Source organism: Thamnophis elegans, chromosome 4, assembly GCF_009769535.1.
Source record: "Thamnophis elegans isolate rThaEle1 chromosome 4, rThaEle1.pri, whole genome shotgun sequence".
Taxonomy (NCBI): Eukaryota; Metazoa; Chordata; class Lepidosauria; order Squamata; family Colubridae; genus Thamnophis; species Thamnophis elegans.
The window spans coordinates 91,979,497-92,123,675 of NC_045544.1; the positions used below are offsets into that span (position 1 = coordinate 91,979,497).

The 144,179-nt window shown below is 39.7% G+C and overlaps 2 protein-coding genes across 5 annotated transcripts; both read left to right on the plus strand.

Annotated features, from left to right (window-relative positions):
• The first annotated feature begins 9,060 nt into the window (after positions 1 to 9,060).
• Positions 9,061 to 72,859, plus strand: LPGAT1 (lysophosphatidylglycerol acyltransferase 1). Of its 4 annotated transcripts, none has more exons than XM_032215673.1 (9): positions 9,063 to 10,508; positions 12,040 to 12,264; positions 13,218 to 13,485; positions 30,464 to 30,582; positions 34,658 to 34,753; positions 48,682 to 48,955; positions 57,145 to 57,271; positions 69,804 to 69,910; positions 70,979 to 72,859. In XM_032215673.1, exons 3-9 carry the CDS (start codon positions 13,248 to 13,250, stop codon positions 71,128 to 71,130), a joined length of 1,113 nt encoding a protein of 370 aa, XP_032071564.1. In that variant the 5' UTR covers positions 9,063 to 10,508; positions 12,040 to 12,264; positions 13,218 to 13,247; the 3' UTR covers positions 71,131 to 72,859. The 4 variants fall into 4 exon arrangements, with proteins under 4 accessions (XP_032071568.1, XP_032071564.1, XP_032071565.1 ...); XM_032215674.1 differs by lacking the exon at positions 9,063 to 10,508 and adding an exon at positions 10,546 to 11,035 and having other exon boundaries at positions 70,979 to 71,130; XM_032215675.1 differs by lacking the exon at positions 9,063 to 10,508 and adding an exon at positions 11,045 to 11,875 and having other exon boundaries at positions 70,979 to 71,130.
• A 34,901-nt stretch (positions 72,860 to 107,760) lies between these two features.
• Positions 107,761 to 122,485, plus strand: NEK2 (NIMA related kinase 2). Its single transcript, XM_032216472.1, has 9 exons — positions 107,761 to 107,904; positions 110,347 to 110,564; positions 112,438 to 112,678; positions 114,291 to 114,373; positions 114,559 to 114,685; positions 114,995 to 115,214; positions 116,789 to 116,843; positions 117,197 to 117,267; positions 122,157 to 122,485. Exons 1-9 carry the CDS (start codon positions 107,809 to 107,811, stop codon positions 122,381 to 122,383), a joined length of 1,338 nt encoding a protein of 445 aa, XP_032072363.1. The 5' UTR covers positions 107,761 to 107,808; the 3' UTR covers positions 122,384 to 122,485.
• The last annotated feature ends 21,694 nt before the right edge of the window (positions 122,486 to 144,179 follow it).

Sequence of the window (144,179 nt, forward strand, 5' to 3'; positions counted from 1 at the left end):
CATATGAGGGGGCTCCACTTATCCAGCCATGCAAGGCCAAGTATCACAGTTTCTGTCATCCATGGCACTACGATAAACCGGATTAACTCCCAATGGTCCCCAAGCTCGAGTCTGATTTTCTCTGTAATCTTGGTAGCTGGTGCCCCACCCAACACTGACCCATCTACTTGTTCAAACTGTAGAGGATGGGACAGATTTCGAACTTTTATCTCCAGCTCCCTTACCGTGCTTAGACTTATGAGGCAATGAGTACTCCCAGAATCAATTAAGGCATCATACATCCGACACCTCTGAGCAGTGAGGATAACAGGCACCCAGAAGGGTTTTATTGGCCTACTCACCATAGGGTCATTTACACCCTCTTCATCAGTTTTGCACCCTTCCGCTGGAGGACTTGCATATGCCAGGTCTCGAGAGTAATCACCCCCACTGTGGAGTTTTCAGTGGCAGCTTGCTGAATGGCCCGAGATTTCTCTGGCATTTTCCTCATGGTTGTTAACCCCGTACGTTTCCACCACTCATTCACTGGCACCACTGGTTGATATGTAGGAATAGCCCAGTGGCAGAGGCCTGGTCTACTAAGGGATTTTCCTTACGTCTTACAGCTACCTCTGTTTCCTCCTCCTGTGTTGGAATGACCAAAGGAGTGACCTCAGGTAGGACCACTGCTGCCGCCTCTGCTCCTTCAGACATCATTCAGACCAAACAGGAACTGTGCGAAGTAAAGTATTGATAGGGGGTGAGAACTGAATTTTCTGTCACGTTCCGGTGTTCACGTTGCATACAAACAGAGATTCAGTTTTTTTGGTGAAAAACTTTTATCTCTATCTAAGAAACTAAGTGATAACCAGCACTAAATGACAATGATACAAAGGTAATCAAATCCAAGTCAGTTCTAACCAAGTTAACACTATATATATATATATACACACACACACACACACATACCATTACCCCACCCAGCTCCACTCACAACTCCACCCAGATGACACCCACCCACCATCACCAATCACCAATCACCATGACCCACACCCTCACCTCCACTCAGTGTCATCATAGCCTCTTTCCTGGTTAGCCGCATCCAAGCAAAAGAGTTACATCAGAGTAAGCAGTTGCACCCAAGTAGAAGAGCCACATGCAGCTACAGGCTCAATCGACATCAGAGAGGCAACATCAACGTGGCAGCGTTAGTGGCGTGTAAGCATGGCCGAGCGGGCATGGTGATGACAGGTTCCCCCTGGATGGCAGCCTGAGGGCTAACATGGGGTAGTTAGGATCACTCTGTATGTTACAATAGATGGTGGCCTTCCATATTTTTATTTTCATTCCAGATTTACTTTTGGGTGGAGCAAAAATACCTCTGCATATCTGAAATATATGCCGAGAGACTAGCTAGCAAATCAAGTTCCTTGGATCTTGTTTGTTGTGGTTTTTGAAATGAAAACATATAGCTTTCAAAAAAATAAATATAAAAAAACCCTTGGGTCAGGAAAAAGAATGCAGATAAACAGTTTTGCAACTGACGAGAGTATTACAGGGTCAAACTTTAGAGGCTATAGCAGCATGTACTTTGTATTATCATTGAAGTGCTATGCATTTAGTTGCTAAAAATGAAATTGGATGGCATGGTAAGGTCAGGGTTTAGAAACTCCTGGTCAATGGTAAAGATTACTGGAAATGCTTAATGATAAAGATTACTGGATTAATGAAATACCCTGGTTTTATTAGTATTATTCCTGCGCTGAAAGTTAAGTAATCCTCTAAACTTAATTTAGATTTAATTTTGCTATAAGGAGTATAACTAGATAGTATAAGACTATTGAGGTTTTTACAATCTAATTTCTCTTTTTTAAATAAATAAATGAAATAATGAAGAATTGTTTGCATTTGCTTCCTGCTGCAGTCTTTTATTTACAAGAACAGCCCAATATTAAACATATGTAAAAACTGATTATTGTATCATAGCCAGTTTGGCATTCAGCATTGTGACTTATATCTATCTGCCTCCCTTTTTTCTATAGGAAACTGATTTGAAATCATTCCATTATAAGAAAAGGAGAAGTGGAAAAAAGTTCAGGGAAAGAGAAGAGTATCCCATTTCACTCAAGAGTAGGTATTCTCATTATTTCCTACCTTTAAGTATGGTAGATGGAATTGAATGATCATTCCAAATTATTTATTCCTAAATTAAACTGAATTTGCAAGGTAGGGAACTAGTCACCACATGGAGATATAAGCGTCTTTTGAGATATTCTTCATTTGTTTAGTGTATATTATGTATCTGATGCACTGTAATCTTATCTGGAATGAAATCCGGCTACTGTATTGCTATTTCTGTTTTATTCCTCAAAAATAATCACTCAGGGCAATGGTTCTTTGCCAGCAAGAATAGCAATTGTTGATATCCCAAGCCTCAAGCTTTTGAACTCAAGCCAAGTCTCAATACCACTGGGAATACTGCTAATCCAACATTCCACATGGGAGATTTATAAAGTCAATTGAAGTCACAGTGACAGAGCAGGAGTGCGGGAAAAGCCAAGATTTGCAGAAAATCATTCATAAAAACTCTAGATATTACTATTACCCTGTAAGAGCTGTGTTCATGCTGGGACTCTTGTATTTTTCTGAAATTCAATTTGTATGTTTGTGAAAAGCTTAAGACAATGACCTCCTTCTACTAGAGTGCAGAGAGTGAACTCAAGATCAATTGATTTTGCAGCTGGTAGGAACAGTTCTGAGTAAATCAGTATCACACAGCATATTTGATATTAATCAGAATGATATACCACAAAATATTTCAACACAAATGCTCCCTATTCAAGATTCCAGAAATTTCCCTCCTACATTAAGTTTTATATATTTTTCCATACAATATTACATACTGGTTTTTATGCCTTTAGTTTTTTCTGGGTGGTTGTTTTAGAGAGACAGGACTCCATGACTTTTTGAAATATTAAATATTACTTGAGCTTGTGAAACTTTTTTATCTCTGCACTATTTCCTGGTACTGGCAGCCCTTTGAAAGTAGATCAGACTAAGAATCCAATGCCATGTAGGTCAATACTGTACTACTTTTTATTGCAATTTTGCAATAAAAGAATCATCCAAGTGTAAATGTGCTCCCCATCCCTTTATCCTTATGACAATGAGAGAGGGTTGTATCTGAAACATTTACATTCTTAATTCCTTCTCTTCACCAGATCCTCTTTTATCTGGTTGTTCCTTAAGGCCATTCTTTCTGCCTATACAGTATCATTAATAAGTAATATCCATGTGAGACATACAAATAAGGATGGAACTTCAAGTTCTTAGTCATGGCTGCCATCTTATGTTTTTTCACCAATCTCCCATAAAAGACCCTGCTTCAATTTGCGGAACACCAATAGACCAAAAAAGCATTTCTTTGTTGAAGGAGTTAACTTCTTTCAAATACTTCACATTTTTCTGTCATAAATCTATTTTACTGGTAGACACTATCTTTAGTGCCAATATGATCATTTATCATTCCATTTGACTTAACTGTCTGTCTTATACCGAAAGAAGAGGATAACATCTTTGAAAATAGCATTATATAAATAATAATTTATCTCCCTGGTTAATATAGAGCCAAGGTGGCGCAGTGGTTAAATGCAGCACTGCAGGCTACTGGTAGATCAGCAGGTCAGCGGTTCAAATCTCACCGGCTCAGGGTTGACTCAGCCTTCCATCCTTCCGAGGTGGGTAAAATGAGGACCCAGATTGTTGGGGGCAATATGCTGACTCTCTGTAAACCGCTTAGAGAGGCCTGAAAGGCCTATGAAGCGGTATATAAGTCTACTGCTATTGCTATTGCTATTGCTATTGCTAATATGTATTAACTCACAATAACCATGGTGGATAATTAACAGCCATGTGGTAAGGGCTGACACTTTCTTTTCATATAAAAATAGGCCCCTGCCATTCAAAAGTGTTAAAACTTAGAAAGTCATAAACCAGCCTCTTTGACTATAGGATTTCTACAAAGTTTGAGTGAGATTTAGATTTAATCTACATACAAATGACTACTTGAGTACTTTTGCATTATGCACTCTCTCAGACTCTCTTTTAAAAAGATTAACAAGCTGGAACTTGTACTTCAGCAACTGTATAATTAACTTGCAGTAAACAAATCTGATAATTGTTTCATGCTGGTATCTTGCTCACTGAATAAAATTACTTCCTGAATTAAGTCTTAGTGTATATTTGTGCCAATTTGACCAATACCAACTATGGTAGTCTTCTGTATTATTATCATCAGTAAATTTCAATACCTATTTGATGTTTCATGAATGATGGTCTAATTATGGGAAATGTATTTTCCTGCTTATGTGTGATATGTCAGATTTTTTAAAACAGAGAGCTAAGATAGATCAGCCTTTTCCAACTTGTGTCCTGTTTAATAATGTCCTATGATACCTATACCGGTTGGAAGTTTGGGGAATTAAAGTAAAGCACATCTGGAGTTGGAAAACTCAAAATTAAATTTTGCTGAAAATAGCTGTTTTCATGTTTTACGTGTTTTATATTTTACTTTTTTCATGCAATGTGCAGAAATGAAAGACTTGGTATGACATCAAGTTTTTTTCCCCTCCACCAACCTTCCTACTGCCAATGATATAGAATTTGAGTAGGAAAGTGAACAATACAAAGGGCAAATTTTATGAGAGTAATTGGATAATATTTAGTTCTTATTTTATGCACTGGGAGCTGGGAGTGAGAGGAACTGAATGAAAACCTATCCACAAGCTTGCATATACAGGTAGCCAAAGGGTATAGACTTTGTTCTTCTTAGTTCAGATTTTGACTCAATGGCTCAAGCTGGTGTTTGGTTATTTGTAGCAAAATAAATCGCCTTTTTTCACTGGCTTAATGGAACAACTAAGTTAGTGGAAAAGATCATCATCTTGTCATTAAGAGGAAGTTTTGACAAGAAAGACAGGAATAAAAAAGTATCAAACATGTTAATTGTAGCATATTGTACCATAATTTGAAATCTCTTGAATAACATGTGATTTGATTCAAAATACTAGAAAAAATAAGTTAAACATTGTCAAGTATAAATAATCTGAAACCTATTAACTGACAGACCACAGATAAGCAATGTTCATGTCAAATGATGTCCCATGATAGCTATCTTCTTCAAAGGTAAATATCCTCAATTACTGAAAGCTGAAATGTAGAAGGGATTAAGACAATATCATATATGATACAAATTGAAGATTTTACTCTGTAATAGTGACAATCTTACTTTTAATTTAAAAATTATTTTTAAAAATAATTTTAAAAGTATTAAGTAGTAAGTATACAAGGTCTATTAAGATCAGTGTTGTGGAATATAAAGTTGACACTTTTAGCTGTAAATGAAAACTGTCATTTAATGTGTGCCAAATAGTCTTAGGGGAAGTAGAAAGTTTTACTGATGTCTTAGTGCTGGCAGTTCCCAGAGGTGGAGCAAACTGTTAATCACACAGTAGTATTTCTATTAGGAATCTACCATATCTTATACAAATTCAGATAATCAGTTCACCTAGCATAGTACTGTTTATACTGGTTAATAATGATTCCACATTTATCCTCATATACAAGATTGCGTATACTAGAAATAAATCTTTCTAAAGACACCAATGATTGAATTAAAGTTATTTGCATGGAATGGCAGTCATTTGTGATTGAAGTAGAAAACTGCATTGCTTACATAAACACATCATGATTTTGATGTCTTAGTGTATTCCTATGTATGACTTCTAAAATGATTGTGTTCTATGGTATTTAGATTTGCTGAATAAAGATTGTTAATGACTGACTATAAGAATCATAAAAATAGTTGAACTTGCATAAAGTTCTAAGATATGCTTTATTTTCGTGACCCGTCAAAACCACGCTCGACTAAATCGCGCCCGATTAAACCGTGTCACTGACGTCATCAACAGGGAGACAACAGCCAGCGCGGAGAAAGAAGGGCGCTTTAAATAGCGCTTTGAAAGCAAGCCGATTCAACTTAAGGTAAGGGTTAGGTTTAGGGTTAGGTTTAGCTTAAGGGTTAGGGTTAGGTTTAGGGTTAGATTAAGGGTTAGGGTTAGGTTTAGGGGGGTTAGGTTTAGGTGTTAATTTTAGGTTTAGGGTTTACAGCGTGCTCCTGTCTCCGCGCTGTTCTCGCCCTGTTGATGACGTCAGCGGCGCGGTTTAGTCGAGCGCGGTTTTGTGGTGGAACCCTTTATTTTATATGTGGTTTACTGAATAATTAGGGTTTATGTGTAATGGTTCACATGTAATTCTAAATCAAAAGTTGTTTGCCTTATTTTGCTGGGCTGCTGTGTAAACTCAGATGCTGTGACTGTAAATAATTATTTATTGCACAGAAAATTGCTCAATCCCAGTCAACTGAGATGTATTCAATAAATGAACTAATAGCATTATGAGAACACAGCCTCTGTAGAACTGTACACAGGTGTCAAACTCGATCATGTCACGTGATGTATCATGGGTTTTTGCCTTTGTAGAGCTGGGGTGGGTGTGGCCTGAGAGGGCCACCAATTTGACAGGCATGTAATAGTATAACAGTGATTTAACACCATGAACCCTATAAAAAGCAGATAACTTTTACGGTGTTAGAAATTATGAATGAACATCAGTCACATATTTGTGACTTTAAGAATAAGGATTTGATTACAAAGTTTGTGTTTCTCCTCAAGAAACCTTCTCTGGATCCAGCTATTCTTAAAAACTATCGTCCAGTCTCCAACCTACCCTTTGTTGGGAAGGTTGTCGAAAAGGTGGTGGCCTTTCAACTCCGACGGTCCTTGGATGAAGCTGATTATCTTGATCCCTTCCAGTCGGGTTTCAGGCCTGGTTACTCCACCAAAACTGCTTTGGTCGTGCTGACTGATGATCTCTGGCGGGCCAGGGATAGAGGATATTCCTCTATCCTGGTGCTTCTTGACCTCTCAGCGGCCTTCAATACCATCGACCATGGTATCCTTCTGCGACGACTGGGGGAGGTGGGAGTGGGAGGCACCATTTCCTCCTCTTACAGTGGTTCTCCTCTTACCTCTCTGAGAGGTCGCAGTCGGGTGTTGGAGGACAGAGGTCGACCCCTAGGCCCCTCAAATATGGGGTGCTGCAGGGCTCGGTCCTGTCCCCCCTCCTATTTAACATCTACATGAAGCCGCTGGATGAGATCATTCGCCGGCACGGGATCAAGTACCACCAATACGCGGACGATACTCAATTGTATCTGTCCGCCCCGTGCCAACTCAGCGAAGCAGTGGAAGTGATGTGCCAGTGCCTGGAAGCTGTTAGGGTCTGGATGGGAGTAAATAAGCTGGCACTCAATCCAGACAAGACCGAGCGGCTATTGATGTTTCCTCCCAAGGACAGTCCAGATTCTCCATCTATTAGCCTGGGGGGTGAAAATTTGCACCCCTCAGAGAGGGCCCGCAACTTGGGTGTCCTCCTGGATCCACAGCTGACATTAGAACACCATTTGTCGGCTGTGATCAGGGGAGCTTTTGCCCAGGTTTGCCTCGTGCACCAGTTGTGGCCTTATCTGGACCAGGAGGCACTTCAAATGGTCACTCATGCCCTCGTCACCTCTAGACTCGATTACTGCAACGCACTCTACATGGGGCTGCCCTTGAAGAGTGTTCAGAGACTACAGTTGGTCCAGAATGCAGTTGCGCGAGTGATATCGGGTGTACCGAGGTACACCCATGTTACACCTATCCTCTGGGAGCTGCACTGGCTCCCTGTTGGTCTCCGGACATGCTACAAAGTGCTGGTGATTACCTTTAAAGCCCTACATGGCATTGGACCTGGATATCTGAGAGACCGTCTCCTGCTACATACCTCCCAACGTCCGATAAGAACCCACAGGCTAGGCCTCCTCTGGGTGCCATTGACCGGACAATGCCAGCTGGCGACCACTCGGGGGAGAGCCTTTTCTGTAGCTGCTCCGGCTCTGTGGAACGATCTGCCCGCAGAGATCCGAACCCTTCCCACTCTCGCGGCCTTCCAAAAAGCCACCAAAACCTGGCTGTTCTGACAGGCTTGGGGTTGTTGATTTTTAAATCAGGTCCAACCCCCAGCTAAGCCAAATGTATGTTGTGTTTTTTAAACTGTTTTTATTCCTTTCCCCTATGTGTTATTTTATTTTATTTCGTATTTGTAAGCCGCCCGGAGTCCTCTGGGATTGGGCGGCATATAAGCTCATTAAATTACTTAAAATTGCTTAATTGTTTCTCCAAACTATCAAATATAAATATAACACATTTGATATAATTTATATACAATTTAATGTCCCATCTTAATTCATTTGCAGATTTTGCAATTCAAGATAAAGCTTGACTTCAGGGTTGCTTCACTTAACAGTGGATGGAGTTGATCTTAAACCTAAATTGAAATGTCAGTTGATGTAACGGATCCAGACCAAATAATTATTAAAACCTGAAGTATTAAATATTTAGCTTTGCTGAAATGCCAAACAGTATAAATTTTGACTTAAATATTTTTACAAAGTACATCTGGCCAACTTAGTATTATGTTATCTGCCTAAATAACTGACTGAAGAATATATTCTAGAATAGGGCTGTTCAAACCCGTGGCCCACGGGCCAGATGCGTTATGTGCTGGTCATGCCTGGTTTAGCCAAGGGGAAAAAAGTCTCAATACATGGTATACCACAACTATGCGCGTTGGACACCCGTTCTAGAAGATATAGTCTAATATATATATGTATGTATGTATATGTATACGTGTATGTATGTATGTATGTATGTATATATGTGTGTGTGTGTGGAGGGAGGGAGGGAGGAAGAGAGAGAGAGGGAGAGAGAGAGAGACTCCCTCCAGGGTCACATGTGCTCCTGCAAGTCTTAGTTGAAACCAGAGGGAGTTAGAGGGAAAATGAATTCACCTTAATTAATTCAGCCAACTCTTATTTTTATTCTCCCAATGTCTCATTAGAAAATATAGATGTAAAAAAATGGCATGTTGTATAAGATGCTTTTAGTTCAGTTTATTATGGTTCCAAGATGTATCATGCTATTATGTTGTTTTGTGTTATGTGGTTTTGGTTACATATAGATTTATAGAGAAAACAATTTAAAATTGTAATACAGAATACATTCAGAGTTCCAGCTAGTTGTTCCAGTCTGTCTTTGTTTTGTCCCTAAACAAGTTGGCACATACTAATTCTTCTCTGAGTTGTTGCAGAATATCCTATTTTAGTGTTTTTATAAAGTTATAAACACTTCCTTGGTGTTACCTCTTCTTTGTAGACACACCAGTTTACTCATATATAGGTAAATGCTTAGAAAAGTACAATAAATAATAAACAGAAATAAAAGTAATGCAACAACCACTCCTATTTTTAGCCAAAAATGCAGGTCACCACAGACATTGCATGCACCTAACTGCTAAAACAAAGTTATTGCATTAACCCTGGGTCTGCTCCTTTGCCTCAGCCGCTCAGTACACAAAACCAACCGTTTCCAACAACAGTGAAAATTAGAGTAGAATGGTGTTACAGGTATGTCCAAAATTGTACTGTACACTTTTTAGACCCATTTCATTTGCTGGATTACCAGGCTGAATTCTCATTCAGCTTGTCCTTAAACTCAGTGAGAGGTTTTACTACTCAACCTCATCATATTTCTTTAAAGATTTCCTTTGAAGGCCTCCTCTCAGACCCCATACGTTGTTATCCTCCTAGTCCTCAGCCTATTCCTGTCTACAATAGTAAGTTTTACTTTCAGTAGGCCCTGGCTCAAGTTTTCTCTTACAGACTCTCCGGGCCTTCAGAGAACACGTGAGACATGGGGCCGTGGGGCTGTTTTTTTGCACTATCAGTCTTAATCTCCTAACGCGACTTTTTAAATTCAAGACTCGCTAGTCACGAACTCTGCGAAGACCGTGGCGCTGTTAGGTCGCCCAGGCAATCATTCGGTCATATCCTCTTCTTGCAGCCGGTACAGCCATTCAAGCCGGACAACGGGAAGGGCTGCTAAAGCTCTTTGCATTTTTACTGGCTGCAATTCTTGTGGCCGATTTCTCCGATATTCTGACTTTCGCATTCCTTTTTAGCGGGAAGGACGCGCTTTCGCTGCCTCTTCCGGGACCGGGGAGGGGAGCTGCAAGGGAGGCGGCCTGCTGAGGCCCAGCCCGCCGGGAGTTTGGCTGAGTGGCGGGCGGAGGGACGGACGAAGCCAGACTGCTAAACTTCGGCTCGTTAGAGGGAGCTATCGGCCGGAGACAGCGGGGCTTGCTGCAGTGAGCGACCTGCTCCTGCCTTCGCTTCCACCTCCTCGAGAGCCAGCGAAACTTGCCGGCGAGCCGAGTTAACCGCAGGAGAAAGAGGCGGCGTCGAGGGGTCACGGCGCAGCCTCTTCGCGGCAGTCGAGGTGGGCGAGGGCCCTGGCGGCCACGGTTGCCACCGTTATGAATCCGACGGACTCCACGGAAACGGCCTTGGAAGGAAAGCCGCCTGGTTGGAGGTAGGAAAGTCCCCACCCATCCTTTGCCCGCGAGCGGCGCCTCTCGAGAGGGGAAGGGAAGGGACTGGTGGCGCGAGAAATAAGTAAGGGAGCCTCGGAGCCGCTGGCGCCCTCGCTTCCCCGGGGCTCTTCGGGAAACAGCCCCTCCTGTGGGAGAAGCTGGGGACAGAGGCTCTTGGCGCCCTTTAAAGGACCCCCCTGTGCCGCCCGAGGAGAGGTTGGGGCGCTTCCTTCCCATTGGCGCTCTCTTCAGATCCTCCCCTTGCTCTGGGTGAGCAGCGCGGCGTGGCGGCGATGATGGAGGAGGAGAAGGAGGGCGGCTGTCGCCCTTGAGGAGGCTGCCCTGGAGCCCGAGGTTGAACTTGAAAAGGGACAAGGATCGTCATGTCCACGGCTGCCTTTCTGGGCTCATTTTGGGGCAAAGCGGGGAGATGCCTCCTTCGGGAACATGACCCTTTCAGGGCTTTCATTCCGGGGGGGGGGACGACGGCGGTCGGTCGGAGGAGAGCGATTCACGAGTGTCCTAGGTAGGCAACGGTGCTGTTTGCGAAAGGTCCCCTACTTGTGGCTGAGGAGACACACCGTTAGTGCCCTTGAAAGAAGTTCTCAACCGGGAGGAAGGAGCCAATCCAAGCCCCTGGGAGAGACCCATTCCCAACCTTTATAAACTTTGAGCCGAGTTTGACCCGGAATGTGCTCTGTTCCCGCTAGGTTCCTTTCTGTTTCCCCCGAATTGGAACAAAGGTTCAGGATTGCAACTCCCCGCGCCATTAGAGGACGTGAGGGGGAATTCCAGTTTTTCTTTATTTCTTGTGAATGTAAAATAATAGTGTATTTCGAGGCGCTTCATATAGGTGAATGGGTCGCTCCTGATGCTTTCGAAAAGACCTTGAGTGACCATGCTCCCCTCTCGTGTCTGTTTATCCCTTGCTGGGACGCTTGTGAAAATCTACCCTTTCAACTTCTCCTATAGGGAGGAAGTTAATTTTAATACGATATGGTGAAACTCATGGTTTGGAGGGAGAATTTTCTCACTATCCTTCAGCATAAATGCTTCTGAGCACCGCGGAGTATTACGCTTAGTTCTCTATTGGGCCAGGGCACGAGTAGAGCTTCTCTTCTCTTTGAAGCCTTTGCAAACTTGTGTAAGTCCAGAGAGAGCTCGAACCTGTCTCCCACGATCCGAAATATTCCTCAACGGCGGCTGAGATTGAAGACATCCTCCGCGTCTTTTTCCTGCCTTACGGCGCTCCGATACCCCAACAGGTGCGGGAGTTGCGCTTGCTGCCCTCTTCCTCCCGGGAGGAGAAGCGGATACACCACCCGGAGGGATTCGCGGCGTAATCCAGCCTTTTCTCTTGAGAAAGGTGCGCGAATCGCCGTAGGCCCCGAATATTGTGCAAACCTTGTTAGGGTGTGATAGGTCTTCTGGACGGCGCCGTCCCTTGTAACGGAGCTGTCTCCGGCATTTGTGCAGTTTCAGGCTCTTCTAGTGATCTATCTCCGCTTGTTTCCCCCCCCCCCCCCTTAGAGAAGTGCAAAGGAAATAGGGAGTGTTCCCAGGCCATTCCGTTGGGTCCAGGCCAGCAACCTCCATGTCCATGAGACCGCCGTTATCCCGCCAGAGTTGCAGCCACTGCCTCCACTTCCTTCTCCTTCACCGGCAGCCACCGATCAAGGCACCCCCCTCTATTGCTAAGGCCATCAGGCCCACTTCTCTGGGCCCTCCCGTTTCCTTTCCTCTGCGCAGCAGAAGGTGAGTGATCGAGTGAATAGTGTGGGCTGAACCTTTCTTTCTATTCTCCTTCCCCAACCCTTTAGTATTCTACATACTCCAGACACAAGCATTGAATTTAGTAAATCCTACTCGTCCTTTGGGATGGAGTCTCTAGTCTTTGTTCCCCTTTGCTACCTATTTGTCATTTAAACTGATGCTTTTGTATTTTTATTTCACTGTTTCCTTGTTATTTAGGAGTTGAGGTAATTTTAATCATTGCTAATTAATGGGTTTGTCATTTTTAAAATCATTTATAGAAAGCATTTATATAGTGCTTCACACTAAAATCTCAAGGCATACACTTAAAAGCATAATAGTTGCTCTGCATGTTTTCATTTTTTCTCTTTACCTACATTTCCTCTTACAAAATGCAGATAAGTATTCTTGATGTTAATGTGTAACCCATCATTACAATTTTTTATTGAGGAAGAGCAAAGGGAATTCTTTGTCTCAAAAGATCTGGCCTTTGTATAACATAATTAGGTTTCTCTGTGTTACCAGATGGAATGTACATTTCCTTAATATGCTTGCTGTGGCATACTTAAGACATTGAAAATGAAGATTTACTTCATATGCAATTATTTTATTGAGAGATAAAATTATATCCTTGTCAAATGTATATTCTTGTAAAAACACAAACCTTATGGGTATGAGGAACAGTTTTGTAAGATTTCTTCTAGCAGTTATGAATATAACAATAATACAGCTAAATAATTATCATCATTAGCCTGCAGTGAATTTTATTATGTTTTTTTAAAAAAGATTTGAGAACAATATTTATGTAGTCATCTAAAAAATTGAAAAAAATGAAAATACTTGCAAAATATATTAGCATATTTTTAGATGAAAATCTTTTTGATCAGGAAGGATATTTTTTTTAAAAAAACATGTGTACTTTATGCTAAGTAATTTTTCTCTTTCTTATCCTGTAGGAAAAGACTACAAACTTCTGTGTGAAAAGAATGGCTATAACTTTGGAAAAGGCCCAAAGGGCAGGCTATATATTTCTGAAAGCACTGTTAAGATTTAGCTTCATGGTTGCTAATAACCTTGTTGCTCTTCCGTCCTATATTTTGTACTTGATAGTACTGCAACCTCTTCGATTGTTGGATAATAAATGGTTTTGGTATATCGAAGGAGTATTATTTAAATGGCTTTTAGCCATGGTGGCATCCTGGGGCTGGTCGGCAGGATATACAGGTAAAAACATTTTCTTGATATGAAACATTTATATACAGTGATTACATGATGCATGCCTCAACCACATTTAGGCTACTAGAATATATGAACTCTACCTGTGCTGTTAATTTATGAAACAGTTTGCTATGCAAACCAAACATTTTGGTTAATTGATTAAACCATAGTTCAGTTAAGGATATTGTACAAACAGCAAATATGTTTAGATATATTAGTATATTCTTAAAATATTTGCATGTGTTCTTGCACAGATACAAAAAATGCCAGAGTATTACAAATTAAGTTGTCTTTTTGTCCACATTGTTGTACCTTGCTCAAAGTAGTGTAAAGTATACATGGCAGCTAAAAAACCCAGTACCAAAGTGATGGTTCAACAGAAAATGTATATTACACTATATATAAATGAATTCTGAAGTTCATTTAGTTCACTCTTGCCTCAGAGGCATTCTTAAAAATGCTTTTATTTGATACTTTTAAAAAGGCAAGTTGATTTTGAAGAGAAAAAAAAGCTGTATTGAATTCAGATTCAAGTAGATTACCAAAAGAAACCTTCATTTTTGGGGGAAGAGCAGGTTATATTGCATGCTATTGCATCTGCATGCTATCCTAGGTGCTGTTATTTGGGTTGCATTGAAATTTGTGGGTTGGAAACTTGCAGAGCTTGAATATATTCAGCACATTAAACCAAAAAGTGGTTTGTTCGCATTTGTAGCCTATAGTATTGTGCAAAGTTAGCTGTAGTGATTTGTCAACTATAGTGTATGAGCTGTGTGAATTTAATCAGATTTGTTCAATAAATCATAGTTAAAATATGAAAGACTCAGACATGAAATCAGCCACAGTGAATGCTGCAATTAATATTTTTTTTGTGACCATCACAAATAGTTTGTGGAAATGTTTCTGTGAATGTCACCCTTTACTATTTCATTTTCATTGTTTTATTGCCATATTCATCCAAATAGTGTTGATAACCAATGTGATAACTTGGATGGTTACAGAAAAAGGTAATAATAATATAATTGAGACTCTTTAAACCATGAAGGTCAATTCTCTGTTCAAAGGAAGAATTCATATGAAAACAGTGATAAATTGGTTGTACACATCTGCTTCTGCTGAACTCATCCACTTTTGGGGGAATGAAAAGTGTTTCTTTGAATAAGTGGGTATACTGTTAAACTGCTCTTTCTGTTAGGATTTTCTTCTTGACATTCAGCTGACATTTGCTGTCTTGTAACCTAATTTCATCATTCTGTATCTTTTTGGGTTGATGGAGGACAGATCTTGATGTTCTGTATTTGTACCCTTTCTGGCGCTTAGAAAAGTTTTCTCATCTCCTCTTTCAGTTGTCCTAAGGCAAAACATATCTAATTCCTTCTGTCTATCCTCATAGAATTTAGTTTCTAATCTCATGATAATTTTCATTGCTGTTTTTTGAACTTGATCCAATTTGGCTAATTCTGTAAAGTATGATGATTGGAGATGACAGATTTCTGGTGAGAACTAATAAGTAGGACTAAAGTAGAATTATTTACAGTTTGGAAACCATACTTCTGTTGATATATTGCATTTGCCTTTTTTGCAGCCACATTGCACTGGTGACTCATTCACTTAAATTACTATTGCAGGGATGTCAAACAGGCGGCCCTTGGGCCGGATGCATCACACACAGGTCGTGCCTACCCCAGCTCCACAAAAGGGCAAAATGTTGCAAAATGTCATGTGAGGCAACATGATGCCGCAAGTTTGACACCCGTGCACTATTGCAAGATCAGATATTGTCAAGTTCATATCTGTACATTTGGTTTCTGCTCTCTCTAAAAACATTATTATTTTCAGCCCTCTTATCTAATAAATCAAAAACATTTTAATTGCTTCTGTCTTCTAGAATATAAGCTGTTCCATCATTTTTGGTTCCACCAGACCTATAATAAGTATTCTCTGTTTTCTGAATTAAGCCTGAACTAAAAATATTTAAAAATTTGAGGACGGCCAAATCCTATGGTATTTCAACTGATATTTCATTCCATTGTAGTGAATGTCTGTTGATAAGCACACATTCAGTATGATTTTGATATCTGCTCTATATCCATGTATTTTTCATGCCATCCAGGTCATATTTAATTACTGTACCATGCTAATAATTATGTTTGTGAATTATGTACACACACATAATCAACATAATTCATGAATGATCAGTGGATACTGCATGAAAGAAATCTATATAACTCCAGCTAGTAAGTAATTGATAAAGAGAAATTCCTCTGTAGATGCAGCATTGTCAACACATTATAGCAGTTGGCATGATCTGTAGGTAATAGTTCTTCATGCTTAAGACAACTAATTTTTAAAATAAAGGGTGCATTTTAAAAATATTTGAAGGGATATACTCTTACCTGTGATTCTGTATCTGTTTGAAATATGTACTATTTTATCTGATATCTGGACATTTTAAAATAAAAAGTTGTATGTTGGTGTTTTTCATCATACAATTTTGGGCTAATATACAATATGGGTATTTATAAAATGCAACCTTATGCAACCTCTATTAAGCTCAAGTAGTGAATTTCAGCAGTGCAGTTTAAGATAAAAAATTTAAAAAAGCAGTTGTGGATACCTAAAATGTGGCTGTGCTATTTTCAAAGCAATTAAGTATAGTTCATGCCACCCAAAAGTTGCCTAAGTTTATTCTGATAAGAGTTGTCAGAAAATGTTAATAATTAAAAATGAGTTTTATAATACTGTATTGTATAAGGCAATCTGCCAGTATTCATCTTCAAATTAGTTTGGTGTTCTATAAATTAATTCGGCAGGTTTATATTATAAATGTTAACAAATATGGCATTACTATGTCACAAAAATTCAGTCATATATCTAGGATATTTTGGTTTGCACTTCATATCAATTCAATTTGAAAATGCTCAACTGAATCTGATAGGAACAATGAGTAAGTTACCTACCTTAGTGACACATATCAAGAAACAGATGGCAGTCTCAGTTTGTAGACATTTTATTACGATTTATAGGCCGCCCTTCTCCCTGAGGGGACTCAGGGCGGCTTACAATCACGGGAAGGGGGTGCAATAATACAAGACAAACAGTGAGTAAACAAGATAGATAATAAAACACCAACTTGCATTCAACAGTCAACACTCGGGCGGGTAATTTAAAAACTTATCCCCAGGCCTGCTGGGAGAGCTAGGTCTTAAGGGCCGTGCGGAAGGTCTGGATGGTGGTGAGGGTACGAATCTCAACGGGGAGATCGTTCCACAGGGTCGGAGCTGCAACAGAAAAGGCTCTCCTCCGTGTAGTCGCCAGTCGACATTGACTGGCAGATGGAATCCGGAGGAGGCCCAATCTGTGCGATCTAATCGGTCGAAGGGAGGTAATCGGCAGAAGGCGGTCTCTCAAGTACCCAGATCCACTACCATGGAGTGCTTTAAAGGTGGTCATCAATACCCTGAAGCTCACCCGGAGACCGACAGGTAGCCAGTGCAGCTCGCGGAGGATGGGTGTAATGTGGGCGAACCGCGGTGTGCCCACTATCACTCGCGCGGCTGCATTCTGGACTAACTGCAGTCGCCGGATGCACTTCAAGGGCAACCCCATGTAGAGCCCATTGCAGTATTCCAGCCTAGAGATCACAAGGGCTCGAGTGACTGTTGTGAGAGCCTCCCGGTTCAGGTAGGGCCGTAACTGGCGGACCAGGCGAACCTGGGCAAATGCCCCCCTGGTCACAGCCGACAACTGATGGTTAAAAGTCAGCTGTGGATCCAGGAGGACTCCTAGATTACGGACCCTATCTGAGGGGTATAAAATTTGACCCCCCAGCCTGAGTGTTGGAATGTCAGCCAAATTGTTGGGAGGGAAACACAACAGCCACTCGGTCTTGTCCGGGTTGAGTACCAGTTTGTTAGCGCTCATCCAGTTCTTAACGGCCTCAAGGCCCCGGTTCATCACGTCCACCGCTTCATTGAGTTGGCACGGGGCGGACAGATACAGTTGTGTATCGTCCGCATATTGATGGTATTTTATCCCGTGCCTCCGGATGATCTCGCCCAGCGGTTTCATGTAAATGTTAAATAGTAGGGGGGATAAGACCGAACCCTGCGGCACCCCATATGTTAGGGGCCTCAGGGACGATCTCTGCCCCCCGACCAACACCGACTGCAACCTGTCCGAGAGGTAGGAGGAGAACCACTGCAAAACAGTGCCTCCCACCCCCACCTCCCGCAGTCGTCGCAGAAGGATACCATGGTCGATGGTATCGAAAGCCGCTGAGAGGTCAAGGAGAACCAGGATGGACGCATGGCCTCCATCTCTGGCCCTCCAGAGATCATCGGTCAATGCGACCAAAGCGGTTTCAGTGCTGTAACCGGGTCTGAAGCCGGACTGGAAGGGGTCGAGATAGCTAGCTTCCTCCAAGGCCCGTTGAAGCTGGAAGGCCACCACCTTCTCAACAACCTTCCCAATAAAGGGGAGGTTGGAGACAGGACGATAGTTGTTTAAAATGGCTGGATCCAAGGATGGTTTCTTCAGGAGGGGTCTCACCACCGCCGTCTTAAGTGCGGCGGGGAAGTGCCCCTCCCGAAGGGAAGCGGTCACGACCGCCTGGATCCAGCCATGTGTCACCTCCCTGCTGTTGGCAACCAGCCAGGAGGGACACGGGTCCAGAATACAGGTGGAGGCACTTACAGCTCGAATGGCCTTGTCCACATCCCCAGAGGCAACATCCTGGAACTCAACCCAGAGATGGTTTACCAAGTAATCCCCCTGTGTCTCGGCTGGATCTACGGCGGTGGAGTCCAAGTCCGAACGAAACCGAGCAACTTTGTCCGCCAAGAACTGGGCATAGTCCTCAGCCCTACCCTGCAAGGGGTCTCCCGCATCCCTCCTATTAAGGAGGGAGCGGGTGATCCTAAACAGGGCGGCTGGGCGTGACTCGGCGGACGCTACCAAGGTGGAGATATGCGTTCTTTTGGCAACTCTTAGTGCCCGGATGTAATCCTTGGTGCAGGTAGTCAAAAGTGCTTGGTTCTCCTCGGACTTATCGGACCTCCACAGGTGCTCTAGGCGTCTCCTCCGGTGCTTCTTCTCCCGGAGTTCCTCGGTGAACCAAGGAGGTCTCCGGGATCCGCTGACCCGGAGGGGCCGTAGTGGCGCAATCCGGTCAAGAGACTCCGACGCCGCCGAATGCCAGGCGGCAACCAGAGTCTCCGCCGAACTGTGGGCGAGAGTGTCGGGAATTACCCCAAGCTCCGTCTGGAACCTCAAAGGGTCCATAAGTCGCCTGGGGCGGAGGAGTCATTTTGGACAGCTTTCCAGCTACCTATGTAGTAGATTGTTTACTATAACTTTCTTCCATATAATTTAAAATGTAAAATTCACAGAGATTGATCAAGTGGAGCCACCAGAGTTAGGATTGGCAAAGACGTATTCTACTCACCTTCTGTCACAGTTCTAGTTCCTTATAAGTACTTGAAGGAGAAAAGAAAGAAGAGCACACAACAGGAGAAGCCTATGTTGTATGATGGATATTCTAATTATTTTCTCTGGGTTTGGAAACGGAGAGGGATAAATAACCTCAAAATGTCCTCTTTGTAAAAGTACTAGTAACTAACCTTGGATACACATGGATAAAACCTTGGATGCACATTTCCATTTTTAAGCCTGGAAATGTCCTGACTACAGGGAGAGTCCAACAAAGTAAGTGTAATGGAAATGCACCATTTTAAGTTTATATTAGGAGATTTCATCTTCTAAAATGTTTTTAGTATCTTATTACTACCTACCTTTAGTAAATATATTTACTGAATATTTTGCTACTGCTGCAGGCAGGCTTTTGATGGCAAAAAAATTATGGGCACACCAATGCTACACTATAGCATGATAGAATTGTCTGGGATTAAGTTTTGAAATACTTGCATATTGCCAAATATATGGCAGTCATCAAACAACTCATGAGAGTTTAAATATATTATTTTATTGTTATGTCTAAATAATGGTAAACTGCACTATTGGCTTTTTTGGTAGAAATGTCAATATCAGTGGACAACTTTTTTTTCCAAGTTTTGCTTTTTGAAAAATGTTTGATTATGAAAACCCCTTCAAACTGAACACAGATATAGTTTCAGAATGACTGTATCATGTGGAAATCTTCAGAAATATGAAATTAATTTTAATAACTATAATGTATTTAATGCATTTAATCACATGTTTCCGACATGCTGCATGGGTTCAACAGGGCTAACAGCATTTTGCTGCTGATTTTTTGTTTGTACTCAGTGTCTGATGTATCTTGCTAAAGTGTCACCAAACATTGGCCAGAATTGGTGGATTTCAATTGCATTGATAATGTTTTTCCATTGTGGTAATGTCCTGGTGAAACCTTTCACTATGTTCATCACTGACTGCACCTAGAAGTCCAAGTGTGATTGCAGAAAATGATTCTACAGTGACATGTTGTATTTCATGTTCTTGTATACTGTAAGAAGTTTGTCAACCAGCTTAATGTAGTTTGGTGGTCTGGAGTTGCCAAGAACATTCTCAGCTACATCCTTGGATGCTTCCCAGGTGATTTTCTCTGGCCACACTAATATATCTTTGAACTGCTTGTCATTGATGACATCTGGTCTGTGGACAAATAATAATGACTTCTTTAATATTGATATCGGTTATTCTTGCAAACACCTGTCTCAAATAACGAAAACCTCAACTTATTGCTTTCACAAAATTTTTAATTAGTCTGAATTTCAAGTGAAGCAGAGGCAAAAAAACCTTTTTGTCAGTTTTAATAGGTGGTTTGTGTGTCACTTTTTTTCCTCTTGGAAGCAAACTATTTCGGAGTGGCCATTTGTTTTAATGCAATGCAACTCTCTTGCATGGCTGTTCCATTTGCATATGTAACAACAGAATTTGGTATATATAAGCTGCATCCCAAGTAGCCAGACCTACTACTTTTAGATCTTAGTTATTCCAGTTGTATTTGATGTACTGGATGTGCTTCAACAACTGTTACATGTTTTTATATATTTCTTTAATGTGTGCAGCATAGCCAATAGATGTGAAGTGTGGACATTGCCATTGTGTAAAAACAGAAGATTTCTATAAAATGATATGTGATAGGTTAAACTGAGGATCATTTTTGTGATTAGCAGCCAAACATCTTTTAAGATACACCCCAAATCTTGGTTGTCAGTGTATTCAATGACATACCTAAAGGGTGTTTGGGATCACAAAATTGGGTCTGGAGATTGAATATAACATATCCATTGCAACCTTAAGGCTGCAAATTGATTTCTGTTTAACATAAAATTTGTGATTATTCATTCTTCAAGGTGAAATGACACAATGTTTTAATTAGTTAATCAAATGGATGTGTAAGGCATTCATTGTATCTTGGATTTCCCAAGTAGTAATTAGACCTGGTTCACAAGTTCTGTAAAGCTACCGTATTTGTTTTTGGCTTGTTGATTGAATGACAAAATAACACTATGCTAGGCCATACACCAAGCTTCACAAGGCATAAAGTTTGAGTTCATAAAACAGTCTAAGCACAAACATGTAAATTGCATTTTGCCTCAGCCAGGCAAAGTAAACCTCGGGTGTGAGTCAAGGATGTGCGTGTGTGTTCATGCTCTTTTATGACTGAACATTACAGGTAGTCCTTGACTTACTACCGCCATTGAGCCCAACATTTCTGTTGCTAAGTGAGACATTTGTTAAGTGAGTTTTGCCCCATTTTATGACCTTTTTTGTCACAGTTGCTAAGTAAATCACTGCAGTTACTAAATTAGTAACAGTTGTTAAATGAAGCTGGATTCCCCATTGACTTTGCTTGTCAGAAGGTTGCAAAGGATGATCATATGACTGAGTTACTTCAGCCGTCATAAACATGAATCAGTTGCCAAGCATCTGAATTTTGATCATGTAACTATGGTGATATTGTGATGGCAATAAGTGAAAAACTGTGACTTTTCTTCTGTGCTGTTGTAACTTTGAATGGTCACTAAACAAACACTTGTAAGTCGAGGACTACCTGTAACTTAGTCAACTTGAGTTATTTGGAATTATTGTTATAATTGTTACTAAGGTATAGCTTGTTTTCAGGTTTAAATTAAAAAAAATACTTACTCAAAAATAGTCACAACGCGTTTTAGGTTTTATTTGGAACTTCTAAGGATAATAAAGCTTCTTTGAGCAAAAAGAAGTTGGTTTTATATTACACTTTTGTTACTGTAATTATGTCAAGCTTATCAAGAAAGAATTCTGAGAGTGCTTCTATATATGGAAATCATAATATGTTAAGGAAAAAGAGCTTTTATAAAGTTGTTTCCTGGTGGTACAGATAGTCCTTGACTTATGATTACAATTGAGCCGAAAATTTATGATGCTAAGTGAAACAGATGCTGTGAGTTTTTTCCTATTTTACAATCATTCTGACTACAGTTGTTAAGTGAATCACTACAGTTGTTAAGCTAGTAATATGGTTGTTAAATTAAACTGGCTCCCCCATTGACTTTGCTTGTCAGAAGGTCGCAAAAGATGATTATGTCACCCTGAGACACTGCAACTTTCATGAATGTGAGCCACTTGCTAAGCATCTAAAATTTGTTCATGTTACCATGGGGATGCTACAACAGTTGTAACCATGAAAAACTGTTGTAGGTCCTGTTTTCAGTGCCGTTGTAACTTTGAATGGCACTAAACAACCTGTTGCAAGTTGAGGACCACTTGTATATGTTTGCTTCTGAAGATTATGTTGGTTCCCTCTGTTACTTTTCAAAGGATGTTTCTGGAACGTTAGGTATCTCTGAAATTGTAACAGACCTATGGTATTTGGACTGGTCATTTCTCTTACAATGTTTAAGAATTCTTGAATTTACAGTATGGTTGTACAAATTGCAGTAGAATTAAGAAACAATATTAATAAAATGATTTTTCTCTTTATAAAGAATTATCTGTTTAAGGGATTTAATACCGTATTTTTTGGAGTATAAGACACACCTTTTTCCCTCAAAAAAGAGGGTGAAAATCTGGGTGCGTCTTATACGCTGAATACAGCAATTTTGGCCTCATGAAACCGCGCCACCTTTGCAAAAATGGATGTGCAGGGGGTTTGGGAGGCTTGCAAAGGGGGTTTGGGAGGCAGAGAAACACTGAAGAATCTAGCTATTACTGACTTCATCGCTTCAGAACTTACCGTATTTTTCTGACTATAAGATGCACCGGAGCATAAGACGCACCATGATTTTGAAGAGGTAAATTTTTAAAAAAGGTTTTGTACTCAGCATGCCTCCCAAACCCTCTGTACGTCTTGGTTTTTTGCAAAAAAAGGGGGGGCATGCAGAGCTTTGGGAGGCTTATAGAGTGCTCCTGGAGGCTGGGGAGGGCAAAAATGAGCAATGACCATTTTGCTCATTTTTGCTATTTCCCCCCCCCCCCAGCTCCCAGAGTACTCTACAAATCTCCCAAAGCCTCTGCATGCCCTTTTTTTTGTGAAAAATGGGCCATTTTTCATTTTTTGTGCCCCCCCTAGGAGCACTCTATAAGCCTCCCAAAGCTCTGCATGCCCTCCCTTTTTGTTTTGCCATAAATGAGGTGTTCAGAGGGTTTGGGAGGCATGCAGAGTGCAAAAACGTTTTTAAAAAATTTACCTCTTCAAAATCATGGTGCGTCTTATACTCCGTGCGTCTTATAGTCAGAAAAATACGGTAAGTTCTGAAGCGATGAAGTCAGTAATAACTAGATTCTTCAGTGCTTCTCTGCCTAAAAGATAACAAGCGCTAAATTTCATATATGAAATACCGAAAACTGTCCTGGCAGGGGGGGGGGGAATCAAACAACCCCCCTCCCCTGGCTGCCCTTTAATTCTTTCCTTACATTTGCATCATGTGCTTTACAGTTATATCATCAACTACTTATTATGGAAGCATTTGACTTTCCCAGGTGTCAACATTTTTAATAGCTATTTGCTAAAACTGTTTGAACTGTGATAGTTGAGATAATGGCTATTATATCTACATTTTCTACTGGTTGTAAGAATTTATCACCTATGGAAGAACTTATAAAGTAATCTTTAGCTGTTTTTCTTACAACTTTAAATATAATTGAGAAACTCGGAGCTGGTAGTTTGCATCTTCCACTTATAGATTTTAAGATTGACTCCAGATAAGATTGCACTCCCACTGAAGAAATAGGATCAAATTTTTAAAAATCAAACGTAATGAACAACTTCAACTGCTTCTCTTCTCTCTTCTTCTGTCTAACGTATGTATAAATGGCCTTGCAGGAAAAAGTATCTGTAACTGGATGGAAGGGAACAGTTCTCCACAGCAGGCCAGATTGCTGACTTTCCACAATCTCTTGTCCGTATGAATCACAATGTTTCTTAGGATATTGTGTTGTATTTTCTGATGGAAATAGGGCACATTCTGAAAAAGAAATGGTTAGTAGGTTATTTGACTTAGCTGTGCTTAGATGACTGATTAAAGATAAGCATAGAGAAAAACATCTATATACCATTAAAGAGACAATCAAAAAGCCAAAAAGAAAACAAAAAGACCTAAGGACCATATTCACCAGCCATCAATAGGATGAGCAGATATTAATATTAATATCAGATATAATATCTAGAGCAGACATATCAAAACCAATTTCATCGCGGTGCCTTATAGTGAGCTACAAATACTATCTTCTCTCAGCAGCAGCTTTCTCTTTGTAACCCTTGCCATGAATAGCGTTGTTGTAGTAATTTTCTTGAGGATGGTCTTGTGAACATTGACATTTACCAATACAAGAGAGGGCTTTAGTTCTTTAGAAGTTACGCTGGGTTCTTTGAGATCTCCTGGAGTATTACATGCCTTGTTTTCCTGGTTTGATCTTTGTCTATCACTCCTGAGAAACGTAACAGTTATGTTGAATTGCCTCCCTTCCCTGGTCTGCCTGACAGTGGCCTGGTAGAATCCAAACACTTTGGAAATAGTTTCGTTTGATTAGGACTATATCTGTCTGTCTGTCTGTCTGTCTGTCTGTCTGTCTGTCTATCTATCTATCTATCTATCTATCTATCTATCTAGTTTCATTAGGACTATCTATCCATCCATCCATCCATCCATCCATTCCTAAATCAATAACAGGATAAATGTGCTGCTTTTCAAAAATGATTTCTGGTAATCTGAAATATTTCAAGCTATTAATTTCATTTCCACATTTATTTATTTTTTAATTGTCCTTCATTTCAGTGGTAGCCAATCTGGGCAGTTAGACTTTTCTAAAAACTTCCTATGCTATTCTCCACCAGTTGATAGAAATGGCAATCTAGTGTTCAGTAATTGCTTTAAATACCTTTTGTTTCAGGATGGAAGGAAAAAAGACCTTGTAATATTTATTGTACTTTAAGCTAAAGTAGTCTGAGCCTGTTTTTGTGTGTTGTATATGTGTTAATATTTTTAAATAACCCTTTAATATTGATTCCTACTAGTGCTTTCTGATAAAAAGATAATACAAAAATACAGGAAGCAAATGGACTATTTGCTAGTTGCAGTGGACTATGCTGAACCACTGATTACTTTGAATATGTTGTTCTTATCTGTGAAATTATCTTCAAAATACCCAAATAATATGTTTTTTGAAATTTTACTTCTACATGTACAATTCATGGGTTGTATCATAGCCTTTAGGCTTTAGTATCAGAATTTTAAAGTACATTTTTATTTTTCAAAATACTTCTCACTTATCAAAGTGAGTTACAGCTTGATCACAGAGCATTATTAATTTGAATATTTTGGTGAATTATCAAAAGGCAAAAAATATAATTGTAATATCTGTAGAGCAGGGGTGTCAAACTCAAGACCCGGGGGCCAAATCCAGCCTGAGGGGTGCTTAGATCTGGCCTGTAGTGATGTCCTGGAAACAGTGAAGGAGTGGCCTGCAGTGCCTCTGTCAGTGAAAACAGAGCTCGAGCCCCCCTGAGCTCCATTTTCTCTGGCAGAGGGTTGTAAGAAGCCGTTGCAGCCAAAAACGGCACTCGAGCCACTAGAGCCACCCCCAACATGAGTTACGTTGAGCTGGCCACACCCACCCTGGCCACGCTCATCCCCCCCCAGGTCAAATAAAACCCTGATGTGACTCTCAATGAAATCGAGTTTGACACACCTGCTGTAGAGAGATAACATAAGTAGATGAAAGATTGGTTGTCTCAAACCTTCTGTCCCAGAAACCTTCTACCGTCAAAATAGAGTGTAGCGCTTCCTCTTGCCTTGGTGCAGCATCTTCGTAATTACTGCTGCTGTTATCTTTCTTCCAGAGAGGTGCTGCATTTGATGTATGTTTGTGTTTGAACTTGCATATTTTAAGAGTTATGACATGTCTATTAGCTAACATCACCTTAACCTGACCTTGCCACTTGAACATTTTTATGTTTGAAAATGTGTATGTGTATTTTGAACTTAAGATAAAATTTAGACTCTGTACAGTCTTGTCAAATGTATAAGAATAAGAATCTTTTAGTTTTGCTTATTACAGAGGCTTTGAAGATAATAAAAGAAATTCATGTTCTCTCAGGATGACTATTCCCTTCATAGCAAGCTCCAGAAATTTATAATTCTTAATAATGTATAATGATACGTTATTAAGTAAAAAAACTTGATAATTATTAACAGATATGTTTTCTTTTATCTATCCATTTAAAAAAAAATGAGAGTAGTAACTAACCTTCAATCTTAAGATCTAATCTATTTTTTTGGGGGAAGAACATAATTATGATTCTTTTCCATACTGTATTTTTTTTAGGAACATTTTGTAGCCTCCAATGTGTTGCATGTAACCTTATACTGAACAGATAATAAAATTAAATATTAAGGGAATCAAGGCAACTGTAGAACATATTGTAGTGAGAGAATCCTATCTAAAAGTTTCAGAGTGGAGTTAAAATTAGTTCAGGCTATTTTATAGAATAATACTTGGGAATTAACATTCTTAAGCTTTCCTAGATAACTGAGTTTTACATTATTATTGGAACGCTTGATGGAAATCATTCTACATCTCTAGGAGTACTATTGAGTGACTATATTCCAGGATTCTTTCCTTTCCTTAATGATACATGAAGCTAATATTTCAGTAATACTTACAACAGGCAGATGTTCATATGGGAGAATTCACATATGTATACCGTATTTTCACGATCAAAAGCCGCACCGGATTATAAGCCGCAGTATCAGTTAACGTTAATTTTTCAAACTTTTTCCATATATAAAGTGCACCGGGTTATAAGCCGCACGTTTCCCGACGTTTCTGGACATCTGTTGCAGTCGCGAGGAGCGGAGAAGAGCGCGAAGGTTCTTGGCGCTCCAGGAAGCCGCGAAAGCAGCTGGGAGAGGCGCACGGCTTGGTTTATCCTCCCTGGACGTCGCAGCAGCAGCCCCAAGCGCACCGATCTCTGTGTTTTTCGCATCGGGGCATGCTGCAAGAGAGAGTGAGTGAAGACCTTTCCGGATTGCTGGTGGTGGAGGTGCGGGCCCGTCGCCCTGTGCTCAGCAAAAAAAGTCCGGGGGAGTCCTTTGCGCTGGCTGGAAAAGGTCTTCACTCTTCACTCATTCCCTCTTGCAGCACACCCCGATGCGAAAAACACTGAGATCGGTGAGTTTGGGGCTGCTACTGCGACATCCAGGGAGGATAAACCAAACCGCGTGCCTCTCCCGCTTCCCGGAGCGCCAAGAACCTTCGCGCTCTTCTCCACACTCTCCTCGGCGCCTCACAACTGCAATAGACGTCCAGAAGCGGCAGGGGCTATCGAGCTGGAAATCCAATCCCCATTAGCCCCAAAAGCCGCTTCTGGACATCTATTGCAATCCCGAGGAGAACGCGGAGAAGAGCGCGAAGGTTAGGGTTACTGGGCAACGTGGGGGTGGGGGAGGCTGGAGCAGTTTTGTTCTGAATGGAGGGAGAGGAAAAAAGTTGGGATTCTCCCTGCTGCAGCCTTTAAATGGCAGAGAGAAGCCGAACTCTTTCCCCTCCATTCACAGAGAAGCTGCGGCTCCATTTATGCCCCTCTGGCTGGCCCCCTCCCTCCCGGGGGGGGTGTCAAAGTACCTGAAAGGGGCATGCAGGCTGCTATAGCTCCACTGAGAAGACATTTCTGAGAAGAGAAAGGGCTCCGGTCAGGCTGCACCCAAGCTGATGGAGTGCTCGCAACCGCCCGCCTATCGCCAGGGAGACAGCCAGTGCAGGTGAGCCGCGCGATTGTTCCGATCGCAAGGGCGCTTCACCAGCTCGGGTGCAGCCAGACCAGAGAACTTTCGGTGGTGCACCGATTCCAGCAGCTGCGTTTTTCCTTGAAATTTGCTGTCCCGGCAACCCGAAGTGGACATTCTCCCAGCGGCGTCTCAGACACTCCCACCCTTAACCAGGACGAAGTGAGGATGGCTGGGCGCAGTTTGGTGCCTCCCGGCTAAGGAGGGAGGGAGAGACCCAAGGGACGTGTGCGTGCCTGCTCGCGGTCATTCGCTTGCGAGTTTCAAGTTTGAGCGTAAAATCGGGAGGGAGAGATTTTCGATCTTTTTCCATATATAAAGCGCACCGGGTTATAAGCCGCACTGCCGGTTTTTGATCAAATTTTAGGATTTTCAGTGCGGCTTATAGTCGTGAAAATACGGTACTCAGAATTGTTCAACCATGATTCTTTCTATCTGCAAGAAAACTAACCAACTTCAGTAGTGGATTAGTGCTAGTATCAGTATGCTCATAGGAAAAGTCACAAAGTGGTCCATCATGAGGGAGTAGATTTTAAATTCTGAAAATAAAAACAACATAATTGCCCCATGGTAATTTTAGCAAGTTAGGTTTTGCAGCTCTCCTTGCATGTCCTACTCAGTCATGGGCTATCATCACATGACATTTATACATTGTTAACTAAAGTTGACCCATTTGGGGGTTTGTTAACATAATATAACACTATCCAGGCTGAATTTTTGTGACTCGAATTGGGATTTTATGATACACTAGATTTTTGAATGATTCAGTATTGTGTGTAGACACAGCTGTGAAGGAAAAAGTTTCACTATGTGCAGGTCTTTGTCATTCATCAGTGTTTTTTAAGCTTTAAGCATTTGGTATCAGAATATGAATGCTTGAATTAAAAACTGAAGCATTGTAACATCTTTGCCGTCTTTGTCCCGGTTGGATTGGTATTTGTCCAGGAGACTTATGGAAAATATCAGGCTAGAGTAGAAAATTAAGGAAATAATAATAGAAGAATGCAATGGTAAATCATTTCAAGTTTTTGAAAATTAAATAACATAATCATAGCAATAGCAATAGCAGTTAGACTTATATACCGCTTCATAGGGCTTTCAGCCCTCTCTAAGCGGTTTACAGAGTCAGCATATTGCCCCCAACAATCCGGGTCCTCATTTTACCCACCTCAGAAGGATGGAAGGCTGAGTCAACCCTGAGCCGGTGAGATTTGAACAGCCGAGCTGCAGAACTGCAGTCAGCTGAAGTAGCCTGCAGTGCTGCATTTAACCACTGCGCCACCTCGGTATTGGGTTCACTTTGTTTGTAAAACATTGTTTTACTTACCATATTTTTCGGACTATAAGACACACCAGAGTATAAGATGCACCAAGATTTTGAAGAGGTAAATTTTTTAAGAAAGGTTTTTACCCTCCTGGGCCCCCAGGAGCACTCTGCAGGCCTCCCAAACCCTCTGCGCGTCCTGTTTTTTGTGAAAACAGGGCATGCAGAGAGTTTGGGAGGCCTGCAAAGTGCTTCTGGGGGCTGGGGAGGGCAAAAATGTGATACATGTGGGGTTTGGGAGGTGAAAAACGGGCCCGTCCCGAGCTGCGGATAAAAAGGAACTCCTGCCTGACCTAGAGAACTCCTGTCTGTCACATGGTGAATGTCCTCGACCACCTGGGTCCAGATGGCTCAGCCTCGAGAAAAGCCAGGTTGTTAAAGGCAGGTTCCCTAAATTGTTGGCGCAGGATGATTTCCACTTGCGTGGGGGGAGATTGTGCTGTGATTGCAAATTGTGGGTGGGGGGGAGAAGGTGGGGGGGGCAAATGGAGGAAGCTCTACATTGTGCTGTGGGCTTTCCGAAACTCCGGATGGCCTCAGTCTTTCTCTGCTCACTGAGCAGAAGAAGCAAGACAACTTCCACTCCTTGGGTGAAGTGGCTCTACATCGCACCGGTCAGAGGGAAGGGGGGAAAAAAAACATGGAGAGAGATGTTTAGTCCTGCCCTGCCATGGGAGGGGTAGAGAAAAACAGATTTGAGATTGATAAAAGCCTTACCCTTTAGGAAGATTGAGCCTGTCCGGGGTTTCAGAAAGCCGACAGCATGCCAGCAGAAACTGTGTGTGATTGTCCCTCAAGAGAAATGAGATGCACGGGGTGGGGTTTCCGGATGCCAAAAATGGCTGTATTCGGGGTATAAGACGCACCAACATTTCCATCCTCTTTTAGGGAGGGAAAAGGTACGTCTTATACTCTGAAAAATAAGTATTTTCAAAGATAGTTTCAACATATATGTTCAATATATAGTACATAATTTACAAATTTAAAAATGGAAAATCTAGGGTACTTGTTTCTGGATTTAGAAATTTACCTGCCAGATTACTACATTTTAATTTTGCCTCATTTTTATAAGCCTTCATTTTTTCTTGCCATCATTGTTTTACTTATTTTCAATGATAGTTTTGTCACACACGTTCAATATTTAATAATTTACAAATTTAAAAATGGAAAACGTAGTGTTTGTTTCTGGATTTAGAAATTTTACTACAAGATTGCTACATTTTAGTTTTGCCTCATTTTATAAGTCTTTGTTTTTTATAATTTGTGTATTATAGGTGAAGTAATCCAAATTTACAAATCAATGTATTGTAATTTGTTAGATTATCTATGAAACATGAATTGCTATCATCTATTTTAAATTTGTGTAAGTGAGCATTATTTTAATTAAGTCTGTTCTGTTTTTGCACAGTCATGGAATGGGGAGATGATATTAGAACACTTTCAGAAGATGAAGCTTTGATGCTGGTGAACCATCAAGCAACCGGAGATATTTGCACTCTAATGATGTGCCTTCAAGACAAAGGCACGGTATGCTACTTTGATAGATATTATTGATAAACTGTAGTTGTTGAACAATCTGGGTACTTTTTTCAGAAATATAACATTAGAAGACTCATGCACAAAACCTATGTCCATCCAATACTTCAATCATATTTTATATTTCTGTATCTTCTTAACTTACATTATTTACATGTATATGCTGTAGAAGCAGGACATGCAAATGTTCAGGTCAGGCAGCATTAAAGTCAGTCTGTCTGTCTCTGTCTATCCCAGGGATGTCAAACTCAGGTTGTCACAGCATATTGGGACATTTTTACCCTTCGCTAAACGGGGCGTAGCCAACGCGTGACGCATCCAGCCCACAGGCCGGGTGTTTGATAGCCCTGGTCTATCCCTACCTACTTACCTGTTCTGATGTCAATGAAGAAAATAAATAAAAATAAAAATTTGAGTACAGGTAGTCCTCAACTTACAACCATTTGTGACTGTTTAAAGTTAGAAATGGCGTTGAAAAAATTTACTACAATTTTTCACCCTTATGACCATTGTAGCATCCCCACGGTCATGTGATCAAAATTCAGATGCTTGGCAACTGATATGTATTTATGACAATTGCCATTTCCAGGGGTCATGTGATCACCTTTTGCAACCTTATGACAACCAAAGTCAATGGGGAAGGGAGATTCACTTAACAGTTCTGTTACTAACTTAACAACTGCAGTGATTCACTTAACAACTATGTCAAGAAAGGTTGTAAAAAGAGGCTAAATTCACTTAACTTTCTTACTTAGCAATAGAAATGTTGGGCTCAATTGTGTTCATAAGTCAAGAACTACTGTATGAAGATAAAATAGACATTTAAAAAATGAAATAATCAAATCATCAGACAGTTAGGAGACTGATGGAAGGCATGCATCTTTACAAATTTCCTAAACCCTAAGAGAATTGGGGCCAGGTGTAAATGCTAAGGGAGTGAGTGCCATAGCAAGAGAAGAGCCACTCCCACATGCCAAAAACATGAGCCTTAGATAGTATAGATATATTTAAGAGGACCTATATTTCTGATCTTACAAATATGAGAAGTTTGCAATAGGTGAAACTGACCCTTAAGTAATCAGGCTTTTACTTTTAAAGACTATAAAGTTGATTGACTACACCTTAAATTGTGCCCAGTAAGGAAATGACTATCAGTACAGAATTTTCAGCAGGCATAATTTGAATCCCTATCTTACACCATAGCATTTTCTATTAACTTAAATTTTCAAATGAAATAGCCTTTCAGCTCCGGCGGTCCTTGGAGGAAACCGATTATCTAGATCCCTTCCAGTCGGGATTTAGGCCTGGCTACAGCACGGAAACCGCTTTGGTCGCATTGATCGATGATCTCTGGAGAGCCAGGGATGGAGGTTATGCCTCCGTCCTAGTGCTCTTTGACCTCTCAGCGGCTTTCGATACCATCGACCATGGTATCCTTCTGCGACGACTGCGGGAGGTGGGGGTGGGAGGCACTGTCTTACGGTGGTTCTCCTCTTACATCTCGGACAGGTCGCAGTCAGTGTTGGTCGGAGGGCAGAGATCGACCCCTAGGCCCCTGAATTATGGGGTGCCGCAGGGTTCAGTCCTGTCCCCCCTCCTGTTTAATATCTACATGAAGCCGCTGGGTGAGATCATTCGACAGCACGGGATAAAATACCATCAGTATGCGCAGCTGTATCTGTCCGCTCCGTGCCATCTCAATGAAGCGGTTGACGTGATGTGCCAGGGCCTCGAGGCTGTTAGGGACTGGATGGGGGTTAACAAGCTTGTACTCAATCCAGATAAGACCGAGTGGCTGGTGTGCTTCCCTCCTACTAATTGGCCAAGTGTTCCATCTCTCAGGCTGGGGGGTCAAACAGTACGCCCCTCAGACAGGGTTCGCAATTTGGGAGTCCTCCTGGACCCACAGCTGACTTTTGAACACCACTTGTCGGCTGTGACCAGGGGGGCATTTGCCCAGGTTCGCCTGGTGCACCAGTTGCGTCCCTACCTGAACCGGGAGGCTCTCACAACAGTCACTCGCGCCCTTGTGACCTCTAGACTGGACTACTGCAACGTGCTCTACATGGGGCAGCCCTTGAAGAGCATTCGGCGACTCGAGCTTGTCCAGAATGCAGCCGCGCGAGCGATCGTGGGTGCACCTCGGTTCACCCACGTAACACCTATCCTCCGCGAGCTGCACTGGCTGCCTATTGGTCTCCGGATACGCTTCAAGGCGCTAGTCATCACTTATAAAGCCCTTCATGGTATTGGACCTGGGTACTTGAGAGACCGCCTGCTGCCAATTACCTCCACTAGACCGATTAGATCCCACAGATTAGGCCTCCTCCGAATTCCATCCGCCGGCCAGTGTCGACTGGCAACTACCCGGAGGAGAGCCTTCTCTGTGGCTGCTCCAACCCTCTGGAACGAACTCCCCGTGGAGATTCGAACCCTCACCACCCTCCAGGCCTTCCGCAAAGCCCTTAAAACCTGGCTGTTCCGACAGGCCTGGGGCTAAAGAATTGTTGCCCCCGTCTTGAATGGTATGACTGTTGTGTGTTTTAAATTATGTATTGTTTTGTGTCGTTTTAATTTTTTGTTTGTATCCCCCTTCCCTGGTTTGAGTTGTGAGCCGCCCTGAGTCCCCTTCGGGGGAAAAGGGCGGCATATAAATAAAATAAACATTCAAACATTCAACATACATTCAAATACTTTTCAAGGATACTGAAATATGCAGTTGAGCATATTTCAGCACTCAAGATGGGATGTAACCAGGGCATGAAAAGGCAGACAAGCTTGACTGTCTCAGGAAGGATGCAGCTGGTACCTTAGATGAGGTTATGTAAGATCCCCCTTTCTGTCTGTCGCTATCACTAAAGAATCCACTCATAGCTGAGGTCAAGAAACATTCCCGCATGGATTCTGATCTTTTAAGGAGAATGCAATTTTATCCAAGAGGTTGAACCTCAGTCCCCAAATCCTATTTACAATCTTTTCATCTTGTCTTCATCTAATTCAACTGGTTATTTTTCTCTTTTTCTGTCACCCCTCCCATTTTTGAACTTAAGAAAATTCAAAAGTACTGATTGAATTTAATGGTAGAAAGTCATAAAGTTGAGTATTATCAGTGTAATATCACGTATCTGATTAACACATCTGGAGGTTATAGTGGCAACAGGCTACATGGATTGCCATTGCTAAATAAGGTGGTCATGTGACATGTATTATATTCACAATGCTTAGCAACAGCAATCCCAATTGCTGTTGAAACTTGTAGGCTACCTATACTTTTACATATCTGTTTTTGTTTTAGATGTTTAAATTAGGAAATAGGCGATGGCAATTAGATACCCTAATTTGGTCCTCATGTTTTTTTTCTTATCTCATTTTTGTAGCATAAGAAATTATATCATTCAAAATGGGACAAATAAAATAGAGAACATATAATGGCATGTTCAAAATGAATGTGATGGGTATAATACAAGAATAAGTTTAACTTTGTCAACTTTGTACACCTACACAAATTTTAAAAATTAAGTCAATGTTGTAAATGAATGCTCTCTAAAATAGAAAGGTTTAAATATCCTAAAAAGTATTATTGTGTAGGTATATTTTTTGAATAATCAATATGGTTTTGCAAATCCTGTTTACTATCTACATGTTTGCTCTCTTGCTTTTTCTTACCTGAAATTTAAAAAAATAAAATGCTCATATAAAAATAAAGATTGTGTGAGAGCTTTAAAAATGTTAATTAATGAAAGTCGATTTTAAATAATATGATTTATCCAAGATAGTGAAGAAATAGCTGTCTGTTGATTTTATATAAAGTGACAGTGAGGATTTTAAGAAGGAGAAATATATTGAGGGAATGTTGCTTTAGTAAATACTTCTTGAAAGCTAATAAGCTTTTAGTAAAAATATTTATATGAACATTATAAGAATGCAATTTGTATTCAGTTTTCTATTTAATAGCAAACATTTTTGTATTTTTCTACATTTGCTTCTATGGAACAGAAAACCTATCTCTGATTTTTGTTTTGTTTATATGCAGAATGCACACTATTTCTTATCTCAATTTTCCCAGGTTGTTCGTCGGATGATGTGGCTGATGGATCATATATTTAAATACACAAATTTTGGAATTGTATCGCTGATTCATGGAGACTTCTTTATAAGACAGGCAAGAACTACAAATATTTAAATAGTAAAATCTGCTTTCTTAAATATTTATTTGTATCTTGCTATGATTGTGAGTGTATATGAAGAGCCTTGGTGCCTCAGAGATTAGAATGCAGTATTACAGGCTAGCTCTGCCCACAGCCCAAAGTTCAATCCTGATGTGCTCAAAGTTGATTCAGCCTTACATCCTTCCAAGATCAGGAAAATGAGGACCCCAATTGGTGTTTTCAGGATATGCTGACTCTGTAAACCACCTAGAGAGTGCTGTAAAGTACTAAAATAACAGAATGTGGAGAAACACACAGAAACTTTTAAGAATACTGGTTTGGTGTACTGTAGATATGTGCCATTTATTTTCTTCACCCACTTAGAAATACAAGACCTCTGTTTACAGCAAACTATGCTTTTTGGGGAACATGGTTTGTCACAAGTTTCTAATCTAATGTAAGATAGGAACAAGTTAATCCAAACTTTAAAAAAAATAAAATATTAATCCATATTTTGACTTTGCCTGAATGACTTCTCTATGCCAGGTGTGTCCCATACTTATTTATTTAAAACATTTATATAGCCTCCTACCTTTCAGACAGCTCTGGGCAACTCATTTTAAAAACTGTAAAATACATTTATCTTAAAGGTTTAGTGTTTTTACACATACAGATGATTCTTGGAAACTGGAGTGGAACAGAATATTTTGCTTCCTTAAATGTCAGGGGACCAGAAATTGTAATAATATATTCTTGGTATACAAAACATTTATATTCTTCATAGAATTACAGATTTGGAAAGAGTTGTTTAAAGTGTAAAATTCATCTTCCAGAAATCTACCTTATAAACCGTATCAATCTCTTCATTTATAATTTGATCTGCATAGTAGGCAAAGAAACCCAATTGAGTGACTTTTGTAGAATACCTTTACTTAATTATTTATTTAGCGGGCTTCCTGGGGGCGTGGCCTGTTGCCGAGGAGGGCTCCACCGAGCTCCTCAGAGATCTGGTCTGTATATCTAAATAAGATCATAGATAGCACCCCTTTTTGGCTAAGAAAGGGGCAGGGAGGATAGCTCCGTAGACTAGGGTCTATTCGTAAGCCACAGCCTTTTTCTTTTTTTGGCTGTGGAAGAGATTAGATCCAGCCGAAGCGGAGCTTTTATCTCCGGCCAGTTCTTCTCAGCTGCCTTTTTTTTTTTGGCAGCCCCAGACAGGCTAGCCCCCCCCAGGACAAAACAAAGTTTTTTTTCAAGCTAGATTTGATACGGGAGGGTACCACCCCTGTGAGATTTATGCTTTTATTACTATCTTAAATACCAGCACCATTCGTCTTAAAGACTTCTTTGTTTAAATAGACTTCAAAATGGCGATTTCTCTCCGTGGATGATTACTGGATGTACTTAGCCGGGCTTATCTTTCTGCAGACCGCTCCTTAACAAAATAAACTCTTTTTCTTTGGAAATAGAGGGGAGCGAAGCGCTGCTTACTTGTTTATTTATTATGGCACCCAGATCAAAGAAGCGTCTTGCTACAAATGTGTCTAAAGAATTTAAAGAATCTTTTTTGGAAATACAGCCTTTGTCTCCTACGCCCTCTACTGGAGAAGTTTTAACACAGGAATATCTCTTTAAAATCTTTAATGCCTTTAAGCAAGAACTTAAGGAATTTGTATTGCAACTTTATGATGATCTAAAATCTAAAGTTAATCAAATGAAGGCGAATACGTTTGCAGCCGTGTCTGCCCTGTCAGATTACTCTGCTGAAATAGAGAACAAATTGGAAAGTCTGGAGAAGGCTAATTTTGATTTGACTACCAATATTCAAATTTTACAAGAAAAAATTAGAAATAACGAAGAACAGCTTATGATGCTAAATTTTGATAGGAAGGCATTTTCAATAAGAGTCAGAGGATTCCGTGAAAAGCAGCAAGAGAATTTGAAACAGACCTTTGCTGAAGCCTTCAGCCATGCGCTGGGAAGCCCGGGACTTAACTTTGATTGGCAGATTCGGAAAATATATCGCCAGAACTCATTGATAGCGGAACAGCGACAGCTCCCGAGGGACATAATTATACATTTCTCTACAAAAGAATCTAGAAACGCGATTGTGCAAAAGTTTCATAATAACAGTCTCCGAGTTGATGACCAAGACGTGATTGTCTTCAAAGATATACCTTTTCAGATGTTGAAAGCAAGAAGGGACTACACTTTTTTAACTAAAGAGCTTAGGAGTCAACAGATTCGATACAGATGGGAGGCCCCTGCCGGCATCACGGTTACATTTGAGAATCAAAGATTTCGTCTTAACTCTGTTTCGGAGGCTCAAGATTTCTATTCTAGGATTCTGAAGGCGGGACTTCCTGACGCGCTTGGAAGAGAGGAGAGACAAGCAGAAGGAGAAAGCAAACGGCTGGCCATGCGGCTGCAAGATGGAGGGGGTAGCCCCTCCTCCCTCGGAGAAGCAGAAGAACGCAGATCGAGAATTTAGATACTTCAAAAGACTTCCTAAAGTTGAGGACTGAATGGGGGTTTGAGACCTCTCTCCGGTAGAAAAAGTGGACTAATTTTTATCAGAAGGGAAAGCTGGGTGAAACTACTTTGAGCTAGATTCTAAAGTAACGTTAGCATAAATTTGATAGTGGTTAAAAGAATGCGGAATGATTTATGTTGTTTAAACTTTGTTAGAGGGGACTATTTTAAAATAGAAGGTTAACTGACTCTTGCTGAAAGTATTATTTGAATATGATCCATGCTATTTAACTTTTATTTGAAGGGAAAGTTGGTTGTAATAGTTCTGAGTTACATCTCAAATAAACGCTAGTATAAATTTGATAGTGGTAAATATTAGACAAGCATGAGATGAGGGTAAAATGCATGTGGAATGAACTACGTTATTTGAGGTAAATATCAGACAAGCAAGGGAAGAGGGCAAAATTTATGTTGTTTAAAGCTTATTAGAACAGGAAGCTGCTTGGGATTATCTTAAGATAACTGTAAAAAGAATGCGGAATGATTTATGTTGTTTAAACTTTGTTAGAAGCGACTACCTTAAAATAGAAGGTTAACTGACTCTTGTTGAAAGTATTATTGGAATATGTGGAATGATTCATGCTACAAATCGCTCTGAGTTATATTTTAAACAAATGGTAGTATAAATTTGATAGTGGTAAATATCAGACAAGTGGGGGATGAGGGTAAAATACATGTGGAATGAACTAAGTTATTTAAATTCTATTAGAAGGGGAAGTTGGTTGGAATTATCTTAAGATAGAAATTGATTCCTGTGTAAAGTAATATCTGATCTACGCTGCTTAACTTTACTAAGAAGGGGAAATCTGGTTAGATTATTTTGAATTACTGTTTGAAAAAGGGGTAAAGAAAGATCATTTACGTTGTTTAAATTTTACTAGAAGGGAAAGTTTGATTACTTGTCTGTAAAGTTATATTTGAATATATGGCATGAACCACGCTGCTTAAATCTTATTGGAAGGGATCATGAGGTTTAGGAAGGGAACGGGAGAGCCTACAGAAGGTCGGGGTAAATAGCAAAGAAGTAAGAGATGAGAATAAAATATAGATAGAATGATTTATACTATTTAAGCATAGATAAAGATGGGGGGCTGAGATCAACACAAAGAGTGGTTTCTTTTTTTCTTTTTTCTCTTTTCTCTTTTCTTTTTTTCCTTTTTTTTTTTCTTTCTCTGCTTTTCTTTTTTTTCTGATATATTACTTTTATTTTTTAATCCATATGTATACAAGATATTTTAGATAGAAGGTAGTGCCAGGTGTGGGCCCTGGGAAGCCGGGAGGATTAGGGATGGGGATTGTGGGGGGTGGGGTGGGGGGGTGTTAATATAGTTTTAATAAGAACAAGAATGTATTTATATACGGTGGTTCTTTTTTTTTATTATTATTATTATTATTATTTTCCTTGGTTCACTTTACTTTTATCAGATCAAACAATACTCGAATAAAGGCATACACCAAGGAGGGAGGTAGAGGGAAGGAAGAGGGAGGAGTAAGGAAGGAGTAAGGGGAATGTAAGGAGTAAGGGGAATGTAAGGAGGGTGTCTGGGGAGTAAGGGGAGAAGGAAGGTTTGAGGGGAAAGGGAAGTAGGAGGGGAGTGTTAGAGGGAGAAAGGAAAGTTGGAGGGGGTAGATGGGGTGTATGGAGGATGCAAGGGTTAGGTGGGGTTGTGAATGATGAGTTGTGTTTCCTTTTTATTTGTTCGTTTTATTCCCTTTTTCTTTTTTTTCTTTTCTTATAGTAAATACCCTGTATATATATGATTGCAAATGAAATGTGAAAATTGAATAAAATATTTTATACTAAAAAAAAAAAAAAAAAAAATTATTTATTTAGCAAATTCTAAGATACAGTATATTTATTATTATTTATTTATTATTAGACAGACAATATTCTGCTTTTTGGAAACTTGTTTCCTGTTCAACAAATGTTTGCAGAAAAAGTAAGTGAAAGAAAAAAGTGATAAGAACAAACAGCTATAAACTTCAAAAGGATTAAAGTGAACATATAGGCTATAAGTTAAGGGGGAAAAAAGGTCCCTGGCGAAAGAAGAGTGAGTTGAAAAATAACATTTCCTAATGGACTATCTTAGAGAGTAGCTAGAGAATGGAAGTAGCCTAACTTCAGACCACAAGGTTCAAACTATTGTGATCATAGCCCTGCAAACTCTGATATCTATATCTATAGATATATCTATATCTATTTCCTGCTGTTCTTTAGGTATAGTTCAGTTCTATAACAGATAGTTTCTTCTCTCCTGTTTCTGATCACTCTAGGTTTCTATGGAAAAATGTAAAAATAAATGAACATAATTTAGAGCCTTTGAATATTAATTTCCATTTGGCTAGAAATTGTTGAGCTTGGGAGACTTAGCAATTAATTATAAAGCTAGCAGCAAAGTTAATAATGGCAGTAAAATATTTTGATTGGATTTATTCCCAAACAAGTAAAATGGTGTCAATGGGGGAAATATAGAGGACCTAGGGAATGACCTTGAAGACAGGAGGAAGAGTCTGTATCATAGCAATGGTCCAGTGGTGGGTTCTGGATCCTGTTGCAACAGGCACGGTTGCAACGGGGCCCAGCATCTTCCACATGAACATGCGCAGTGCACCCATGTGTCTTACCTTCCAGCGATGCCTCCGCGATGCTCCAGCTGCTCGGCAGAGCATTGCGTAGGCGCTGTATGCGCCATGCACGCGCGCAGAGGCGCCAAAGGCTTTAAAAGCGGGTAAGCCCTTCAGAGCACCGTACCGGAATGGTACACGGTGCTCCGGTCAGGCTCCGGTACGCCCATACCGGAGCGTTCTGCCTGTAACCCACTACTGCAATTGTCAGATAAGAAAGGTTTGAATAAACATGACAGGTAGGCCCCTCCCTAGCTCACATGAAGATAAAAATAGAGGAGGACCTATTAATTTGTTACAACAAAAATCTTGATCTATGTGGCATTGTTTTTTTAAATCTGGTCTACCTTGTTGAGCTACAGGGAGAAATGGAAGAATTATTAATTCACAAATAATTAAATTTAATTTGATTGCTTGTTCTCTGGCAAGTTAACTTTTAATTGGATTAGTGCATAACAAGAGTATGAAATGATAAGGGTAATTATATTAGCTTTATTTACCTGGTTGAACAGATTATATGTTCACTTTTTTATTGTTTAGAAAGATTAAACATATTATTTTTTAACATAAAGCTCATCTCATGATGCTTTTTCAGGTTTTGGATGCTTTTTCTAGGTTAAGGAAGGGGGAGAATTATTTCTAAAAGCTGAAGCTTCCTGCTTAAGTCCAGTGTACATGTATGTAAGATCATTTGTAGAAATAGGATACTTTTTGTAAGAAGTGATTCGATCTTTGCCCATCTGCTAACTTGAACCTTAATGCTAAGAAACTTAGAAATATGAAGAGATAATTTTAAATTTGCATAATTTATATAAATCATTTTAATCTCATGTTCTATCACAATCCCACAAGACTCTTGATTGCTTTATGAGAATACAACAATTAATTCACAGTTGGTGCGCAGTCATCTTTACTAGTATGTACACCTAGTGACCATTCATGGAGATTGGGAATCTGAATAGTATTTTCACCAGGACATGTGACAATCTATCAAAGCATTCTCCATGTAGCTCTTCTCAGGTACCACTCTTGGCATCTGAGGAGGTTCCTTTTCAGTTTCCTTGAACTAAAGATCATTCTTAATCCTTCTGGTTAGTGGAGGAAATGGAGGAAGGTAAAAATAGAAAACACACACATATAGAATAAAGCAAAAATCCTGGTGTCATATTTCAAAACACCTTCTGGAAGAGTTCTGTTTTCAGATGTGTCTGTAAGGCAATTCAGATAAGTGCTTGCCTAAGTGGCCGAAATAGCACCTCTGAAGTTTTTCCCCTTCCCCAAACTGTTTTTCTTAGAGGCATCAACTTGATCAGTTCAATTCTATGGGTGACTACGTTCCTGATGATAACTTGGTGCCAGGCCATAAAGTATTCTCTAGGTCAGGCCCAGCACTTAAACTTGAATGAAAGCTATCTCTCTTTCAGTTCTGTTAATAGTATTATTATTTTACCATTACTTGTTAGTGAAGTATAGACGTTAATATGTATCATGTGGCTTGTAACTACAAAATATATGAATATCTTCTTGCTTAAATAATGGACAACTTCATTATTTATTTTTGTATCTAATTTCTAATAATACTCTTAATCTAAACACTTTGTATGAAATCATACAATATATTGATAAAGGAAAATATTCATACTTAAGGGTAGAGATGGTGCTCTCTGAGCTCTGTTGTTTTCTTGCAGATGTTTCATTGCCCAAACTAGATAACATCATCAGTGCTAGTAGGGAGTTGAGATTGCTCTCAGTTCATATTCCAGTGACTTGTCTTGTCAGTATTGGTGGGAGTGGTCTTGGTGTTTCTTTGTTGGGCTGTTTACTCTTAGCTTGTTTTGCGGTTATTTGATTGGGATATTGTGTAGTTTTTGATTCAGTGACAAGATAGACTAGAGGTCTCCACATGAGCATCTGACCAGTAAAAAGTTCAGCTTCATTCAGTCACCCTGACTCCATCCCGAAACAAGGAATTACAGGGTCATAAAAGTTTACTTCTTGATTATTAGTATGATGTTAATCTTGATTTTAATCTATGTTCATCTGAGTGTTGATTGCTGGTGGGGAGCTATTTTGAGCTTTTTGTTCATTTGGCTTGTTAAGTTAGGCACTTTTTGATGAAGTTGCATGAATATCCATTTTGTTGGAAGATGTTGTATGGACGTTGTATGGACGTTGTTTCCTTTTTCTGCTGTTCTGGGTGGCTGCAGTATGTTTGAGAATTGACTATTCAACCCAATATAGCACAACCAACACAAGCCATAAAAAGGATAACATTGTCATATGTCAATATCATCTCAGAAACTACTAACAGACAATTACTACCACATGGCATCAGCGCAACAAACAAACTTACTAAAACTCTCCAAAACATCCTATATGAACCAGAAGATCGAGCAGCTCCAGAAGAAAGAACAAGAGTCATATACAACCTATAGTGTAAAGATTGCAAAGCTACTATGTAGGACAAACAGGCAGAGGACTTAGCAGAATGTATCTATCATTATCCAGACATGATGAAATTTCACAATATATGGACAGACTTATCCATAGTTTCAACTGGAAAATTGTGACCGTCCTACACCAAGCCAGGCCCCAAAACGCTAGAGAATTCTTGTAAACATGGCATTTTCCTGTAGTTTCGGCGGGAGGGGCTGCCACTGGGTTTAGTCACAGCTGATTGGTCCAGAGACTGAGGGATTTTTCTTAAGTATCCTCCTTTCCCTCTAGGCTCCCAGTTTCCCTCAGTCTTTGATCCAAGCACTAGCTGTGGCTCCAGTGAGGTACTTATTGAGATTTATAATTCTTAATTCGGTTGATTGGATATTCTAAAATGTATTATACAAAAAGAAAGACTCAGACTGCTGACCAAGGAGACTGTCTTCAGCCTCATCAGGGTAATGAGGGTCCTGGCTTCCTACCCTGGGCCAGATAAGGGGATTGCCCGATTCCTGGGTGTGCAGGGGTGGCAGGCCATTTTCTAAGGCAGTGACCTGCATCAGGGCCACTAATCGAAGCCCGCAGACGTCTTCTCCTCGGGTCCACTGCCAATATCGCGGCCATTAATCAAGGCCGGTAGACCTTCTCCTCCGCCCAGCGCCTGCAGCACGTCCGTGCATCGAGGCTGGCAGGCTTGCCGCAGTCAATCCATGTACAGGCCATGTGAGTGAGGCATGGCCTCCACAGTCCCTGAATCCGTGCAGGCTGAAGGAGAAATGGCAGAGGAAGGCCAAGGCAGACTCAGGCCCAGGGCAGCAGCCTCCAGGCCTGCGGCTGACCAGCGCCCTTCCAGAGCAGCTGCTAGGGATGAGTCAAGGAGACACAAGGCCTTGGAAAAGCAGGTGGCTAGGGCAGAGAGGCTAGGGCAGGCGGTTAGGCCTGAATCCCCTTGCAGATCCAGATCCCCAATAGGGCCCAGCTCTCACCATTCTGGTTCGCCCCCCAGGGGTTTCAGCCTTTCTTCCATTCTATTTCACCTGCAAGACCTCACAGACAGGTGGCTTCTCCTTCACCTCCCATATCCCCTAGATCATATAGGGAGGGGGGAGTGGATCCAGGAGAAGGGGGATCTCAGGAGTACCTGCCAGCTGCCCAGCTTGCCCCCCGGGGGCCCTCTTCCCGGGGCCCATCCGAGGAAGATTTGGAGGATCTGGAGCTGCTGCCTGATAGCATCAGGAGACTCATCTCCACCACTATAGCTAAGGGCATCGCCTCGGGCCTGTCCTAAAGGGAAGGCCCCTCCCAAAGGGTAGCAAGGCCTCACTCTGCCCCCAGATACAGATCTCCGTCTTCCACCAGGGGGCAGGATCCACCTCAGCCTCCTTCCCCTTTGGTAGTCAGTGAGAGTTCTATCTTAGGAGAGGTGGCCCATCCAGACCTGGGGTTCTCGGAAGATGAGGACTCAGTTCCTCCTGATCCTCTGACATTTCCAGGTCTCTTTCCTCCCCCGGCCTTCAAACCTCTTCTGCATAAGGCCAAAAAGACTACTCAGATTGGTACGGGGGCCCCTCCAGTGTCCCAACACAGGGATCCCAACCTAGCCATGTTTATAATCCCAATACAGATAAGGAGGAAGTTCCAGCCCCCCCTCTTTTCTTAGAAGTGGTCAAGAATTAGTGGTCTCGACCTTCTTCTTTACCCAACCTTGGGAGTAAAGATAGGCGCTTCTACAACATGGAGCAGGCCTGGCCTTCCCCCAGGTCCTACAATTGCCTACAATAAATGCCCCCATCATCGTCCTTGCTAATGCTTCCACCATAGTCTCAGGTGATGTGGCCGACAAACTAAAGCCCGAGGACAAGCATGTAGAACTTACCCTCCGTAAGAATTTCAATGCTTCAGCCTGGGCCATTAAATCATCTGCAGCAGCTTCCTACTTCAATCGCACGGTGGTCTTGTGGCTTGGCAATCTTCATCAAGACGTCACCAAGATCATCTCAGCACCCAGTTCTCCACAGACGCCACCCTAGATTCCATAAAATTTGCTTCTAGGGCTTTGTCCACCTCTGTGGGACACTGTAACATCGAGGCGCCTCTTGTGGCTCCACAATTGGCAAATGGACAACAAGTCCAAATGGAATCTGGCAGCAGCCCCCTTCACCAGTCCCAACCTCTTCGGGGCTTTCCTTGACCCAATCCTTGTGGAGAACAAGGATAAGAAGAAGGTCCTTCCTTCTAACATTTTCATCCATCTTTCTACCGTAGACCTTCTTTCAGGCCCCCTTTCTAGGACTATCGCCAGCAGCGGTATGCCCCCTACAGATATGACAGGCAGGGTCAGCTCCCTTTCTATCAGGATAGGGGTAGATATCAAGATCAATCCAAGCGGCCCTTTCACGGAGGGGGCACCACCCCTTCGACAGAGGGAAATGACTCCAATCCGAGTCAACCCATAGGCCGCCTTGCATTCTTCGCGAATCAGTGGGACCAGATAACATGGGATGCATGGGTCACGTCAACAGTCAGGGATGGCCTCCGCCTGGAATTTCTCTCCCTTCCCCCGATGCTCTTCAGGACCTTTCCACTGTCCAGGGATCCAGAACAGCGACGCCTACTGCTCCTAGCAATCCAACACCTGCTGGACATTCGGGCTGTCGAATCGGTCCCACTGGAAGAGCACGGGGTGGGCCTATATTCCAACCTGTTTGTCGTCCTGAAGAACTCTGGGGGATGGAGGAGGATCCTGGACCTGAAGCGCCTGAATTCTTACCTAGTCTACCGGCACTTCAAAATGTCCTCCCTCAAGTCCATTCTCCTGGGGATCCGATGGGGCGACTTCCTGGCCTCAATACACTTGACAGAGGCATATCTGCATATTCCAATTTGGCCAGCCCATCACAGATTCCTCTGCTTCTCCCACAGGAGATGGCACTTTCAATACAGGTCACTCCCATTCGGTCTGGCTTCTGTCCTCCGCACGTTCATGAAGGTCCTGGCGGCATTGGCAGCTCACCTGCGATCCCTCCCGGTGAGACTCTATTGCTACCTCGACAACGTGCTCGTCCTGGCCCAATCCCGAGCACAGGCAATTTGCAACCTGAACCTATCCATATGAACTCTACAGTCTCTGGGGTTTTCCATCAACTTCCCCAAGAATCATCTCTCTCCCTCGATGAGAATTCTCCATCTGGGAACAGTGATAGATTCGAGAATGGGACTCGTTCGTCTTTCCCCAGAACGCTTGACAAGCCTTCAAGCCATGGCACAACACGTCCGTGCAAGTTGGTCAGTTTCCATCCTGACCTTGGTCCGCTTGCTGGGCAAGATGGTGTTGTGCATAGGGATTGTTCTATGGGCCCGCCTCCACTCTTGGACTCTCCAGTGGGTGCTCATCCCCTTCCAATGTCAAAGCACGAGCAATTCTCCATGTTCGGTCCCCCTGTCACCGGGGCTTCACTGGTCCCTGAAGTGGTGGCTGTCCCCGGCCTTGAGCTGTGGATCTGAGTTTTGGGAGCCGGATCGCATCTCCATTACGACAGAGGTGAGCTTTTTCAGCTGGAGGGCCCTTGATGGAATCCAGACTGGCGCAGGGTCGCTGGTCACGATACGACCTGTGCCACAATATAAACTGGCTGGAGCTGAAGGCAGCTTGCCTGGCCCTACTTAATTTTTGAGACTCGACAGCCAACCATCACATGCTCCTCCTGACGGACAATGTTGCCGCAAAAGCCCACATAAATCGTTAGGGGGGACCCATTCCAAGAGGCTATGACTGGAAGCCCAAAAGCTCGGGCTCTGGGCGGAGAGAAACCTGGCATCAATAATATCAGAACACATCTTGGGCATAGTCAACCATCAGGCCGACTGGCTGAGTCAGGCAACGGTCGATCATGGCGAGTGGCAGCTGATTCCAGAACTCTTCTACAGAATATGCCTATGCTTTGGCAACCTGTTGGTTGACTTGTTCGCCAGCCCGACCAATGCCCAGCTGCCCCATTTCTTCTCCCGCTTCCCAGCATGCAATACAGAAGGAACAGATGCCCTCAGAAGCCCATGGCCCCCGGGCCTCCTTTATACCTTTCCCCCCTCCTCTAATCCAGGAGACCCTGAGGAAAATAGCGATAGAGAGGACACACATCATCCTGGTGGCTCCATACTGGCCGAGGCAGCCTTGGTTCGCGGACCTAGTCCAGCTGTCCATATCTCCCTCCCTGGAGGATCCCCCAGGAGGAGATTGCCCTGTGCCAGGGGGTCCTGGTCCACCCAGAGCCTCAGTGGCTCCAACTGACTGCCTGGCACTTGAGCGGCGCCTTCTAAGGGATGCCAATCTGTCCGCCAAAGTCATCTCTACCATTGAGGCCGTCAGACGACCATCTACCACATGGATTTATAATTCGACGTGGTCGATGTTTGCCTCCTGGTGTGGAAGATTCCACCTATGTCCGACCAATGCCTCGGTCACCCAGGTCCTTAAGTTTCTGCAACACGGCCTAGATCGGGGTCCCTCCCATTAACAACTTGCAGAGACAGGCGGCTGCCACCTCCTCAGTCCTGGCAGGGGAGGGCCGTTTATCCCTAGCCCAGTCCCCTCTGGTCAAACAGTTTCTAAAAGGAGCAGTGAACCTGTGCCCACCCCCAGCGCACAGGTTTCCAACGTGGGATCTCTCCCTAGTACTGAGGGCTCTCACGGAACCCCCCTTTGAACCATTAAGAATGGTACACCTCAGGTACCTAACTCTAAAGGTGACCTTCCTCATCGCCGTTACCTCGGCTAGACGGAAATCCGAGTTGGGCTCCTTGTCGTCCAAAGATGAGTTGTGCCAATTCCACCAAGACAGGGTCGTTCTGTGACTCGACCCGACCTTTCTCCCAAAGGTCCAATCCCTGTTCCATAGATCACAGGAGGTCATTCTCCATAACATCTGTCCCTCTCCCTCCCATGAGAGGGAAATCCCTTGGCACAGACTAGGTGTCCGCCGCACCTTGCGCATTCTCAGGCGCACATCCCCTATTAGGTGTTCGGAGGCTCTGTTTCTGTCCTTCCAGCCCAGTACCCTGGGTGCCAGGGTCTCTTCAACTATCATAGGCAGGTGGTTACGACAGACCATCCTGGTGGCCTACGAAGCCTTAGATCAGGTTGCACCGCAGGGAATTACAGCCCACTCCACTAAGAGTGCAGCTACCACGGCTGCATGGGCCACTAGGGCTCCTCTAGAGGACATCTGTAGGGCGGCCACTTGGGCCTCCCCAACTCCCTTTATCCGACACTATCATTTAGATCATTTCGCTTCAGCCGTCGGTTGCTCCAACAGGTAGCGACCTCCCCTCCCCTGGAGTCAACATCCCTCCCTGGGACTTAGCTTGGGTATGTCCCAGCTGTAGCCCCTCCCGCCGAAACTACAGGAAAAATAACGTTGGTCCTTACCTGAACGTTTCTTTTCTGTAGTAAGGCGGGAGGGGCTACATTCCACCCATGCCATTGGTCAGCCGGGTTCAGGACGATCAGGGGTCTGTGTGCGTGTACATTGGCTTTCCTTACATACTACTCGCAGCTTTTTCCATTCGACCTCGTGAAACTGGGAGCCTAGAGGGAAAGGAGGATACTTAAGAAAAATCCCTCAGTCTCTAGACCAATCAGGCTGTGACTAAACTCAGTTGTAGCCCCTCCCGCCTTACTACAGAAAAGAAACATTCAGGCGAGGACCAATGTTCTTTCTGACAAATTGGCCATTAAGAGACATAGATATGAACAACATCTATGTACTGTGCAAGGAAGACAATCAACAAACCAAAAAGGGAACAAAAAGCCTGAAATATCTCTCCACCAGCAATCAACACCCACATGAACACAGATTAACACCAAGTTTAACATCAGACCAACAATCAAGAACTAAACAATACTTCAATCAAGGAATGTCAAACAAGATAACAGTAAACCAATCAAAGAACTTCTAAGACCAATCTCTACTAACACTGATGATGTTACCTAGTTTGGGTAATGAAATATCTGTAAAAAAAACAACCAAGATCAGAGAGCATCAAGGACCCTTCATCATACAGTGTTAGAAGCCATGGCATATCTTATTTAAAAATCCATACATACTTCATAACTAAGTTCTAATCAAAGCATATTATATCTTATTGCAATGTTTGAACCTAGCTTTGAAAAAGGAAACTGAAATCCTTAAAATATTTTAATTTATATTAATTTCATGTTTACTTTATTTCCTAAAGTCACAATTTATTGGAAACAAATTAGTTTGAGGTTTTTCAGTAAAAATAACTGGTAAGGGTAGGAAAGTAGAGATTATTCTGATATTAAGTATTCTTTTTGTCATTTCCATTTTAGGGAAAAGCTTATCGTAACCAGCAGCTTGTACTCCTCCAAGAACATCTAGAAAAATATTACAGAAACCGTAGTCGCAAGTGGATTGTATTGTTTCCAGAAGGTGGTTTTCTTAGAAAAAGAAGAGAAACCAGTCAGGCATTTGCCAAGAAAAACAATTTGCCATTTCTTACACATGTCACACTGCCAAGACTGGGAGCCACACAAGTTATACTGAAAAATCTGGTAGCTCAGCAAGCAAATGGAACTTTGGCGGGTGAAAAGGTTCTTTTATCAGGTATGGAACATTTTGAATATTTATGAAACAGCTGGTATCTGATCAGAATCTTAAAAGTAGTCTGAGGTTTTATTCTGTACTATATTGCATGCATAATTTGTTACACAACAATTTGCCTAAATTAGCATTGGGGTGTCTTGTAAATTCAACATTTACCCAAAGCTGTGCAACACTATTAAGCTACCAAATAATTCCTTTTTAAAATTCATTCTAATTTTCTTTGCTGCTTTGACCTCTAAAGTCTTGAGTAGCTCCTAAGGTACTTCAGGAAAGCTTTCTGACAGGCGAATGTCAGCCTCAAATCAGAAAATCAACTCCAGAGGAAGGCTAAAACTATCTTTACTGAGATTGGCAATATTAACAGAATCTTGCAAGACTGATTGCACTGTACCTCCTCCTCCTTTTATACTTCAGCGAATTAGGAGGCATCTCCCTGAGCTACTTCCAAATGATATTGCCTTACTCTGGACTTGAAAAGTATTTTGGCTTCTTTTGCCTAGGTAATGATTCTTGCATATTTCCATCAAGATCATCTTTATACCAGATAACCTTACATGGGGATTTAGAATCTGAATAGTATCTTCAACCAAACGTATAAAGGCAGTTCTACATGTAGTTCTCTTCAGGGACCATCCTTGGCATCTGCCGCATGGTTAGTGGTTCCCTCTGCGGTTTCCTTGGGTGGAAGATTACTCTCAGTCTTTCTGAGGAGTGGAGGGAATGGAGGAAGGTAACAGATGGAAGGATTTGTTTTCTGGAGGTTAATAGATCCAATTTTAAGGCAGCTGGTCTTTGCTGACAATTTCGCTTCTGATCTCAGGCTGTTGCAATTTCATGGGGTCTTAGAGAGCGAGTCTTTTGCCATCAGGGACGATGGCTGCCCAAATAGCTGTAGAGACCACACCCAAAAGTATCTCATGCAAATGCTGGCATTGCTTCTTTGTTTTTTCCTTCTGTTACCAGATACCAGAAGATCGGTATATTTTCACATAGGCCACCATAAAAATAATTTCCCATTTTGATCAGATTTAATCAGTTTAGGAGCTTATATTCATCTAGAACTAACGACATCTACACTGGTTCAATGGCAAACTTGCAGAACACAAACAGTATTCAGACCACCTTAGTCTCACATGCAGAGTCAAAGCTGCCTGGAATAGATTTATAACATTGCTTGCTGCATCTTCCATGATTAAAGTACTGTAGGAAGTAAGGGATCCAGACAATGATAACCTCAATCCCATATACTGGTTTTCATTCAAGCAAGCCTCAACTGGACTTATGATAACCAGGGCCCAACACATCAAACTATCAAGTCTCAGTTCTGGGATCAGTTTTTGATGTTCACACATTTCTATGGACCCCTTTATGATTCTTATTGTAGACTGTCACGAAAATAATACTTGTCAGTGTCTTAGGAATGAAATTTGCCACAAAATACAAGTAGTCTTTGAGTTATGACTGTAATTGATCCTGACAATTACAGCCATAAATTATGATGGTCATAAAGCGGATCACCATGGAACTAGACCGGATTTTACAGTCTTTTTTGTGGCACTCGCTATGCAAATGTCACAGTCATTAAGCAAGGTTGTGGTTAAAGTTTATTATGGGCTGGTTTGTGCCAGACATCGGAAAAGTATACACAAACCCCCATAAATTGCAATGATATGGTCATGGTGCGCTGTAAATGTGGCCAGTTGCTGAGTGCCCAAAATGCAATCACATGACAATGGGGAGGGGGTGACTTTGGAATTATGAAACTGTTGAAAGTAGCTTTGGGGGGCCTATTATAACATCGAATAGTTGCTATGTGACTGGTTGTAAGTCAAGATCTACCTGTACCTATATGCATTAATAAACAATATATACAGTATATTCTAACATAGAACTAATAATACATTGCTTAATTTTTAAAAACTAAACCAGATCCATGTGTTTTGAATTTGTTGAAAAACAATCCATTGGCATTGCTTTTAACTGCAATAGTCCTATAGAAACAACAAGCACACAACCGAGTGAAATTGCACCTTTAGTTAGACCAAATACTATTTTCATATGAAGCAGGCTACTTTTAGTGGAAAGTTACACAATAATAATTATGTAAAGATCTAACCAATTTACCCTTTCAATTAGTTTAACAACTTTCTAGACTTGGCTATCTATTTATTTTGCCATTTTTGGAAATGGCTTCTGTGGACCTCATATACTATGATACTACAAGTCTTCTCATTTGTTGCTTTTCTACTCATAATACTTCTGTAGATTTCTAATTTTATTTATTTATTTGATTTCTTCAGCCATCCATTTCAGCACATGATTTTAGTTGGTGTACATCATAAAAACATAAAACAATTATAACTGTAACAAATAAATATATATTATATTAAATGCAATATTAAACTGTGGGAGTTTAATTGAATTACACACTTCATTACATGTATATAAATTATTATGTAAGTGAATTTAATAGGTGGTTGCAAAATCCACTTATTTTTCTGTATTCCAAAGCCTCTATGATAAACAGTTGATAATGATGATATTCAGATATATAGGTAGTCCTCATCTTAATGAACTACAATTGAGCCCAAAATTTATGTTGCTAAGTGAGAAATTTGTTAAGTGAGTTTTGCCCCATTTTACGACTTTTGCCATATTTGTTAGTGAATCACTGCGGTTCTTAAATTAGTAATACGGTTGTTAAGTGAATCTGGCTTCCCCATTGACTTTGCTTATCAGAAGGTCACAAAAGGGGATCACGTGACCCAGTGGCACTGCGACCGTCATAAATGTGAGTCAGTTGTCAACCATCCGGGTGTAATTCCCATGACCATGGGGATGCTGCAACGATTGTAAGTGTGAAAGATGGTTATAAGTCCCTTTTTTCAGTGCCTCTGTAGCTTCAAACAGTCACTAAATGAACTGTTGTAAATCGAGGACTACCTGTATTGTTTAATTCTCTTTCCCACTCCCAAAGATTGCATGTTTGCATTCATTTTCTATTTTGTTGCTACATATGCATACGCTGTGACTAAGTATACTTGAACTGTAATTTAGCATTGCAAATTTTTTTCTTCTGTTCTTTTTTTTTTAGCTTGGTACTGTGAGGATTTGCATTCACATTGAGTGAAAGCAACTGTGCTTCATGGTGTATTCATATGAAATATTAAGGCAAACTATTGTTCTTGGCAGCAGCCTCTGACTGCAAGAAGCCATGAGAGAGAAATGACCTGTTCAGAGAAATAGATACATGCATACTGCACTCTGCAGGGTTTCATTCAAATCTCTATAGGCTAATTTGGTTGCTTTCAGAGGAAGCAAGAACTTGGAGAATTCTCAAGAGGAGCAATTCTGAAAACCATAAAAGTCTTATTAGGAGCAGTCTCTGAACTAGATACAAATTTGTATTATCTTCAAGTAACAAAACCGAGAGCCTTTTAAACATTTTAGCCCCTTCATTTATAGTTTTTCTTGAGGAGCATCTAAATATAAGTGATTATGTTTTTCCTTTTTCTTGAAATGTCATTAGACGATTCAGAACTATAGGTCCTTTATGGGCTGGGATTGCAGTTGAAACCTATCATAACTGCTAAAGAGAAAACTTAGTTTCTAGTATCATCAGAATTGGTTATCTCTTGCACCCCCACCCCCACCATTATCATGTATTTCAAGAGTCAAAGAAATCTTCTACAAGATTGGGCAACCAGCCCACATTTAGGGCCATTTGCAATGCCCAGCACTCATATCACTTTGATTTACAATATTTTTTGCTGGAAAACAGTGTTTACTTCCGATTTCTTGCAAAGTGGGAATGCATATATGATTGCATCATTTGCTTAACCACAGCAAAAATGGTCACAAAATCGAGTGCAGTCACCTGGTGACCTGCTTAATGACACTCTTGATTTCCAGGCTCAATTACAGTTGTAAGTCAAAGACTGCCTCTATTATGGAAGCAACAGCAGTTGTAGCAATCTTGCCCAGCCTGTTCTTTGTCCTGTTTTTGAAAGCCCACAAATGTGCTTTAATTATAGTTTCATATAACATGAATACTTGGATGAATACCAAATACGAATAGTAAAAATATAAGTATAGATTAGAAAAAACCTAGCTTAAAAAACAGTAACTGTGAGAAGGACCCTTAGAATCCTAGTGGACAGTCATTTAAACATGAGCCAGCAGTGTGTAGCAGCAACCCAAAAAAATAATACACATTACCACATTACAAAAAAGTTGTTGAGATTTGGGAAAAGTACAAAGAAGAGCAACTAAGATCATTAATGGCCTGGAGACAAAAATATATGAAGAAAGGTTGTAGGAATTGGGTATGGCCAGTCCAGAGAAAAGAAGGACTAGGAGTGATTTGATAGCAATATTCCAGTATTTGAAGGGCAGCCACAATAAAGAGGGGTCAAATTATTTTCCAAAGCACCAGAAGACAAGACAAGAAACAATGAATGGAAACTAAAAAGAGGGGTCAAATTATTTTCCAAAGCACCAGAAGACAAGACAAGAAACAATGAATGGAAACTAATCAAGGACAGAAGCAACCTGAAATTAAGGAGAAACTTCCTAACATTGAGGACAATTAACCAGTGAAACAGCTTGCCTTCAGAAGTTGTAGGTGCTTCATCACTTGAGGTTTTTAAGAAAAGACTGAACAGCCACCTATCTGAAATGGTATAGAGTCTCCTGCTTGAGCAGAGGGTTGGTCCCTTCCAGCTCTATTCTGATTGAAATCATTTGTGTCTATAGCTTTTTGAATAGATATAGCCAGTACTGTGCTCTTTCCTAAAACTCTAATTAATCTCTGGATTTTATCTGCCATATTTATTGAAGTATCTATATGGAAAATGTTAGGAAAGATGCTTGCAATGTGGGCAATATTTTCAGACTATTACCATTACCATGTTTAATAATAGTTAATATTATACCCTCACATTTATTTATTTATTTATTTATTTATTTATTTATTTATTAGACTTATATACCGCTTCATAGGGCTTTCAGCCTTCTCTAAGCGGTTTACAAATTTTTTTTAGCAAATTGAGTCAGCAACTTGCCCCCACAGTCCGGGTCCTCATTTCACCCATCTCGGAAGGATGGAAGGCTGAGTCGACCTTGAGCTGGTGAAATTTGAACCGCTGAACTGCAGATCACAGTCAGCTAAAGTGGCCTGCAGTACTGCACCCTAACCACTGCGCCACCTCGGCTCTTCAGCACATCTTACTGTGCTGTCTCATCATAGCAGGGCAGGAAGCTATTCCTGAAAAGAATAAGTGAAAAATTTTAGGCGTTTAAACCAAGATAATGTTATTCTAGTTGTCCAGCTAAAGCAAACAGGAAGCTATATCAAGAAGCAGCAACATAAGAAGATGCTGGGGTTGGATTATTACTCTGATGACAACAGCAAAGACATCATTTCATATTATGTGGGTGAAGGCATATGGTAAGCCACTGCTGTATTTTAATAAAATCACAGAGACAAGTTAAAGTGACTGATGATTTAGTACTGGCTACTGGGTCTCTCATGCTGATGGCATTCAACATGCTTCTGAGGAATTGCTGAGATCTTTCAGAGTACTAATAGTTTTTAGGATGTGGCTAGATGAAAATCTTCTGGATGTCTAGTTGAAGATATTACTATGCAGGAAAAGAAAATCCAAATGCAAGCACAGTTTTATAATGGGAACCAAGATGAACATATTGTTTAGTGATCAGGTCATGAAAAACAAAAGAAATTGTGTTGCTTTCATAACAAAGAAAGTGCTTAGAAACAGAACATTCAGTGGTGACCAGATAAAATCAATTAGATTTTGCAGACAACGCTTTCAATATGAAGATTATCTACTAGTGATGCAGAAGAAAAAGAGGTTGCTTAGTTTTATGGTGAAACTAATTTTTTTAATGTTTTTTTAATAGTTTTATGTTGCTTATGATTGGAAACTGGTATATCAATGTTGGAAATGGTAGGAAGGAAAATGTAGTTGGACTACATGGCCTAGGAAATAGAAAGAAGGCAGGAGAAAGCCATTCTTTTCTGTCATCTAATCAGTTCTTCAAAACAATTAAAATGATGCCTACATCGCCAGCGTACACATAAATCAAATTAACTATATCACAAACTGTTTTATCCAGGTTCCAAATTTAGCTAAAACCAGCCCATTTCTATACTACCCCATTGATCATATACCTAGCATTTTCAAGGAGAACTTAATAAATTGCTTTGAAGTCCTAAACCTCATTGCTAGGAAGCCAAAGGAACTGCGGAATGAAATGAAGAAGTTGTTAAGGATGAGTGTGAAAAGAAACTTGTAAACGACCAAGAAACAGAAGAAAGCAACCTAAATGCTAAAACAAATGGTGGAAATTGACAAGAGAAGCTGGAGCAAATCAAATCAAAGCTGGCTTGATGGCAAATCAAAAAGGAGCATGTAACTTGGTTTTGGCACTTGCAATTTGGCATTATCTCGAACTTTTACCACAGATAATAATAGTAGTCCACTTCTGAATATCCTTCCTCATAATATTTCCTAATATTAATTTTTATTTAGTTAACTTTTGTAATTTTGTAAAGTTTCTAAAATAGTTTTAATACTTACATTAGAGTAGGTATAACCCTATGAGAATTTTTAATGCATTTTAATTAATTTCTGCACAAATCCCATAATGTCTGTCTCCTCCTAATTTATTGTTCAGCTGCTACCACTGCCAACATTTTGAAATGTGTACAGCCGAGCCAGTCTCTCAGAGAGTTCAGTATTGGCTTTTGTATTGAATAGGCATTTGGTCATTGGGCACTGCAAGAATAGAATAAAAATCAGTAACAGTTCCAATTTTGATAAATGAGATTAATAGATCTATTCTGAACTATAACAATACATGATTTTGTAGCTATTGTTAAGGCATTAAATCAGTTGTATTAACATGCTTTATCCTCCCATATGCATCGGACTGTATCTAAATGGTACAATACTAGTGTAGTGAAATAACTATACTCATGTTATGACAAGAATATTCATGAAAAATTCAATTTGAGGAATGTTTATAGCCCCGCTTCTTTGCTCTCCAAGGACTTGACACATCACATCATAGCAAACCTGTATACAATGCTTTATTGCAACACATACCTTCCCCAACAACAGGCTCTGGGTCAACAACAGGTTCTGGGTCAACTCCACCCTTCTAGGACTTGCAAGGTGATGTAGGTAAAAGGTAAAGGTTTCTGTCTAATTACCATATAGGTGATAATGAAAATGCTGATTTAAGTGGAATGTAGATTACAATATTATAGTTATTAAGAAATGTATCACTTACATTAATCACCTTTGTGCTAAACAGTTATTAAACATAAGGGTTCTCTGTGTCAAAGGCATATTTACTAAAGAACCATGCATATTAAAGAATAACAAGAATTATCTCTCAAACAGAACTGAGAAAGGAAGTTCTAGTTCTTAGTACCAAACTTCCTATATTCCTGTGTAGAAATTGGATCTGAAAATAAGATTTTAGAGCTAAGCTAGTGATACTAGAAATTGCAAGCACTTTAAAGTTACTTATTGGCCTGGTGTCAGTTCTTTTGCCTGGAAAGAATACACAAACATACATTTAGCACTTAGCATTTATAGCTTGAGTTAAGTGCTTGGCTTATTAGCCATTCACTTGTTGATAGAACACCAAATAATGGTGTTCTAGTGCTCATGGATTTTTTAAATTCATATTTTAGCCACTATTTTATTATTATTTAAGTTTGATATTAGAACAATTCCATTAACACAGAGTTGCCTTAAGATGGGCAGCAAACAAATTTAATAATATAATGTAATAATAAAAACATAAACTACCATATAATATATTACTTGGCTTATTAAGAAATCAGGACATTTTTATATCCAGTATTTGATGTATAGTACTGATTAAAATTAGGTATATTTAATCAGTACTATTTAATCTACTATTTAATCAGTATAATCAATATATGTAGGTAGCAGTTGGCAGATTAAGAGAATTCTCCTTTTGTTATCCAAGTTAAGAAATAAACATTTTGAATATACTACGTGGGATTTGGTATATTTTAGGGACGAATTATTAGAATGATAATATTAATGAAATTTTATATTAGAATTACGATACATGTGATTAAAAGTGTTGTTCTCTTGGTTTCTTTCTTCTATAATTTCTTTTTTTAGAAAGTAAATCAAAAGGTCTTCAGTGGCTGATAGATACAACTATTGCATATCCCAAAGCTGAGCCCATAGACATTCAGACATGGATTCTTGGCTACAGGCGGCCAACAATTACTCATGTACATTACAGGTATGAAATGCACTTTCTGTCTTCAATTCATTTTAACAGGCCTGGATTTGAAATTTTCCTAATGGGACATCTCAGAACATACAATTCTGTAGAAATATAAGCAGCTTTAGAAGTTAGTGTTTTACTTTTTGGGCATGCAATTTTGCATTTGGAAATGCTGGAAAGTATATTTTAAATCCTGGTTGTTATAAATTACAGTTCCAAGTCTAAATTAGTGAGCTTGAGGAAGAAGCCCCTTATATATGATTAGGCTTTAGCACATGTAATAGTAAATATATTTAAGATATCTGTGATAAGCTTGCAAACACAAAAAGAAAACTTCCTAAGAGTTAAATAAGTATTAAACAAGAATGAAACAAAATAAGACCCCAAAAAAGTTAAAACCCTGCCTGGAACAGCTCTTTCTGCCACTTTTTCTTGCATATTTAATATTTACTGCAACAGCAACAAAGTTCGTGACGATGGTAAATCAAATCTCCTTAACCGAAATGAACTACCAACAATAACTCTCAGCTAAACAACTTGAAATACCATCAGAATAAATACTCGTGTAAGAAAAGAAAAAAATATTATTTGTATTTCTAGGTGTGTTTCTTTTTTAATTTTGTCTCTTCTAATTTAAAAATATGGGGAGAATATGGAACAGAGTGAATTTCTTTATTTTCCTTAAATTTGTTTTCAATGCTGCCAGTTTCTGCAACTTACAAAACAGTAATTTAAAAATAGGCTGGTTAGTACTTAACATTAAATAATAGTGTTCTTCTTCCTGATCGGTTGTAAAATATAGGATTACATGTTCCATCACCCTTCTGTCAATGTTTGGTGTGAAATCCGGTGAAGAACCAAAGCAAATAAAAAAAAGGTTTAGTGCAGTGTTTTTTTAAACCTATTGGTGGACACTAATATTTATATCTTTAAAAGGTGGGAGAGACTAATGCATAAACAGATACTAATGTAAGTAGTAGGTGAAAGACCTCAAGTTACTGTAAGCAAATGAGCTCAGGTTACTAAGCAATAAGGTGATAAAACAGGAAGGAAAATATCTCCCATAACCCAAGAGGAGGGGGCATTTTGGGAATGCAAGTCACCACAAACAACCACAACCACAACCATTGCAATTATATGGGATGAGGTGAAAGACTTTGGCCTTATATCTCTATATAGCAACTTGATTTAATTAATTCAACTCATCTAAGAACTGTGGGAATAATGTGAGTTATAGTTCAACAGTTTTGGAGAGTACCAAATTGTGGAAGATTTTCTTAGTGCTACCTATACAAGCTGGAAGGAATCACCGCTTCACTTGAGGCTTCTGTTTCTCTTACTGCTTTTTTCCCATGCATCCAGAAGAGTTCTGTTAGCATTTAGTTTCAATTTTGCTTTTATAGTATGCTATGCAGATTCTTATAAAATCAATTAACCCTATTTTAGAACACCATTTCAAGCAACCATGTTTCAACAGTGGGCAGACGTGATAAACAATAGTAAGAAATAAGCTAGGATTCTATAAAATGAAATTAAGTGGTAGAAAAAGCCATTTTCCAGAGTGAGTTTGCAGGATGGTCCAGAGATGGTATTATCACAGCCAATTGGCCTCGAGACTGGGTTGAAGCTGAAGCCACACCTCTGGGCTCCTCTCCTCTTACTCCAGTTTCAATCCAGTCTGGCCAAAGAGAGGTTGTAAATTCTTGACTCCTGATCTGATTCAACTTTTCTGGACCATCCTCAACTCAGCTTGCTTCCTTCTCACAAAGAGACCCTTCCTTCACCTCTCAGTAAGTCCCTGCTGATAGCTGTGGTTTTTTCCAGCTATTCAAGGGTAAAATCTCAAGGTTTGGAGGCTCCGGTGGCTGGGTTGCTGTCCCAGTGGTCATTTTGGTCGGCGACCACCTGGAGCCTTAAGAGGGCAGATCGGCGCCGGTGTGGGCTAAAGGGCTCTGGTTTCCAGCCCAGAAGCCTAAAAGAGTGTGCCTTGCTGCTGCAGCATTAAAAGAGCACAGAAGAGCGTGTGGGTCGCGTGGAAGCCCCAGGAACAGCAGAGGCGGCTGGGGCGCAGCAGTAGCAGACTCCCTGAGAAGCCACAGCAATCCCGAAACACGTCTCATGTTTTCAAATTCAGAGGGCGCGGCAAAAAGAGGAGCTTGCCATTTTAGCTGCGGAGGTGGGGTGAGGAGCGAATCGCAGGAAGCACGAGGAGTGGTTGTAAGTAGTTGCATGATGGCGGGTAGATCTCCTCCCCCCATATCTCTTGGAGAGGGGACTTCCACCAGGCAGTGTCCCACTGCCTCTTCCAGGAGGCTTAAAGCCTCGGCTCACACTCGCCCTTCCCGTGCCAGCCAAAGAGATGAAGCTAGGAGGCACGGGGCCTTGGTGAGAACTTTCTCCAGGGCAGAGAGGTTGAGGACTCTGCAGGACAGGATCAGTCTCTTCCCCTCCAGGTCCAGGTCATGCCTAGGGGGCTCTTCCAGGCAGGATTATCCCCCTAGGTCAGCAGATTCCTTGAGGGAGTGCAGGGGTGTGTGTGCCCATCCCCTTCCCCTTTTTCCATGGAGGATTTTGACAAATAGATAACTAGCCAGGGTTTCTATCCCTAGAGACTCAGCTGGGAGGTAGAAATCCATCCAGGCCAACCCTGGAACCTACCCCCAGCCATAGTCAGGTGCCTGGGGAAGCCAGCCGGGACTCCTTGGATATGGAGGACCTGCCTGTGGGCCTTCAGAACCTCATTGAAAGAGCCATTGCATCTGGTGTGGCTGCAAGCATGCAGCGCCAGGGGCCTCGCTCTGCCTCTCAGGGCGAGGTCAAGGTCCCCAGCTCTTCATCAGCCCAGCCACGGGGCCCTTCCCAGGCAGTCTGCCCCCCTAGATCCCTGTCCTTGGCAAGTGAGGGGTCTGTCCTGGGGGACAAGGCGCAGCGTGACCCAGATATTTCTGAGGATGAGAAGGAACTGGAGCCTGTTCCCTCCTAACTTGTTCCGGTCCCCCCTACGCAAGGCGTGTGCCACTGCTCAGCTTGGGGGGGTGGGGGCGAGGGGGCCAAGGAAGGTGAGCCAGCAAGGAAGCCTCAGGGCACGGTCTATTCCGAGCCAAAAGTGGTTAAGGAGGAGATTCCTGCTCCCGACCTATTCCTGGAAGTCGTTAAGAGACAGTGGGAGACCCCTGGGGCCTTCCCCACCCCAGGCAGCAATGACAGATGGTTCTATAACATCGAACCAGATTTCTCCCAAGCATTGCAGATACCTTTGGTGGATCCGCTGGTGGTGGCCTTGGCTGTCCCAGCATCGCTGGTACCCAAGGATGTGGCAGACACCCTGAAGGCAGAGGACAGAAAGGCAGAGATGATCCTCAGGAAGACCTTCCAGTCGTCGGCTTGGGTCATTAAGGTGGTGGCTTCCGCCTTGTTTTTCAACTATATGGCCATCCTTTGGATGGAGCAGATTCAGGTGCACATTCCACCGGAGGACGTATGCCTACACCAGGACATCAACAAGTTAGTGGCGGTTGCTCAGTTCTCAGCTGACGCTACCTTAAACTCCATGAAGGTTGCTTCCAGGGCTATGGCATCGTCCGTCGGATCACCTCCTGTGGCTCCGTCGCTGGCAGGCAGACAACAAGGCGAAGTGGCAACTAGCGACAGTTGCCTACATGGGGGGGGTCCCTCTTTGGGACTTCCCTTGACCCCATCCTGGTGGAGGATAAGAACAAGAAGAAGGCGTTTCCAACATCGACCAAGAAGATGGAGCAGAGGTCCACGCCCTATTATCGCAGGTCAGCACAGCAACCACAGGAACAGGACACCCACTAGAGCAGGTACCCAGGGGGCAGCGTGGATAGGCCATCTGACAGGGGATTCAGTAGGGACAGACCCCACTTCCAGTCTCAGGGCAAATGTCCCTTTTGAGGAGGGCGTGGTCACCCCTTCCACCGGGGCAAGTCAGTCGCCCGCGACCCCACCCATTGGCGGCCGCCTAGCTCTGTTCGCAGACGCCTGGGCGGAGATATCCACAGATGCCTGGGTCCTCAGTACGGTGACCCATGGTCTCCGCCTGGAATTCCTTTCCCTTCCCCCTAATTGTTTCTGGGTGTTCCCCCCGGCCAAGAACGTTAACAAGCACCAGCAGATGTGGCAGGCCCTCCAGCACCTGCTTGACATTGCGGCCATAGAGAGAGTCCCTGAGGACAGGAAGGCAAGGGGTTTTATTCAAACCTGTTCCTAGTGCCAAAATCATCGGGGGGATGGAGAGCCATTTTAGACCTAAAGCTCCTAAACCAATTGTTAGTATATAGACGTTTTAAGATGGCTTCCCTCAAGTCCATTCTGCCAGGGATCCGGGAGGGTAACTACATGGCATCCATTGATCTCACGGAGGCCTACCTGCACATCCCCATCCTCCCCGAGCATAGGCGTTTTCTCCGTTTCTCCTACTTAGGGCTTCACTACCAGTACAGGGCTCTACTGTTTGGGTTGGCTTCGGCCCCCAGGACCTTTACTAAGGTGTTAGTGGTAGCGGCCGCCCATCTGAGGGAGATTCCCATCAGGCTTTTCTGTTACCTGGCTGACATCCTTGTCCAGGGGGCATCTCCTGCTCAGATTAGATTAGACCTCCAGCAGGTCATTGACACCCTCCAGGGCTTAGGGTTCTCGATTAATTTTGAGAGTACTCTCTCCCCATCCACCCGAATCCTAACACCTGGGGACGGTGATTGATTACCAGTTGGGCCAAGTGTTTCTTTCCCCGGATCGCAGGTCCAGCTTGTTGAAGTTAATTAACCAGATCCGGAAGGATCGTTGTGTTCCTGTAGCCCTTCCTTCCAGCTTGCTGGGAAAGTTCATCTCATGCATCAAAGTGGTCCCGTGGGCGCGACTACATGCCAGGATGCTCCAATGGAGGCTGCTGCCATATCAGAGGGCCGATTCCAGCAACTCGACGCTCAAAGTACCAGCGACACCGCAGGTGCTGATGTCTCTCAACTGGTGGATGTCCCTAGCTTTGCTCAAGGGCTGCAAATTCAGGGAACAGGAGTGCCTCATACTGACAACAGACGCCAGCCTGTCGGTTGGGGGGTTAACCCTAGGCTCCCAGCTGGCACAGGGCCGGTGGTCAAAGAACGACCTTCAACACAACATAAATTGGCTGGAGCTTCGGGCAGTCCATCTTGCCCTACGACGGTTCCAAACCTCAATAGAAGGTCATCACGTCCTCATCTTAACAGAGAACATTGCAGCAAAGGCGCACATCTATCAATGGGGCACACAATCCAGAGCATTGCACACCGAAGCAATGTCGCTGGGATACTGGGCGGAGAAACACCTGCGCTCCATCTGAGCGGAACACATCACCAGCGTCGACAACCATCAGGTGGACTGGCTGAGCCGTGAGATGGTAGACAATGAAAAGTGGAGTCTGTCCAAGGAGCTCTTCCAGAGGATCTGCCAGAGATTTGGGAGACCGGTGGTGGACCTGTTCACCACTCTGTCCAACGCTCAGCTGCCGCGATTCTTCTCTCGGTTCCCAGCTCGGGGAACAGAGGGGGTCCAAGTGGCTGGTCGGGCTGCTGTAATCTTTTCCCCCCTACCTCTCTTTCCCGGGGTCATCCAGAAGGTAGTCAGAGAGCAGGCCGAAATAATCCTAGTGGCCCCCTGCTGGCTCAGGAGGGCTTGGTTCGCGGACCTGCTGAGTCTGTCGGCAGGGAGACCGTGGAGGATTCCCCAGGGGGAGGTGAGATTGCTACAGGGGAAGTTGGTTCATCCAGATCCACAGTGGCTCCAACTGGCCATGTGGAGGTTGAGCGGGAGCGCCTGAGAGGCTCCCCCCTATCCCAAAAGATGATCAGAACCATCGAGGCCTCCCGCAGACAGTCAACCAACAGGATTTATGATTCCACTAGGGAGATATTTATCTCCTGGTGCCAGGCCGCCCACGTGACCCCCTCCAGGGGCACAGTCCCTCAAGTCTTAGATTTCCTCCAGGAGGGTCTGGACAAGGGCCTGTTCCTAGCCACGGTTAGAAGACAGTTGGTGGCACTGGCCACAGTGCTACCTGGGGAGGGGCCCACTTCGCTACCTCATTTGCCCTTAGTTAAGAGGTTCGTCAAAGGGGAGGGCATCTTCATCCACCACCAGTCCACAGGTTTCCTATGTGGCACCTTCCCACGGTGCTACGGGCCCTTATGGCCAAGGCTTTTGAACCACTCCGGTTAACCGGAAGCTCCTCACTTGTAAGGTTGTGTTCCTGGTGGCTATCACTTCGACTAGGCGAGTCTCAGAGCTGGGGGCTCTCTCCTCCAGGGAGGATCTATGCACATTTCACAATAACAGGGTAGTGCTACGCCTGGACCCGGCTTCCTGCCATAGGTAAACACGGTCTTCCACCGGGCGCAGGAGGTGGTTCTTCCGGACTTCTGCCCAGACCTGACCAGGGAGCAGGAGTACAGTTGGCACTGTTTAGATGTAAGAAGGGCCTTACGGATTTACGGACGGCAGAGTTTCATAGGTCTGAGGCTCTGTTTGTATCCTTCCAACCCTCATCGCTAGGGAAGAGGGTCTCCCCGTCCACCATTAGCCGGTGGAGCTGTCTGACCATTGCCCTCACCTGCAAGGCAAGAACTTGCCGGTTCTGGCCAGCATCATGGCCCACTCCACTAGGAGTGCGGCCACCTTGGCGGCCTGGGCCTCCCAGGCCCCTATAGAAGACATCTGGAGGGCAGCGACGTGGGCATCCCTGTCGCCCTTCATCCGGCACTACAGGCTGGATGCCTTCGCATCTTCCGATGCGGTGTTCGGCCACAGGGTTGTGCAACAGGTCCTGTCGGATCAGTGATGGCCCACCCTTGGGACGAAACTTGGGTATGTCCCATCTCTGGACCATCCTGCAAACTCACTCTGGAAAATGACAGTTGGTCTTACCTAAACTGTTATTTTAAGAGGTGTTTGCAGGATGGGCCAGTTCCCACCCTAGGTTAGATAGACAGTATTGGGGGGTGGAGGTGTCTCCTTTGTGACTTGTTTTCAGGATCTTGGGAGTGCATACTGCATTGAAACTGGAGTCAGAGGAGAGGAGCCCAGAGGCGTGGCTTCAGCTTCAACTCAGTCTCGAGGCCAATTGGCTGTGATAATACCAATTCTGGCCCATCCTGCAAACACCTGTTAAAATAACAGTTCAGGTAAGACCAACTGTCATTCTTCCCCATAAGAGTGGAGGAGAGGGAGAAGGTCCAAATCTTTTGTGCAGATTTATTTTAGGAAGTTTATGTAATACTGAATCATGGTATAATATATTGCAACATATGTCTGTTATTTGTGAGAAATCTTGATGAATACTTAAAAGTTTTACGTGATGGAAAACAGCAAATGTTCCTGTCATTAAAAATGGGAAAAATAAGGTATTATAGAATTATTCTGCAGTCAGTCTCACATTAAATCTTTGAAACATTTTAAAGCAGATTATAAACTATTAAATAAGAAAACACTTCCAAGAAATGCTGTCATTAATTGGAGTCAACAATTAATTGTGATTAATTCTTGATTTATCAAGAATAAGTCTTATGAGATCAGATATTCTGAACAAGCTTTCTTTTGTTAGTGCTATAGACTTCAATAAAGCATTTAACTTAATAATTATATATTTATTATAATAAAGGTGATTTGTGTGTATGTGTATCCATCCTGTCTTTATAGTTTCCATGTTATCCTGATTAGCAAGCTGATTGAATGTAGGGTGGTGGCACATCAATTAAACTTACTTGAAAATTCAGTCAGTGCTAATTACAAAGTTCTTTGTCAAATTGTGTATCTCACTGACTACCTTCTCTAAATTGAATTTTCCTGTCCAGTGAAAAATGGGAGAGAAGCCCTACTGAGATTCCCACCAACAGGGAGATGCATTTTTCAGGGATTTTATAGAATTCTTCTTAGAAATAGACCCCCTCCTTTGGGGCAATTTTTTCCCTAAATATCCAGTTATCCTCTCCCTCCTCTCAATATGCACTGTTTTCAGAGACCTATAAAATCATGGTTCTTCAGATTGAGATGAATAAGATTATATAACCCAAATGGTGTTGTAGTGGTTTGATTGATTTTTATTCTTTATTTTCATATATTCATTCTTTAAGCTGCTTCATTCTCTGGAAATAAATTGGAGTAAACTCCAGATGGTATTACAGAATTCATTTTTGGTCACATACTGTTTAACACATTCTTTAATAATTTGAATTGGGTGACATAACTTAATGTTCTAGAAAATTGCAGTAGCATTCAATTACATTGGTTAGCTAAGGCAAGAGATGTGGTCTGAAAACAACCGATGAAATTTAATAGAAACCAATTCAAAGTTCTTAAAAATAAATCACATAGAAAGATATCAAATATATATCTTGGCTTAGTAACAATATATGTGAATAGGATCTTGAAATTGTAGTTAATCAAAACTTATCATGACTGTATAGAACTAGCCATTAAAAATAAATAAATGGAGCTTACAGTATTTGCAATACAGTCATTAGGTGTTTTATTATATATGGTCCCAGTGTGACACCTGTAGATAACACTGAGGTGGACCCTTAGTTGTCTCCCGACTCCATGTCCCTTTTTATAGAAGAGTGCAGAGATAGTTTTGTCAAGATTGTACAAGAGCTATTAAGAAAGCTATTAAGAATCAGTAAACTACTGAGCCCTGGGAAAGGAGGAAGTATAGGAAAGAGACTTAAAATAATTCCACTTTGATTCTTTTTGGTGTAATGGGGAAAAAGGAAGCACCAGCAAGTTTTCAAGATTTGGTTATTTACCCTACAACAGAGGGTTCCAAAGTTTCTTAGTTCACAGTGCCCGCCCATAAAGGTTCCTAAACCATTAACTGCAGTGTTCCTGGCATAGCAGCAAACTCAGAGTTGTGTTTATTAAATAGCAAAATATGATGCTGTATTATGAGTAAATATGCAACCTTGTTATTTGCTCAATGAACAAAAACACTCTATATTAGTTATGTCCCAATTCTGTGATTTTTGTTAAAAACATTTCTAACATGAGAATGCTTTTATTGAGATTCCTGTAATCTATTTTAATAGATAAATGGTACATTCAAATCTATGATTAGAACTGCCCCCCAAAATGGGATACATCTGGACTATAACACAGTATGCAATAATGTAGTATTCTATAATTTGAACTACTGTGTTTCCCCGAAAATAAGACAGGGTCTTATTTTCTTTTGCCCCCCCCCCCCCAATGTTGCTTGGGTGTTATTATTGGGAGGGGGCTTATTGGTTTGGGGTTGCAGGGTGGCTGCTCTCTTGCGAGCAGGCGCCTGAAGAGCCGGGCACAGCGTCAGGGACAAACTGCTGTGTTGCACTGTCGCAGCAGCGCAACAAAGCCGCCATGAGGTGACCACGCTCATGAGCAGCCGCCTGGCAACCCCCCTTTTAGGCCGGGCAGAGTGCCACTCATCGACCCAGTAATATCTCAAAGGCACTAAGCCGCATGGCGCTCTGCCCGGCTGGAAAGGGAGGTTGCGTGAGCATCTGTTCAGCCCCAGCTCATGTGCCTCCCAGCCTCACCATGTCCTGTGCCAGCTCCCCCTGCAGGGCCAGGGCACCGTTGCTGCCACACTGCCGCTGTCATGCTCCGAGCATAACTGGCTTCCAAATTCCGGAGATCCACTGCCAAGTCTTCCAGCAGCGGCGGCTCTGGGACTATGCTCTATGGTTGTAATCTGGCTGCGGGAAAACTCTCTGTCCCACCAGAGTCTTCCAACAGCCAGCCCACAACCATAGAGGGTAGTCGGATCTCCGGAGTTTGGAAGCTGGTTATGCTCAGAGCATGGCGGCGGCGGTAGCAGGGATGTAGCGGCAGTGAGGCCCTGGCCCTGCAGGGAGAGCTGGGCCATGGCATGGTGAGGCTGGGAGGCACGCAAGTTGGGAACAAGTGCTCGCGCAACCTCTCCAGCCGGACAGAGCGCCACGTGGCTTAGTGCCTTTGGGATATTACTGGGTCGGTGAGTGGCGCTCTGCCCAGCTTGAAAGGGGCATTGCTGGGCGGCTGCTTGCGAGAGCAGCTGCCCGACAACCACCCATTCCAGTTCGGCACAGCGCCACCCACCAACCTAGCTGTATCCCAAAGGTGTCAAGCAATGTGAGCGCCTTTGCCCCCCCTCCCCCGGCTCCTGCAGCTTTGCATCTTCGGGATATCGCGAGGTTGGTGAGTGGCGCTCTGCCTGACTGGAGAGGGGCGTTGTCCAGGGGGCTTATTATTGGGGGAGGGCATATATTTTTGCCACAGGAAAAATATGGCATGGCCTTATTATCAGGACATGTGGTAATTTCGGGGAAAACACGATACTTTTCAGCATCTTGAATTGTATTGTAAGTAGAAAGGCTTTAGAGACAAAGAATCATACCAACAGAAAGGACAGTACAAACAGGTTCGTATTATGAAAGATGTTTCTGAATGCCTAAATCTTAGATCACCAGTTCATACTATTAACAGAAGACTGATGCTCAGTAGGCTTGCATAAGAGAAGCCCAGAGGCACATGCGTTAGAGAGCTTACTAACAGAAGCAGCTACTTCATGACCTTTCTGTATCTTCCTGACAAGGATGATGAGAATCTGAAATTGGCAGTGAAATTATTAAAACAGATATGTATTGGTTCAAATGAATAGAAAATATTCATTCAGTGAATTAGCTTTCTTGTACTAGGCTAGGAAACTCAAATACTTTGGCCACCTAATGAGAAGGAAGGAGTCACTGGAGAAGAGCCTAATGCTGGGTAAGATTGATGGCAAAAGAAGAAGGGGACGACAGAGAATGAGGTGGCTGGTGGAGTCACCGAAGCAGTAGGCATGAGCTTAAATGGACTCCAGAGGATGGTAGAGGACAGGAAGATCTGGAGGAATGTTGTCCATGGGGTCAAGATTGGTCGGACACGACTTCACAACTAACAACAACAACTAGGCTAGGGCAATAAATGTTTCTCTGAAGACTATGCTAATGGTAACATCTAAAAAAAACCTTGGATTTTTATTGCATGGAAGGGTTTTTTTTCACTCTTAGGTATTTACTTGGCAATAAAGAGGAAATCATTGCTTTGTAGGTTGAAGATTCAATAAACTGATGACAGAGGGAAGGAATATGTTTTACTTGTTTGAAATCAAAATGCAGGACCCAAAACAAATAATCAAGGCTTATTGAAGTGGTTATTAAACAACACATGCTAGTGGGACTCCTTCCAAAGGATATTGAGAGAGACCCCACCAGATATAGGGTCTGTCTGCCTATCAGAAAGACAGGAGAGACTAATATATAAGCAGCAGATGATGTAAGCATACATATTCATAGATTAAGGATCTCAAATTAATATAATAAATCTCAGTTACTTCCCAGCCTGCTTATCTTCAGGAAATCAAAATGGAGGAATAAAGCAATACTGTAAAACAAAAAGAGAGAGAAAAGCATCTCCCATAAATCAAGAGAGGTCAATTTGGGAATAGCAGATGCCAAAAGGAACACATCTTTCATTTTCAAATCTATGAGAATTTTTCTAATAAGATAACATTGTAAATATTCCTTATCTCTTTATATGTTAGCTTGATTTAGTTGATTCCATTCATTTAAATATTGATTTTCCTAAACTTTCTCTTGAGGACTTAGTTCTTTTTTAGCATAAATCCTGCATTTCTGGTTTTAGGCTTATTGCAACAATATCCTAGTGATGAGCCTTTCTGAAACAGGAAATAAAAAGCCATAAGACTGTACATAATGCATGCAAGAACCCAGATTTGCAGAGCCAGGATGCTCTCAACAAAATTAAACAAAATTAATATTAGATAATTTAAGAGACATTGTATATAATACTGGAAAGAGGTTGGTGCTTTCAGGCTGAGAGCTTCTCAGATTTTGAATTTAAATAAAATTAAGTAGCTATTCCATCATATCATTGTCAAGAAAAGTAAAAGAAAAATGTGATAGGAAACAGAGCAGATCACAAGTAGCAAATGGCATAATTTTCTCATGTTTCACCATGATTGAATCATAGCAATTGTACAATGTAAGCCACACATGGAAGCACTAGGTAGAGATAGTATTGAATATGTTAATTTTTCTTTTATAGGATTTGTCTTCAAAGACTGAGGTAAATAGAAAATAAAATCAGAGCTAGAATTATCAGCCCTTATATATGTATTGCATATTCATATCTCTGAATATTTAATTGTTGATTCTCTTTTTCAGAATCCAGATGAGATATTTAGTACAAGATTTAAATTACTATTTTTTTTGTTTACAAAATGTAGAGGTCTCTGAAGGAATAAAATGCAGCTTTTAATGAAATATAAGACAGATGCTAGAGTTTGAACTGAAAGCCAGAATTAATGTCTATTTTTCTCTTAAATAAATAAATATTATAGATTGTTTTTTTAAAAAATAAGCTGTGTAAAAATTGAAACGTACTAAATCCTGATGGAGTTCAAAGAAAAAATGAAATTATCTTAAAAAATAAAAACATTTCATATATCTAATTCTGTATTTCTTTTTAAATGCAGAACTTTTCCAATTAAGGATGTACCCATTGATCCTGAAGCACTCACTGTTTGGTTATATCAACGGTTCGTTGAAAAGGAGGGACTTTTGTCACACTTTTACAAGACAGGTACTAAGAATTGTCTAACACCAACACCACCAATTTCTTAATCAATGTAGGTGTTGTTGTACTGATACACAACTCCTATTTATATTCTTATTTTGTTGGTCTACCACGCAATGGATACGTCCTTGGGTTAGTCTCCTTTCTTGAGATAATATATACTTTTAACATGGACATTAAAGATTTTGTATAATAAATCTTTGATGTCCATTAGACTTTTGTTGACGCCTAATCATGGAACAAAGAAGAAATCTATAGTAGAAACCACAAGTTATTTCATAGTTTGTAGATTTGTCTAAAAAAAGGTTCAGGTGACTAGAAAAATAGCAGTTATTGAAAATTGTCCTGTATCTCTCCTATTGCCATGAACTTTTAAAGTTTTGTTAAGAGACAATGACACTTGATGAGTGAGTTATTGAACAATGTTATTGTTCAAATAAATGCATATAATACATTAATCTTATATTTAAATACTAGTTCACCACACTGTTTCATTGCAGAAATGCTGACATATTTGCTTCTTTAATTTTAGAAAAATTCAAAGAGAATCTTTTAAATTATATATATATCTAGAGCCCTTCTGTTTAGATTTGATGCAGTGTCTTGCTTTGTGAGCAAAACAGTCCCTTGATAAGCAAAATTATTGAAGATACTCTGATTCCTTTGTCTATGTGGGTTCTTTGAAAAGGAAATCCTATCTCAAGGTCAAGGAATTCAGCTCTGATGTTAATCAGAGTTGAAGCTAAACCCCAATGCTTACCCAAACAGAAATTAAACAAAGTTACATTCATTTTCCATTGCTTGACTAGGATTTGATAAGAAATCAAAACATTGGTGAAGCTAATTAGTGGAATAAACATTACTAAGATATAAAAACAATAATTACTCCAGACAGGGAAATGTTTGTAGATAAGAAACACAACTGCTTCCTAATATATTGATGATCATAAAATAAAGCCAGGGTTTTATCCGGTGTGCCCTGAGTTCTTGTTAATTCCATGATATAGAGAAAAAAATTTAGAAAGGTAAATTGAACTTCTCACAAAATGGTGGGGTTTTTTTTTTCTGTTTCAGGAACATTCCCTCCTCTGCAAGGACAAACCGAAGTTGTTTCCCGAGAGATGACTCTTAGCAATTTGTGGCTAGTTCTTGTACAGTTATTTGCATTTTTGTCAGGTGGTATGTGGTACTGCATTCTTCAGTATTTTTATGAATGCCTATTTTAAAAGGTGAATGAATGGGACACAAGGACACAATGAGGAACTTGGGTACTTTACAGAATGCATCATGTTATGTGTTCAAATATGAATATGCCAGTAGAAAGGAGCATACTGGATGGACTTTCTCTCCTTTTGGGGGAGGATTTTAAGCTCCACTAGAAGAAAGGATCAACAATATAGTGACCGAATGATATATTTTAAGAATTATCCATATTTTTAAAAGGGGTGACTTCAGCATACCTATGTCAGCAAATTCAGCATTTTAACAGGAAATTCAGTTATGCAGCCATCAGAGGTGAATATCTGTAGCAGAGAATGCTTTTATCACCGGTAGTATTCAACACTGTAGTTAAAACTCCAAATCTTCAGCAACTCTTTCTTCAGTAGTCTGTACTGCAAGTCTTGTGGTAGAGATCCTTCATCTGCACAACTCAAATTGTATTGTAATTAATTATGCTGGATCTGTTTAACATAATTCACAGCCCTGGCTATGGTATTGTGACTGCCCCATGATATCTGTTTAGTAGCTTTTTTCTTTTAAAAAAATCTTTTGAATACTGAGAGATCTTGTATTGTAAAACAAGAAAAGGAAAAGTATACTGCAAAAAGACTTGCGGTGTCACAAAGTGTTGAAAAAATTGTGCATACCTCATAGACCAATCTATTTTTACCATGTTTTTGTCATTTGAACCTCTTGTGAATATCCTCTTGAAAGGGTGCTTCAGAAATGGAATGTCATTAATCTGTTTCCTGTTGTTATTATAGAATGCATTTTGTCTTTCTTTCTTTTTTCTTTCTCTTTTTTCTTTCTTTTTTTCTTTCTTTCTCAAGATGCACTTTTAAAAAGTGATAAGGAGCATAGCTAGACAGAAATGTAGATGCTGTTTCTAAGAACTAGTATTTTGGAGGGCTATTAGCAGTTCAGAAAAGTCTGGATTTTCAGCATTGCAATACACGAGTTGCCATAGATTTGGCAAAATGGTTTTGGGTTTTTTTTTTTAATTTTTAATCTTCAGAGAGGCCTTTATTTTCATCTGATAAAAAAGAAGCACTGGAAATTTGTGTGGGACAGTGTGTGTACATACATGCCAAGCACCTAGATGCTTTGCTTATAGGAAAAATAAGAGGAAGTTAGCTTCATCACCAAACAGAATACCTAGTCATTGAACAAAACAAAAAAAGGAAGATAATCTGCTTTATAATCCAGAGCTGTTGTAAAATTCTCTGAACTGTAAAGGGCATTACTAAATTTATCATCTTATTGAAATATGTCACTGTGATATGGAGTTTAACTGAAGAGGCAGTTTGGCACTATAACAGGGTTCCAGGTGATCACATTACAGTTTTATAATAATTTTGAAGAATTCTGTGTTATTATCATTCTTTGAATGCTTGACATAAATACTGTGTGACTGCATCATTATAATACAAAACCATTCCTAGAAACCAGTTTCTAATTTACACGTTCAGGCCTGTACACTAATTACCAAATGTTGTCTTTTCTGGACTGTAACCTTTTTTCTAAGAGCAAAGTCAAACCAATAACAGTTGTCTGTGCTGAGTTTGAGATATATATTCTTCTGTTTTTGTTCTGTTTTTGTTTTCCCAAATTTCATGAGAACCAGCTTTGGTGAGTAGTATATAAAATAAAAATATAAAACCACACTATATTTATCTTTTGTTTTGAATGGGGTAGAAGTACAACCAAAATTTTTTATATTATCTATATAAATGCCATAATATGCAAATAATACTAATTTTAAACTAGAATACCTTTTATTATGTATTATGGCAACAGTCATAGTTCACTCTAGGATAATGTATATTTTCAACATCATTATAATGACATACAGTAGACCATTAGTGTGTCATTCAGCTGTGAGTATTAAGGTACACTTTAACTATTTTTGAAACATGATCAATTGATCACTAATGTAAGAAAAAGAAAGCCATTAAATTAATTCTAATGAAGTGCAGGATTTTGGGGTAAGAGTACTTTTAATTGCACTTGCCTTTTTGTGCTGATAATGATGATGTGTCCATTCAGTTGTGTCTGACTTTTGGCGATCTCTCCATATCTTCTGGTTTTGCACTACTTCTTTAATGTGATACCTTTATAAAGCACTTATAAAGCATTTCTAAGGCATTTTTAAAGCACTAGTGGCCCTTTAATTATGAATTATGTTTGTGATTTTGGTAAAATGCTATTATGCTATGTCCCATTAATTTCAAGAGACATTTCCAAATGAGGTGTTTCGGTATAAACTGCATTGGACTTTTATTCTACAGTATTTGCAGTGGAAAACATCAAGAAATATTATTGTGCCTTCTTCATGGCTGAATCAGGAGAAACTGAAGACAGCGGTTCCAGGAACTTCTCAATAAAAGTATTTCTCTGCCCAGAATATAAAATGGTTAAACTGTTTATTCGGCAATAATCCATTGGACTTCAACAGGACCAAATGATCGAATTTAAGAATGCAAAAAGTGTGTAGGAAGGAGTGTGTGTGTGTGTATACACACACACACATATGGCTATGTATGCAATGTTATACTTAGCTGGCAACCAAGTGCAATTTATATCTGATCCTCTACCTTTTCCTTGCTTGCCTGGGTCACCTGCTGTTCTTGAAACCTTGTGTTGAAATTATATACCTATAGAATTTGTTAATTTCAGATCATAGGAGTAGCACAATATTATTTTTAGGCCAGAAGTGATGAGTTTGACAGTAATAATGCTGACTCCATAGAAAGCAATACAATGTATATATTTCAGAACTCTTTGTTCTTGGTGTTTCAGGTAATCGCTTGGCACGCCCTGTGAATTTTCAGGGTCAAAATGATGCATTATTTCCTTCTATACAACTACAAAGTGAAACGCCTTTAATAATCTGCATTAGAGGGAAGGGAAAGGTTTTTTCCTAGCATAAAACAAAATAATAGGGCTATGCACTTCCTTGGATCTGATGCCAAAAAGTGTTGAGAGATATATGAATGTAGCTCTCATCTGCAACTTAGTAACACAACACCCCCTAAAAAAAACCCCCAACCACGGCTGCTTTAGAGAGTTACAGAGAAGTAGTATAGCACTACATTCTTGCTTCTGTGCTCTCTGAAGCTGCTTTGTGGAATTTAGGGCTAGCTTCAAATGCTTGTATTCTGAGGGATCTAAACTACTTCACCTCCTTTCCTTTCTCAATTGGAACCTGCCAGAAAGGTAGGGACAGCTCCTTGTTTAATTGGTTAATATAAATTCTTAATGGTTAGGGTTGTTTTTTTTAAAAAAAAATAGGACTTAAACTTTATGGAACAAAAATAGCTCTCATTTTGTCCTCGTCTTGTGATGAAAATCTGAAATACTGCATATAAGTATAATCTTTACTGTCATTGTACTTAAATGCAACGAAATTGGTTTTAATCTCACTGGTGCAAAATTATAACAGAAACGAAAAAAGAAAGAAGAAAAAAACTAGTGTGTGCATGGAGTGATTGTGGTTGTATTTAAAAGTCTTCTTGTTCCAAATTCAGAATACCAAAATGGTATTCACATTTTACACACCCTGCTTTGCTGCAGTCTGATATATTGGCTTTTAAATCTTTAGTCTTTTGTTTGCCAATTGGTTGACATGCATGATTCATCTAATCTCTTCAGGAAATTATAATCAAGTATCGGTAGGTCTCTGATTTCTCTCTGATGTTTCTGGCACTGAAAAGACACTCTGGTTTGAGATGCTTACATACATATTGAATTTCTGAAATGATTCCTAGAAAGGGCTGGCTGTTTGGGCTTTTTCACAGTGGAAACTGGCTCTACTATTTGTATTGAACAATCTTTCTCGGCCTTGGCAGTTTTAAGAAGGGTGGACTTCAACTCCCAGACTACTCCAGTTAGGTTTAGGTTAGGTTTATTGGTTTTGTATGCCGCCCACTCCCGAAGGACTCCGGGCGGCTCACAATAAACAGGGGAGGGAATAAATAAGACAATACAAACAAACAATTTTAAAATCCACAACAGTCACAATTAAGACGGGGCTGGGTGCTTTAACAGCCCCCAGCCTGCCGGAACAGCCAGGACTTAGTAGCTTTACGGAAGGTCGGGAGGGTAGTAAGGGTCCGGATCTCCACGGGGGAGAGGGCTCCACGGTTCCAGAGGGCTGGAGCAGCAACAGAGAAGGCTCTCCCCCGGGGGGGTCGCCAGCCAGCTTTGGCTGGCAGATGGAACCCAGAGAAGGCCAAGCCTGTGCGATCGAATTGGTCTTTGGGAGGTAATTGGCAGGAGGCGGTCTCTCAGGTACCCAGGTCCGATGCCATGTAGGGCTTTATAAGTAAGGCTGGCTGAGTCAGGCTGGCTGAGAAATTCTGGGAGTTGAAGTCGACCTATCTTAAAGCTGCCAGAGTTGAGAAACACTGGTCTTAGAAGAAAGATACCACTTGAATATATTTTTTTTAAATTTAGAAACAGGCATACTATACAATCAGTTTGATCAAATACATTTTATTCCACAATAATGTACTACTTATGCCATACTCCTATATTCATTAATATCATTTTATTAAATGCAAGATTAAGGTTCAAATTGTATGGCCTATAAGTAGGCATGACGGCATTTCAGGACATGATATTTTGTTTGAGAGAAAGGCTCCTTTCCTGGGAGACCAAGTACCACAACAACATTAGCATAGACTTATCACATATGTCCTAATAAATATAAATGTGTACCAAAGCACCTTATATGTGTCTTCACATTCAGAATTTGGTGACTAGTTAGAAAATGGTTATGCCTTCATTAACAAGCAACAATTGATATGACCTAATAGTTATTATTGCACATGTCATATAAATAACACACTAATAATAAACTTATGTCAGACTCTTAGATCCCTAAAGCTTAGGGTCCAGCCATTCGCAATATTCAATAAGATGACTGAATCTTCACCAATTGTTTTTAGTCAATTCTTAAGGTGTGTTTTCTATGAACAACTTCACTCATTGATAGGAATATAATAAGCAATTGGAATATGAAAAAAGTGGTCTTTGTCCTATCTAGTCTTACAAATACCTTCTATTATAACACAGGCCTTTTTCTTGTACAATTTGTTGTTATGAGCAATAAATTGTAAAGGTGAACCAAACATAATACAATGGGAGAGATTTCTTCATTGTTTGGAAAGCACAAGCTAAGCTTTCTTGTGAAAGGAATTGTGCAAGTTTTCAACGAACTTTTTCCAACCCATTTCATTCAAGTTATAGATATATAAAGAAATACTGTAAGAGAGAGGAATTTGGGAACAAAGATTTGACTTGCCTCTCTACCAGCTAGTGAGTATGAATAGCTGTATCACATAACCTTGGCTTGGGAGGTTTGCCAGATGTTGAGTAATGACTACTTTCAGCAGGCCCAGCAAGCACTGAAGAATATGGAGAGATGTAGCCCAACAGCAACCAGGGCACTGAGTTCTCCGCTCAGCATTTTCTATATAGTACAGTAATGGAAACAAAAACTTGGTGTCCTAGTTTTTTTTTTCCTTTTATTCTTTTTGGTTTTTAAAGTATAGTTGGCTAGTTGCCACAAAATGCTTGGGAGTGTGTGGGCAGTGCTGCTGAATCTCAGAAATAACATAGTCTCTGAATAAGATTTTTAACTAATTAAAGTGAGAATTTAATGCTCTGCTTAAATTTCCCCCCTTTTCAATAACTATCAGAAAGATCACAAGCTTTCACTGATTATTTACTCAAAATAACATTAAACCATTATTTGCTTAATTCTTGATTGTACAAGAAGTGCTTAAAAATACAGGATGCCAAATAAATCCCATACAGGTAGTCCTGAACCTATGACCACAGTTGAGCTCAACATTTCCATTGCTGAGCAAGACAGCTGTTAAGTTTTACCCCCTGTGATAACCTTTCTTGCTACTGTTATTAAGTGAATCATTGCAGGTGTTAGTAACATGGTTAAGTGAATCTTCCTCATTGTGTTTGCTCGTCAGAAGGTCACAAAAGATAATCACATGACACTGCGACTGTCATAAATATCTGCCAATTGCCAAGCATCCGAATTATGATCACTTGGCCATGCTGCAACGGTTGTGTGAAAAATGGTCATGTCACTTTTTTCAGCACCATTATAACTTTGAATGGTCACTAAATGAGTGGCAAGTGGAGGATTAGTAGGGCTGTAGTAGAGCTGAAAAGAAGGTAAGCAAGACTTATTGGTAGATCTCAATGGGATTCCTGACTCTGGCATACGGTAACCAGAATTGGAGCCGGTCCCACCATAAAAGACAACGAAGCAGGTTATTTTGAGGAGGGGAGCTCAACAAGAACTGTTTTTGTCTTAAGTACAGAATCCTATGACACCACATAGTCTATCCTGAAGGCCTCAACTAAGCTGCTACCTCAGATGCAAAAGAATACCATGGAGCCACCAGTGCTGGGAGTACAATGCAGCTACCCAGTCAATTCATTTCCATAGATGAAAGGATGGGAAGAACCGTTCACAACTGTTGCAGCATCCCTTTGGTTACACGATCAAAACGGATGTTTGGCAATAGAAATGTTGGGCTCAATTGTGATGGTAAGTCAAGGGATACCTAGACTAAACAAAGGTGATGTGAGTTTTAGTACCACTCAATAATCCCTTAGTAAGATCACACTTGGAATACTACATCCAGTTTTGGTTGCCACAAATATAAAAATGTTCAGATTAACAAAATAAGAGTTGGAAGGGATTTCTTTCTTCTAACTCCCTGATCAAGTAGGAAACCCTACCTTTCAGACAAATTGTTGTCCAATTTCTTCTTAAAAACCTCCAGGGTTGCAGCACCTACAACTTCCAGAGGCAACTGATTAGTTGTTCTATCAGGAAATTTCTTAGTTCTGGGCTGGTTCTCTTGATTAGTTTCCCATCATGTCTTGTCTTGCCTTCAGGTGCTTTGGAGAATAGGGTGACCTCCTCTTCTTTGTGGCAACCCCTTAGATGTTGGGACACTGCTATCATATCACTGCTAATCCTTCTTTTCATTAAATTAGACGTAACTAATTTCTGCAACCGTTCATGTTTTCTAACTTCGTTACCTAATATATATGTTGCTCTTCTTTGCATTTTTTCTAGATTCTGTTAAGGGTGATTTTTCCATATTAAGTAATGAGGATGGAGTCTTAATATTCTAAGTAAAACAAGAATGTGTGCTTCAAGATAGTTAATTAAAGTTCTCATTTAGCTTTCAGCTTAACTGTCTCAGTATTTTTTTGTTGAGCTGTACATGCATAATGCAAAGCTTGAACATCTAAAGATGCATTTGGCAAGACTGGAAGTCCACTTGCTCTGCTTAGTTTCAACTCTGATTTAAGAATGCAGACACCTGCTTTTATCTCATTATGCAAATACTATATTAAATGGGTTTAGGTGGCCAACTCATCTCATCTAATGGTTTCTGTTCTTGAGATAAATAGAAAGCTGCCAGAAAGATGCTCATTTTTGACCAAAACAGTAATGATGTTGCTGCTGCCTTTTCCATTTTGTTTGCAATAAACATCTTCAAAAGGGAAACACCTTCCATTGGGCTGTACTACAAAAGCTGTTCTTTGGTTATTTCTCCTAAGAGAAAATAGTCAAAGATGAATATGAATAGCACAAGAGAAGCTCAGCAAGATCAAAGATATGAAAATAGCCTACAGAACTATGGATGCCCCTGAAAAGATCCCAAAGGAGAAACATTTTGATCTTGTATTTCTTTCTTCTTCTATACAAATTGCTTAATGTAAGTCAGTTTTTTTCTCGTCTACGATAACATCAATAAATATTTTTACAACAGCATCCAAAATACTAATTCACAGGTCTGCAAAAAAAATTTTTTCGAGAGCTGTTTTGGTTATTCCACGTAATCTTTATGTTTTTTGGTGCACTGAATCCGAAAATGACCTCCATTTTGTCACAGGACATCACGTTTCCTGACAATTTAGGTAACTATGTTAAATAAGGCAATACCTCAAAATAAATGGAAATAGACTTATAAAATTAAAGTTTTATTACAATATTTTCATCAAAATCCTTTTCTGAACTGAAATGAGCTCACCTACACACACACACTAAATTCGATTCTTCATCCTTGTGAGGCTCCTCTTGGTGCATTTACACTTGTGAGTAGCATCTGGAATGTCTCTCTGAAGCATCCAACAGTAGTCTGCCATCATTGTAATGCTCCATTTTCCTCGCTATCTCCTTTCCATCTCTTTAATGTCTTGGTGGAGTCGTTCATCTTGTTCCTCACTCACAGCTCCCAAATTTTCAGGAAAGTAGACAAGGTGGGACTGGAGGAAATGCACTTTCAAACTCATCAGGCAACCTAAAGCTTGAAATGCTTTCAGCATTCTTCTGACTTTTTCTTTTTGTAGTGAGGATCTTTGTTATTGCCTAAAAATTTCTGTACGACTTCTTTAAATGCAATCCACCCTTCTTTTTGAGGATCTGTCATGGTATTGACAAACTCTTGATCAACTATAAGCCTTCTAATATATGGTCTGATGAACACACCTTCCTTCAATTTTGCCTCCGACAGGCATAGAAACTTGGTGACCAAGTATTTGAAGCATTCTCCATCTCTTGGAAGTGATTTTACGAATTGCTTCATCAATCCCAATTTTATGTGGAGAGATGGTAGAAGAACTTTATGGGAAGGTACCAAAGTTACCCAGTTTGTTGCCCGAGCAGCATGTACAAAACCTTCAAGTCACCACACACTTGCCAACCATGGTCTTCATATTTAAGTTTACGAAGAACTAATTCCAAGTTCTCATAGGTTTCCTTCAAGTGTACAGAATGACCTACAGGTATGGAAGCGTAAAAAACGTTGTGGAGTAAAACTACTTTGAGACTTCTTTTTGAAGAATCTATAAAAAGACGCCATTGCTCTGAAACATATTGGATTTTAAATTGACCCATCAGAACTTCGACATCGATGCAATAAACCAACTTGGCTTCCTGGGTGAAGTAAGGAACGAACTCCTTTTCACGATGTCTGGACCATGAAGATGACACTTCTAGCAACAGTAAATTCCTGCTTTTCAGCCTTGATCCGTGTAACTCAGCAGCATCTTTGGGAAGATTCAAGTCTCTTACTAAATCATTCATCTCCTCCTGAGAAAATAGTTTTGGTCTTGTATCATCTTCAAAGTCAGAACTTGATTCATCATCTGGTTCAGGTATGACTTCACCTTCATCGGAGCTAGGTATCTCTTCCAAGGTAGCAGGGGGCTTGGGTACTGGTATATCTATGCTACGGGGGATGGGACGAATTGCTGAGTGAAGATTGGGTATGAAATGGAATGCTTCCATTTGGAATTAAACCCTTTCACATCGCATGAACAAAAGTAACAGTCATCACTATGGTTCTTTTGCTCTCGCCATACCATAGGAATCCCATAACGGAAAGATTTTTTCTTACCCCTGAACCAGTTTCGGACGTCCTCAACACACCGTTTGCACACTTTATGAGGCGCCCAAACTTTATCTTGATCTCCAATTTTTAGTCCAAGATATGCAAAGTATAATTTTTTCACAAAGTCTATAATATTCTGCTGTTGCTTCAACACTGTATATTCACCACAGATGAAACAGAAACTGTCTGGTGAATTAATACACTTTTGCGGAGCCATAACATAACGGTTGAAGAATGACGAGCTAACATGAATTGCGATGAAAAAGTGTAAACAGCCTAGAACCAAGAACCTGAAGATGATTTCTGCACAAGTGTGGCATGCAGGAGAGAGCAGCTCTGTGTCTGTACACGAGACGTCACAGTGCTGGCCACGCCCCCCGCACTGACTGGAGATGCTGCTATCTGCTCTGTGTCTCCCTCCCACTGGATTCTTCAGGAAAGATTAATCCCTTCTACCATTAGCACAGACTTAAAACGTGCTTAGCAATAGCAGTTAGACTTATATACCGCTTCATAGGGCTTTCAGCCTTCTCTAAGCGGTTTACAGAGTCAGCATATCGCCCCCACAGTCTGGGTCCTCATTTCACCCACCTCGGAAGGATGGAAGGCTGAGTCAACCTTGAGCCGGTGAGATTAGAACCACTGAAGTGCAGATAACAGTCAGCTGAATTGGCCTGCAGTACTGCACCCTAACCACTGCGCCACCTCGGCTCTTGCTTAGCTTCTGTATATATTGCTGACCATCAGATTTACAGTGCTATATATTTTTACATATCTCGGACAAACCCTTTAAGATTTTCTTGGCATTTTATATCTTAAATGCACTTATGTGAATTAATTAATAGTAATTTGGACTTTAAATTTGGTTAAAAACCCATAATATAAAAAATACCAAAAATAAAAAAAAATGATAAATTTGAAGACAATGTTGCATTTTGTGGCAAATCATGACATCTAGGAGTTTTTTCAATATTTTGTTTTCAGCACACCAAAATACATGGAAATTAGATGAAAATAATCAAACAGCTTTTTAGTCGCAGACCTGTGTTATAAATGGCTTTAAATGATGTAAGGTAAAAATTGAGTATTAGGTTAAACTGAACTTTTTGATACTGTTAGATAGATAAAAGATCATCAGATTATCGGGGATTCGCTATTTTCTAAGATAAGCTTTGAGTGATTAGATACCTCCCCCCCCCCAGCGCTTTCATTTCACATTTTTATAATTCTTCTGAGGCTTGAACTTATAATTTTTACTGTAATTTATCCACTTCTTTGTACTAAATTCTGAGGCTTCAAAATTTCCCTCCCTTGTATTAGGTTGCTGGAATAGAAATGCATGCAGCAGTTTTGAGAACCTTCTTTTATTATTCTGAAAAAGGTTTATCCTGTACAGACATGTCCAACCCAAGGGCAGTGCTCATCTCCATTTCCTAGGTGAAGGAGCCAACATTGTCCAAGGACACTTCTGAGTCATGTGGCTGACATGATTATATGCTGAGGCACTCAGAATGATGTTACCGTCCCATTGAAATGATACCTACTAATCTTGCATTTGCATGCTTTCAAACTGCTAGTTGATAGGAGCTGGGGCAGCGGTCTTGAACTGCCAACTTTCCGGTCATGCCCCCTATATTGCTTTTAATCATAAACTATTTCCATTCAACAATCATCAACATTAGGCTGATTGCACAATGTATGCAATCAACCAGATGAAATAGAAAAAAACTCCACCTCTCCACCAGTAATCAGCACTCAGATCAGCATAGATTAACTTCAAGGTTAACTTCAGACCAACAATCAAGTAAGCAATGTAAAAGGCTAAACCTGCTTAAAAGAAAGAAGAAGAAAAACCAAACCCAGAACACCCCTGTGCAAATCCAAGCCTTGATTGCTTTTTTATCATAGTATCTCTCTGCCCTTTGGCCATATACATAAATGCAACTGTCTGTCTGCCTGCCGCAGTGGCTAAAACTTTGTCTATTCCTGCTCTATATTCTACATAAGAGTACAAGAGGAATAGGTGATAGTTGTGACCTGGAGGGCCTTTGCACAATTCTGTCTCATTCACCATTTCTGGATCAGAGCGCTTTGCTTATGAGCCTTCTTGCCTTAGTCATCTGGACTACTAAATTGTCTACATGGAGCTGTCCTTATAGACCAACTAGAAGCTGCATTTGGCCCAGAATGCAGCTATGTGAGTAATTTGGACACCCTAAATCTGCCTATGCAACGTTTACTTGGCAAGCTACACCAGCTCTCTTTAGGCTTCTGGGTACAACTCAATGCGTTGGCTGCAACCTACAAAACCCTACTTGGAATAGGGCCAGGTAATGCCTGTGTCTGCCTATTTCTGCCTTTCCTACATACTCTCACAAAATGGCAAACCAGTTCCCCTCTCTGAAGCAGTTTAATTTGATGGCACCTAGAAGGTGCGATTTGCTCTCTGTCGTGCTCTCTTGCTTCCCCTAAGATTCTGGGAATCTTGCTTTCTTGTATGATCTTCTGCTTCTCCTAAGATTCAGATGGCCCAATCATTTAAACTTGTTGGGAAGCTTTAAAAAAAACAGATTTTCCTTCAGGATTTGGGCCACGATGATAAATGAACCCATTTTCTGGGAGGTGGAGGTATTTGGTGATCTAGGCTGCATATTGTACGATTTAATTTTTGATTTCATACAGTTTTTCATTTGTAATTGCTGTTTTTTTTTGTTTACTTAATGTACACCATCTGGAATCATGATTATGTGGATTGGTCAGTTCCATAAATCATCTAAATATTCCAAATAAATAAGTTACTCTGAGTTAGTAAGAGAAGTGTTGTGATGCACCCATTCATTCCAGATACCTGGGAAATGGGAGCATGTAAATTTATTTATCCAAAGTTTGGCCCAATATCAAGGTACAAACAGCACAGACATAAGGAGGTTCTAGGAGTACTTAGACAGAAGCTACTTTATACTTTAAATGCTGCCGCAGAACCTTAAATTGCATTACCCTGCTGATCCTGCAGTAGCAACTGTGATTCATGAAGGATAGCAACTTGGGAAAAACCCAACAATCTTATCTCCTGTGCAAGTCTAATTTAAACGAATGGGTGTCTTTTCCACTTATTTTGATCACTTTTGTTTTTTACATCTGTTTTTTTTCAGAATTGTCCAATGGTCACTAAATCAGACAGTACTTGGCCTCAGGCTTTTAAAGACAGGAGGAAAAAGAGATGGGGAAGAGAGAAGGAAAAATACACTCTATTAATAATTCTGCATGATGAATTTCATTAGATGATCATTCAGACAGTCATGGAGACTGTCTGCTTACATCTGAACTTAACAACACCATTTAGTTACAACAAACACATACCTACATTTTATCTAGATTTACATTTTCTTCCTAAAATGGACTATAGAAGCCTTAGGAAGCTCACAACAGAACGTGAGCACAAAAATAACATGATATTGGATATTTGGGGATATCAAAGTCCATGTTCTCTTTTATTTATGGAAGCTTCATGGGTGATTTAGGATCTCTCATTATTTCTTAGTTCAGTCTACTGTGTTCATTCCCCCAGGATTTTGTGGGGGGAAACTTAGAAAAAGGAGTGTTGTTATGCTGCCTAGATCTCTTGAAGGAACAGCAAAATATCAGTCTAATAAGTAAACAGCATTGCTCGCTCATGCTTCCCAAGAATAATCAGTAGTAGAATGTCACATTTAATATTATAGATAATACTTATACACTTGTTTATTAGGAGGTACCCAGATTTTGACATAAATTGGGTTACTATATAAATGTTTTAAATAGATAAATAATGGGTCATAACTACTACAGATAATCCTCGACTTACAACAGTTCATTTAGTGACTGTTCAGAGTTACAATGGCACTGAAAAAAGTGAATTATGACCATTTTCACAGTTACAACCTTTGTAGCATCCCCATGATCACATGATCAAAATTCAGATGCTTGGCAATTGGTTCATACTTATGACCGTTGCTGTATCTCAAGATGACGTGATCCCTTTTTACGACCTTCTGACAAGCAAACTCAATGGGGAAGCCAGATTCACTTAATAGCCGGGTTACTAATTTATTAACTGCAGTGATTCACTTACCAACTATGGCAGGTAAGTTTGTAAAATGGGGCAAAACGTACTTAATAAATACCTCACTGAACAACAGGAATTTTGAGCTCAATTGTGGTTGTAAGTCAAGGACTATCTGTAAAAATATTTCCCTTCTTAAGTTGTCCTAGTTTGTAGCCATGATTGCATTTCATCCTGAGGATTGTCATTGATGAACTAAATCTCTTACTATTTACTGTATTTACCCAAAAGGAAGATGAGCCTGAATTTAAGCCAATTCAACTCTCCTCATAAAAAGGAAGATTAGAAAGAAAAAAAGTCCTAGTAGGAAATAATTCACTTTCACCAGAGCAGTGTTCCCCAATGTTTCCGACTTTGTGGACTGGCAGAAAGGGAGATTCCACGTGAGCAGCCAGCAAGCACATAAGTGCATGCTCACTCGCCATTTCTGTGGCCCGGTTGCAATCTCCTCACAGGTTGGGGAACGCTGCACTAAAGGATGTGCACTACAGGATGTGATTTTAAACCATGCCCTTCTGTTCTCCATTTCAAGTGTAATCTTACACTATTTCACAATATCCTTTTACTTGCCTATATTTTTAATTTTATTCCATAAACTAAAAAGATGCAAAGTCTGTAATGACCAAACCAGATGAGCTAATTCTATTTTATTGTAAGTCTACATTAGAATATCTTGCAAGTCTGAAAGTACAGGCATCTCTTATAGCCATCTATATAGTCTGATAGGGAGGATTCTTTGAGTTTCTTTCTCTGCCCTTAATGTTGCTGCTGTGGGTTTTTCCTCACTCCTTATCTGATCATTCCATAGGCAGCATCTCCTCCTCACCTCTTTCCAAGGCCATTCCCACATATTGTATGTTTTTTAATGCATCTTTTCTAGCTCTCCAATTATACCCTGTTTCCCTGAAAATAAAACCTCCCCAGAGAATAAACCCAATCGGGCTTTTGAGTGCATGCGCTAAAATTAAGCCTTCCCCTGAAAATAAGCCCTCCCTGAAAATATTGCAACACAGTAACAGCCATGAGGTGACCATGCTTGCCGCCTCCTGCACCTCAAAAATAAGACCTCCCCCAAAATAAGGCCACTTGCTTATTTCAGGGGTGAAAATAAGACCCTGTCTTATTTTTGGGGAAACATGGTAAGGTTTTAGATATGGTTGCACAAAAAAATTTGTACAGTTACAAAATGAGCAATTTTATCTTGTAGCCCTTTCTTATTGATTTGAACAAAAAATTAGCTTTTGCCATATTTTTGCAATGTATCTATGTTTTCATCAAGCTCTCCATCCCTGCCCCTCCATCTCTCTTATCAGCTGCTAGTCTGCGAAGGAAGGCTGTTTTGCTTCCATGTGCCTAAGTTTACACATCCTTTTATTAAAATGCAAATTAGTTTAAGGAAAAGCTTGTGACATTCTTCATCATTCTCTTTGCTTTAACTATGCCAAATATGTTTAATATCCATTAATCTAATGGATACTTGCAAGCTGAATTCAGATAAAAGCTCTGTTCCAATGCAGAACTCTGAGAGATTTCAGCAGTGGAAGACAGCCAAAACCTCTCCCTCTTTGTGCTCTATTATTGTGGATTTGAAATGCAGAAGAAAAGAAATTAAGAGTTCATCATATTCCTTCAATTTCATCTCCCATTCTAGGCTGGATTTCCTATTTTGTGTCAGCTTCTCTTAATCTGGTGCCCACTTGACATTATTCACTGGGCCAGGGATAATGGAAATTATAATCATACATCATATATAATCATATATATCTGAGATCACTGTGCCCATGCAGATCAGCTTCTTACACCTATAATATATCCACCCCTCCCTAGCCTCTATGTATTTATTAATCCTAAATATCTACATCCTCTCCCCAGTTTTGGTACAGTGTGAACTCAGCTGAAAGAACAGTGCATCCAGGTAGTTAATATCAAAACATACACGCCCTGTGCCTTGGCCAGAACATTTGGATCTTCATAAGATGGATTCCAGATGGTTTAGGATGTTGAAGTTGACCTTTTAGTTTTTTAAAGATTAACATAGGAATAAGCTCTTTACCTTAAAGCGCTGCTTTTAGAAGAACGAAAGAAACATACAACGGGATAAACAGTAATTTCAATAGTTCAGATTATACAGTATATCTTTGAACCAAAGCGAAATGAGAAGCATGTTGTTGTTACAACTAGTAGCAGTATAGTTTTTGAAAATTATGTATATATAGTAGTTTTTTTCTTCATGTCTAATTTTACCATCTGCACAGATACTAGTTTATACAGTTAAACATATGAAAAAACAAGAAACCCGATTAGTTTAATCTAAATTTGAAACAACTTCTGGTTAATAGCTAGAAGAGCTCTGAAACCATGCCCAGGTGACAATAGTGTTGCTCTTTGGACTTCTTGATGGGGTGGTGGTGGTGGTGGGCTGCAATGCAGGATCAAGTGTCCACTACTGAAAACTATATAAAGGAAATCCATTCCAAGTCCTCAATAAACTAAGCCTCGCTTGGGTTAATTTGAGTATTGAAAGATGTTTCCTCCCACAAAGTTTCTTCTTTCTTGATCCTGTTGGCCAATTTTTCCTTTATCTGCTGTTGCTTCAGCATCATGTATTTCCTTCCTTTTATTGTGATGGCAGAATCCACCCATGTCCTGATTTGAAAAGGGCTTAGTGAAAGTGATCCCCCCTCCCCAAATAGTAATATTTTCATTATTTTCCTGATCAGCCCTATTGTCCTTAAACTCTAGCTTCCACAAACCAAATGTAACTTCACAACTGCCCCAGAAAAACCTTGTCAAGGGAGGAGGTCTGTTTGATTGCTGAAGATTGTGCTTGTTTATCCCATCTGGCAAATTGTCTCTCAGGCTCACTTCTTGGAATACAAATTCTGGAAATTGTATTTCATCTGTGTCACTGATTTAATGGAGATTTTTCACTGCTGCAGAGCCATCTGGGGTTTTTTTGGAAGGTGGGGGGAAGGAATGGTTATAGAAGAAGAAAAGGAATAGGTTCTAGTCCAAAACAATTTCATCTATATTCCAAAATGGGACTTTTCAATTTATAAATAGAAGAATTAGCCCCTCTTCTAACAACTAAATATTCCCAGCTAAAAGTGCTTGATTCTTTTTAGCCCATGATGGATTTATGACTCTGGAGTAAATTTGTCTATGGAAAAATGCCTGGTGGAGAGGACAGAAAAAATGCAAGTAGAAAAATAGGAACCACTTTGGTGGGAAAGTAACAGCATTCTGTGTGCCTTCAGCATTTAGTCATGCCGGCCATATGACCATAGAGACGTCTTTGGATAACACTGGATCTTTGGCTTTAAAACAAAGATGAGCACCGTCCCTTAGAGTCAGGAATGACTGGCACATATGTGCGAGGAGAACATCTACCTCAAACCAGAAGACTGTGACTGTTAGGCAGGAAAGCCAGCTGTATGACTCTCAGCTCAACCCACCACCCAGGGTTGTTATTGGTGGGAAAATAGGAGGAGAAAAAACAATTAGATAAGTGAGCTGACTTGAGTTACTTATAAAGCAAAAGGATGATTTAAAATCAAATAAATAAATGGTAATTTTTCATAAACATTTAAGAGTATAAACTATAAAACTACAGTATTTAACAAGATTAAATATTCTAAGAACCTTCTTCCTTCCCTCCTTCCCTCTTCTACGTTTGACTCCCAAGGACCAAACTGTGGAAACAGACAAACAGAGAAGCAATTCGGTATCTTAGTTAAATTCAGAAGAAATTCTCTAAGTGTTATTTCATAGTTATTAAGAATTGGCAGTAAGTGGCATTAGATTTCAACACACTTCTAGTTCTTTTCCCAATGCATCCTAACTCCACTCATCTTTTCCCAATGCATTTTTGTGGTGGTTTACTGCTGAATGGCTTTGCAGAAGGTAGTAAGATATCTGCAAGGCATGCTTAAAAAAAGTCAGTTGCAAATATGCGATCAGAATTTGTAATGTATCCATGCTCATAAAAAACAGATGGTGCATCGATTGCAACTGCCATTTTGACTTACTCTACCATACTCTATGGACACCCTTGAAAAAAGCTATTGTGACATTTCCAGGGATTCAATATGATGACATGTTTTGGGCTCCAACAGGTTGCAGAATACTGGAGCAAACCTATTTCTACCATATGGACTTAAATCATGTTAGAATTCTGATGCTAGGCACAATCAATTACAATGTTTACTTTGAGAAAAAACAACAAAATACAAGCACGATCCAAACTGAATCTGAAGCAGTCTTGATACATGCATGTAGTTATGTTAATTAGATGATACATCCACAAAAGGCAGAATTCATACTTTCATCCCATAGGAAGACTCCATATGCACAATCTGGTGAAGAAGCTGTTTATTCTCCCCAAGGCACTCAGTTTCTAATGCTCAGGAGTGTGGAAACTCCCCAGCTGATCAGCCTCATTAACATTTGCTGATTCAATTTCCTTAGTCACCTCCAACTCCTCTGTGAAGTTCACTAACCCTGATGTTGGAGAGCTCATGCAACTTACATGCTTTCTAAGAGTGATGATTCAATAAATTAGACATGCTCCATTGATAGTGGGATTGGCTGAAAGATTTATTAGCCTGAGGTTAGAAAGCTAGGTTTAAGATAATATGGTATGGACAAGAGCAATACTTTTACTGCTTCCACCCTGACACTATAATCTCAAGATTTTGTGGCTGAAGTAAGATGCAGGTTGATCAAGTTTACACACAGATTACCTGCCAATGTTTTAGAGACCTTCTGGCAATAAAACTCCAGTTCTTCTAACATTATAATTTCATTCCTCTTTAAGATTCTAGGATTACTATATGTTGTTAGTTTAAGGCAATGCATCATGTATAACATTGGTGTCAAACGTGTGGTGTCACGTTGCCATCACATAACATTTCACAATGCTTTTTCCCTTCATGGAGCTGTGGTGGGCGTGGCCTGCGTATGATTCCTCCTGCCCGTGGGCTGCAAGTTTGACAACACTGATAAGATTCACTCAGCCACACTCACTCCTGAGAAAAGTGGCTTTGGAGCACATTCCAGATCTTTTCCCTGGATTGTTAGCTTTCTCTGGGACAGTAACACTAACCAGGAGTGACCTCAATTCATGATGACTGCACAATCAAAGCTCTGCCCACCCTTTTTACATGTACCACATATACTGTACAATGCAGTTAAAAATAGGTAACACTTCAATTGTTTGGCCGTGGCCACCATCTTGGCCTTTTGATCACAATAAAATTTAATGTTTTAGTTTAATAAAAAAGGACCAGGAGTGACATGATAGCAGTGTTCAAAATATCTAAGGAGCTGCCACTAAGAAGAGGGAGACAACCTATGGTATTTTTCAAAGCTCCTGAAGGCAGGACAAGAAGCAATGGATGAAAACTAATCAAGGAGAGAACCAACCTAGAGCTACAGAGAAATTTCTTGACAAGTTAGAATAATTAATTAGTGGAACAGCTGGCCTCCATAAATTCTGGATGCTCCAACACTAGAGGTTTTTAAGAAGAGATTAGACAAGCATTTCTCTGAAATGGTATAGAGTTTCCTGCATGAGCAGGGGGTGGACTAGAAGACCCCCAAGGTTCCTTCTGTGTTCTGTTCTGGTTTTTTGGCTCTCCATGGCATTGTCGGATCTTTTCTAGCACTAAAGTTATTCTGATATTCTGTTATTCTATTCTGTTGTTCTGATTCTTCCCTGTAACTGCCCTTGTCTCGGTCACATAAAAATACTATTGCTAGCCTAGGAAAGGCATCCAGAGGGACTCAGATTGGGGAAGCTGCTTTAAAACCAAAGAGAAAAGATCAAATATGCAAACACTGTTTTGTCCAATTTTAGGAAGCAATTCCAGCATTCCCAATAGACAAATCAATATTTCTATCAAACCAGCAATAAGACAATGTTTAAATAGTACTGAATATTTTGCTAATGGACATGATCTCTCCTGGTGAGTAAAGTTAACCAGCAATTCAGGTGGCTCCAGTTCTCATTGTGTCTTTGCAAGTCATAAATCCTGTTTTTTTTTTGCTGTGCTTTCAGCCTGCTTTCAGTTCTCTTTGTCATTTCCCACTCCATCTTTAATTATAGAACATCATAGACTGTCATAGAATAATAGAGTTGGAAGTTTTCTTCTAACAGATTTATTTTGTTTGTTTGAATAGCTTATATTAAATATATTACATTTTGTGTATGTCTGCCTCTGTGTGTGTGTGTGTATGTATATAATTTTAATAGCTTATTAGCATTTATTTTAATAACTGGCAACTGATTTTAATTGATTCTTCATTTATTTTATTATTTTTAATGTGTCCTTGAACAGAAGATAGTTCAAAAAGCAGGTCATAAATATTTTAATAAATGTATTTAAATTACATGAAGCCAGTCTGCTGCCATCCTGCTTCTTGGATAGCCTTAGGTCAAGTAGTGAATAGAACAGAAATTGACTAGCGACATTGCTACAAGCATCAATAACAGCTCTATCATGCCACCTTCTCTATATGAAAAAAGTATTGTCCATCTTTCAATTTTAAGAGAGATCAGAGCAAATCTTTCTCAAAGTGGCCTCCAACCAGAATGTTCTTCCCGCTTCCGTATTTCTGCTGTCCAGTTAGCAAGGGGATACACTACATAATATTCAGTGGGTAGGTATCAACACAGATTCTCCTAATTAATCTGATTTCTTTTTCCTGCCCTTCCCCATAATGATTTTATATTATGATTACATGTTGTTCCCTAGCCTAGAGAGCACTGTAGATTAATTATGCCTATTTTTGTGGCTTCCGGTATCAAAGGAAACTAGTCTATCTAGTATTTTTTTGTTATATTTACTAACCGGTCGATTAGTTGCCTTTTACAGAAATAAAAAATATACACAATGGTCATTACATTCAGAAATGGGCTAAATACTGAACACACAGTATTTGTAAATATTTGTCTAATCTGACATATCACTAAATATTACTTAAAGGCCAAATTCAGATGTGACAGAGCCATTATTCATATACTTTGTCTGCTCAACAGCATAACTGCAGACCAGACTTCTCAAAGGTTTTTTAAATGGAGTGGCTTTATGCCCTATTTTTCAGAAGTGATGGGTTTATAAAACTGAAAATTGGTTTGGCCTGTTTTATGGAACTCAATTCTCCGAGACCTCAGTCTAACACTGCTGTTCAGCTCTAAAGCATATGTTCTCTCTCACAAAAAAAGAAAGAAAGAAAGAAAGAAAGAAAGAAATGTACAGAACATGACTCCGATAACAGGAGACAGGTCACATTTCCATTGGAAAAGTTATACTGTAAGTGGAAGTCGGGAGGGTGAGAGAAATATAGAAATTTTTGTTGTAGCTTTTTCCTGCATTTTATCCATGGCAGCATTATGAAGTCATGTATCCAAAATGGACACTCTTGTGCAGTGAAATATGAAATTACGACTGCTGCCTAATTCCAGATGCAGAAGACTTCTATCTAGGCAAATATACAGTAATATATTTTTCTCCGCACTGGAGATGATGTAGGAATGCACTTAGAGGCTGAAATGTGTAGTGAACCAAATGCCTCCTGATCAGTCCTTACTGCTACCTCCACCTCTTGAGGCAACTAGCCTGCATGATGCTGATTTTGCTTTAGCAAAGTCCCAGGGAGACAGTATCAGATGTCTGAGTCACGTTGTCACCCACCTAAATTTGATACAATCAAATATCCTCAGTCCATTTCTTTCCTACAGAAATTCACAATTGACTATCAAACCAAGCCTGAACAAATTGACCCATCTGGATGCAGCCCACCAGCTGTGCCTAGCAGGAACTCAAGAAATCTGTTTTTGTTTCTTGCTTAGAAATTTTTTTAAAAGCTAGCAGAAGACTCTTGGCAGACCATAATATTTTATTTGGAAGTTATGGCTAAACTAGTGGGTCAAATGTTACGCATATCTGGCCTAAACAAACAAAAAAGGAATGCATCACTTTACCGCATTAAGTACTGCAACACTGTAGGGGTGGGAAAGATAAAGGGCCAGAAAGCTCCTTCTGACTGCTCCTTTATCATGTTGATAGACCTCCTTGCAGGACAGGAAACTAGAATTCTCTGAATGCAAAGTTCCGATATAATTTAAAACCATCTACATGCAGTATAGCTGAGATTGCTACATGAATTTAAGCGATTCATTACAAATGTGAAATGATCTTGCTCTTTATAGCCAGTGACTCCCAACCTGTGATTCATGAGGAGACATATGCTAATATGAAATGTGATAATTTCTACCCAAATATTCTGATGTACTCTAAAATGTTCCTGAGAGTTGGTGATCTCATGGCCTTTTGGAGACTAACAAAAATATGAATTTTCCAGAAAGTGTTAAGGGACTAACTGGGGGACATCTATAGCACATATTTGCTGTCTTTGAACAAGTAAGGTATTTTTGTTATTTACAAGAGTGCTGTTCTTCTGCATATTATGAGAATCTGGGATAGGCAGATGCTGTTGTCTGATGTAAAGGTATCATAGGATATATGCTGTTCCAAGTAAAGCTGACTTTTGAATAATTGATGTTGTTGTCTATGCCAATGTTGTTCAAATGGTCCTCCAAATACTTTGCAATTGCATCCATGATGCTTATTACTACTTACAGCCCGCTTAGAGGACTGTAAAACCACTTTGAAGTGGTGTAAGCCCAAGTGCTATGGCTATTGCTGGTAATGATACTATTTTTTCTTTTCCATAGTCATTCTACATTTATTTGTAGGTCTTTGTATTTTATTATTTTCTCTAGTTCTTTCTCTTCTGTTCTGCTGTCTCCAGAAACATCCTCTCTATCCATTTTTTTTGGTTGAGGTGTTTTGTGGCAGGTGCAGAGAAATCAATATTTTAGTTTCTCCCTAAAATAGGTGGAAGAACAAGCTCCTTGACAAAATTCCAGGCACATGTGCTACCTTTCCCCCCTCCTATTTGAGCCTTTTCCTCAGTATCAGCATGGCAGAATTATCAATAAAGCAGCAATTTTACACAGATCGGAGAGGAGAGGCTATCTGGGCAGCTTGAAGATACAGTATGTGGACGTCAATTCCCAGAATTCCCCAGCCAGCATGCTGGCTCGTGAATTTTGGGAGTTGAAGTCCATACATCATCAAGCTGCTAAGGTTACAAAACCCTGATATAGAATATAGTCAGGTAGAATTACAATGACCATACATCCTTTATTATAAAGGACAGCTCTTTATGCCCTTTAATGAGTTGTATATTTATGTTTTATAGTATAGTCTTTATTGTCATTGTACAAAATAAATACAATGAATTATGGCTGTCTTTTGCTATTATTGATTAGTGGTAGTGATTTTGCTGCGAGCCACCCAGGTTATTATGGATAAAATGGGTGGCGATATCAGTCTTAAGAATAAATAGCATAGCAATACATATTCTCTAAGGAAAAATACTATTTCCAAACAGGTGATTCCTATCACTATGAACCCTTGCTTTTTTGTTCTAAAGTCAAAGTACAGTTAGCTGACCACGTACCTAGAATTGCACTCTATTGATGTATTCATACCAATTGAAGTGTCACAGGTTCCGTGGATAATGTTATATGAAGCTGATAATAACTCATAAAATATTTTATGATCTTGTTATTTCTTCTCGTTGAACTCTCTGTTGTCAAACATGTACAGTTGCAAGAAAAAGTATGTGAACCCCTTGGGATTACATGGAGTTTTGCATGAATTGGTCATAAAATGTGCTCTGAACTTCATCTAAGTCACAACAATAGACAAACACAATCTGCTGAAAATAATACTACACAAACATTAGATGTTGCCATGGTTTAATTGCACATAACATGTAAACATTCACAGTGCAGGGAGGAAAAAGTATGAGAGCCCCTAGCCTAATGATGTCTCCAAGAGCTAATTGGAGCCAGGAGTGAGCCAACCTTGACTCCAATCAGTGTGATGATATTGGATGTGTTGCTGACAGCTGTTCTGCCCTTTAAAAACACACACCTGTTGTGGGTTTACTGGTTTCAAGAAGTACTGTCTGATGTGAACCATGCCTCGCAGAAAAGAGCTCTCAGAAGACCTACGATCAAGAATTGTTGACTTGCATGAAGCTGGAAAGGGTTACAAAAGTATCTCCAAAAGCCTTGATGTTCATGTGTCCACGGTAAGACAGACTGTATACAAATGGAGAAAGTTTAGCACTCTTGCTACTCTCCCTAGGTGTGGTTGTCCTGTAACAATTACTGCAAGAGCACAGTGCAGAATGCTTCATGAGGTAAAGAAGAATCCTAGAGTGTCAGCTAAAGACCTATAGAAATCTCTGGCACATGCTAACATTTTTGTTGACACATCTACAATAAGGAAAAAATTAAACAAGAATGGAGTACATGGGAGGACACCATGGAGGAAGCCATTGCTGTCCAAAAAAAAATATTGCAGCACGTTTGAAGTTTGCAAAAGAGCACCTGGATGTTCCACAGCACTACTGGCAAAATATACTGTGGACAGATGAAACCAAAATTGAGTTGTTTGGGAAAAACACACAATACTATGTGTGGAGAAAAAAAGGCACAGCACACCAACATCAAAACCTCATCCCCACTGTAAAACATGGCGGAGGGAGCATCATGGTTTGGGGCTGCTTTGCTGCCTCAGGGCCTGGACGGATTATTGTCATTGATGGGAAAATGAATTCCAGAGTTTATCAAGACATTTTTCAGGAAAACGTACGACCATCTGTCTGCCAACTGAAGCTCCGCAGGGGATGGGTGATGCAACAGGACAATGACCCAAAGCATACAAGTAAGTCAACACAAAAATGGCTTAAACAGCACAGAATACGCCCTCTGGAGTGGCCCAGTCAGAGTCCTGACCTCAACCCGACTGAAATGCTGTGGCATGACCTTAAGAGAGCGATTCACACCAGACATCCCAAGAATATTGCTACACTGAAACAGTTTTGTGAAGAGGAGTGATCCACAATTACTCCAGATCGTTGTGCAGGTCTGATCTGCAACTACAAGAAACATTTGGTTGAGGTTATTGCTGCCAAAGGAGGGTCAACCAGTTATTAAGTCCAAGGGTTCACATACTTTTTCCTCCCTGCACTGTGAATGTTTATTTTTTATTTTAAAAAATTAATTTTTAATTTAAAACAAATACAACATCCTTCTTTACATGCTATAGAAAGTGTATCAGTTGGTTACAAATAGACTTTTGCGCATCTCTTCCACAGTCAACAAACATGATTCATGTTAACTTGAACATTTTAACTCAAATATTCATACATGTCACCATCATCATATATCCATTTTCATTTGACTATAATTGTTATTAAATAATAATAAGGGCAGATGCTAGTAACTTAAAGAACATGCATGAGCAACGGCTTAAAAACAACAAAATCATAGATCGGCTAATCAGACGATATAGATTGGATACAAGAAACATCAATGAAGCTGTAGAGATTGTAAAACAGCAGATAACAGCAACAGCTAGAAAAATTGAAAGATATGAGGCACGAATCATCCAATATAAACAAAATCAGCAATTTTGATCAGACCAACGGCGTTTTTATCAAAGTCTTAATGTGAATGGTGACACCAAAAGTGAAAAACCAGAAAAACAGGCCACAGTTGAATTCTGGAAAGAATTGTGGGAAAATGCAAAGGACTACAACAAGGAAGCAAAGTGGATACATGACTTTGAGAAAAGCATTGGCAACAAGCAAATGCAAGTATTAGAAATAACAACTGAGATGGTCAAAAATCGAGTTAAAAAGGTAAAGAATTGGACATCACCTGGAAAGGACCAATTACATGGTTTCTGGCTCAAATATCTGACCAGTTTACATGCAATATTGGCCAGGCAACTGAATGAAATTTTACAAAAGGGCCAAATTGATGAATGGTTGACAACTGGAAAAACATACTTGATTCAGAAAGATGAAACTAAAGGAACAACACCTGAAAACTACAGACCAATAACATGCTTGCCAACAACCTTCAAATTACTCACAGGCATTATTGCAGATAACATGATGGATTATTTGGAAACAAACAACATCTTGCCAGTAGAGCAAAAAGGCAACAAAAGAAGGAGCAGGGGCACCAAAGATCAGCTTCTAATTGACAAAATGATATTAGAAAATTGTAAGAACAGAAAAACGAACTTGAATATGGTCTGGATTGATTACAAAAAGGCATTTGACTCACTGCCACATAGTTGGATCATAAAATGCTTAGAAACAACTGGCATTAGCAAAAATATTACATCCTTTACTGAAAAGGCGATGAAACAATGGAGAACTGAGTTGGCAGTAGGGAATGAGATCTACGGAATGGTTAATATCAAGCGAGGAATTTTCCAGGGTGATTCACTTTCACCTCTTCTCTTCATCATCGCAATGATCCCACTATCAATAATCTTAAAAAAAATGAAATTAGGCTACCAAACAGCCAAAGAAGCTGAAAAAATTTCACATTTACTATATATGGATGATTTGAAACTCTATGGAAAGTCAGAAATAGAAATCCAATCATTGACAAACACAGTCCGAGTATTCAGCACCGATATTTCAATGCAGTTTGGCATGGAAAAATGCGCCACTGTATCCATAAAAAGGGGCAAAATCACTGCATGTGAGGGAATTGAAATGCCCAATGGCCAATTAATTAAATGCAAAGAAAATGAAGCCTACAAATACTTAGGCATTCTACAGTTGGATAACATCAAGCATGGAGAAGTAAAAACTATTGTCAGGCGAGAGTACACCAACAGAGTTAGGAAAATTTTGAAATCTAAATTGACTGGTGGAAATACAATCAAGGCCATAAATACCTGGGCAATACCAGTTATAAGATACACAGCTGGTATAGTTAACTGGACACAAGCTGATTTGGACCTTTTGGACCGAAAAACCAGGAAACTAATGACAATGCACTACAGTTTACATCCACGTGGTGATACTGATAGACTGTACCTGCCCCGAAAATCAGGTGGCAGAGGATTATTACAAGTGAAGCAAACAGTTGAAGAAGAAAAACATGCACTGGCTGATTATTTAAAAGAAAGTCAAGAACATCTATTAATCGAAGTAAAGAACAAAAATCTACTGAAGGCCCAACAGACGAAACAAGAATACAGAAAAGATGTGATAAAATCAAGAATGGAGAGTTGGCAGAACAAAGCACTGCATGGCCAATTTCTGGAAAAAATAAAAGATAAAGTGGACAGTGAACAAACTTGGTTATGGTTAACAACAGGTACATTAAAGAAAGAAACAGAGTCACTAATCCTGGCTGCGCAAGAACAAGCTATCCGCACAAATGCCATTAAGGCCAAAATCGAAAAATCCTCTGATGATGCCAAATGCAGACTTTGCAAAGAAGCTGATGAAACTGTTGATCACATACTCAGCTGCTGTAAAAAAATCGCGCAGACTGATTATAAATTGCGGCACAATTCAGTAGCACAAATGATCCATTGGAATTTGTGCAAAAATTATAATATTAAAACAGCAACAAACTGGTGGGAACATCAGCCTGAAAAAGTCACCGAAAATCAGATGGTCAAGATCTTGTGGGATTTCCGTATACAAACCGACAAAATACTGGCGCATAATACACCAGACATCACACTGGTTGAGAAAAATAAGGTCACAATCATAGACATCGCAATACCAGGTGATAGCAGGGTCGCGGAGAAGGAACATGAAAAAATCGCAAGATACCAGGACTTAAAAATCAAAATTCAACGACTATGGCACAAACCAGCAGTGGTAATTCCAGTGGTAATTGGCACACTGGGTGCTATTCCAAAAGCACTGGAATTACATTTAAAACAGTTAAAAATTGACAAAATCACCATCAGTCAAATGCAAAAAGCCGCACTGCTTGGATCTGCACGCATATTAAGAAAATACGTTACGACGTCCTAGGCCCCTGGGTGGGGCCCGACTAGTAACCAATGCCAAATCCGGTGAAACAACTGGCCGCTGTGATACAATTGTATAATAATAATAATAAAATACGTTACGACGTCCTAGGCCCCTGGGTGGGGCCCGACTAGTAACCAATGCCAAATCCGGCGAAACAACTGGCCGCTGTGATACAATTGTATAATAATAATAATAATAATAATAATAATAATAATAATAATAATAATATTTGTTTCTTAAACAATACATGCCCACACCAGTGGGAAAAGAAAAAATCAAAAATAAAAACAAAGAAGACAAAAAACAAAAAACAAGGCAGGGGGGGGAAAAAAAGAAAAACAAAAGAAAAAAAAACTAAAAACAAAAAAAAGAACACAGGTATATATTATAAAAAAGTATATCAGCTGGTTACAACATGTTTTGGTGCATCTCTTCCATTAATTCATATTAATTCAAATATCTTAACTCAAATGTTTACCATATTGACATCATTATACCTCCACTTTTAGTTGACTACAGTTATTTAAACATCCTTCATCCTTAACTATAGCAGTTAGACTTATATACCGCTTCATAGGGCTTTCAGCCCTCTCTAAGCAGTTTACAGAGTCAGCATATTGCCCCCAACAACAATCCGGGTCCTCATTTTACCCACCTCGGAAGGATGGAAGGCTGAGTCAACCCTGAGCCGGTGAGATTTGAACAGCCAAATGCAGAACTGCAGTCAGCTGAAGTAGCCTGCAGTGCTGCATTTAACCACTGCGCCACCTCAGCTCTCAACTATGCCAAAGATTTAATCCATAACCACATGCTGACATTTCATTTACTTGTTTGTAGAATCCTCTATTAACATCAAATCCTCATATCCTGTTTTAGCTGAACATCCATAATATTTAATACCAAAAATTCCATCTTCCATGCAGTATAGTTTATCATCATTCTCCCTTCTTTATGTAATTATGTCGTAACATTTTCCCCATATTAGTTAACATTTAACTGTATATATTTTATTTTATTTTTAATAGTGATAATTATTGTGATTAATAACCTTTGTATATAGTTCAAAAATATTTCCAACCTTCCATTCTCATATCCAATTATTATTTATCATATCAACTCCACATTATATACATTACTATCAATATCAATTATTATTCAGCTATGTCTATTACAAATAAGAGTAATTAGATTTAGCTAATTTTAAATTGTATTCTTCCATCTATCAGCCTATGTCTCTCCAATAACAAAACCTCCTTAGTCCTATTGCCATTCGTGGAACAGATTTACCAAATGTTTTTATAAGCAAGTCCAAACAGGAATATCTTTGCACCTTTTTGCTCAGGATGCCTCTGATGTAATAATAACGTTGTCCCAGGCTTGTTGCACTTTTCAATTTGCCTTTAATTCTCAAGGGTGGTATCGAAAATTCTGCAAATGATGTTTCATAAAGTATAGGTTCTTTAATGCTTCTCATTCCTCCTGCGCTCTGTCTTTTAAAATAAATCTTCTGTATGGCTGCCCCCCTTTCAAGCGTTGCATCTCTTTCTCCCTCCGAAGTAAACCAGACGCCCGGCGTGTCAGCAAGTTGAGAAACTTCATTTCTGACATTCTTCATTTGTATTTCAGGAACATTCAAACATTCAACGTTCTCACTTTTTTCTTCATATTTTAATGTTAAATAGTCCAGCTTTTTTTCAAATCTTTCATATGTGTCAAACAACTTTTGAAATGCAAAGAAAATCATTTGAAACAAATCATTTGAAGCAGGTATAGACGCCATGTTGTGACGCAGCTAGAAGCTCTAAGATATTTGCAAGTAAGAACACGCTGGGAGCTGTGCGATCTTATCTGATCTTAGACCAACACAGCCAAGCAATAAAAGTGTCAGATCGTAAGAAGCCAAATTGTAGTAAATTAGTTTACAGCCCACTTAAGAACAGTCAGAGGGAATGTTGGAGTAATCTTTAAAACATTTAAGAAATAGGGTAACCACCGGCCATAAATCCATTAAAAAAAAAAAAATTCGCCGCTAGATTCTTCTGTTCTTTGGTTTCAATTAGCTTAAATTTTAATGCGGACCGTATCTCTTTGAGTAATAAAATCAGCTTACCAGTTGAAATCACTTCCACCATTCTTAGGGGCAACCTGCAGTTTCGGTTAGCTTACAGCTAATCCAGAAGGAGCTGGCAAAAGGGGTTAAATTCCAAGCCCCCCAGAGACTTGCGAACGTCTCTGAGGTCACTGGATCTCCCCTAACCTTTCACTGTCTCTCCGGGACAGCTAGGGTCCGAAACGACCCGTCCAATTCCTTCGGAATAGGGGAATTTCAGGAATAGCCTGAAACTCCGTCTTCTCACTGCTAAGCCCCGCCTTCTTCCCCTGCACTGTGAATGTTTACATGTTATGTGCAATTAAACCATGGCAACATCTAATGTTTGTGTAGTATTATTTTCAGCAGACTGTGTTTTTCTATTGTTGTGACAGATGAAGTTCAGAGCACATTTTATGACCAATTATTGCAAAACTACACATAATTCCAAGGGGTTCACATACTTTTTCTTGCAACTGTATGTGGCAAAAGCCTTGCCTTGTAAAAGCAACAATAGGATAATAATACGGGGATATCATGTCCCTTTCAGTTTTTTTTTTTTTTAAAATAGGGCTTCCTGAATATGAGAAATGATGACCACAGGGAAAATTCAAGGCAGCAATAATTGGGTAACAGCATCCTGTTCATGCCCTGTAAGAGGATGAATGAATCATAAGCAGAATACTGGGCACCAATGGTAGAAGGATTCTGGTCCGTATTTTGAATTCAATGGGTCTTCTTTTTGAGCATTACCTTAAGGGATAATTTCATGAAGAAAGAAATTTGAAATCAAGATATTTAAAATAGAAAATTACAGTTACAACTGCCTGCCTCAGGTTTGTTCCAAATAATATTTGCAATCCTTATTTATGACACTAATAATGCAAGTGAATCCTTACTGTAAGGTCATTATAAAGAACTGCTGATGATTCATTCTTTGTTTTTGGCTATCTATCTGCAGTATCAGTAAGCAAGATTTTTTAGAAACATTCATTGCTTGTAATGCGTGCTAAGACAACATGAACTTTGTGTTTCCTTTTCTCGTCATTGTGAAATTTGAAAGAAGACTATTTTTAGCTGAGCAGCAATTAAGGCTAGAACATTTCTTCTGGCCATCTTCTGTGCAATTATTGTTAATGAATGTTTGGCATCTTTAAGAATCTCTTTTGGAAAGAATTCTTCTATTTCTTGAAAAGCTTATTTAAAATTTCTTCTCTAGCATTTAGACTCCAGCTAGGATAATGTTTGCCTGAAATCGCAAGCACAGTGTTTTTTTATGAACAATATTCTAAAAACAAGTCTATAAGCTTTTCACTGATGTCAATAATTATCATCAGCTAAGCATAAACAAAAGCTTAGTTCCAGACAAATAAATTTAGAAACACATAACTATAATCAATAAACTGAAATCTCAAATGGCACAGTTCTGAGCATGGCTGTTCATAATGCAAATATTTAATGTTCAATAGAACTTCCTCCCAAGTAAGCGCGTCCAGCATTGCAGTCACCTTGTCCTAGTGAAGTTTCCCATGTTACAAAAAAATTAATTAAAGTTGCATTTATTATTTTTACTGTTATATTTACTTGAAATGCGCCATTGGCTTTAACAAAAAAGGCAGCACACAGATTAAGATTTAATTAAAAAACAGTAATAATGATGAAAGAGTCATTATCCACAAAAGATATAAAACAAACAAAAAGCTGCCCCAGCTAAATGCTAGAGCAAAGCTATCATGAAAACCAAGGGGGAATCAGTGAGCATTTGAAGAAAGAAGCACATGAGCTGTACATTTGGAAACATATCAGATTGCACACTTATGGAGTCAAAACTACATTGCACACGTTTTCAAACTGTTCCTGAGAAATCTGCAGGCAAAGGGAGCACAGGCAGGAAGGATGAAGGAGAAAAAGGCAGGATTGTTTGATATCTCCCCATTGATAGATGTCATACAGTCACTTGCCCATATCTTCCCTTCCAATAAATATTTATAATCTGGAAACTGATACAGTGAGTTTAAGAGCAAATAGGATACCTAACTTTTATTTTCAGAAAACAACAATCTATTTTAAAATAATCTTGTGTTTGTCACTATATTTTACATTACCAGCAATTTGATCATGTTTATGTGACATAAATATGCAATAAAAGTGTGGTATGACAGAAAGAACATAATAAAAATATGGTTATTTTTAACTGAAAAAAAAAAGAAATGAAAACACAAAGAGCCATTCAGCTATAAATTGTGAAGTTTTGTATGAAATTTATTTAACTGCAATAGAAAACTTGCTGTTTCAATTGCATTATGACTTGTGGATGAATACATAATAGGCATATGCAGACAATGGTTTAATGGGCTTTCCTCCAAGCTATGAGGTGGCCCAAGTGTATGCTGGCCAATTTGCCAGTCTCTACATTTCCTCAGTAATTAAGACCAGTGATTGATGATTTGACAGGTTATGGTCCAACAATTGAGAGTGATTTCCTTGCCATCAAGAAAACTTTCTACCAACTGCTACCTGTAACATGAGCTGGGGCTTGGCCTACACCAGGCATAGAGTGGAGTTTTGACAGAGTGGTTTATTTATTTATTGAATTTATATGCTGCCCATCTCACTCTGAGAAGTGACTCTGGGCAGTATTTGTCTCTATTTTGATTTCTTAAACATTTACAGCTCTCAATTCTCTGTCATATTGACACTTTTAGTCTGAGCATTTCTGCCAGATGCATTTTTCACTTCCACTGTTGAAGTCTTCTCAGACTTTTTTGTTGTTTGGCTTTTCTTTTGGAATGGTCTTTACCTGTCCTGGTTCTTTGCTTGCAATCTTTCTTGCTTTGTCCATTTTGCAGGCATGTCAGCTGCTCACATAGGGGGTTGGCAGACATGACAACTTCCTGCTGAGCAGTCATTTCAGTACCCTGCATGGGGGATCTGTAGTTGTAGACTCTGTTGCACTCTCCCGGATTCCTTGTTCACAGATTTGGGAGGGGAAAACCTGGCACAACATGCCAACATGCCTGTCATGCAGGGAAGGGAAAGTATCACTTCAGAGATCACATGGAGAGCAACACTGATTTAAATTGGTAAATCACAAGGAGAATCTGGGAGGTAGCCACAATCCACTGAAGACAACTGGAGGGAGGGGCCCAACAGCCAACAGCTGGCCAGATTTCAGCCATTGGCAATAATCAGCTCAGTTGCCACCAAAGTCCTACATATTAAGTTTCTGTTGGGAGAAGATGGAATACACATCTGTGAATTATTTGCGGTTGGATAAGAGAATGAAAGTTAGCTGGCTTGGCTGGATATGAGAGGAAGAGATGGATATATGGATATATCCCTTTTAAAAATAATTTTGTTAGAGATATATAAGTAAAATTCATACTATAAAATAGATACATTAAAGCAAACAAAATATAAAGTAAAGAAAAAAATAAAATAGAAAAAGGGGGAAAAAATCACTCCCTTCATCCCCAGCAAGTGCAATCAACATAAAGAATTTATCATTAGCTCTTAAAATAAAACCAAAGATCTCTTCATTTTTTACTATCCCCCCGTTTCCAGAAACCCATCTCTGAAACCCCATCCCTCCCTATTAAGACAAAGTCCAGTACGGATGATCAGAAATGACAATCTAAGTATTAAGTGTTACAAATTATATCTATTAAATTCATGGACAGGTCCTTGAAGAATGGCTAGCAAGGCATCCTCAAGCCAGTTAGGGTGATATTTGCTTGCATATAGCAATCCCAGATCCCTAATGAATAAATACTGTCCGATTGCTTTAGCCTGGAAAAAAAAGGTGATTATGTGATTATCCCATCCCATCCCAGGATAGTATTCACTTACTTTCCCTACCAGTTCATAAATGTGAGCGCGAGCATGTTCCAGTATCTTGGGCTGCCACAAAGAAGAAGGAGTCAAGCTATTCTCCAAAGCACCTGAGGGTAGGACAAGAAGCAATGGGTGGAAACCAACCAAGGAGAGAAGCAACTTAGAACTAAGGAGAACTTTCCTGACAGTTAGAACAATTAATCAGTGGCACAACTTGCCTCCCGAGGCTGTAAATGCTCCAACACTTGAAGTTTTTAAGAAGAGATTGGATAACAATTTGTCTGAAATGTTATATGGTTTCCTACCTAAGCAGGGGTTGGACTAGAAGGCCTCCAAGGTCCCTTCCAACTCTTTTCTTCTCTCACCATAAAAACAGTCTTCATACTGCTTCCTATAATCTTTCAGCAGGCCTATTACATACTTGGAACAAAGAAAAAATAGCTGGATGTAATAGGACTTCTAAGTAAACCTGTTTTAGGTTGTTGTGAAACAATTTTTGTGGGCTACAAACACTACCTGCCTGGTAGATACTGCAGGTGCATAGACACATTTCCAAGTACTTTCATATACGAGTTCAAAAAGAAAACAGATGGGATACAACAATTTATAACAACACTAATTGCTGAGGATGCTGCTTTCCTTCCAGCAATGTTGTGCTAGCTAGAGTATTTAAAAAGCTAAACAGCAGAATGTAGTTGGAAAGACCAATGGCTTCTATTGTCAATGTGCCCTGGGCTCTCATTATACATTTCAAGACTGTCCAAGCTGTAGCCAGAAGTCATATGTGTACACCCCCCCCGCCCGCACCAAAAGAAAAAAACTTGAGGCCAGCCCCATAGCATTTATGCCAAATTGTAAATGTTAGACCAAGGACAAATTAGAAATATTATTAGATACATATAATTATATTCACTTTTTTGAAATAATTAAATATTTACTTAAATTGGCTCCATCCCTTTGTGGACTCTACCTGCCAACATTATTCAAAGATTTTAAAAGGTGATATTCCCTTATTAAATGTAGTTGTCTTTTAGGTTAAAAAGGCACAAATAATCTTTTATTCTTACATTTCATCCCTTTTTCATTAACACACACACACACACACACACACACACAGCCAACTGAGGACAGCACAACACATCTAATAAGATTTTTTGGAAACTAAGTATTAGCAGTGATAAAGTAGTGCCATCTAGTGGAATATTTAGTGCCCTTAGTATAAGCTCTGAAACATTCACTTCAGTTATTTTTTGAAAGATCAAGTTTGAAATCTTTGATAACACAGTTGCAAGATATTTAAAACCAAAGTTGCTGCATTAAATTTTTACTAGTTTGCCTTTTACAAATGTCTTGTTTTTCAAAGAAAGGGCACAGTTTTTCAGGTTTGACTTCTTTTCTGAGTCTTCAGACATCAAGTTCGGATATAAAGCTGGCACACTTTAATTCTCTAGGACAGTGTTGGAGAACTTTTTCGGCACAGAGTGCCGAAATGGGATTGTGCGTGCATGCTGGAAACCGGAAGAGCAGTCACCTGGTGCGCATGCATGCACCCGGCGGCTGCTCTTCCGGTTTCCAGCGTGTGCGTGCGAACTGGCCACCTGATCTTCCGGTTTCTGGTGCATATGCGCCAGGGGTGAGTTCCTGCTGGCATTACTACTGGTTTCGATGTCCGAAAAATTTTGCAGTACAGATGGGCTATTTCAAAATAATGAAATTACAACATGCAGAGCCAAGGTTCAGATACTGAAGCTCAATGGCAAGAGTGAAATTGGATTATGATTCTTCCTTATATATTCTTTATTCCTAAATAGAAACATGAATGCATCAGCAACCTGAATGAGGAACTGAAGAGACCTTGCAACTCAAAAATAAGCTTTGGTCTAAATAAATATGAGATGTGCAGTATATGAATATTGTAGCTCTTATCATATCATGTGAGAACATCACATTTCAATTAATATATCTGTGCCGCTTTTTTCTCTAAGTTAAATCTGTCCATCAAATCTGGTCCCCCATCCACAAGGAATCAATCAGTGAACAATGCCTTCTTTACAGAGATGGAAAGAGCAAGAAGCAGCAGAATGACCAGTTAAGTCTTGTAGTGGCAATAGTAGGGATTGAGCCTCAGGGCAGCCATGTTGCCAACTAACTGCAATCTGGTGTGGAATTTATGATGTGAGTTTAAGGAACAGATGGAAACAGCATGGGAGACAAGCAGTTTAGGCTGCAGTGTAGAATTACTCAGTCAGAAAATGGAGCAGCCATATATATTGTGAAAATTAAACAAATCTTCATTAAATTGAGATTTTTCTTTTTGAAAGAAGCCCTCCATGCAAATATTTTTGCTCAACCTATTTAAATGCTGAATGACTCATAATTAAACCTACAAATAAAGAGCTCCCTTGTTCCTTTCCACTTCTGGAATACCAGAAGCCACAGCTTGTTCTGGAGGAATAACAGCATTCTGCAGTTTCCCAAAACATTGAGTTACTTATAAGTAAGGTAATAAAGACAGGGTAAAATTCCAAGAGAATACATTTCATGGAAATCTCAAAATGCCCTTGCTTTCTGATGTGAAATATTTTATCTCCTTCCTAAAAAGTCAATTAACCGCTATTGGTTTCTATGTTGTGAAATTTGATAGTCTAATTATTTTTTGTAGGATTATCCTTATGGACTTTATTTTATGGAACATTATTATACCTGTGCAGGAAAGCTTCACTCCAAGAGCAGTTTATTTCTAAACACATTTATCAAGGATTGGACTGCTTATTAAAAGTTAGTTGTTTACAATCCAATATTAGTTTACAAAAGAGAGCAAACTAACCTTTTTGTCCGTGTAACTTTTATAGGGCAAATGATTAGGAAATATAAGATTTTGAAATACGGAAATGAAAGCGACCATAGTTTGTTTGAAATAAAAAACCTGGTTCTCAACCGACACCTTAGGATGCTTTTCGGAAGGCAGACCACCATCAAAGCACCAGGTTAAGATAGGGGCGGGGCTCGGAGAGCCAATCTGGACGATCTCTATGCGCTTCTCGCGCCACCCTGAACCGCCACTAATTGTGATCGCCTAGCAACTGCCGAAGCAACCGTTGCGCGGCGCGTCTAGTACGTCGTTACAGGAGCCAATCGAAAATCGGACGGCGAGGTTTGGGCGGAGCCGCGGCGCCAGGCCAATCAGCGGCAGGCGCGGCGCGTTTTAAACATCTTCCGTGGCGAAACGGCGTGTTTACTGTTTAGGGGGTCCGTCGGGATATCGGAGGAGGCGAAGATGCCGAGCCGCCCCGAGGATTACGAAGTACTCTTCACCATCGGTGCCGGTTCATACGGCAGATGTCAGAAGGTGCGGCGGAAGGCGGACGGCAAGGTGAGCGGAGGAGCCTTCGGGCAACGGTCCCACGACACTTGGCGTCGCTTCGCCGCACGCCGGCTACATCGAAGCTCTGCGGAGCCTCTTCTTCCGCCCCTCCTGCGCGGGGTTCCCGACGGGCCGGTTGGATGTTATCCATGAAGCCGGAAGAGTTCTGGAGAGAGGGGGCGGGCGTCGGGGGCTGCACTTGTTGCTACCTTAGTCAAGATCTAATCTAGTCCACGTTGCAAAATTGCACCCTATGCGAAAGTGGAAGTTATTACCAGTTCAAACAGTATTCTAGGCTAAAATATAATTGGCTAGTTTGTTATTCAATGTATTACACCAACAACCACTAGGGGAGAGGTTGAGACAGCCAGAAAACCCCACCTTGCTAGACCTAGTTCCTCCTGTGGTTTTAAGTTGCTCACCTGCTTGCCTTACAACTCACAAAGTGAAACAGTTTTGAAGTTGGCCTTGTACAAAGAGAAGACCAATTCCCAATTTTTTTCAGGAAAGTAAATTTGATTTATTTTTAATTTATATGGCAAGGTATGGTTTTTTAAATCACACATATTAAATTAAGATGAATCCTGGGTTCTAATGTGTTTGGTCTGGTATACATATTCTGAAGTGCTAAAGCCACATGCACTTCCAGAAGCTATCCTTAAATGTACCCATGTAGTTCCTTTGATAATTACAATTAAATTGGATTTTTTTAAAAATATTTTCATGGGCCTGGATATGTGTGCTAAGAAAATATTTTCTATATTAGTCTGGCAATAAACATAGTTAAAAATTGGATTTTACTGCTGCACAGCATATGTGTTTTATATAATAGGAATAGCTCTTGTGTCTAGCAAGGTTTGGCTTAGTAATTTTGCAATAAACATATTAAAACAAAATAAATCTGATGGCCTTCCAGAAGATATTTAATCTGTGATTTGTATTTGAAATATTTACAATCTAGATATTGACCTTTAATGTTGTACAATGTGAGTTGGGCGGCCGTATAAATCTATTTAGTAAATCTATTTAGTGCATTTAGTTCAATAGACAACCATTGCCATGTTGTGTTATCATTTTGGAGATAATTCTTTATCTAAGCAAAGAAACAGAGTGACCAAAGGCAGATAAAAAAGCAATGGGAGCAGGAATATTTTCTAATTTCCTTCTGGCTTTTCCATTGGGCATCCTGGTAGGAGCATTGGAAATAGAAAAGTATGTGATCACAGCAGTAGGCAACAATGTTGATGCAGCCACAACTTCTCCAAATTTCATTCCTTTGGGAGTTATGGTGTCTGGATTTTAAATGCATTCTTTAAATTAGCCTATTTGAGGTACCTTGGTTCAAAAATTGCTATCCTATGGTACACTGTTTTGCCAAGTTAAAGGTAATGACAACAAGAGTTTTAGTAGTATAAAGTTGCTGTCGGGGAGTCATTGCTATGTAAGGATTTTATGGAATGTTAGTTTTATGGAATATTTGGATGGTTTTGCTTATTTATAAAGCAGTAAATTTGGGGAAATCAACAGTACAGAAATATAATAAACTAAATCTTAAGATCATGTTTTAAAAGGGGATCCAATATATCTCTTATCTACCTGATGCTTTTAGGAATAGGATGACTTTCACAGTCTTCCTAAAAGTTAATAGTGTAGTTATGGGTATTATGCATCTATTTACTTAAAAGCTTGATTTTATTTGTGAATTTTCACCCAACAATCTTTTAATGCCCCCCACTTTCAATTGTTCAATGTAATATTTGAAGATAGATCTGTTAAGGTCCCTTTGTTCATTGATAGAATCTGCTTGATTAGTGAAATTGAGCAGATTGAAAACCCTCAAAAATGTACTGATTCTTTGGATTATCCCAAGTTGTTCAGAAAACATGTTTTGGGGGGATATACTTTAAGAAATGTTGCTATGAAAACTCAGTCCTTTGGGATAGTTTGTTTCTACTTGAATGTTTGTGGCACAAACAAGATTAGGATATTTGTGACTAGTTTGGGTAATTATATGTTTATAAACCTTTACTAAGGTTTTTGTTCTCCTTAATTGCATAGTTTCAATGGGATATTTTGTAGGGCTGTGCTCTATCTGCTCCTCCTTGGATCATTATGGCCTAAAAGTGTTTATTATTATTTATTATTCCTGATTAGAACTGACAGAATTTACTGCCTCTTGTCAGAGGCAGTATATTCCTATATTTAACAAGGCAAGTCTCTTCATGAGGAAAAAGTCTGAATTGTACTCATAAAATACTCTGTGTGTTGCTTGATATTATAAAAATGGAGCACCAAGATGTTTGTTGCAAGAGAGGCATGAGATACAGTTTCCTAATTCTTGGCTTAATTTTTTTTAATCCATTGGACTTCATTCCAAATGATTGTGCTATGTAATCATTTTATTATATACATTTTCATAGTTTAGAAATGGCTTATTTTGTCTTCTTTCAGGTTTTAGTCTGGAAAGAGCTGGACTATGGATCTATGACGGAATCTGAAAAACAAATGCTTGTTTCTGAAGTGAACTTACTCCGTGAACTGAAACATCCAAATATCGTTCATTATTATGATCGTATAATTGACAGGACAAATACAACACTTTATATTGTGATGGAATATTGTGAAGGTGGAGACCTGGCTACAGTGATTGCAAAATGTACAAAAGAAAGGCATGTTTAACCTCTGGATTATTTGGAATGTTATGTTGGTTCTGGAATGTATGTTGGAATTAATCATCATTTAGAGTACTTCTGCATACCAGATTTCTTTCTCACCTTTCTTATTGTACCAGATAGATAGATAGACCTTGACTTATGACCACAATTGAGCCCAAAATGTGTGTTGCTAAGCGAGACATTTATTAAGTGACCTTTGTCCCATTTAATGACCTTTTCTGACATAGTTGTTAATCTGTGCAGTTGTTAAGTTAGTAACACAGTTGTAAAGTAAATCTGGCCTCCCCATTGACTTTGCTTGTCAGAAAGTCACAAAAGATCATTTGACCTCGGGACGCTGCAACCATCATAAATATGAGTCAGTTGCAAAGCATCTGAATTTTGATCACATGACTACAGGGATGCTGCAACAGTCGTAAATATGAAAGATGGTCATAGGTTACTTTTCAGTGCCATTGTAACTTCGAACTGTCATTAAATGAACTGTGGTAAATCAAGGACTGTCTGTACTTGAGACTGAATTGTATTGTTTACTGATCTCTTCCTTGTATCCTCTTTCTTGCAACTCTTCTGTGATTTATAATAGCCAAAATTAAAACAGCTAACTAGAGTTATCTAGCAATAAGCAGGCTTGAATTCCTGTGCAGATCCCCTTCTCTAATGGCTATTAGAAAGCAACTGTGTTGAGACTAAGGTTAAGTCCATGGAAAAATGAGATATAAATATATGCCACTTAGAAAAGGGGTTCCCAACCACAAGGCCGTAACCCAATAAAGGACTACTGCCTGTTCGGAATTGGGGGGGCAGAAGCGGTGGGTGAGCAGGTGTATGCACTCAGTTCCATTAGCGCAAGTGGCAGTGCATTCACCCATTGCTTGCACAAATGGAGTTGCGTGTGTTTGCTTGCCTGGCTCTCAGTCAGAACCATCTCCTTTCTCTCCCCTCTGCCAGTCTGCAAATGGTAAAAATGGTTCTTCCCCAAACAGAAGAGTTTTCTTTCAAAACTCTTCTGTTTAAAAGAAGGTTTCAAACAGATTTATCTTATACTCACATTTCTTGAAAAAAAACAACTCTGCAACTGAGAAAACAGTCTGTTTCTTGAATTTGGGTGAGGGGTGGGGATTTTTCCTCTTTTGCAAAATGATTTGGATAATGAAAGAGATTCTTGCTGTCTCTTACATAAATCTTGCAAAGTTTTGCCTCTTTGAAATATTTATAAGAGGTTAGGAAGATAGAGATAGAATTCCCATTGAACTGTTTAGAGAAGATTAGTAACAAGAATTTATTCTATCCTTATTTGGTACAAATGCAAAAAAAGTGGTGGGTGGGAAATGAATGAATAATGCAAAATGGGAAAACAGTCAGAATTAAAGTCATAATACGAGAGAACAAAAAATCAAACCAACATTTATTAAAATAATTTTAAATTACTATCATGTTCATGATTACAAAATGTTATTTGGCTCTGGTTTGCATGTATAAAAAAGGCTTGTAGGCACCAGAAAAAGAAGTCCTGTGAAACTGTTCCTTAAGGTGTATTCAGAATGCAAATTCATTGCATTCCCTTAGGATTAGAGAGCCAGTTTTGCCCATTTACAGTTTTCCCCCCTAATATAAATAGGTATAAATTTTACATTTCTTCTGGGAGCAATTAAAAGAATATATGGGAGGATAATCTGCAAAATAATAAAATGTTATTGTTTGTCTCAGGACTTAGCTATTCAGGTAAAAAAGCATCTCAATTTTAAAGAACCTTTAAAGTATCTTATTCTTAAATCACATTCTACTGTGTACAATTTTGAGAATTGGTTTAATGGAAAAAGTTTATCCTAAAAGAACTTAAAACAACCTTTTCCTCTTTCAAAAGACATTATCTGGATGAAGCCTTTGTTCTTCGAGTCCTTACGCAGTTGACTTTGGCCCTGAAAGAGTGTCACAGGCGGAGTGATGGTGGTCACACTGTGCTTCACCGAGACTTGAAGCCAGCAAATATTTTCCTTGATGGCAAGAAAAACGTGAAGCTTGGTGACTTTGGCCTGGCTAGAATACTTCATCATGATACCAGTTTTGCAAAAACATTTGTTGGTACACCATATTATATGTCTCCAGTAAGTGTCCTTCAAACCTTTTCAGATTAGTTTTGTTCTACTTTAGTCATGGTCAATTTATAATAAATCGGCAAACAAAACTTAAGTTGAACATGTACTTTGCCAAGCTATACTAAGTACCTTGGTTTTTTTAACAGCCTAAATTAATTGAACTAAAAGGACTTGACATTACACTAGGCTTCTTCCTAATTAAAGTGCCACTGACAGAAGTCTTCCTATCTGCATGTATATATCCCAAATTTGCCCTGTGAGAAAGAGGGGGAATGCTTAATGGGAAAATAGAAGTATGATTACTGGTTTTTGAATTGTTTTCAAACTATTTGGGAGCCAGTTTAGTCTAGTGGTTAAGGCACTAACCTAGAGAGCAAGAGACTGAATTCAGGCCTTGCCGTAGTCATGAAAGCCATCTGGGTGACCTTGGGCCAGTCACACACACTCACTCAGCCCAACTCACCTCACAGGGTTGTTGTGAGGGAAATAGGAGAAGGAAGGTGTATTGGATATGTTTGCCACCTTGAGTTAGTTGCAAAAATAAAGTGGAATGCAACAAAAAAAAAGGAATTATTTATAACATGATACTTGTCATATCTGTGCAAATAGTTACAATTTTAAAAGCACATGCTATTTCCATGGATTTTTAAAATATTAAGAAGGCATTGAAAACAATAAATATATTCTATATATGTTTCTGGAAATACCCAAAACATCATTAAATGGCATAATTTTAATCAAATGCTTATTTGTATAATATATCAAAAAAGAATATTTTTAGAAAAAAACCTACAAAAATATTGTGAGGGAAAAACTTGTTTAGCACCTTTCAAAACTGTTAGGGGAGAAAATTTTTTAAAAATCCCACCCCTTGAAAGGTAATGAGTGACTGAAGAGAGTGTTTTCTTGGAATTTCAAATCTGCTTTTGTGTTTTCAGTGCTGATATAATCTAGGTCTAGGGAAAAATATGGTGCTGGAGATGCTGCTTCTACACTTATTAACAAACTGAACCAACGCTACTAACTAATGGAGCATGAAATGATATCTACATTGAGTCTGGTTGTACTTGAAGTATTCCCACATAAATTTATAGGGCTTAAGTTAATAATTTACTAAGTTTTATTTTTACGGTATAGTTCTGCTTTCCTGATCTAGACCCCTCTCAAATATATTGAGAGGAAAATCTGGATTTTCCTCTCAATATATCTTGAAAAACTGGTTTCTTAGCAAGCAAGGTCATCTTGGTTCCAGTATTCTGGTTTGTTTTGTATATATCTTCTGTGAAGCCAGCATTATGGATTATTCAAACTATGACTTAGGTTTTGGGTAGTGCTATTTTTAAAAAGACTAGGTTAGGAAGGCAGTCCACAGTTAAGGATTGCTTATAACTGAATCAGCGGTCCCCAACCTTTCTGGACCTGCAAACTGGTAATGGTGGTGGTGTTGGGGTGGGGGAGAGGATACTTTTGCACATGGTTGTCCCCCTCCCCATTTGGGGACCCAGTTCTTCAAACTTCATGTTACTAAGTAATTGATTTCCTAGAACAGTGTTCCCCCTAATTTGCCATTTTATTGCCATGCAATTATTTATATTTTAATAACTTTTAATCTCATTTTTAGGAGCAAATAAATCGCATGTCCTATAATGAAAAATCTGACATCTGGTCTCTAGGCTGTTTGCTATATGAGTTATGTGCATTGTCGTAAGTATTGTACTGCAAATGTTTTTAAGCATGTATTTGAGAGTAATATTGAGCAGCTATTCAATATAGCTAGATCCTTAATGTTGAGCAATAATTTAATATTTTACAGCACAATTCTCTAGAAAGTTTAATAGTGACCATTTTGTAGATTTAAAATTGAAAAACATGCCATTCACTTTTCCTAGACCTCCATTTACAGCTTTTAATCAGAAAGAGCTAGCAGAAAAGATAAGGGAAGGAAAGTTCAGACGAATCCCATACCGTTATTCGGAACAGCTGAATGAACTCATCACAAAGATGTTAAACCTGAAGGTAAGATGACTTCTGGAAAAAAAAAGGCAAGGAGCTTTATTGAGGGAGCTCTATGTAGAAAATTTTCTAGCGCTAATGTCCCCAGTCCATTTAACTTAATTCCCCAGCCCTTTGCCCTATCACTAAAATGTGCTCTTGAGGAAGTGCATTTATGTGACTGCTTAGTCTTTAATGGAACTAAGTGCCAATAGTAAAATTAAATCCAGTTATTAGAAAGATATATACACTGCTTATACCTATGCAGTCTTTCTCTAGCATTTTTAAAAAGAACTTTTTTGTCAGCTAAATATGTATTTTTCTGATTTCAAGGATTATTGTCGGCCTTCAGTTGAAGAAATTCTACAGAATCCGTTGATAGTCGACTTGGTATCTGAGGAGCAAGTGAGAATTTTGGAGAGGAAAGGGCGACGATCAGACCAGGATAAAGTAGAAAGAGTTTCAGGAACAGCAACTAATGAATTAAAACTGAAAGAACAACAGCTGCAAGAGAAAGAGAAAGCTATAAAGGAAAGGGAACATAGACTAGAACGTAAGCAAATGAATAAAACATGTATGTGATATTCCATCGCTGGTTGCTGTGAGCTTAATCTTCACAACAAATGTTTCTTTGTCATGCCTAAGATGAAATAGAGATTTGAAGTAAAGAAAAGAGCACAGCAACAATAAAATAACGTGGAATTTCAGAACACTTATAATTAGACTTTTAGTGTTCTGAAGTAGTACACTGATACTCTCTGACAGCAGTGAATTCTAAACATCCACAATGTTAATGTGATTATTGTAGACTAAGGATTCAAATGGTGACGGAACTATTTAATAAGGTAGCGCATTAAGTGGATAACACAAGGTCGATATCTACTCTCCCATGAAAATTCACTGAGTGATTTTGGGTCTTTCAGTTCAAGGTGCCTTAGAGGGTTGTTTATAGAAGAATTGGAGGCTATCATGCTGTTTATAGTGCCTTGAGTACAGACAATATGTTTTTAACAAATAAGACAATTGTTCTGACCTGGCTCCCAAACACGACAAACCCTCTGTAGTTAAATAAATGTTTCCTTTATTAGAAGCACCAGCAGCCCTGAAAAAAACTCTCTCTCTTTCTCACACAGGCTAACAAGTCTGTCTGGCAGAGGGATGAATAGTTGCCTGCCACACCTATTCTTCATCACCCCCCAGAGCTAGGGTGAGCCTTTGCTAGCAGCGGTGGCTCTTCCGTCCCAAAGATCGGCCCATAGATTTCCACTGCTGTCCTTTCCCCTGCCTTCTGCACATCCGTGCTTCAGGCACTGGACCCAGTTGTTCCTCCTCTTCCTCATCAGCTACCTCCAGACCTGGCGGCTGTTGACTCTCCATCTGAGGGCTGATGGAAGGCCCAGGTTCCGCCTCTGTCTATCTCTGACAGCTCCATTCCCTCTTCCCCCTCGGAGCTCTCAGGTTGCCTTGCCGTGACTCCCACGCCTCTGCCTCATCTGATTCAGGTGCTGGAAGGACCGGCCAACAGGCCACAACAACAATGCAAATTTTACAGCTGAGCTTAGGGCATTACCTATAGTAGTATCTGGATTTCACAAAGTATTAAAATTGCATGCAGGTTTTTTCATAGATAGAATAAAGTTATTGCAGATAGCCCTTGGCCACAACTGAGCTCAACATTTCTGTTACTAAGTGAAATAGTTATTAAGTGAATTTTGTCCCATTTTACAACCTAACTTGCCACAGATGTTAAATGAATCACTGCTTTGTTAAGTTAGTAACACAGTTGTTAAGTGAATTTGACTTCCCCATTGACTTTGCTAGTTAGAAGGTTCCAAAAGGTGATCACATGACCCTAGAACATTGCAACTGTCATAAATATGAACCAGTGCCAAGTGTCTGAATTTTGATCACATGATAATGGAGATGCTGCAATGGTTGTAAATGTGAAAAACAGTCATAAATTCCTTTTTTCACTGCCATTGTAACTCTGAATAGCTACTAAATGAACTGTTGGAAGTTGAGGACTACCTGTGTTAAAATAAGGAAATGATATGTGTCTCTCTGTCAAATAAAATACCCAGTGGTGTTAATTGCAATCTTATAAACATACTTCTCTTTTTGTTCTAGAGAGAGAACGAGAATTGTGTGTTCGAGAGAGATTAGCAGAGGACAAATTGTCTAGGTCTGTTCTTAAATGTTTGCATTGTCTTAGTTTGCTACAATAAGGTTTGTTTTAAAAATCTCATGGCATAGGTTTTTGTGGCTGGATCTTTACTCGAAAGGTTAGGCCACCTCCTATGTGTGGAATTTAATTTCTGGTATCCTTCATCCATTATGGCCCTTTATGAGAATTCTGGATATTAAAACATGTGCATTTGGATGGAACATACTGTAGGCTGGGGAAGGCTAAAGAGCTAGACATTTTTGAGATAACAATATTTGCTAGTCTTCAAAATGCTCTAGATTAATGGGGGACATCATTTGGAAATCATTTTAATATAAGCTTTGTTTGTTCTAATCAACTCCTTTTTATAGGGCTGAGAATTTGATGAAGAATTACAACTTATTCAAGGACCATAGATTCTACCTGCCAGCAACTTGCCCAGGTAGGAGAAGATACAAGAAGCTCCTACTGGATTACTAACCAGGAATACAGAAGCTCCCATCATTTTCTTTCTTCTATCTCTATGGCTGATATCAGCCTTCTGGAATTGTGAGAATCCCAGAATATTATAAAATGCTTTACTGTTGAATTATGTAGAAAAGTGAGATCTCCTATACGGATCACATGGCTCTCTGATTCCTAAAAATCTGAAACTCTAAGCATAGTAAACAATAAAAGATACTTCAAGAGTTGTGAAACCATAAATTTAGGTTTCAGTAATGGCCTTTCACAAATCATGAAGTATACATGCTTCAGGATTGTAAGAAGCTTTCCCTATATGGAAAATTATGATTTCTACTTAATCTTTCAAGATTACTGTAAGTTGTGATTATTTTGTGGATTTAATCAGAAACAAAGTATATTTTCATAAAAGAAACAACCTCTATTTCTATTTTTATGTGAAACTTAACTGTTACACCTGGTATATCGTTACTAAGTTTGGGTGACATTGTGTAAATATAGCTATTTAATTCACCCACTCTTTGTTTTTTATTTTTATATGTTTCAGTCTTGACTCGAACTGTGAAATTAGTCCTTAATAAAATATTTTTTACTATTTGGTAGATAAGAAAATGAGCTTTCTGAAAGGTAATGAAATATTTCAGTGATGTTGATTTTAAAAATTAGGTCTTCATTATTAAAGTCATTAATTTTTATTATTATGTTTGCCACTATAATCCTGTGTAGCTGATTTCAAAATAATGCACTTTGGCTGGTTTTCAGACTGGATTACGAGGAGTTATTGCAATCTTGGAAATTCTTCTCTATTCAAAAATATGTTTCTACAGTGTATTTGGGGCTGCCCTTGAAAAACACCACTTTGAGCATATACAGCTTCAAAGCTTGTCTAGCTAATGAAATTTGTTTTAAAGGCCTTTACAAATAAAGGGCTTAGTTGTCCAGGAGCTAAACACATTCCATTTTTAAAAATTTGATGTAGAAGCAGTTGTCTCTTAATTATTAGGTTCCCTTAATTCACTTGAACAATAACAGAATTTGGTGCTGTATTAGAACAACTTTACAAGATGGACTATTCTGTTTCACACTAAATGAAACCTAAACTAACAATAGGTAACCTTAAGCAAGATACTTTAAATGTAATTAGTCTGTCCACACTCCTGTCTGTCCTCAGCAACCAATTTATTGCCAGAAAATATAGTTATCTCAAAAATGCTTATTTACTAACAGGGCAGTAATAAAGATAGTTAAGCAATGGTTCTGTATGGCATACAAATTATGATAATAATGGCTCCTGTCATTGAGCAATCATTTTTCTTGACAGTGTAGCTCTTCCATATGGTATCATGTAACTAATTCCACTTCAAAAAACATCACAACCAAATATACATTGTAAAGTTGTTTGTTTTTTAAGAGGCAGGGTTTTTTGAATCTGCTATTAGGTTTTGATTAAAACTTCATATAGATTAACTTCTGTATGAAATTGACACTACTAGAAATGTATGAGGAGGCTGTGGTGAATCATACCAATGTCCTCACTACTGTTTTGTCTCTGCAGTTATCAAACTGATGTCTTTAAGTGGCATATTCTATACTTTTATTAATTTATATCTGCCCAAGACAATGGGGCCAAATTTCTAGTTTTTCTATGTGCTATACAAAGACGTTCTTCCTTCTACCTGCACTGAGTGCAAACACTGCTTGAAGCAGAGCTACAAATATACTCAACTATTCAACTATATAGTAAAGAAAAATTTAAAAAGAAAAGCCAACACTGCCTAATACTGTATTTTGGATAACATGCATTCTGTAGGCTTAAAGAATTTGGTTGTTGTATTCTCTAATAACTACATCTATAGCATTTTTCACAACAACTGTTATATTTTTTTATGCTGCCTGTTGCAAGAGGCTGTGCTTATACGAACCTGAAGACTTGCCTAGGGAGTAAAGAAAGGAACAGATTGAATATAAATGTTCCATATTTTACATATTTTTCTGAAATGAAAAAAAATTACAAATGCAATAAAATACAGTATAACAAATTCTGAAAAATCCATGGATCAATAAATTTTTACATTGCCATAATTATTATTTAGAATTATATAAAATGTTAGTTAACATATAGTAAGCAAGTTTTATTCTACATGGTAAACATCTATTAGCAGACATAATCATTGTCAGGGTGGAATCTGTGATGTCTATCTTTGCATGGATACTTGGATACAGTTAAAATTAATTTTCTCCTCAATGAATGCCACTAAGATATTTTCTTTAGAGCAGTAGGAGGAACAGAGCACTTATGCAAATAAAATTTGTTTGCTAAATGTTCCCATAAATATTAAGTAGAATTAAGTTTTAGTTCCTCTGTAAAATGTTTAGGTTTTGGAGGAAAATAAAACAAACTTTCAGGTAAGAGTCATGATTTGTCCTGTCATTTTGCTGATCTTTAGTTACATCTGCACCCACAGTTGCATTACCTATGTTTCAGAGATATTCCTTCACAGTTTTCTCTAATCGACTGCTCTTAAATATATATGGAGTACATATCTTAAAACCAATTGCATCTCCTTGTGCTTTGGATATCTAAAACTTACCATGAAATTGTAATTTTTAACACAATAGGAGAGAAAAACTGTTCTTCCTTGGAATATATTGACCAACTAAAGTATAATTATTGTGAATTAAACTTACCCGTAGTTTCACCCTGTTTAGTTCTTTCTCCTGGTCCTTAGTTCTAGCCCTTCATCTGAAAAAAGTTATATTGTCCTGACCTGTCTGAAAGTAGAAACAGAAGATGTGTCTTCTGAGTGTGTCTTAGTGGCCTCTTTTTAATACCTGGTACAACATTCTGATTAATAAGACAGTTGAGTGTGGGCTGAGTAGCAGGACAAAATTGCATTCACAGAAATCTTATCAATGGTTAGACATTGAACTGGAGTGCCATTTTGCAAATCTCAATTTTATACTTCTATCTTTTTTCCTGATGACTTTGATGAAGAAACAGAAGAAACACTAATCAAATTGGTGTGCTGTACACAGAACAGTAGCATATTAATAAGATGGAAGACTAATAAAATTAAGTTTTATCCTGATGGATTGAAGAATAGGTTGTTAATAACAGAATAAATTTAATGGAGACATACAATAGAGACATTTTTTTCTTATAAAAAATAAGAAAAAATTATTATATCCAGTTCTGGGTACTACATTTTAAGATGGAATCAAAGAATTGAAAGCATGTTCAAAGAAGAATAACCAAAGGTGTTAAGGTTAGGCATATTATGTATGGGCTGCAAAGATCCCGAGGTCCACATATTTACAGAAGAGAGATCCATAAGATTCTGTAATGGCACACTTAACAAACCTTGAGAACACAGGAAGTAGCTAAAGAGAGAAAGGAGCAAACAGTTGTTTCAAAAGTGATTTTGGGGGTAGATGGAAGTGCAAAAGAGCAATTCTTGCACTGTGAGGGTGGCAGGCTCAGGAAAGGAGCCATGTTGAGTTCTCAAAAATATTGCTAATCAAGTAATGGAACAAAATATTAAAGTCTACAAAAGCCAACACAACTTATATTTCATTGGGTTGGGTTACTTTCTGATGCTTCATTTGGACTCAAAAATCATTTCTGGACTGGACCATTAACTCACTTATCTTGCTGCTCCTTTGTGTTCCCATGGTCCCTGTAGCCTTCCATCATCCTCCACTTTCTACTGCTATGTCACTCATTTTTCCACTTCAGAACCAAATAATTTTCCAAGAAAAAAGATCAGTAGTTTACTGCTCTTTCTCATTGTTTATTCAATGGGTGATACCAGCAATCACAGGATGATTATTCATATACTCCAAAGGGCTGGTGTGATTGAGTACACAGCCTGTTGGACATAGACTAGCAAACCTAAGAAACTATAGGCCACAGTCATCTAGATCAGCAAAAAGTAGGCATATCTGACTCCAATCTCCCTGGCTGGATAATTATGGGGAATAAAAGAGTTATTGGTATGCACACATTCTGTGTTGTCAAGAAGAAAGTGTAGGCATGTCAATTAAAAATCTATTGTAAAAGTTCATGATTTTTAATTTTATTAAACATTTCAAAATATAAAACAAATGCAAATACTGGAAAAATGGGGCCGGGAAAATGGGAAACAAAGATCAAAAGCGGGGACAACGAAAAGCATTGATTTCCAACTTGTGGCAAGTACCGTTTCATAGATTTAAACACCTATTGTCAGAACAGGCTTCTCAGACTGGTATGGAATTTCAAGAATAAAATAATAGAAAGGATGTTAAAAGAAGAGCATATTATTAGCATAAGAATCTTAGATGATCAAGAATGCTCATGTTATTATTGAAGGTATTCTGTGATTATGCAAAATGATTTTATATAATTCTACCAATTGTATTAGCTTTTTCAAGATGAATCTTTTTAACGCTGCTGGTTCTTGCCTATATATTACTCTCTTTTTATAATGGAACAATAATTATAAAAATAAGAAAGTAAAGCTAAGAAATGAACAAAAGAAACTGATGCTGTCTGTCATTTGAATATTGTCTAGATATGTTCCAAATGGCTTGGAAAAACCCTATTCTTCCACAAAAAAAAAAAAAAAAGAAAAAAGAGCTGGACTAACTTTAGAAACTATAAAAAAACTCAAAATGTTCCCTCTCCCACAAATACAGTTAGTGGATTAAATAACATGGATTAAATAACGGCTTGCCTTTATTTAATATTGCTTGGTATTCCCATTTGCCATACCATATGAATGAATTCTATGATATGATATTCTATGATACTAGATATGAATTCTAATTTTTTGCAAATTTTATGGCTAATGAATATTACAAAAGTATGTTTTTGTTTGTCTTTTTAAGATGAAATGTTACCTGTCCATACAGCGAGAAAAAAGAAAGTCCAGTTTGGTGACGAAAGTAAAGAAAATGTTCAAGGTGAGGAAAACCTGGAAAACTTTTCCCAATCAAGAGAAAAAAATTGTAACTTGAAGAAGCGTCTTTATGCTGCAAATCTGCGTGCGCAAGCCCTGTGTGAACTGGAGAGACACTATCAGTTGAAAAGTCGTCAGCTACTAGGAATGCGTTGAAACAGTTCATTTGCACCTGTACAGAAGAGCAACATTTCTATAGTGTTTTAAAAGTATATTTTTGTAATAGTTGTGATGAAAAGGTCTGTATAGATAGTTTTAGATGAAAAATAAGCTCTAAAATATTTTAATCTACTGATTTGTGAGCATTTCTCTTCTTAGGAATTGTGCACTTTTAATGCACTCAACGACATCAAGAAATTACTAATATTTTAACAGAAAAAAATGGTTTAGAGGATGTTTTAGGATTAAGATGAGAGTAAACTGATATTGCTGCATTGTATCAAAAGAAAAGAGAATGCTAGGATGTGGGAATCTTTCTCCTTTCCAAATTTGCTATTTCCACTTTTTTAAAGTATCTCCTTAAAGTTTTAGTTTTGATATTTTTGTATGTGTACGTTGCCAGTTGGCTGCATCTGTTTTATCCCCATTAGGCTTTTCAGGGTTGGGATTACTGAAAGCATGGTCTGAAATAATGATAAATTGCTTAAAAGGAAAACAATATGGTCATCAGAACTTAGAAATATCCAACATTTGGTTGGCAGAATTGTGCATATAAGCAGCTTGCTTTGTTAAAGCCTGATTTTCTTGGAAGATTTCATCATCAAGTCTATCTGTCAGATGTTATAGACTGTAACTCCTACAAACCCCAAGCAGATGACCAGTAATTGGGAATTTGAGAAACTGTAGTCCCAAACATTTCAAGATTATTCCTATATATATTAAATGATGAAAAAAAAGTTTGTTAAAGACATGTCAATGTGAATTTTACATATATAAAGGAATTACCAGTATATCTCAAGCATGTTTCCATGCAAGTTAGAATGTAGATTTCTTCAGTGTCAGGATGTACAAATGCTGCAACTTGGGATAGAAAGCATGAGTTAAATAGGCTTATGTGTCTATTTTTCATAGTGTATAATAAATAATGTGAAGGCACATTTAGTCTAAATTGTTTTGTTCTGTAAATCTAAATGTCTGATTATTAGTATGTTCAAATTTTGCTACTTTTTTTTTTTACTGTCCTAAATATGGTGATGCTGGGTAGATATGGTAAATATCCTGGGGAGGAAAGCTATGGCAAATGTAGATAGCATAGTAAAAACAGACATCACCCTGCAAATAAAAGTGTGTATAGTCAAGGCTATGGTTTTCCCAGTTGCAATGTATGGCTGTGAAAGTTGGACCATAAAAAAGGCTGAGTGCCAAAACTATGGTGCTGGAGAAGACTCCTGCAAGTCCCTTGGACTGCAAGGCGATCAAACCGGTCAGTCTTAGAGGAGATCAACACTGACTGCTCTTTAGAGGGCCAGATCCTGAAGATGAAACTCAAATACTTTGGCCACCTAATGAGAAGGAAGGACTCATTGGAGAAGAGCCTAATGCTGGGAAAGATTGAGGGCAAAAGAAGGAGGGGACAACAGAGAATGAGGTGGCTGGATGGAGTCACCGAAGCAGTAGGCGTGAGCTTAAATGGACTCCAGAGGACAGGAAGGCCTGGAGGAACGTTGTCCATGGGGATCGCGAGGGGTCAGAAACAACTTCGCAACTAACAACAAAAAATATGGTGCCCCTGTCATGAGTCTTCTGAGTTCAGGATTGACTCATGGCTCTGTTTCAAGCGACTGTTTCTAGGAGACAGAATGTTATTATTTTTGACACAGGAGATGTTCTTGTGACACAGAAAATTGTGTTTGTAAGAAATGTATGTGTACTTCATTAGAGTTAACTTTTTGCAACCTGAACCCAAGTTGTGATTACCAGATATGCAAAAATCAACCATGAGATGGCAATAGAGATACAGAAAAAAAAAAATTTTTTTGCAGCCCAGATTTGTCAGCCCAACTGTGCCATCTAGAACATGGGAATAAATGCACTTTGGGTCAAGATGTAAACTTAGAAATATTTCAGCCCTATGCTCAAATTAATTTTTTTTGAACAACTGACCTTTATGCTGCACCACATGCTGTTTTTGAAATCCCCCTTAGTAAAATGAAAACAGTTAAACTAATGAGTCATTGTTTCCAGTAATTACAATGAGTAAAGTCAATGTTGGGAAATGGACTGTGTCTTCCCTTTCTCAATTCCATGAAACTACATAGTATGCCTATTTCAGCGAATTTGTAATTATGAAAATGAAACAAAGCCAACGGTATAAGACAAGGACTTTATATTTTCCATAATGATAGTATTAATTTATTCTTTTCATTTATGTTTATTCTTTATATGGAGTAGTGCAGGAGTGTCAAACTTGCATCATCACATCATCACATGATGTATCGCGATTTCCCCCCCTTTGCTAAACTGGGGGTAGGTTTGGCCAAGGTATGATGCAACCAACCCATGGGCCACAAATTTGACACCCCTGGAGTAACGGGATCATAGGCCTCTCTGCTGATGTACTATAATATCCAACTTCAAAACTGGTCTCAGCCAACTCTTTATTGGGCTTGAATACCCATAAATAAGTTAGCCACCTTTAGTATGGACATTACTTGAAAAGTATTTGTTTTTGACTTGTGCTTTCCCTTAATAACTGGAGAGACTGATACGCTTACTTACAAATTAGAAACCAATCTCTGTGAATTCTAAGAATAAACTTCAGCATGTTTTAATTTTTTTAGGTTTTCAATACTTTTATACATCTGAAGCAGCCTGAAAATATTATCAAGCAGTGCATTTTTATATCTCCCTATTTGATAGTAAATTCCATTGAATTCAGATGATGTAGAGGAAAGCTGGGTAAAATAGTGCGTGCCAAAGCCAACCCCATTACCTTGCATGAGCTAAGCCTAAATTTAGCCTAATATTGGACTGCACATCCAAGTAAATATTTTCACTGTTATGATCAATTTTCAAGGCATCTTAATTTTAAAAAAATAAGAAGTAAAATGCAAACTAATAAAATAAAATGGATACAACAATTTTAAATGGGTAACAAGCAAAAAAAAAGGGTAATGTGTGTGAAGACATTATGCTCTAAGCTGAAGAATAAAACTGACCAGGTTGCTGGAAAATCTTACGTTTTCCTTTGTTGAAAAACTAATACAAATGTTGACAAGAAATACATTTTAACGATTCATTGCAGCAAATCAAGTACACATTTCTTTTTGCAATTCACAGAATACCTATAAATGGCCAGGATTCTCCAATTTAATCTTGGTCCTCTGGGAAGTTATTTTGCAAAAACATCTTCAAAAATTTCACATCACAAAGAATAGTTAGAGATCTGAAGCTGATGAACTTTACAGTTCTGGTGATTTGAACACTGATACACTGTATATATGTTGTATATCACAGCACATTCTTTTCTTTTTTTCAAATACAATTGAATGCAACTGATTTATAGACATTACTTTCTATTGTCTTTCCCTGTTAATTTGTTACTACACACACTAGATTAATTTTAACTTTCAAGCAATTTGACACACTGGAAACTTGAGATTTTCCATGCTGATATCATTCTGAAGAAATTGTGACTATTTCTCTGCCTGATGCCAACGCTGCTATATTAATAGCTTAGTGGTCTTGGAAATATGAGATACTTTTACTGTACAATGTACTCAGGTATAAATATTGTAAATACTTTTCTAAATATATGATGTAATACTCAAACATGTTTAAGAGTAAAGCAATTGTGAAAGTCCGTATGTGAAAGCTATTTTGGCCTTTCCCAAATCAGACGTCTTCTAGATGCGTGAACTTTAACTTGTGACATTAATAAACATGCCTGATTTCCTGTGAGTGCCACGGCAAAGTATTGCTAGTGGTGGGACCACATTTGCAAGGAGAAATGTAGTAGGATGCCGGATCCAAACCAGCAAAATCTCTGGAGGAAGGAGATATGTTGAAATTATCCATGTGACTCCAAACAGTTACTCCTTGTGAGTAGCTTGTAGAAATTGATGTTTTGCAGTCAGCTTATGAGTTGAGTGGCTTGGGATTGGGATTCCATTAAATTCACACCTGCAACAAAACCTTTTATGGACATTAGGCTTGGCTGAATCTAATTTCTTAATCACTTTTTGGATTTTTTTATTGTACTGGAGAGATTAAGATTCTCTGAATTGACAAGTTTTCGCTGGATTCCTCAGGTAAGTCCTCTTTAACTTGGAGAAAGATTGTGTAAATCTATATGCTACTAAAGTTAGCCTATCTGTCTGTTTGTAACCTTCAATTAGCTGAAAAAGTTCATCATAGTGCAACAATTTTTGCCTCAAATACACCAATTTAAAGAATGCATAAAAATCCAGGGCTCATTACCTCTGCAAAGCTGAAATTTCAAAGATTTTTCACACCTGTTCTATTTTCACAATTGTCACCCCTCCCCACCCCCCAATTCTGCCACGGTTAACCATATTCACATGATCATGATTTCTGATGCTCCCTGTCTGCATCCCTCAAGCAAAGCCAGTGGGAAAGCTGGCAGGAAGTTGAAAGTCCCAGTCTGGCAGGTACATTGGTGGCTGCTTAATGGCTGAGGGAGGAAGTGTACAAGAGGATGGGGAAATGTATAAGAAGCGCAGTACAGGTTAGGGAGGGGGACAGGTGGGCACAAAACATTGTTTGGGTTAGGAAGGTTGCACAGGAGTGTGGAATGAGTTGGGGAGGGTATGCAGGAATGCACAGGGGTGTGAGTCAGATGTGATGAGGATTGGGGAGGGTGCATAGGTGTGTGTGAGTGGCCAGTGCAGTGCAAGCACAGAAGGGCTTGGGAGAGTGCACGGGTAGGGAAAATGTGCACCAGTGACTTGCAAGCTTGCTGTCTGGGGGGCACTGGCAGGGAAGGTTGGAAATGGTGATCATATGATTGGCAACCAATCATAAACTCAAATGAATTGCTAAGAACTCAGATAGTATGGAGGGGAGGGGTTCTGGTGTGGTCAAAACTCCAAGTTATAACTACCATTGATTCAAAACCATTGAAACTTTGAACAATAGCTGGGCAAATTGTCATGGGTTGAGGATTACTTGTATCGGCAAAGTTGTGACTGCTGCAGCATTGCTGCAATCATGGGATCTGATTTCTGCCAGCTTCCAACAAATAAAGTCAATGAAGAAGCTGATAGGAGGTTGGAAACTGTTCCTGCTTCCACTGCTTATTGGTCTGCCCTGGTCATTATGTTTATCTGTTGAGGTAACTAAGTATTTCTGAAAGATGAACCAACAGAGTTTGATTTTAAAAGGTTTGTAAAGATATTATTATTTTTTGACTATGCAGAAATAGTTGCTTAAAATATGGATTTCAGAAAGTTAATAACAAATCAAGGATTTAGAACGGATTTGGAATTATAGCTTTGAATTAAGAAGAAATTTTCTCATAGAAAATGGTGATTATTTGGGATCTTTTTATAATAAAGAATCTTGAACGGTGGACACTAGAGGGAGCTAGAGGATAAAGAAATGGAGCAGTAATCTTTAACAGAAGTTTTGCAATCCATTTTGTTTACAGCCAGAAGGCCCAAAAGAAAATTATAAATCTAAACCAATGGTGGGTTGCTTCCAGTTTGGCCCAGTTTGGCCAAATCAGTAGTAGTAGGGACGGTGGGAGGCCCCACCCACTCGACTGGATGCTTCTGCACATACGCAGAAGTGTTGCACCCGGGCATGCCCGAACCAGTAATAAAAATATTTGCAACCCACCACTGATCCAAGCCTGAACTTCTATCATTAGTTAGCATATAAAGTGAGTAATGATAGAAGATGTAGTCATGTATAGCATCACCACAATCTGTTAACTATCTTCAAGAGTACAGCAGATATAATAATGCATCCCAAAGACTAAGTTCCTCTTATATTAATTATTTGTATGTGTTTTTGTATTTGAGTCATTTGCTGATTTCTGGCTGTAATAAAGTTTTGAGTTGAATAGGTAAAGACTGTGGCCAGTCTTTTGTTGGTATATCATTTATGATCCATGGTGCTCTTGTGATAGTAACCTATGCCTTGCTCAGTACCTGGTTAGATTTCTGCAATTCTGGTTAATTTAATGTATATTCCTGTAGGACAGTGGTTCTCAACCTTCCCAACGCTGCGACCCTTTAATACAGTTCCTCATGTTGTGGTGACCCCAACCATAAAATTTGTGTCTCGGTTCCTAAGACCATCGAAAATATGTGTTTTCCTATGGTCTTAGGCGGCCCCCGTGAAAGGGTCATTCGACCCCCAAAGGGATCCTGACCCACAGGTTGAGAACCACTGCTGTAGGAAGTTAAAACCCACCCCTCTCCTAGAAAAATGAAATATCATGGGAAATATTGAAAAGGAAGAATATTATATTTCCCTGGATCAGAAATGGAGAAGCATGTTTTTAGGCAGGAAGCAGACTCACTCTTAGTAGCCTTTGTCAATGGGCCATTAAAAAGCCTGGGTCAGTCTATTCTACATAACATAGATCTCCCCCTTCAGCTCCAGGATGATGGGATTAAGGCATGATAGTATTAATAATACTATTAGCCCGTTATCCATCTCACCACAGGGCACCTGGGAAGAAGCAATACTCAACAAAACGTGAACTCACAGCCTACAGAGTTAACCTTACATGGCCCCATGGGAATCTGACAACCAATCAGAATACAAGATCAAAGGCCAGAGAGGGCATAAAACCAGGGACTTTCAGCATCTCTGTATCTTTTTTTTTCTTCAGCCAACATCTGGAAGCATGTGACCTGCCTTTCCTGTACAGAAGCTCAAGCCATGTGATCCTATCCACCATTAAACCATCTTTCCAAGCAGCCTCCATGTTTCCAGTGACTCCCCCCCCCTCACTTGGAACTGAACCCAGAAAGACACTTCTTCCGACATTACCAAGACCTACTTAGGCAGAGAAGTAGGAAGTTCCTATCTTAGAAATGTGAAAGCCCGCATGTGTTTCAAATGTGGCAAAAGCCTCAATCCTAAACTCATCTGGTAGCTTTCATAGCTTTGAGTTGTGAGATTCTGTTGCTGTAATTAGGCTCCAGGTATCAGATGGGATTGTTGGTACCGTTCCTATTGTGTAGCGAAGTTGGATTGGCAGTGGAACTGCTTGAAGCTGTGACTGGATTAGCATTGGAGTTCTAATGGCATTAGGAAAGTTTAATCTGTTGATTTTAGGCATCGTTCAGAAATGACTCAGATGTTGCCATGGACCTTACTCAAGTTGCTATGGGTCGACCCATGATCTCATATTACACTTGGATTTTCTCTTAGCAGCAGTGGCAACATGATAAAAAAAAATGAGGTATATTACCATCAGCCTGTTACAATGGTCAGATCACTTTCTGTTGGTGCTTTCTGCAATCATTCTTTATTGCTAAGAAATAGGATATATTTGATCACACACACACACACCCCTACACACACACCAGGAGTGGATTCCTGCCAGTTCTAACCTCTTCCACAAATCTACAGTGCTGTTTAGAACCGGTTCCAGCTCCCTCCCTTCGCCCGTCTGCACATCATCAAGATGAAGAGCGAGAGGAGGAATTCTGGGAGTTGAAGTTCACAAGTCTTAAAGCTGTCAAGTTTAAACACCCCTGGGTTTTTTTTTTCTAAAGAGTTAGGGACGCAAGGGTCTTGTAACTTGACAGCTTTAAGACTTGCGTGCTTCAAATGCCAGAGTTTCTGAGCCAACATTTTAGTTGCTAAGCAAGAGCGTTGTTAAGTGAGTTTTACCACATTTTATAAGTTGGTCACGCTTACCCGGTCACATGGCTGGCAAGCCACTCCCACAAAGAAGGCCACACCTACAGAAGAGGTTCTAAAAATTTTTGAAACCCACCACACACACACACACACTACAGATGCTTCATAAATATTTCAGAGGAAACCTGAGATTATTCCGGAAACTGTAATCCATGTAACTGAAGGTCTAGCTGCCACTGGAATGAGGGGCCACTATGTCTTGGTCTGGATTGCACCAGTGATGGGTCACAGGTGGTACGCCCTGGTACGGGCGCACTGGAGCCTGCCCGGAGCACCGGGTACGTTCAGGTACGGTGCTCCGGAGGGCCCACCCTCCCGCTGAAGCTCCTTACCTGTCCTTTAAAGCCTTTGATGCTTCCACGCACACGCATGGCGTGAACAGTGCTTGCACGATGCTCCACCGAGCAGCTGGAAAGTCACGAAGGCTTGCTGAGGCGTCGCTGGCAGGTAGACGCATGCATGCACTGCGCATGCATGGCGCACATCCATGTGGGCGATCCTGGGCCTGTTCCAACCATACAGTTGGAACGGGATCCGGAACCCACCACTGGATTGCACCTGGGTGGAAATCTGTCTGTAGATCCTGGAAAGCTCTCTATTTTCCTGATGAGCTCCAGGAGATGAAATGACAGAAGAGATGCCCAGAGCACTACTAAAGGAAGATGAGGAGTGAACACAGGTAAGAGCAGTGGTGGGTTGCAAATATTTTTACTACTGGTTTGGGTGCGCTCACATGTGCAGAAGCATCCGGGTGGGTGGGTGGGGTCTCCCGCTGCCACAACTACAGGTCGGCTGAACCGGGCTGAACTGGGAGCAACCCACCACTGGGTGAGAGCCTTTCTTAATATGTATCACCTTTCAAAACAGCACTAAAGCTGTGATTATAGAGAGCCTGCACAAAATCCAACAAGACAAGTGAATTGAAAAATACCAGCCAGGAATGATGTAAGTAGAGATTCTGCATAAGCCATAAGCAATGTTTCTGGTCTCGCCGAAGATAAGATAGCTATGGAAGCCTCTTGCACAACTCCACATACAATTCCCACTCCCATCCTCACTCATTCTTTGTAAATCTTGAAGCTAGGAAGAATTCTAGGGAGGGAGGGAGAAAGGAAGGAAAGAAAGAAGGAAGACTGGATGGAAGGATGGATTTCCGATATTGACATTTCCCATAAGAAAACTCAATGGGGAAGTGAGCATCCTTCAATGGAGAAGTTGAAAGTCATTCCCTAGTATGTTTCTCCTGACATATCAAACTTTATGTCTGTGTAACAATCGTTGGCAGAAACATGCTCCTACAGAGTCATTTTAACTTCTTTCAATATTTATTTATTTGTCAGAAAGGGCATTTTATTTACTAAGTTTCTATGCACCACAAATTGGTATAATCCTCTTTCAGCGATATGAAAATTGGTAGCCATTATTGTATCTTTTGATGTCAAGCTTCACGTGCTATTGAAGAAATGCAACCTTCTTTTATCTTAAATCGTTCATGCTATATTTCTGTTTTGCAAAATCTGCTTATTTAATTATATCCTCTGGTTTCTAAGCAAATTTGGTTGTTAGTGGACTCTGTCTTGTCCCTCAGTCAGGAATCTGTCATGAGGAACTTTGTCAAAATTTGCAACTAAAGTGAAAATACACTGTTTCCTTTTCCCCTCCTTTTCTGCTATAGTTCAAACTATTTAAAGTAAGATCAGTATCCGTATAGCAATAACCAGCATACTATCTTTTCATCCAAGTATCAATGGAAACACCTGTTTCTGTATCTTCCGAGCCATCTTCAACTGGGTATTACCTTGACAATATTTCTTCTTCATTTTGTAATGCTTATGTATATGATTAACATTCATACTAAGGATGTAATTAGAAATGAGTTTGCTTAAATGAAGATTCTGAATAGCTACAGTTGTTGGGAAAGCATGATCAGATCTTAATGTTGTTCCACTTCTATTGTTTGTTATTTTTTAAGCTGTCAAGACATAGAACAAAGGTAAGATTTAATTTCACTGAAACTGGGTTACACCCACACGGAAATAAAAGTATTGCTTAATCCAGAGCACCGTATATACAATTTGATACTTCCTTTTTTTTAAAGGGAAGTTTCTGCTTGGCAGGAGGGATGGAAAATACATAACAATGGTTGAAATGTTATGGAGGGCTACCAATTAAACTTCGTATAATCCCTATCTCCATTACTTAGAATTAAGAAAATTAGATTAATTTTATTGAATTAAATGTGCACCAGCAAATAAACAGGAATGTTATATAGGACTATAGGTCAAGAATTGAAGAGAGCTATTTTGCTTTGCATTATAGTGTTATAATCTCTATTTTTAATTGTATTAATTATAAAATATTTTTATGGTAACTCAACAGAGAGTAGTTATACTGTGAACTAAACTACATAATTTTAAACACCTTGTGTGTGTGTGTGTGTTTATATATATATGTATGTATCAGTGGTGAAATCAATTTTTTTTTGCCCACCAGTTCTGTGGGCATGTTTTGGCGGGGGACGATCATGTTGTAAACTTTTTTTCACTTTTTAAAGCATTATTTCCTACCAGTTTGGGTGAATAGGCAGGAAAAAATGCTTTAAAAAGTGGGGAAAAAAGCTTTCAACAATCGCGGATTCAGCTGGAGCTGCGCAATCATGGAAAGCTTCCCCCCCCCTCACTTTTAAAAGCATTTTTTCCCCTGCTGGTTCGGGTGAATGGCAGGAAAAAAAATGCTTTAAAAAGCGAAAAAAAAAGTTTCCCACAATTGTGCAGCTCACAGCTAAGCTGCGTGATCCTCAGCAGCTTTTTTTTTACTATCGGTTCGCAGAACCAGAGACAATTGTCCCTACTGGTTCGGCTGAACCAGAAGAATTTCACCCCTGGTATGTATGTATGTTATGTATGTATATAGAACCCCCAAACTTCAGATTTGCTTTGCAATCTACTGTGTCTTTTTCCTTTTTTCTTTTTTCCCCCATTTTTAAATGAAATTAATCTAGACCAGTTTCAATGAGGTTTCAGGCCAAGATTCTGTATGGAGACAACCTTTATTACCCTTATTGATGACCTGTGTATCCTAGACAGGCTCTGGTGGTTAGGAATTGAGGCCACCATTTTTCAGTGGTTCTCTTCCTTCTTTCAAGGTTAGTTAAAGTTGGTGTTGATTTTTTTTTCTTTTTTCTTTTTTTTTGTGGTTCAAAAGTTTTATTTCTTTTAAAACAAACATTTCATCATTCCTCAATCAGTAAGACATCGGAGTACAATTTTTTGTGTGTCAAAATAGTTCTAATTTACCACCAAATTCTTGTCTAGCCTAATGTATACCCCTCCCTCCCTCCCCACTCCCCCCCAACCCCCCTCCTCCTTCCCCTCCCCCCCCGACTTCCCAGAACCCTTACACGGTATGGGTTTTTAACAAACACAGTCTAAAATCTATTGAGAAAAAAGAAATAAAGAAATTAATGACATCTCTACATTGATCTTAGCTTCTTCTTGCTGAGCTAACTTTAAACAATTTAAATCATTTCTGATCTTAAGCATAGGCTAACTGGAATTTCTTGGTCCCGTATTTATTTTGTATATAGTCAATCCATTTTTTCCAGTCTCGTTTATATCTCTCATTTGAGTGATCTTTAAGATATGCCGATATTTTAGCCATCTCGGCTAAGTTTGTAACTTTCAATGTCCATTCTTGAGTTGTAGGCAGGTCTTCCTTCTTCTAGTATTGCGCCACCAACAGTCTTGCTGCCGTTATTAGGTGCAGAATCAAGTTAGTCTCTACCACTGTAAAGTCAGTACATATACCTAGTAAGAATAACTGAGCAGTAAACTTTATCTTTCTTTTAAAGATATTTTGCATAATCCACCATATTTTTATCCAGAATGCCTTAACCTTTTGGCAGATCCACCATATATGATAATATGTAGCATCGAGGAGAACCACACCAATATTTAGGCTGTACATTCGGATACATAGAAGCCAACTTTTTAGTTGGTGTTGATTGAGGGGAAGTCTTCTCCATTGTGGAATGCCACAGGACTCCAGTCCACATCTACATGAAAGCTCTGGATGAAGTCACCCACCAATTTGGGGTAGACCACGTAAGCAGGTCATGTCAAATGTCATGTGAAATGTCCTTAGAAAAGTAAGACTACCAGAACATCTCATGGTTCTCATATGAAACGCATACACAGGTCAGGAAATCTCAATTCAGATGGAATATGATGACATAGAATGGCTACAGGTTGGCAAAGTGAGTGAGACAAGTCTGCATATGCTCCCTTGTTTACTCAACCTATATTCTGAAGGGAAGGTAAATAGGAAGAAGATGAGTATGATTTTAAAATTGGAGAAAGAAATATAAATAAATATGACTTGACAGCACATAATAAATAATAATCATTATTAGCTGGTTAATTAAATACATTAAATTAAAATAAACAAATCTTGATTAAATTAAAAATCATATGACCGGTATGCACGCCAACTCCATATCACACACATCAGAAGAAAAGAAGTAGCTAAGTGCTGTTTCAAGGACTGGAAAGAAAAAGTAATCACTTTGCTCACTTAAAATTAATAGAAATAATAATATTTACTGCTCACCTGTATCCAAACTTAAGTATAATGTCTCCCACTTTTCCATAACAATCAGAAATTATATTTATTGGGCACTAGCATTGTGATATCATTTGCCTATATAGTCTGTTGAAAGAAAATGAAGTATAGTACTAATAGTCTCTCTAGTTTAACCATATTTAAGTTTTCTTTAAAAATGATACGTGTGGGTGCTTATTAAATGAATATATGATAAAAACATTGGAGAGGCTGAATCCTTTTGGAAAATAAGATAGAAAATGAAGATTCAGGATGGTCTTGATCAGGGGTGTCAAACTGGATTTCTGTCAGTGCTGGATCAGCATTGTAGTTCTCCGTGGGCTGGCAGTGGGTGGGGGGGCACAGGGAGCAGGGTGGAGATGGGATGGACACCTCCTGTAGCATCCTTTACTGGGCAAAACAGCCCCCCAGGCCTCGCTTTTGCCCTCCATGGCCTCTAGCAGCATTCTTCTGGCAAAAAATGGGCTGCAGTGGGCAAGGGGGGTGCAGTATTGGCCAGCAGAGGCACCGCAGGCCAGTCTTTTGATATTTCTGGGCCAGCCCTATGGGCCAGATTTAAGCACTCCATGGGCCAGATCCATGGAGCCCGTGGGCCTTGAGCTTGACACCCCTGGTCTTGATCAACTCAGCATCTCAGCTGGAAACTCAAAGATTGCAGTTAGTTGTCAGTTGTTTATCTTGAGATTTCACGATTCAGACAGCTGAGATATAGTTATCTGCTGGAAAGTTAAATATAACAGGCAGATAAATACAATGAAACTATCCTACTGAATCTGGTACTGACCCATCAGTTATAACACTAACTGCATAGTGGTGATTTGGGGGTTTCAATCAGATAGTCTTCCTGGCTTTGAAGGTGGCAGTGCTTGAACCTGGACGTTTCTTACGGTATAAGAACACTAGACTTTCTAGTTTGGCAACATATTTTTCATGTAACACACACACACACACACACACACACACACACACACACACACACACACACTCGTACTCTTGTTCCCCAGCAGTAATTACTATTTGGTGACTGGTATTATAAAACAAAACGATGCAATTGTACTTTTCTGTAATTGGAAAGTTTCTACGTCTTTCAGTTTGCAAAAGTTTAGAAGGGTTGAAAATAAGCACACAGAATGCGTGCTGCTTGTGTACGCTCACATTGATCCTTGCTAAAATTTTCTAAAAGAAAAAAAAACAGTAATATAGATTATTCCTTTAGTTTCCTTATACTGTGTAATGAAAGAAAAATGTAGAGTTAAACTACGAGTCACCTGCTTGAGGCTTCTGTGGAGCAAGAAAAGTGAAACAAGTACAGAAAGTCCTCGAATTGCAATCATTCGTTTAGTGACCATTCGCAGTTATGACACCGGAAAAAGTGACTTATGACTATTTTTCACACTTACGACTGTTGTGGCATCCCCATGGTCATGTGATCAAAATTCAGATGTTTGACAAGTGGTTCATATTGACTGCAGTGACAGGGATTCCTGTGATCATATTTGCAAAGTCAATGGGGAAGATTCACTTTACAACGGTGTTACTAATGGAACAACTGCAGTGATTCACTTAACAACTGTGGCAAGAAAGATAATAAAATGGGGCAAAACTTACCTAACAAGTGTCTCGCTTAACATTAACTTAACAAAATTAATTTTGGGCTCAATTGTGCGCATAGGTACCTGGAAATATTTATCAAAAATTGGGCACTGGTAGCATGACAATCCAAACTAAATGGCTATTACAGAAGCATTTATTGATCGGTGAGAACAACTGTTTGCTCATAAAATTCCTGCATATAACCTTAAAGGCAGAGAGGAAATCACCGACTTTCAATTCCAAAGGTAAAAAAATACATCCTGAGGTTAAGAAGGATGCCAGAGAAAACACTGCAGAATGGCAGGTATTCAACTAAGGGAAGCATAAAAATAACCTTCTTGGCACACAATCTTTTTTAATCCACATAAAACGATTGTAGGTTTGGAAATGATTACTGGACAGATTATAAACATGTGCAGGTAGATTTGTAGTAGTACATACTTCTATAAGAGAGAAAGATAATTTCCCCACATAGTGGAAAAATGAGGTACTATGTTTGTACTGAATTTAGCTTAAAAGTCATGTTATTAAATTAAAATACAGCCCCTTCTTCTATTTTCTTAATAGTATGATGCCCCTCCCCCATTATGATTAGTTCTAATATGGAAATCCCCTTTTCTCATAGTAAAATGTTAACATATGGCCTATTGTATCCCTTTCATTCCAGACCACCAGTTTCTTACACAAGGCCTATTGTTTAAGACTTGCCATCTGCCAGATTATATATGTCTGCATGATACATGTATACATTGGGGTTCAAATAAGTATAATCTTTATTGTCATTGTACTTAAATACAATGAAATTGGTTAATATTGTAACTTAATTTAATTTAAAAAATTAATAAATATTGTAACTTGAAGGCCAAACCTCACTGAACATTAGCGAAAAATAACCTGTCTTTCACTGTCTCTTCTAAAATACTTGTCAATCTTAAAGAAAGTTGATTAAGAAGTATTTTATAATACCTGATTATTTCATTGTTCAAAGCAACCCATTGGATTCACTGATGAATATTGTTTGCTGTTTAATTAATGTGTTGTTCAGTTTACACATTGAGCAACTAGCGAATGCTACTGGAACAATTTGAAACCATAAAACTATAGAGTAAGTAACAGAATATTAAAATAAAAAGATAGCACTGGGTTTGATCTATCCTAAATTATAATTGAAGAATTTCACCTTCAATCTACCCTCACTGCTTTTAAATTTTATTTTATTTTCTCCCTCAAGCTACTGATGGCAGACATAACTCATCTGTCCATTCTGTGGTTTGGGGCAGAGGAAAATTGGGAACCAAAGATGTATGGTACATGTCTGCATTGATTATTTCATCCTCTGCTCCTTCAATTAATTTAACATTACACTTGGCATGAAACTGATGTTAGTGAAGATTGATTCCTCTTCTCCCTAACTAAAACAGATGCTTAAAAAAAAGCAATGTGAATCTTCACTTAGTGGTGTTGAATGGGCATCTGTTGAGGACCTTTCTGAAGCCATCTTGAAGAGCTGCCATTGTTGTTCATACTATGTAGAAATCAGGAGTGGGTTCCTACCAGTCCTTGCCGGTCCTTGCGGACTGGTTGGTCAGTGAACTCGGAAGTAATTAACTTCCAGGAATGCCAGCAATGTTCCCCTCTAAGGTGCGGCTAGAACTGGCCACCCACAAAGGACCTCCCCAGAGTTGTTTTTTTGAGCACTGGGCGACTGATGGTAGTTTGTGCTGGCCGCGGCTGCTCAAACTAGTGCTAGTCACCCCATTTTCAGCAAAGCAAGCCCGGGGAGGTCCTTTGTGGGCAGCCAGTCCTAGCCGCTTGCGCCTGGTGCTGTGGCTGAAGTGAACCCCCAAAGCCCCCGCCGCCACCGGAATATCTGCTGCCGTCTCCTCCAACAGCACTGCTAGATTTGTTGCCTGACGCTGCGGCTGAGGTGAAGCTGCCAATGCTCCAGCTGGCACCCCCGCCTGTGGCAGCGACACCCCCCCTCCACTTGAAGCACCTGCGCTGGGTCCCACATTATCCCTTCCCCCTCCTCCTCCACCGTGCTTTTGAGGAGCCATGAGGCCACGGGAGCCAGTAGGAAGGCGGCGGAGGGGGCGAGAGCAGGAAAAAAAGGCCTCATGGCTTCTCAAAAGCACGGTGGAGGAGGAGGCGGTGGCAGCAGGGGTAACGTGGAGCCCAGCTCAGGTGCTCTGAACAGAGGGGGAGGCACCGCCGCTGCTGCCACAGGCGGGGGTGCCAGCGGGAGCTTTGGCGGCTTCACCTCAGCCACAGCACCGGGCAGCAAATGTGATGGGGCTGTTGGAGGAGGAGGAGGCAGCAGCATTATTCTGGTGGCGGTGGAGGCTTGTCGGCATCTTCAGCAGCAACCCTGCCCCCTGTGAAAAAACAGAAGATGGAAAAGATCCACGCAGATGACGCTGCCGCAACATGACTGGAGGAGGAATTCTGGGAGTTGAAGTCCACAAGTCTTAAAACTATCAGGTTTGAAGACCCCCTGGGTTTTTTTTCCTAAAGGGTTAGGGGTGCAAGGATCTTGTAACTTGACAGCTTTAAGACTTGCATGCTTCAATGCCAGAGTTTCTGAATAGTTACTTGGACCGACCTAAGTACTAATTCAAAATTTCATATCCGGTCACATGGGTGGCAAGCCACTCCCATCCAGTCACATGGGTGGCAAGCCACTCCCACAAAGGAGGCCACACCCATAGAGTAGGTTCCAACAATTTTTGAAACCCACCACTGGTAGAAACACTTATTGCTGTGAAGGCCTGTTCATTTGTTTTTACAGGGGTTAAAATACTTCAACATGAAAAAATAATGGCCAGAAGCATGCAGTACTACAATGAAAACATATTGAACTGCAAATATCTGGATGATCAATGGATGGCATCAAATTGATTAGACTACATATCCCATCTAATGGTGTGTAGAATTTTTAGAGCCCAGAATTGATACTCTTATATCAGTGATGGGATTCAAATAATTTAACAACCGGTTCTCTGCTCTAATGATTTCTTCCAATAACCAGTTTACCAAACTGCTTAGAAACTTAACAACCGGTTCTCCAAAATAGTGCGAACTGTCTGAATGCCACTTCTCATAGTCAATTATGTGGAAAATGTATTGCCACCACCTTTTATAAAATGCCGTGTGGCATTCAGAATAAATCCTTCCATCCAGTCAGAGCTGAAGAAGCTTCTTGGATGAGAAGTGAAACATCTTCAAAGAAAATCCAGAAAGTCCAGTTGTCTCTTGAAAAAAAGTAGCTTTGGGACAATCATGACCTGGTGACTAAGAATCTCAGAATATATCATTTTTTAAAAAAGACAAAGTAGTAAAGATAAGAACAGATGTCTGTGTCCTTTTATGGTATAACATTTACATAAGTTATATTGATGGTTCAGTTTTCTGCTCAATCACAGAATGTAAACACTCCCCCCCCGTCATCATTTCTTTAGCTCAACATATGCCTGCATGCATGTGTGTATCTAGCACATGAAATTCCTCTAATCTGCTTTAACAGAAATTTCACATGTACAGATTACTGTAGAAATGTATGACTATGGAAACCTAATCCCCTTGCATAATTCTGTACGTACAAGTTCAGGTCAGATCTGTTGTTAGAAAATATTTTTTTACAAAATAAAAGAATGTGACTTTAACATTATATGCAGCCTGAAATTAAAAGCAGCTCAGTTTTTATCAATTTTCTGAATTTCAAATTATGTATGCTGCTAGCTCCTACTATAAATAACTGCCTGTGGCTACACTGATCCCAAATGCATTTATTCTGATTATTTAGTAGAGGCTGCATCTTAAATATTTAAGTTATTTTCCTAAATATATCATTAAAATCACATGTATTCATTTAAAGAAAACTACATTAATTAGCACCCTATATAGATCAGGAATTTGAGCCAGTTCTTCTATTGGTAACCACCTCAAATTAAGATTAACAATTAACTGGCTATTATGCTTGTTTTTAAGTCACACCCTTCAAGCTGATACTAATCAGAATTTTTCCTCACATTGTACTTTATGCACAGATACCATTCAGTTATGTGTGGCATATTATTTATATTTTCCACTTTTATTTGAGAGCTGCATTTGTTTTTGAAACAAATGCCTGCTTATCTCCTGACATATTTGAAAGTAATTTTTCAACACATCATTGAATACGTAGAATAATCAGTAGGACTGATACTAAAATATTATATTACTGTATTTCTTCAGCTCCTACTAGAAAAAATTCTTTTCCAGTTTGCCAGCCAGTCATGCCCCACTCCAGGATGCTCCATTTAATTGTCACTTTATCTCTGCTTTTATTTTTTTGAGTGGATTCAATAGTCTCTGGCTATTCAGTATGCCAACTAACTTCATCCTGAGGGAACTGTTCCCTTCGTTTTTAAAATATTACAATTTACATAACTGTAACTGTTTAATTCAATATATTATCTTTGAAGGAGGAGGGGACCATCCCCTCATCTTTATTAAGAATGACTAAATATATTTAATTATTGCATATTAATTGAATAACTGGTCCATAATATGTGAAAGGAAAAACATATACTATTTGTAGAATGAGCTTTTAATCTACTTATTTTTAAATGCAGCAATAGTGGTAACGATATCTAACTGCTGGTACTAATATGCAGCAACTTATCCAGGCTGATTTCATGTTTGGGGAGCTCCTCTTGGGCAAGTTGACCATCATCTCCTTCCATAAGAAAGACTTTCCTCGTTGCTGTTTTACATCCACTATACTTTTCTCTTGAGAGTCAGTCCAGAGGATCTGTAAAAAAGTAAGACTAATGTGCCTTCGCGGTGGCTCAGTGGCTAAGATACTGAGCTTGTCAATCAGAATGGTTGGTATTTCAGTGGTTCGAGTCCCTAGCGCCGTGTAATGGTGTTGATGTTGATGTTTATTGCATTTGTATGCCGCCCTATCCTGAGAGACTCAGGAGATAATGGAGTCAATGTTCCCTCTAATTTTTTTTCAATGTGAGCGGAAAAGTATAGTGTGTGAGCTGCACAGTTTCATGCCTGAGCACCTAAGAGAGCCACAGTTTGAACTGCTGTTGCGTCTGCTGGACATTTGCGCAACCTTCCAAGCGTCAAGCGCCAATTGCGAGCGAGGTTTCAGCCCGATGAATGCCAGACATGAAAAGTGCCACTCAAACACTATACTTTTCCCCTCACCCTGAAAAAAAAAGGCTCTCTGCTCAGCTTTTAGATTGTTAGACTGGCTAGAGAGAGACATGGCACCAACAGGGTCCTGGGTCCTGGCATTTTGCAAGCAACCTGTCCTCTCACATTCCTTTGGAATGCAACCCATCACATGTGAATTAGATTTTGCCAATTATCCTATTAAAAAATAATGCTATTATTCTAAAATATGACTAACTCAATATTAAAAACTGTAAATATGTAATGCTGATAAATAATAGCAGTAATTGTTATTTAGTATGATTAAAATCAGTATTGATATATCAATATAATATCTATCGAAATTGACAATATACACTAAAATAACAATACAAATATATAATGTGGAATATAAATGTAATAAATATAATATATAAATGCAACATAAAAAACTCTCCCCCTTTAAAGTAGTAAGATCAATTAAATAGTCTAGCAAGTTTGGACAATATGCTATATGTTATGTTACTTAAGAATATATATACCTCAGAATCAGATACAACATCCACATCATTTCCAACTGAGTCAATAAAATCATATGCCATGCCAAAACTATTTTAAATAAAGATATGAAATTAATCAAGTCTTGCATTTATTTTTCAAAATGAATGTACAATTTTTTTATTATTTAAGTTTTGTACCCTATCTTTTCTAACTAACGTTAACTTTAAAAAGATGTTACATCAGACTACAATACAAGTAATTAAATGAAGACTAAAATAAGTGTTTTGGCATATTGAGCTTTTTATATTTCTTTCTTATATTTCTTCCTTAGTTGAGAACTTGCTCCTCAGCTTACTTACGCATTAACTGTTTGTTGCTTTTATGGTTTATTCATTCACTGCTCCATCTTCAGTTTTTTTCACAGGGGGCAGGGCTTCCTTCCTCCCTTCCCTCCCTCCCTCCACTCCTTTGGCCACCAATTTTGATCCAATTCTCTCTCTCTCTCTCTCTCTCTCTCTCTCTCTCTCTCTCTCTCACACACACACACACACACACACACACACACACACACACACAAACAAACGTTCTTTGGGGGGGGTTTGAATTACTCCGCCTCACTGCGCAAAGTCGGCTCAGCATGTGTTCGGCCCCCACTTACGCCGAATCAAATCCGCGGCCGGCGGGACCAGGGGGTTGCATTTCAAAGCCGCCAGTCCTCTTGCTTCTTCTCCTTCACCAGCAAAGCTCCCGCTGGCGTCCCCGCCCATGGCAGCGGCGCCTCTACCTCCACATGGAGCACCTGAGCTGGCCCCCGCGTTATCCCTCCCCCTTCCTCCTCTGCCGTGCTTTTGAGGCCGCAGGAGCTAGTAGGAAAGCGGCGGAGGTGGAGGCGGCGGCAGGGATAACCCAGAGCCCAGCTGACTCCGCTCGGAGCACCTCAGCTCAGCTGGGCTCTGGGTTATCCCTGCCGCCGCCTCCACCTCCGCCGCTTTCCTACTAGCTCCCGCGGCCTCAAAAGCACGGCAGAGGAGGAAGTGGGAGGGATAACGTGGGGGCCAGCTTAGGTGCTCCGCGTGGAGGGAGAGGCACCACTGCGGGAGCTTTGCTGGTGAAGGAAAAGAAGCAAGAGGACTGGCGGCTCATCAAAACAAGTCTGGGGAGGTCCTTTGCAGGCGGCCAGTTCTAGGCGCCTGCAAAGAACTTCCCCACGTTTGCTTTACAGAAAACTCTGCGCGGCAGATAGAATCTGCTGCGCGGGCTTTTCTTGCGAGGTGCGTGGCCGCGCAGGCGCGCACCTTAGAGGGAACAGTGAATGGAGTTAGCTCCAGTTACTTGTCCCAGTTTCTGCCAACCTAGCAGTTTGAAAGCACATAAAAATGCAAGTAGAAAAAATTTGTGGGAAGGTAACAGCAATTCCTGCGCCTTCAACGTTTAGTCATGCTGGCCACATGACCATGGAGACGTCTTTGGACAAAGCCTCTTCGGCTTTGAAATGGAGATGAGCACTGCTTCCAAGAAGTCGGGAACGACTAGCACATATGTGCGAGGGGAACCTTTACCTTTACCTTTAATGTGCCTTCTGCTCCTGTTCTTGTTCACAAGCATAACAAAAGAGATATGAACTAACAGAATTCAGAAGAACAGCAGAATTGGGATGGAACAGGTTGGCAGTATGGCACATGGGCCTTGATGAGTATGCAAGGATGCTTGCCACTGATATAATTGCTGGACTTATTGTTAAAATTGTAATAAAAATGGACACAATATTTGTTGAAATAAATATCTTAAGTAATTATCATCGGTTTTATATTATACCCAACATTTTCTTGCCTGGACTCCCACAATTTTCAGGTTTTGATACAGAGTGAACCGACAATATCAGATATGAAGACATTACTCTCTTGAAAACTGTAAAATGAATTGGACTAACAATCAAACAACAGATTCAGACTGATGATAAAGATGATATAGGCAGAGAAAATAAACTTAGATGAGAATAAGGGAAAGGAAGATAACAAGCATCAGCTGTCTTTGCCAAGGGTGAAAAACCACATCTTCAGGCTCTTTGACCATCAAACTGCCAGTAGAATGAGAAATGGGTAAATTTGGGTGGGGAGGGGGGAAGAAACTGATTCCAGAGGGCATGCTGCTACAAAAGGCATATTTCTATAGAAAAGGTCCTAATTGATGACCTCATTACATTTAGTGGACTACCAGAGCAAGGCTCTGGTGAGTTCCATCTAGCAAGGAA

Coding starts and splice junctions, on each gene's coding strand:
- NEK2 (XM_032216472.1), top strand. CDS start 107,809: ATGCCGAGCCGCCCCGAGGATTACGAAGTACTCTTCACCATCGGTGCC. Junction 114,374..114,558: donor TATGAGTTATGTGCATTGTC/GTAAGTATTGTA, acceptor CACTTTTCCTAG/ACCTCCATTTACAGCTTTTA. Junction 117,268..122,156: donor CCTGCCAGCAACTTGCCCAG/GTAGGAGAAGAT, acceptor TGTCTTTTTAAG/ATGAAATGTTACCTGTCCAT.
- LPGAT1 (XM_032215677.1), top strand. CDS start 13,248: ATGGCTATAACTTTGGAAAAGGCCCAAAGGGCAGGCTATATATTTCTG. Junction 34,754..48,681: donor GAGACTTCTTTATAAGACAG/GCAAGAACTACA, acceptor TTTCCATTTTAG/GGAAAAGCTTATCGTAACCA. Junction 57,272..69,803: donor ATTACTCATGTACATTACAG/GTATGAAATGCA, acceptor TTTTAAATGCAG/AACTTTTCCAATTAAGGATG.